The 144,179-nt window shown below is 33.8% G+C and overlaps 1 protein-coding gene across 1 annotated transcript; it reads left to right on the top strand.

Moving 5' to 3' along the window:
• Window positions 1-60,761: 60,761 nt before the first annotated feature.
• Window positions 60,762-133,697, top strand: LOC129244144 (uncharacterized). The gene is made up of 9 exons (XM_054881760.1): window positions 60,762-60,807; window positions 94,407-94,854; window positions 104,965-105,249; window positions 105,412-105,887; window positions 116,199-116,383; window positions 123,107-123,302; window positions 123,390-123,602; window positions 129,517-129,747; window positions 131,913-133,697. Exons 1-9 carry the CDS (start codon window positions 60,762-60,764, stop codon window positions 132,059-132,061), a joined length of 2,229 nt encoding a protein of 742 aa, XP_054737735.1. The 3' UTR covers window positions 132,062-133,697.
• The last annotated feature ends 10,482 nt before the right edge of the window (window positions 133,698-144,179 follow it).

The following is a 144,179-nucleotide window of genomic DNA, read 5'->3' as shown; positions in this document are numbered from 1 at the left end:
CTTTCATTTTGCAAAAATATATGGAATAGGACTGCGCGCTTTGTGTCAGTTGAGCTGAAAGGCACTAACAATTGGTTTACTGCTATTGTATTTCACTGAATAAGATTCCAGTTCATATGAAAATAAACAATACCAAATAGTTGCTAAAAATTGAGTCGGGTTCTTAAATAAGAAATTTCAAATATCTATAGTTGAACTTCAACTTCCAAATGGTTTCAAGTTTTGCTTCTCAATCAACACTGGCATTCGCAAAACTAATATATTACATACATTTTTCTTACATTAGATTTATTACACCCTTTTTGGGTATTTGGCTGAGCTGATCCTCCAATTTATAGTGTGCGTATTTATATTGTTCTACCACAAATTGAGAGGCCTACAGTTTTCAGCCGACTCCGAATGGTAGATAATTTTTTTTAAGAAGGGCCTTTTTATAGCAGAAATACACTCGGAGGTGTGACATGGCCTGCTGAGGGTCGATCATTACAAAAAAACCTGTTTTATTATTTGGTGGTTCATGTCCAACGATTCGAGCCTGCGTACTTCCGAATGATAGTGCACCAATTCAATCGGTTACTGCGTTTTTTTTTTTTTTTTAATATTTACAGATGTTAAATATTGACAGCAAATTGACTGGCTAATGCAAAAATTATTAAGTGGGTGTGTAGCTGTACGTAGTAGTTAGATATATCAAGCAAAAAGTATCTCCAAATAACATGCAATTAGGATTAAGGGAGAGTCCGGTGGAACTAATGGTTTAAACTGTAACAAAATTGAATCTATTGACAAAAATTAAAGTAGTATATGCAAATTACAGTTAATTACTCGTATTCGCTCATTGGTGTAGATCGGTTTGCACGACGTTATATGCACTTAAATGGCAGCAAAGTGAAGTGAAAAGGATATGCATAGCATAATTTATTATTACTAACCGCTTAAGGTGTAACTCCATAGATAATATATGTGCGGGTATTAGCTAGAGTGGCATTCAGCTTGTATAGATGTTTAATTCAATATTTCATCAAAAACAAGAAAAAGATAAGTGTTGACAGACAGCTGCCAAGCAGCTCAAAGCCGCTCTGTATAGCTGAAAAGTGTATCTTACTACTAGACTAGTTGCATGTGAAGTTGACATATCGCCTGTTAGTTGCAATTTTTGCGGCACAAACAATTGAGCAACTTTGCATGCTAATGAGCTGTTCCACCAACTAAAGACTTAAGATAAAAACGCGTCGGCGCTGACGTTGATGCTGACGCTGATATCAACGCTTTTGCTACAAATAAACTGCCTTTGAATAAATGAATGGAATAATGCACTCAGTGTAGCAGAAAAGTTATTATCTGTTGGTTAAATAGATAAGAATGTATTTGTGTGGCTGTGTGTGTGTGTATTTTTGCATTTGCACACAGGTGGGCCGGTATTTCGATAAAGTTGTGCGCAATGCCAACACAACGCTACTTAATTAAAATGCTCAAAATTTAAATGCTTAAATTAAATTAAAGAAAATTAACCAAAATTAAGTCGTAACTATGCAAATATTTTTGTTGTGTTGTGTGTCTCTAAACACAACTAGTATTTACATTGCCGCTCCTCTGTCCAATTATGTACTTGTATATAACACTGTTTGGCACGATTTTGCACATTTTAAAAAAATCACACATTTTTCTTTAGTAGAGGAAAAAAGCATATCATTTTAAATTTACATTTTTTGCTTAGACCAATTCATTTGCGGCGGCCGCTGTAGCCGGATGGAGAGGAAACATATAATGATAGAAACAGTTTTTTTCTAATAGGGGTCGCCACTCGGTAGGTGATGTATTCCTACCATGAAAAATCAAACTTCTCAAAAAAACAAAAAAAAAAAACACTTTTTTCTGTCCGAAGGAAGCATAAAACTGTAGGGCCGTCCATTTGTGGAACAAAATCACCACAAATCTCGCCGAAACACCGAAGCATTGCAGATATGAGTGTTGGGCATACTGCGCTAAATAATTAATGCATTAAGCGGATTGTCAAAGCACTGAAAACTGAAGATTTGACCACTAAATGAGGACCTTATTTTAACTACCACGAAAAAATGATGATAAGAAAAACACTCGGATGTTTTGCCATAGCCTGCCGAGAGGCGACCGCTATTATATGGATACATTAGGACGGATTAAATTTTATTTCAATTATTCGAGTTCTTAAAAACTTGTTTTTGGAGTTTTTCTAGGCTGTTGTTGACTTGTCTGAAAACAGTTTTTAAAATTAATCGAATTATATTGAAACTTATTACTTTGGTTCTTTCAGGGTTGCTGATTACTTGTCTAAAATCAGTTTATAAAAACTCTAAATGGTGGATCCAGTAGGGTCGACTCATTTTTTTCGAATTCTTTTGCTATTTGGGGGTTTTCGAGGTTGCTGGTTACAAATCTATAACCACTTTTTCCAAATTCAAAATGGTGAATACATTAGTGCAAGGCCAAATTTTATTTAAATTATTCGAATTATCTTAAAACTTGTAAATTGCGGTTTTTCTTTCTTGTTCATTACAAATCTGAACTCAGTTTTCAAAAATTTAAAATGGCGAATAGTTAGCGTGGATTCAATTTTTTTCGAATTCTCTTCAATTTTATTAATTGAAGTTTCTTGAGATTGTTGATTGCGAACCTGAAACAAGTTTGAGAAACGACTTCTTAAGAAAATCAGTTGAATTTTTAGAAACTTATTAACTGAGTTGCTGATTACGAACCTGATGTCAGTTTGAAGAAATTCAAAATGGTGGATCCAAAACAACTAATTTTTCTGTAAATTAATTTATAATTAAAATCAAACTTTCTTTACACTTATTTTTTGTTGTTTTCATATTCGAATATTTAAAAACTGAGTTCATTTAGCCTGTTCGTAATCAACTATCCATTTAGTTTTCTGACCTTTTGCCCTGAACCAAAAATAAGTCATGTTTTGACATAATAACCAAATGATTTCATTACTTTGTTTAAAAAGCAAAAGCTTTTCAAAAATATTCCAGGAAGAATTGCTTCTTCTTCTTTTTGATTGGCGCGACAATCGCTTACGCGATTTTGACCGAGTTTAACACAGCGTAACAGCCGTTTCTTTCTCGTGCTAACCGGCGCCAGTTGGGCACACCAAATGAATACAAGTCCTTCTCCACCTGAGGCCTTCCTCTTCTTGTGCTACCACCAGCTGGTACCGGATCACATACTTTCAGAGCCGGAGCGCTTGTTTCCATTCGGACGACATGACCCAGCCGCTGGAGCCATATTCGCTGCGCTTTGTCTATGTCGTCGTAAAGCTCATACAGCTCATCATTCCATCGCCTGCGATATTCACAGTTTCCAACGTGCAAAGGTCCAAAAATCTTACGCATAATCTTTCTCTCAAACACTCCAAGCGTCTCTTCATCGGATGTTGTCATCGTCCAAGCTTCTGCGCCATACGTTAGGACGGGCATGAGAGCCTTGTAGAGTGTTAGTTTTGTTCGTCGAGAGGGGACTTTACTGCTCAGTTGCCTACTTAATCCAAAATAGCACTTCTCGAGAAGAAAGATTCTTCGCTGTATTTCCGGGCTGACATTGTCACCGGTGTTAATGCTGGTGCCAAAATAAAGAAGTCTCTTAAACCTCGAAATAATAACTGTCAGCAGTGATACGCGAATGCGGCGACTATTTATTTGATAACAGTAGGTACTTCGTTTTGTCTTCGTTCATCTCCAAACCCATTCGCTTTGTTTCTACATCCTGCAAGAATTACTAAGGTACTCAATTTTTTAAACAGAAATTATGCCCCAAAAAATGCAAAGGGGTCCAGTCGCCTGGACGCGTGTAATTTTATTTTAGCCCCATATTCACTTGTTTTCTTCTTATGCTTTTGTTTTCATCTTACATGTAACTAAAGTTGAATTTTGTTGCTCTGTATAATGGTGTAAAGCAACAAAAGATAAACTCCAACTGTTCGCATGAATTGCCACTGCCTAGAAAATTTCACGCCTGCCACTTAAGCAGCGCGCTTGTGTACTTAATGTGCAACTTGGTTTTCAGCATAAATGATTGGAAAATGCTTTATGGTAAAGAACTAAAAAACAAAACTCACACATACATTGAGACTCAGTATAAACAAATTGCCATATACTTACCTTTACACAATAACACTTTGCCACTTAAGTGCGGCTAATTGCATCCAAAAAACTACGTCAAAGCTTAAGGTGAGCAAGCAAAGACCTTAAACCCAAAAATCATTGCGGCCAATCAAATACTACAGGCTACGGTGGCTGCTAAAGAGAACACTTATTTATAAAAATTTTGCACTTTTGCTATTAACTTTTTGTATTGCTGCACTTTTAAATCGATTTCCATTATGATTTTCTACTTAGCTGCCAATTTAGCAAATGGTGAATTGCTGTTTCAATAGCTCCGTCGCTACTAAAGTGTTATATTGTTCTTTTTATTGCAAACTTTTTACTGGGCTTAGCCTTATTGTCATCCTGAACTGAGTTCGCTGGCTTAAGTACGTATTGCAATAATGTATAAGCTCCAATTTTTATATTTGCCTAGCTTTTTAAGGTTTAGGCTATTACTGTTTTTTTCTATTATTTTTATTTTGATTTTTGTTGTACTTGCTCCTGTTACATTCAGGTTGTGATTTTATGGAGCTATAATTTTAATTAAAAGTCAGCAAGTAATTTTATAAATCAAATTTTTTGATAACTTCAACAACTAAGGCATCTAGCGAAGGCTTTACGGATGATTGAAAAACAACTATTGCAAGCTCTAAACTAGACCAGGTACAAAAACGTAAATATTGAGTATTTGCTAAAGCAACTAAGTTTTAAAGAGTTATATAACAATGATGGCGTTTACCGAATCTCTTGTTTATTATTCAGCATTTGTTTAAATTAGATGAAATGATGAAATCATTATGGCCGGTTGTACGATTGATCAGCAGCACCACTCACAAGGTCTGTTCGATTTGACCACGCTTGAAATTTTCTTGTGGGGTTTTCTGAAGGCTATGCCAATAAACGACTATTGAAACCGTATAAAAATAATCTGTAAAATTTTACTTTGACCACCTTAAGTCCATTCTTAAATCAAAAGTTTATATGCGAGAAATAATGACGCTGTCCATCTATTTGGACCGAACAAATGTAGAGTAGAATGCCTTAAGAGTATATGGGTCAGTGAAGTGCGATGAGTGACGTCTTACAAAAGCGAGCATAGCAAATTAATAGGAAACGCCATAATTTATGTGTCTGATAATATTGAGTTTTGTATCAAAGAAGACCCCTAAATCTTTTATCACATTTGACGAAGCAAGATATGTATAATTAATATAATAAGAAGTATTAAGGGTGTTTTGAAGCTTAGAAAATGTGATAAGGCACCAGGAAAATAGATCATTCAGTTCAGACTGTATGACGGCTGAATAACTAGAATTTCTTATTTCAGCATAAACTTTTAGATCATCAGCAAAGAGAAGAGAATTAGCAAAGGAAAAAACGAACAGATATCGTTAATAATAAAACAAATAGCAAAGGTCCCAAAATACTACCCTGAGGCACACCAGAGGTGGCAATAAATTGTTTCGAAGAAACTCCATCGATAACTACAGTACTTAATCTCTTTATTAAATACTAGCTTTAACCCGCGGTCCCGCTCGCGTAGGAGTAGTTTTGAGGGATTTAGGATATGTATATAAAAAAATTACAAACAGTGATTTCATAGAAACTAATTTTTTATTAATAACCATATTATTACAATACCCGGCATACATTGCTATGCCTCGTTGAATAAAATCAAAACAACCAATCAGAAAAATATCAAGCAAAATTATTTTTATTAATTTTCTATATTAAACCGTTTTTGAACTTTGCATTTGGGTCATAGTTGAACAGCTTATACGGAAGTCTAGAATGTGCTATAAATAGTGGGAAATAGGAAACACTAAGATTTTTTAGATTAAATTTAAGCAAATATTCGATTATTAGCGACGAATGAGAGTGGGGGAGCGGCCTGGGGGCTGTGGGAAGGGAGTTCCATCATAAAAACATGCCTATAACCTTCATTGGGTGAAAATATGAATGTATAAAAATTTTTACGTCATTTGGTGTTATCGTTTCGTAGTGATACGCGGACAACGTAATTCACCTTTATAGTATAGATGAACGAATCTTTATTAATAGGATCAAGGAAAGTTGAATGAAAACCGAGACATGCCAATTCAGTTACTAAATCATTTGGGAGATTTATTCAAAGGCCCTAGAGAAAACCGCGTATATCGCGTCAGTTTGGCAACCACTCCGGAAGCTTGTGTGACAATCTTCAAAAAAAAACGGATAAGTTAGATAACGTAGATCTTGCAACTACAAAACCATGCTGTCTAAAACTAATCAGACGTTTAACGCAAAAATATAACTTGTCTTTGACAACACATTCAAATAGTTTAGATACAGCAGATAATTTTGAAATGAGGTTGTAATTCGTAATATTGCTTTTATTACCGCTTTTGTAAATTGGAGTGACTGAAGTCAGCTTCCAATCATCGATAATTTGTTTAAGGGATTGCACCATAGAGGGGCAATTTTTAAGTGCTATTGTTATTTAAAGCTATTTATAAAATTTTTTAGAAAATTTTTGGACTTTAAGTGAAAAACGCATAACTGTTTTCCCCTACAGATCTTCAGAGTTTTTTATTGGTCTTGTTACTCAACCCCAAGCTTTCCCCCAAACGCGGGGAAAAAACAATTTAACACTTTTACAGATCCCATAAATTTCGTAGTAGCATAAACGAGTTAACATAATTCCTTCCATTGTTTCTCTATTGTCTCTACAATTAGTTATTTAACATTAAAATCAACACTAACGTTAACATTAGCACATAAATGTATGTGCCCATACACAACTCCAGCTTTGCGCTGTATTCCGTTTGCATTAACAGCAGTAGAGCGCTCTCATTTGTGGTTTGCAGCTGAGGAGCGCTGTTATGTGGCCATGTATGTTAGATTTTATAGGATTTTCAAAGGCCTGGAATTCTGTTTTTAAGAAACATTTAAAAAACATTGTGTCTGAAACAATGAAACTCCCACTCAGCAGATGGGTCGCAAAGTGTGAAAATATCGAGGCCCACATAACTTCGGCTGTTATCAATTGAGTAAAATATCAAGTCAAAAAAGCCGGTGGCTTTTAGTTGAAACAGATTCTAAATAAGTTAAGTGGTTTTTATGGGGTTATTTTAGTGTGAATGAATTTGAAGTGTTATTTCGGGTGCTATAAATAAAAAATAAAAAATATTTTACCATCCATTTTTTAATAATATATTTATTAATATCTCAAAAATACATAAAAAAATTAAAAATCTCAAAAACCGAAAAACTTAAAAAGTTATAAGTTGTTGAAGTGTGGGGTTCACAAAAATACCTACCACGATTGCAAGCGTTCTAATAATCTGAAACAAAAAACTAAAAAAGATTATTACTCTTAATGAATGAATGAAAAAAATATTTTTTGGCCAAATTACGGCTGCCCGAAAAAATGATAAATTTATTTACTACTTTTTGTTACTTTTCGGAATTTTTTAAAAATAGCAAAAATTTGTATTTTGTTTATAATAATAATAAGTACGATAGATATATATATTTAAAAGGCTCACACCAAATTTCAAGTAAATCGGTTAAGTAAAACCTGAGAAATTAAGGTAGACATTTTGAAATATATAGTCTCGAGAAACACGCGTTTAAAGTTTTGGGTGCAATTACGCCCTGTGACGTTCCAGTCGAGAGCCAGCTTAGAAGTCGTGACACTAAAATAGCTGTATCTTTGAGAATAATTAAAATTTTAACACATCCTTCTAAGGACATATTACGCAAAAAGTGTCACAATTAAGCAAAAGACACTAGAAAACACCTTCGCTGCATTTACTTGTCCAAATATAAGGCTTCAAAAAGTCCAAATTTTCTTTTCTTCGCGAAAAAAAAACTTATAAAATTGAAATTCACCCTAATTGAATTATATTCAGGTTTTTCGGTATCATTGCTATTGTAAATAAATAAAATATTTTTTATGCTATTCGTTATTATATTTATGATTATATTATATTATAAATACGATTAACTAATTTTTTCTTCTTAAATTGGTTTATTTCCAGGTATGTTTTGGAGCAAATGTTGGTCAAGCTTTATAAACTCTTAAGCACATTTCAAACAAGTTCATTTGTGTGTAAGTAATAAAATATGAAATTACTAAGAATTTCAATTCATTTCTGTTGAGATATTTTCACTCCACTGAATATTAATTATGTAAGTACATACAGTGGCCTACACATTCCATCGGTCCTGACCAATTTCTGGAGCGTTTGTGGTTTAATTTCTTTCAAACTTTTAAAATGTCTTTAAATTATTCCCCATTCCTTTGTCCTTCTGAGAAACATGGTAATAGGTAGGAGTTTTCAAATTTAGAAAATAGCTACTTACCCAACTTTTAATTTATCTGCTGATTTGTTAGTGGAATTTCAGTACGAAACTTTCAGGGATAACTAAGCATAGCCTCAGTTTAAACAAAAAATTATTTTTTTTTTTCAAAACAAATTTTTAAAAAGCTAATTTTTTTCAAAAAATTTTAAAAATTTTTAAGAATGTCAAAAAGACCCACATTACTGTACTTTACAAACCTCCAACCAAACTAAAATTTTCAAAATTAAATAAATTTCAAAATTACTTTTTTTTATTTTGTTCAACTTATTTCCCATGCCCAAAATAATGTTAAAACTAATTTAATAACTTAACATGTAGTCGCTTTGTTGTAGAGCATAGAAGTTTCATGATATACATTTTTAGAAAATTCAAACTTGATTCATACTCAAAGATTGGGTTAGATTGTTTTCAGTGGAAGCAGTTTTCAGTATAAAGTATTGTAGTATCCAGTATTTCCAAATATTGGATTTTTTGAGTACTCAAACCATGAAAAACTTCAAAATATTATCTGGCATAAATTGGCTCGAAAGGATTCACAAATGTTTCCTTCTGTTTGCTGTTCCCTGTTCGCTGTGGTGCATTCAAGGGCAGAGAGAAACCTCAGAGAAAAGCCTCACCTATTTTAGCAGGATAAATGATTCTGAATAGTTAGGAGAAAAAATCAGCAGTCTAAATTGTGCGTTCCCACAACGCACCTCCTGGCTTTAGCCAGTGACTCGTACCTATAAATCGCCAGCAAATGGCATCACCAAAAAAAGCTCAAAACTGTTATCAAAATGTCTGAGTCAAAACAAATAAATAATACAGCATTAATTGTATCATTACACATTTAATTCCACATCGGCAATTTAAGTATTTAGTCGTTAAGTGACATTAATGAGTTTGTTTGTCTGTGAAGTGCCGCAAAAAATTTGACACATTTACAACCACCACAGGTGGCACACTGGCATAGCGATGCCAATAAAAGCGAAAGAGGCTGACGGCAATGGAGCAAGTGAACAGAAGCCAAAGTATTGGACAAGGCAAGTCAAAATTATATGTGCAAAAAACTATAAAACTATGGCAATAGCCAAACAAGTGCCAGCAGTGACAAGAAATCGTAATGCAAATCAAAATACTAGGTCAGTGTAACAAGCACACGCATACACACACACATATATTAATGGCAGTACAGTAGCGTGCGAGTAGCTGCCACTTGTACATATGTAGTATGCATGTACATACATACATACATACTATACGTGCAATTGAAACGTGCCATCGTAAAATGCCAGATAATAAAAGCTCTGGGCAAGCCAATGTGAAGCACATCGCCGCCATGCGCGACAACATGCAGCAGACGCAGCGTTTTTATTACAATGGTGGCACAGTGGCATGCCACAAAGCTATGAATGACACACACACACACATGAAGCATGAACATGTGCCTGTGTATTAATGGCAGTGTGGCCGTTGCATGCGCGAAATGCGTTTCATGTGACAGCAGCAGCTGAGCAGCATACGAAATGAATACTCGCGCTTGGACAACAGCGCAAGACAAGCCAAGCACATTTTAATCACACACAAGCACACATGAAATCAAATTCATATATTCGCATGGCACTATTAATGTGCCGCACATAACTATTTGCCGCATTGGCTAATGCCACATCTGTTTTCTTGTTTTAATTTCTTTTTGTGGCATTTTTTGCAAACGCTTTTCTTGTTTTCTACATCACCGCTTTGTTGTTTACTTCTTCAATAGACGGGCAATGCTGTTTAATTGCCAAGCAGTTAATGGCGGCTATAGGAAAATTGTTATGGATTTAAAAGTAGCACAGTTTTCAATTTTATTGCCGCAAAATGTGTCACGGAAAGTGTAAGTAAATAAGTGGTACGTATACCCCACTTATTATATACAGTACAATGTTTGTATGAATGTGTATACACTTACACGTTGCTGTCATATTTTGCTTGTTTGCATAGATTTTCACACAATGATACGGGCTGAGTTGCGACACTCAGCTGAAGCCCAAATAATTTGAGCTTTCAATAAGAAGAAAAATTAAAAAAATAGTAAAATAAAAGTTTATAGGCATTCCGAGCAAATGTCCGCATATACCATCATACATTTCTAATGATAATAAGTATTAAAAAATTCTAACAGCAGGCAGAGAGAACGACGTCAGAGATGACTTAAAACTGTAGGAAGCCATATAAAAGTATGTTGGAAGAAAACCGCAAGTTTTAGGAGAAGTTTGGCCTAATCAATTTTCGAGAAAATATTCTCTAGTAGAGTTTAATTGTATTATTTTATTATATTTTTCATTACATTCAATAACGCTGATCACAGGGTTTAAATAAATATTCATAACGCTTACGTAAATAATTAACACAAAAAAAATATGCGGTTGTTATATAAGCAAATTTTTAAGTAATTTTTAATTGTTTAAATAATTGCGATTTAAATAATTAATAAATAATTAACACAAAAACAATGCGTGGTTGTCATATAAACAAATTTTTAAATAATTCTTAATTGTTTAAATAATTGCGATTTAAATAATTAATTCATTGCAATTATGTTGTAAATATTAAAAAAAAAGGCAATAACTAATTCTTATTAACTAATATGGCGAATTAAATGAAATCTCTTAATTAAAAGCAATATTACGCAGTGCAACGAATTTTAACTTTTTTATGCACACAAAATGTTTCAAATAAATGACCTACTTGGTTTTTTTACAAATTACAAATCCGATGAGAATTTTTCGGAACTCAGAATTATGGTAATCAGCGACTGTTCAGTTTGAAGGCTGTAGATCAACTTTGGCATTTTGCTACAAATTGCTGCAAATTTAATTCGCCATTTTTATTTTTATTGTGCATAGACTTTGGATTTGATATCAGGGACCTCAAAAACTACCGAGTAATAATTTTTATGAGCTTAGCTCATAACAACACTATTCGACAAAATTTCTTGGCTCGGTATTGAGTGAAGTGAACGTCAATGATACTGGCTGAAGCCTTTTTTTGAGTTAAACACAAAAAAGGAAAACATGCTTAAATAAATCATAGCACCCTCTTATACTTATTGCTTAATTAGGTTAAATTTAATATAAGGATTTTATCATGCTTGGAATTAATTTCTGAAGTTTAATTTTTTTAGATGGCGCCGTTTGGCACTTTAACCGAATTTTATTAATTTTTTTTTAATTAATACTGGGCCTTAAAGAGTTGAGGTTATCAAGGGCATCAAAGAGACTTAATTGCTAATTGCTAATTTCACCACACATTAGGCGTGTTTCATATGTATATGTAAACAGCAGCCAACTTAGAGTGTTAGGATAATAAACACGTCCTTCTTCTTTTGGATAGCTTGATGGGTAAACAAGTATTTTATTTCGCTCTCATTTTTCAACTAATAAATCTTAAAACATCAAAATACCATTCAACGATTTTTTTATTTTTTTCGAACTTGCATATATCGGAACTGTAGTTTAGGATTCTAGCTTTAAATATAACATAAGTGGAAGCCTCTTGCACGCCGGACTTTTGACAAAAGGTAAGGCAAAAACAACACTACGATTTAACGCCAATTTTTTCATCAAACCGTGACGTGTTTGGCACTTTTGTACCCCGGCATCTATTCAACACCCAAAAATAATTAAACAACTAGTCCTGAAAACTGTCAAACTTTCTACTAAAACTTGGAAGGAAAGACGTTCGGTTGATGGTCGGTATCATTTCAGTACAACCCATGGGATCAGCATATTACCACCATTGGAATCATTGATGACCCAGTGTGCCTGTCATGCTTAGAGGAGGCGGATAGCACTGAGCACTTTCTCTGTGAGTGTCCTGCCTTTGCTGGAGCACGGCTACGAGTTTTGGGTTCCGATGCCATGAGAATGAGTAATATTCGTTCTCTAAAACTGGAGGATATTTACAGATTTGCCAAAGAATCTAGAAAATTCTGACAGGACTAACTATCTCTATCTCTTTCCCTATTATTTCCTATCTGTTTCTCTGATACTTTTCCCCTTGCCTTCTTTTCCTTTAAATACAATGGGCTAACCTGAGTGTTTCAGGAGCCACCAAATCTCCTGGTCCTCCTTGGCTCGGCCTTTTCAAATTTCAATTTCATGAGGACACAAAAATTTATAATAAATACTTAAGTACAAAAATTTAAGAAGTTTAAAAAAATAAACTAAAAATAATGAATTATAATATTATATAATCAATTCTTTATAATAACTATATTAATTAAAAAACACGCTACAATAATAGGTAATTGTAATATAAAAAAGTCTAAAAAAACAAAGTCAAAATAAAAATATTCTAACAAATAATTTATAAATAAAAATTAATAAAATATTATAATAAAACATTCTAATAAATTTAAAAAAAAATATTCAAACAAATAATTAAAAAAAAAGATAAAAAAAATTAATTATGATAAAATCAATTTTTTTAATAACTAGCTAAATATACCTGAACATAGCTTTAAGATGTCAAAGTAACCAATTTTATTTTAAGTAAAATATCCCGTTAAATAATTTAAAATTATCAAAATATTTAATTATGAAAAAACAATATTTTCATGCTTTACCATAATAAGTAATTATAATACAAAAAAAGTCTAACATGTCTTTAAGATGTCAAGTAAATTAAAAAATTCAAAATTCGACATTTTAAAGAACTTTAGAATTTTTCCAACAAAATTTTTTTTTGTTTGATATTTAAAAAGTTTTGTTTAAATATTACTTATTTAGTGTCAATTTTATAATCTATATATTTGAATTATAATATTACCGTGTTAGGACATACTTAATACTCCATTGACTTTAATAAATAAATAAGAAAATATAAATTTTAATTAATATAAAATATAAAAAAAAACTGAAGTAATCTAGAATTTTCAACAATTTTTCAGCATACTGCTCAATACTTTCACTTATCATATTTCTAAAAATTTTCTTCTGCCTACATGTAACTCTATTCCGTCATGCTTTTACGAATTACATCTTGTGCACTAGTTTACTCAGGTAAACAAATTCCTACTATTTTCGCGCGCTTGCAACTGCAAGCTTTGAGAAGCCTTAGAGGGTTTCAAAAAAGCTCCAAATAAAGTTAAAAGAGGAACTTTCGGCAGCACTTTATTTCAAATTAGTTTGTTAATTATTTTCTTATTATCAAATCTCTTCACTTCGCTACAGCCTTCAGACGCAGAGTTGCCTTAAAACCAGTAGACTTTTCCTAATTTCGCAATCTGACTACAAAAAAACTAAACTTTTTTCGTCTAACACAAATCACTTGCAGCACATGCAATATTTAATGCACTTCCTATGTTTCCATGATAAATTAGTATTTGGTTTTTATCTACAATTGAAACTCGTCTCACCTACTTTTCCCACACACTCATGTACTTAGTACATGTCGAGTATTGCCAATGCAACGCCAAACATTTCAAGCGAATTTATCGAATCAAGTGTCAATTAAAATTTTCGGAAATTCTACTTTGTTCAACACAATTTACTTAGTTGGCTGCTTCAGTTAAATTGTGGCACCATTATACCGTTTTTCCTTTTTAGTGCTAAAATTTTAATTTCTTTTTTATTTCATTTAACTAAGATATTTCTAAGTTTTTCTTTTTTCTTCACTTTACGGCTATGCCCTGTCGTCAATGCATGGCACCGCCACCGAAGCTGCAGCCAATTTATGCCAAGCACATGTACCAAATACATACGTGCGTTGCCTACAATATCACCACAACAACTTACCACATGCCACATGCAACATTTTGCCGCCTTTGCCGACTTTACCGACTTTAACGTCTTGGCTGCCTTTGCTGTCTTGGCTGCCTTAGTTATTCATCTATTGGCTCTTAGCATGCGCACATTGTTTATAGTTTAAGAACAGCAAACAGTGCAATAAAAAAAATGCAAAAATGCAAAAAATATGTGCAACACATAAAAAAAGAGTTGAAATATTCGATTTCATTATTGGTTTTGGTCGATTGGAAGGTTGGCTGACTGGCATACTAGTGTGAGTGGCTGGTGGTGTTAGCTTTTTGCATAGTTGTGGATGGCTAACATTTTATTTCTTATTTATTTTGTGTTATTTTTTCACTTTTTCCCCATTTTATGTATTTATTTATTAACTTTTTACTTGCTGCATTACAAGCGTGTCTCTGCCAGCGCCAGTGCCTTTTGGGCTCACGCCGAATTAAATTTATTCAGTGCAAGCATGAAGCAGTGCTGTGCCGTGTGGTTTTAAAGAAATATGCATGTCCAGTCACAACAAACTTACGAAAAAAACAAACAAAGCTAAAATACTAGCGAACTATAGAGTACTAAATATATGTATGTACGTATGTATGAATATATGTATGTATGTATATGTATTTACATATTCGTGTACACTTAGTTGAAAGTATCAAGCAAAAGGTGGCTGTGCACTTTTTAGTTCATTACTTCACTATTTTCCTTTTTTCTACCTGCATGCAGTATTATGCAATAGCAATGCAGGTCGCAGTTTGTTATAGTTTCGTGCTTTTGGTGTTGTTTTCAATTTTTTGGTTTTAGACTTTTACATATCCCATTTTTAAGGTTTCGGGATCTTGTTCTTGTAATAGCGGGATCTCAAAAATAATAGCGGGATTTAAAAATTAATTATTGTGCCTTTTATATTTAAAAGAAAATGAAAAGAAAAACCTTCAAACATTCATTAATATCTAAATTTGCTAAAAAATGAAAACCAATATTGCTTTTTTTTGCTGTAAAAAGAGGTATTCCTGCCGCCATTTCACAAGAAATTACAAGCCTATAAGTTTAGCGATTACAAAAGATTTTGAAATCCAAAAATCCCTAAGTCCCAAAAACGCAAAATCTCGGGACTGGCATCCCTAATAAGTGCGCTTTCAATTTATTCGAATATTTAACGTTTCTACTCTTGTAATAAAATGTTTCCTTTTCTTTAGTTTTTTCTGCGCACGGCATTCACTGACTAATTTATAGCGTCAACTATCCTTTTGACATCCGCACATTGCCATGCTGCGCTGTTTTCCGCCATTTATTACGCTTATGCACACATTGCGCTTATATTCGATTTTTTCTTCAGCAAATCTGCTCTGTTACTAGGCCGCATTCTACTGACCATTTATGCCATTTGTGAGTTATTAATATATTTGTACTAGGGATGCCAGTTCGAAAATAATATAAATGGATTTGGATTCAAGCCGCACCTTAACATTTTATATAGACTCTCATTAATAAGTTCAAAATGTACATGAAAATTTGTTGAATATTTCTAATTTTCATATAAAGTTTGTAAACTGCATTTATATGATTTTGGTTAAAAATGAGCAATACTTAAAAGCAAAGAAATAGCAAAAGAATTCTAGCTTAAAAAAGAAATCATCATGCACCCAGTTATGCGCGTCACTTTAAGCACATTTATCGTACAAGATCAGCTTCTATTTTATGACAAATAACGTATCAAACTTTCAACAATAGTTCTAAAAGCTTTCTACTTTGCAGGAGGTGAACTTTTAGATAGTTTACTTTACACTACACTACTTTATACAGAATCTTCATAAAATTTGTTTTCCACCTTCTGAATTTCAGTGGTTTGTGCATGACTTCGAAACCCACTGTAGGCAAGTTTTTTCTAATAGCACTCTGCCAAGGGGCAAACCATGGATTTCTGCCGCAAAAAATCTGCTCATAAGAAACCATCTACCATTTGAAGGCGGCACAAAACTATAGGTGATCCATTCACACTAATTGATTGAACCGAACAACAACTGAATCGCCTATGAAGACCTCAATAAATCGCTCATAGATTTATTCGATTGAAAAACATAATCTCAATTAAAAAAAGCCCACTAGCAATTTAATATTTTTATGTGCTACCAACATTTGTATGTTGAAAAGGTGTCTAACTGCATGTACTGCATAGTTAAGTAGTACGAAATAAATCGCAGCATAACTGCAGCATATTTTTATTAAAATCAATCATCTTATTAATTTCAATTAAGCGTAATTAAGGAAACTTACGATACTAATTGAATAGCAATTCAATATAAAATACAAAAGTTGTCGAACCGTTATATTCGGGCCAATATTACCACATAAATTGAAAATTGCTAGCAATTAATAAAAAAGGAATGAAAAAAAAATCAAAGATAAGCAAAAATGCGCGTACGCTTCGCAGCAATTTTTACTACGTGCGCTTATATGAATTAGGGTGTGCCTTTTTCGAGCATTTTTGATACTTAATATTTTTTTGGGATGCAGTAACTTTATGAGACGTTATTTAGATTGGAATTATAAAACAAGGGATTGGATTGGAATTATATTTTTTGGGATACAGTAACTTTATGAGACGTTATTTAGATTGGAATTATAAAAAAAAGCAAATTTGAGCGAAAAAACAATTTTTCTTTTCAATTAATTTTGCTCGTTCTTAGTGAATTTGCACCGTTTCATTGGCATTAAAATTTGTTATAATAGATTTTTAGCACCTCAAAGTTTTTTTTATTTACTAGAAATTTACGGTGAACTACACCAGAGGAAAAACAATTAAAGGATCAAATCAAATTTCTAATATAATATTTAGCGACTTTCAAATAGCTGTATTTCAACTAAAATTTGTCGCAATGGAGTTGACAATAAATAAATGGGAAACTTTAAGTCTCTAGTTTTGAGATCCTTTAAAATTGTTCAAGAAACATTTAGCAGGAATTTCTAAAAAGTAACCAGATAAAAAGAACTTCGAAAACAATTTTTATTGGTTCCTTTAGTGTGTCCACGGGCTGAGAAAAAATTCTTCCGACTAAACCACTGCATGCATCAAATAACTTGGTTAGCACCATTAACAACATTAACTTGTGCATTTCATACACTTAGTTTTTTTTTTTGGAAGTCTTTGATGCGACAAGTTCTCACTAAGATTTCGGAATTCAAAACGAAAAGTATAATTTTTTTGTACTTAAAAAGTTTTAAAATTTTAGAATTTTTTGAAAATTTCATTTGTAATAAATATTTACTACTTAAAGCTAAGCTCTTTTCCAGAGATACCAAGTTTTCTTTCAGTAAAAACCTTTTACTCAGTGTATCAACTAAGTTTCAGGAATTTGCTTATGAACTAAAAATAAATTACAAAAATGCATTAATTTGAATTATTTCAAAGGAATAATTTTTAAATTTAGAGAGCTTATCTATAAATGCAAAAACCCAAAGATTTCTTGTCACCCCACTTGGATGCGCTTTACCGAAACTACTACCGGCAAGGTGTGGAATTTTTCAGTGTTTTATGCTGATATAGCAAAAAAAATCCAAAAATATAAATCCAAGCATTTGCCTTATCAGGAAATAAAAAAAAACGTTTCATGATATTACGAGGACATCTCGCTCGCACGTATTTAACCCACCGTTGGGCACCCGGCTCTGGGCAGACTGGGGCGTAAATTTTTATATATTTCTATTAAGCTTGACGACTTGAGCTTCCAGGTACCTTCCAAAAATTTGATTTTCTATCGATTTATGAATATAACCTTGTAAAAAGGATTCTGGAACAGAACGAAAAAAGGTCAGACCCGAGTACCCAACCGAAGGTTTTAAAAAAAGCTGTCCAACGGAGAGTTAAAAAAGCATTTTAGCAATTTTTTCTTTGAAATTTAAGCAAATAGTTGCAAGCAAAAAAATATCATATCAAATTTTTGAATTTTTTTGAATTACACTTTTCCCTAAAACTAATGCAAAAGCATTGAGAATAGTCCTAAAGTTACCCACTCTATTAGCTCAAAAATCAAAACTACTTATATATGCATTCTGTTAAAATGTGTTGTATTCTTTTGCATTTTACTAAATCGCATAGCCATACCAATCCACTCTATTAACCAGTAACCTCTTCAACTAAAATCTACCTCCCCGCTTTTCAGGAATCTAACGAATAATTGAGTCCAAAGGAATATTAGCATTTAAAATCTGCCTATTACGACTGTTCTTAGAACATTTTGCGAGGAAATTCGTTTATTTTAGTGAGTTTTCTGCTTCTATTTTCCCGATACTAAAATATTATGTCAATGGATTTATTTGAGTGCCCAATTGTAAGTGGAAATTGTAATTTTAATTGAGATTTATTAAGAGCGTTTTTTCATACTAAAGGAATATGTTTGAGAGAAATAAGAAAGACTTTTCTAAATGGAACTGGATTTTAGTTGATAGCTATTAGTCCATTTACCCCAGAATAGAAGAATCTGTTCAAGGATATTTTAGAGGCTTTTCACTCTTTAGCTTAATAAATGCGTACCAAGGCTTACTAATAGTTATTTATCCTAACAGCATTTGAGTTAATTTACAAAGAAATACATATACAGTTGAGTTCGTATAAGCAACATTCCATATTTATTTGCTCCTCATTTAATTTATTTTATTTTTTGATTATTTATATATTTTTTATTTTTTTATAAGACTTTAGTTCATACTAAAACAAAAACCATGCAACACAAAGTTTCAAACTTTTTACAATATTTCAAAAGTTCAAAATTTTCATTCAAAGTTTAAAATTTTTTAATCCGAATTTTTATGCATTTTCTTCCTATTAACAATTGCTCGAATTTTTTTATATGAAAAAAAGCATTACACCGGCTGCAAAATAAAATTTTCTAGAACCAACGAGATTTGTGAGTACTTTATTACAGCGAAATTCAATAGACTCTAAAACTGCTTACTCGAAATTTTTCCAAGGACTCTGTTAAAAAGTTTGAAATTTAGTTGAAAAATTTTTAAATTCTGTACAAACTTTGAAGGTGTACATATACAATTGGCTTTAACACGCTTTAATTGGTGTTTGGTCGAACTCCTCTTCTAATTTGTGGTGCGCGTCATGATGTTTGCTTTAGTCTAAACTATGTTCTTATTAAGAAATAAAAAGCATTAAATAAAAAAAATTAATAATCAACATCCTCCAATATGTCGCGCTATTATTTTTATAAAAAAGATCTGTATCTGAGCGGATAAAATTGAGGAGCCAAATATGTTTGGAAAATTAAAAAAATTTTTTTTTCTTAATTCAGCTAAAATTGTGTTCAGGGAGAAATTAATTTAGCGAATTTACGGTACCCTGTTAATTGGAGACAAATCTAAACTCAAGTCCCCACACTTCAGTATTTAGAAAAATTCCAAGGTACACCCTAATATGCATACGAATAATTATTTATTTATTAACAGCCTTAGTTATTTTTCATAATCCTCCGCATCATTTAGTCAACGCAACATTTTCTGCACAACGCATGTTTGAGAACCCAACATGCATACATATATACACATGAACACATATGCATATGCAATGTCGTACAATTTAATTAAACCACATTATTTGTGATAAATAAGCCTCGTTGACACGCTACCCAGTTGTTTGGTTCTGTGCTTAGCAAACAGAAAAACTAAAAAAAACTCTATAGAAACGGGAAAAACTTAACAACGCACCAAGCAAGCAGCCAGCCATTCACCCGCAGTGCGCCAAGGCGCAACAAGAAACTGTCGCCACAATTGCTTAATCACCATAGCCATAGCCTCAACAAAAATGTGTTCATAACAACTACTACAATCACACTCAAGAATCGCTAGTTTGCCTATAGATATGAATTTGTAGCAAGCAGCTTTGTGTGTGGCTTACATGCGATCAGCCGACACTTGCCACTAAAATTATGCGCACTTGCTAGCGTGTGCTCTAATGTGGCTTAGTTATTTAGTTTTTTTTCGTTAATTATTCGCAGCACACACACTAGCACATGCACCTCCCCAACCCCTCCTAATGCTTTTCTATGCATCCGCTTTACCACATATAACTATTTTTCTCAAAGCAACAGTAGTGGAAGTGTTTTATTGTCGCATGCTATTTGTCGCAAAAGTAACTGGCCATTTGGTTATCAGAAATTGAACAGGTTGCACAAGTACTCACTTAAGTGTATGACTTATTATGTAGGAATAGATAAAACGGTATAGCATTTCAATTAACTCAACCGTAAGAATTTAAATTATTTTATAAAGCTTTAGGCTGCCGTTTAATTGGTTGTACTTACTCTGGGAGCCTAATATTACAGCAATTTCGTAGTATTACAGTTTTCTGTTCCCCATAAGACTCAGTTAACGACTCTATTTATGAGGACTTAAACGCTCGAGGAAAACTTATTAAATACCAAATGTTTATTGCCTTAAGGGATTAAGGTTAATGGGATTATTCAAGCAAATTGATTTTTTATCTCATTGATGTACATATATGATGGTATAAGATTTCGCAAATATTTTTTGGTGATGAAATTTCAAGTCACGTGGACAAATAATAAAGTAGTTTCCAAGGTATGCGTCAGTTAGTGAAGAGGTCTTGTAGACTCGGTAGCCGAAATGAAAACTTAGAATGCTTTTTTCTCAAAACTATGTTTTCAATTCTGGTGATCACTGTACTTCATGAAATTCAAAACTTTTATTAAAAGGATGAAAAACTTCTATCAACCAATTTTTTATTTTGCTGAGATGAAATTGGTTTTTTAAATTTATTGAATTGACACTCTCCTTATTTTTGATAGTTTAAAGTAAATTTGTAAGCAATAAATAAAAAATAAAGCGTCGATGTTTTTCTTTTGAGATTTTTTCTATAAATAAGTAATAATAAAAATTATTCTTCGATATAATTTATGTATTTTTTTCAACTGGAAACAAATCTAACAGACATGCAGGGTAGGCTATCTTGAGACCGCCAGATCTATTGAGAACTCAAGACTTAGAGAAAATAGTATTTAAGAAAGAAGGTAGTTACTATGGTAATAAATATGTAGCATTCATTATATGAAGAAAATGCACAAGATCGCCAGAACAAAACACAGCAAAAATCAACACGATTTTCGAGCACCGGAAAACTGCATTTTATTACATTGAAATATAATTAACCCTAAAAGTGCAAACTCAAAATTGTTCTAACAATTCTGATCAAAAACATTTTGACCCTAATAACAAATATCTGCCGTTCGGTGTCGGCTTGAAACTGTAAGTTCCTCCTTTTGTGAAACAACATCAAGACGCACGCCAGAAATAGGCGCAGAAGCTCGGCCAAGCACCTAACAGAAATGTACGCGCCAAATATTTATTTATACATTTTTGTTTTATTTTGGTAAAAAGTTCGAAGCTTAGATTTATATGGTTTTTGTAGGATAATAAACTATATTTTAATATATTAAAAAAATATTAAAATTAATTAATTAACAAATAAGATGTAAGAACCTGTCAATAAATACTAGTAGTATAGTTTTTAAATCTTCTTCTACTTCTTAATTGGCGCGATAACCGCCCACGCGATTTTGACCGAATTTCACACAGCGCGCCAGTAGCTTCTTTCTCGTGCTAACCGGCGCCCGTTGGACACACCAAGTGAAGCCAAGTCCTTCTACACCTGATCTTTCCAACGCAGAGGAGGCCTTCTTCTTCCTCTGCAACCACTAGCTGGTATTGCATCAAAAACTTTAAAAGCTGGAGCGCTTGTATCCGTTCCGACGACATGACCTAGTCTGCGTTCGTGCTGGATCTTTATTCGCTGCGCTATGTCTATGTCGTCATAAAGCTCATACAGCTCATCGTTCCATCTGCGTCATACATTAGGACATGTTGTGAAGAGTGTTCGTAGAGTGTTAGTTTTATTCGTCGAGAGGGGACTTCACCACTCAGTCGCCTACTTAGTACAAAGTAGCACTTGTTGGCAAGAGAGATTCTACGTTGGATTTCTGGACTGACATTGTTATCGGTGTTAATGCTGGTTCCTAAATAAACGAAGTCTCTTAAGCGTCGAAATCATAACTGTCAACAGTGATACGCGAGTGCGCCGACTGTTTGTTTGAAGACAGGAGGTACTTCGTTTTGTCCTCGTTCACCACCAGACCCATTCGCTTTGCCTCCTTATCCAGTTTGGAGAAGCCAAAACTAACAGCGCGGTTGTTAAGGTCTATGATGTCAATATCATCGGCATACGCCAACAATTGTAGACTCTTATAAAAAATTGTGCCTGAACGATTAAGTTCTGCGGTTTTTAGTTTTTTATGTGCCACAATGTTTATGTTTTTAATTCCGACCATTGTGGAACGACAGATGATTTTTTATGAGAAATCTTCCAGCGAGAGAGACCAGTATTGTTCTATCATTTGATGCTTCATACTAACAGTGGATTTTGAACTCGGCTATTCTAGAATGGTAATTACGCACAAATGCATTCGGTCACGGCGATCGAAAAACAAAATTTTTTAAATAAAAAAATTATAAAAAAATGTAAAGTTTTCAAAAATTACGTCAAAGCGATTTTGCTAAATTTTTGAAAACTTTTACATGTTCACGAATATTTTTCAGTCTACTCCATATTACGGTTAGTACTGCAAAAAAATCTGGAAATATTTTTCATGTTAACTGGTTTTCCTGCATTTTTTATAAAGCCGTAGTTGGTTGGTTGGTTGGTTAGAGTGGTGATTCATCCAGAATCCAACTAGCGCTTCCGCACCATTTTGTTGCCACATCCTCGTTACCAAATTGTTTAACAGTTATTTACGGCATGACTATATCCAGTCTGTGCGGTTTAAGAACCTTATTAGGTTGTTGACATCTAAGCCAGACAGTTGTTCGAGACTCTCGAATAGCGGTTTGCCCAGGGTTAACATTCTGTCCTTCCATAGGGCAGGGCATTCACAGAGGAAATGGAAGATTGTTTCTTTTTTCTCCGGTTGTTTACAACTATGACAGTATGTGTTGTGAGGGATGCCCATTTTGGCGGCTTGTTCTCCGATGGACCAGAAGCCAGTTATGACTGCCGTAAGTCTGCAGGTGTCCCGTCGTTTCATGTTTATTAATGTCAACGTTTGCTTGAGGTTGTAGGTGGGCCATAACGTTCTGCTGATTTTGCATTTCGTCTGGTCTTTCCATCTACAATATGCAATTCGAAGGTATTTTAGGGAAATTGCGTTCTTGACCGCACCTAGTGGAGTGAATACTGGTACTGCAAGAGCGCTATTCATGGCAGATCCCCCTCTTGCCAGTTCATCAGCTTTTTCGTTACCTTCTATGTTCCGGTGTCCCGGGACCCAAATCAAGGTTACTCTATGGTTTTCACTCAGGTTGGTGAGGCTATTCCTACTTTGCTCCACCACTTTAGAGGTTGTTCTAGTCGCGTCCAGCGCCTGGATTGCGGCTTGGCTATCCGAAAGAATAGCGATATTGCCCTTAAAAGAAAAATCTGCGATTAGTAACCTACAGGCTTCCCCAATTGCTAGTACTTCCGCTTGGAAGACGCTGCTGGTATTAGGGAGACGCACAGATTTTTCAATTCCAAGTTTATGAGAATATATACCAGCTCCGACACCACAATCCATTTTACTGCCATCTGTATAGACTGTGGTATCGAAGTTGTTTAGAGAGAATCCCTTCTTCCATTCTTTTTTAGATGGAAAGAGTGTGGCAAAATTCCTGTTGAACGTTACCATCGGGACGATGTAGTCAGTCCTCTCCGAGGTTAACTGAGTTTGTCGCAGTAATAGACTAGCGTGACCATAAGTTTTTCCTTTCCAGCGACCCGCTTCATTTAACCTAAATGCACTTATGGTTGCCGTCTTCTTTATGTGTAGGTCTATTGGAATAACGTGTGTCAGTGCATTGAGAGCCTCTCTAGGACATGATCTGATTGCACCGACCGTTATTGCACAGGCTGATCTTTGTATTCTGCCGAGTAATTTGGTATTGTACTCTCTCCCTAGAGCTTTCCACCAAACTACCGAACCATACGATAAAATGGGTCGTATAACCGCCTTATACAGCCATAATGTATGCTTAGGTTGAAGACCCCAACTTCTTCCAAGCATACGTTTGCAGGCATATAAAGCAATTTCTGCTTTCCTTACCCGTTCTTCGACGTTTAACTTCCAGCTAAGTTTGGGGTCCAAAATTACCCCTAAGTACTTTGCACTGGTTGATAAAGCCAGAGTTTGTCCGTTGATATTTGGTAGGGTAAAAGTTGGTACCTTGTATCAGTTCTGTTTTACGCGGGTTTAAACTTAGCCCACATCCTGTGGCCCAAGAGTTAAGCTCGCCTAAAGCCCTTTGGATGATCCCACTGATCGTATTTGGACACAGTCCTGACACCATTAACACCACATCATCAGCGTACGCCACCACTTTTAAGCCGTAGTACACTGCAGTAGAAAAATCTTATAAATCCCAATTCCAAACCATGCGCAAAAGTTAAGAAATTATAAATTAATAGAATTATCAACAAAATTGTTAATCTTTTTATGGGAAGTCATGGGTTTTCATAAAATTTCACATAATTCACTGCATTACCAAAGTCTTATTAATCGAAATTCTAGACTTTGCACAAAATTAAAAAAAAAATACACTTAAAAAATGTATCATAAAATGTTAAGCCCTTAAATATGAATTTTTGGAAAACATCTGGGTATGCAATTAAATTTAGCTCACCTAATTTTTATAAAATAAGTGTTAGTTTAGATTCACTCAAAAATCGCGTTAATTTTTAACAAATTTTTTATTTCTGTATACGAACTTTAGCATTTTCTTCAATATAAAAGATTTCCTAACATATGCCATAATTGTATAAAAGAAAAAACGAAAACTTTTTGCATGAAGAAGAGGTAAACTAACTATGTGATCGCAAGTGTATACCAAACAAATTACCTCCATTTATTCGATAACTTGAATTTCTGTATAATACAAGGTACGAATTTTTTCAAGGCGTATCACCATAATCGACAGAAATACTCCATATTCCTTACTTTATCTATAAAAAGCCAGTTATTAATATTTCTGCACTACAAATGCGTGTGTGCTCATTCGATATGGTCTAAAGTTTAATATAATCAATTTTTTACACCATTTAGTTATGCGCTCAATTAGTTGCATTAATGATCTACCGCATAGACAACATACACGTACATATGTATAAGCTCATATTAAATTACTTAGTTAACAACTAAAAACGTATATATTTAAATTAGCCTGAGTGTGTGCATTGTAGAAACGTACCCATATGTGATACATTCCTATATGTGTATGTTTAAGTGAAACGTTCTGCTGACTGAAACTAGAGTAGAAATCTAATTATTAAAATCCGGTACAATTTTTCTCACGTTCACGCGCCAACACAATTTCCCACACTTGGTAATTACTAAATATATATTCACTATGGCTATGTGTGATTGTATGTAAAGGGTTTCCAAATAGGGGTGATGTTTTCAAAATCAACATACTGCAAGCCATTGCTAAACGTTCAGCTAGATCTATGCCAGCAAAGTCATTTAAAGCCTCTTTCATTCCATTTCAACATCGACTCGCCCTTATTGGAAACCCCTTCAGCGTGACACTTATGCATACGCTTGTCTATTTAATTTCCGCATATGGAAGTCAGCTAGTAGTCTGTGCCGGTTATTACTTAATATTTTTAACTTGTACAATTTTTAGAATAATTGCAATGGTGGATCACTTGAAATCCTTTCAAATTGGTTAAATAATTGTTATTATCAAACAACTTTTACCACTACAAGTTGGTCACTTAAATTTTTCGAAATTTTTTTTATAGTTAAAACTATAGCAATTGTATTTTCATTTAAGCACACACGCGCACGCATGCACACACGCCAATCGTATGTAGCAGCGTCAAAAAGCATGAGCACATTTTAATTGTTCGCATATATATTTCCCCTGCAGTCATACAAGTTCGTTTCCTAAGTCTTTAGTTATACAGGCGCGCATAAAAGATGCATTGTGTATGTGCACCCTACATACATTCCAAGATCCAGCGGCTCCGAATAAAGATCCAGAATGGATGCAAACGCTCCGGCTCTGAAAGTATTCGATGCGGTACCAGCTGGTGGTAGCAGAGGGAAAGGAAAAACTCCTCTGTGTTGGAAAGATCAGGTGGAGAAGGACTTTGCTTCGCTTGGAGTGTCCAACTGGCGCCGGTTAGCATGAGAAAAAAACGACTGGCGCGCTTTGTTAAACTCGGTCAAACTCGCGTAAGTGGTTATCGCGCCAATTAAGAAGAAGAAGAAAGTATTTATAAAGTTTTTCTGGAAGAGATTAAAAACTAAAAAACTTTAAACACTACTTTTGGGAAGCAAACTCCGAAATATTTACCAAATAGATTTTAAAATTCTTTTTGTTTTTTTTTTGTTGTTGTTTTACTAAAACACTCAACGAGTCAAGGGTTGCTGTATAATATGGTCACACTTAAGTTACAAACCGCGTACTTACAAAGCAAAAAGGTTTGCTTTCTAGAGTATTTTTTTAATATTTTGGTGATGTATTCTGCTTGGCGGCCGCCGTAGCCGAATGGGTTGGTGCGTGATCACCATTCGGAATTCACGGAGAGGTCGTTGGTTCGAATCTCGGTGAAAGCAAAATTAATAAAAACATTTTTCTAATAGCGGTCGCCCCTCGGCAGGCAATGGCAAACCTACGAGTGTATTTCTGCCATGAAAAAGCTCCCCATAAAAATATCTGCCGTTCGGAGTCGGCTTGAAACTGTAGGTCCCTCCATTTGTGGAACAACACCCAAGACGCACACCACAAATAGGAGGAGGAGCTCGGCCAAACACCTAACAAAAGTCTACGCGCCAATTATTTATTTATTTATTCTGCTTTTCCTATTCTCAGTAAGCGATTTGACGTTTTTGTATGTTCCTTTCCTTAGTAACTTACATATACAAGTGTACATATATGGATAGACGTTTGCATTTCCTGCTTACTTACTTACATATTAGTAAGTTTTTACCTCTTTGTAGCCTTCGAACATCATTGGCTACAATTTAGTGGCCAACGACTGTATTTGTATATAAGTTAAATCACTTGCCAATGGCCAGGTAGATAATAAAAATAAAATTGTCATTGTGCTTTGACGAACTTTGTGCTATTTTTAGACACTCTTAATGTATGACTTTTCCTTTCTTTCTACGTTGTTTAAAGATAATAATAAAAAATATAATATAAAGATACATACATACAGCAAACGCAAGCAGGGGCATTAGTTATGCAACTTCCCTATTTTTGGTTAAACAAAACGCTTAAACATTTCACTACTTAAATTAAGATAGTGTTTATTTAGTCAACTGCAAGCAAAAATAAATAAATTTACCCAAAAAACTTCCATTTAGTTAGTTTTTCATTCAAAAACCTACCTACACGTTTAAAGCGAAAAAAAAAGAATTCACTACGTAAAAAATGTTTATTTCGCACGAAATTGTAAAACATTTGCTTACTCTTCGCACAATTACTGCACACCACTTTGGTTATGGCATACAAGACGCTGCACTTTCGCTATATCGCTTTATTGCATTTTGTACATTTTTATAATTTTCATTTACTCTCCTTTACAACTATTAATTATTTTTTACGTTTCGGTTTTGTTTTCGCTCTCTTTCGGTTGATATTCACTTTCCATAATAATTGCCCGCATTTCGGCTCATCTGCCTCAGTCAACTGATGAATCCACTTTTTGGTTTTGTTTTGCTCGCTTTATAAATGTTGAAATCATAACAATTTCCAATTCACATAACTTAATTTAAGCGCTTAGCACACACACACACTTACAACACGCAAGCTATTGGCCTGTAGTATTTAGGATCAATGGCCGCTGTTGGACTGTCGGACTAGTTATTACTTAAAAGTAATTAAATTAATTCATGGTATCTATCTACCTATCTCTCTATGTATCGGGTATTTTTTAGCTGCATGACAGCTATCGATATCTACAGCTATGCTTTGAATGCTAAGAATGGCAAACTTCTGTTGAGTACGGTTTGGCAAGTCATCATGAATCGTTTAACGCCATAACAACGCTTCCGAATTGGGAAAATTTACTTTGAAAAAAAAAAACTGATTCTGAGTTTATAGAGCATTTCATCTATTTGTGAGGGGCTTACACGCTAGCACAATCATCGGTCCTTCTTTCTTTCGAAAAGAGTGAATAGGGAATGGCGAGCGCAATCGGGCCGAATTTTTTCTTTGCAAAAATCAATCAGCTAATCATCGACCACAATTTGTTCCAAAAAGATGACGCACCTCGCCATACAGCGCGCTTAGCAACCGATTCATTATAATATTCAAGCTACCATTGACGCCATATGGAGTAAATCTTACTGGTAACACTGCAAAACAATTTAACTGATCTAATGTTGACTCATAGCCGCGGTGGACATATGCCGGATATCAAAATCATAAAATAAATGCCACGAAATTATCTACCAGATTATAATAAAAAAAATTATTCCAACCGTTTCTCTGTTTTGTTTATCCTTTTGAACTCTCAAGTTTCCAAAGCAAAAAACCCCCGTTATAACGGCGGAAGTGAAAAAGAGAAAAAGAGCGAATGATTTTCAAACAGTTGAGAAGTTTTTTAAAGAAGTGGCTTCTTATTACTTTTATTTTTAGATCTAAATCGGCAAAAATGTCCAGTTTGCGAAATTTGCTTTAAAATTAGCATATATCCTTGGTAACGCATATTCTATGTATGTTACCATCTCTTATGTCCCAGAAATAACAGAAACTAATTCTAGCAATCACACTCTTAGCCAACCTTGCGCAAATGCTTAAAACGTTTGCACCAGATTGATAAGATCAGCAAAGCAGGTATTTGGGTCGCACAGTATTTGCCCGAAGAAGCCTAAGTTAGCAGATACAACAGGAGCAACCGTAGAAATAACTCTGGAAAAAAGAATTAATACTGGTGGCAAATATTACCTCATCTACGATTTTCAATTTTCTCTACGATTTTCATTTGTTCAGATTGTAGGCGGTCGGTTTTTACGTTGGTGATAGCTTTAATATAAAAATGACAGAAGATATGCAAAAATATTGCAGGAAGTAAAAAACTATTTCACCAAAAGTCTTGGAAGGTCATTAATAGAGCATACGTAATGGTTTTGTGGGGGAGTATCTCATACAGTGGTACTTTATTAGTATTATCCCGGACGACGGGATAAAAACGATAATAAAAATTAACGAAGAAGATGTCTTGGAAGGCAAGGTGAAGCATTTACCACGAACCCTCTTCAATGCATGAGAACAGTGGGACTTTCAACAAGACTCTTTACTAGCACTAAAAGCTAAAACAACCCAAGAGTGGTTACGGCAGAATATTCTAACTTTTATTCTACTGCAGACTGGCACTCGAGCAGACCAGATTTCAATCCTCTCGACACAGTTAGAGGGTGTGATCAGCAAAGTTCACCAGTGGAATCTTAAGCAATCACTTAGTGCTGCAATCCATATCAGTGGAAGCTATGCATGCCTTAGAATGGCTCAAAACAATTTTCTTGTTCTTTTTTATTTCAATGCTGCTCCCTAAATTTGCTCCAAGGTAAAAAAAATTAACCAATACCAGCGCCTTGAAAATTCAATTATCTACAAAAACTTGCAAAAAAGAATTCCATAAACAAAAAATTTATTTTTTATAATATTTTAAATAAAATAAAATTATTTAAATAAAAATTAATATTTTTGTTTTTGTTTTTTGCTTTTAATTTTTGTTTTGAAATTCTATAAATCATAGTTTACATTTTTCTTTAAACAAAGCATAGCACATATTTTTTTGGACTTTTGTAAAGCGAAGTTTTTGGCGAGATTTTAAAAAATTTGTAAAAAGCGAAATCAATAGTTTCGTTTTTATTTTATATTTACAATTTTTTTTGTAAAATATAAAAAATAATTAATATTTATTTTTAAATAAGCATAGGATATCATTTTTGGGACGCTTGTGAAGGGGAAAATTGGATACTTTAAGGGTCTGTGTTTAAGCAACACTTTTTCAATAACCTTTTAGTTTTCCGGAAACATTATTAATTAATATAAAAAATCAAAATTGCAAAAAAATATAAAAATTATGTTATGACTAAGGATAAACCAAGAAATTATGGTATGACCAAGCACAGTCGAGCCCTTAAAGCGCTTGAAACACTTAAGGGACTACAATTTCTTGTACTGGCGGACTACTAGTTAAACCTAGGAATTCATTTATGCTGACGTTTTTGGTAGGCTGCCAGTGACTTGGATAGCTAAGGCTAAAAATTTATTACTCGACTTCAAAATTTGCAGCTTCTGTTCATCCATAGCAGGTTGGATCGAAGTATTCTACCTACCTTTATCTATCAACTTTTCTTTTTTGTAACATAATAATATAAAAGTAAATATTTGCAAGCCCAAAAAATGACAAAAACTATCACTCATCAATACTGCTCACAATCGACCAGAGTCACTGCTTCGGAATTTGATGGGTGGAGCAAACTAAAGGTTGGTGCAATTTATTTGGCATTTTCAGTCACAGACAGTTAAAATTATTGCGATTGTTCCATTGTTTGCCTTTTTTTTAATTTTTAACTAATTTTATCTTTTCTTACTTACTTTATAGTTTTTGTATTTATTTATTAATTTTTTTAATTTTATTATTTTTGTAACGCAGGCCCTTTTTATTTTTTATTGTTTTTTTTTTTATGTTTACATTTGTAGCCCCTTTTTACTTCAACCTTCTTGATACAACGCTTTTGCTTCCTACATTTTTTTTTCGAATACTTGTAAGCCCATTCAGCCAAAGCAAAGAGATGAACCTTGCCATTTGCAAGCAAAGAAATATCTCAAATACTTGGGGGGTAATTCATAAATTTTCTTTGTAGTTCTTTTAATAGTCAACTTTTCTTAATTTGCTTCCTTTCTAATCCATTTCAATCCACGGTGAGTAATTTTTCATTGTTAGGATTTATTGCCAGACTGACCAATCAACAATCCTCTTGTGTCCATAACTTTTCCGCATTTACTGTCATGCGAATTGCAAATTAGGCGACTTACCCACCACGCATAAAAATTACTTTGTCATGCTGACATTTACGAGTAGTTATGATGTGCGTACAAAAATAAAGCCTAAAAAAAAGCACACAGTGGTCATTGCCTTCTTAGCCAGCAGCTGGTCACACACAGTCTGTATTCAATATTAATGATAATGGTGGTGGGAGTAAAATTAGTTTTATGCACACTTTCATCTAATTTCGGAATATTTTATTATGGGAAAATTAAAGCATCTCAAAACATTGAAAGTTGTTGTTAAAGGAGGACAATAAGCAACGCGAAGTGAGTGGATTTTTGACCAGCATTATGGGTACGATTTCAAAGCATTTTTGCATATTTTTCCGCGAAATATTGTAATTTGTTGACAAAATTTCGCGCATATTTCTTTTGCTTACCGGTGTTTTGTAGTGGTACACGCTATTTAATGCGTTTTTGAGTAGTAGAGTAATCAGTGTTTATGTTATCGGATGTATGCAAATGCATTCGTTACATTCAAAATGCATTAAAGAAGCATTCAACTTATACATTCATTTGCAAAATTTTTAATTTACGATATGAAGCGTTTGAACTTTGATACTGTCGTGCATGCATTGCATTAGGATTTTCATACGCTACTTAAGAGCTGCAAAAATTGCCTATTAAAAATTTAACGCAGAAATATTTAGTAAACTAAATTTTTTCGCTTTTCGCAAAACACATAATTTTCGAAAATACGGCCACAATTTGGGGTCTCCAAATTAACATTGTGGCTATGCACCAGTTGACTTTTTCCTTAATAGCTTAACCGAATCTACTAGAAGAGATGCTGAGAAAGATCGTCCCGTTAAAAATTGACCCATACTAATGTATAGATGTACTTATTAGAAATGCGTACCATTGAGACGAATGCGAATGTGCTCAGTAACGTTGATATTTGATGCCTAGATTAGCAAGTGAATTTACACCATCTCAAGTGGCATTTAATTTAGATCGATTCTTAGTTTTAAACAATGTACGGTTTCTAGGCAAATTATCTTTGAATAATCAAAGAAAAGTACTAAAAATTTACCTAATGCGTAAAAGGAATTTTGCATAAATATACGAGTATGTGTGATATATATAACATAGAGTGTGGTCCTATGGCAGGCTCACTTATTATTTTTGTACTGACAACTAATCATCCTCACAATACTCAAGTAGCGAAAACGCGGTATTATATATAAGAAGAAGTATCCCAGCAGATGGCGAACGAAATGTCTTGCACAACATTTAAAAATATTGATAAAGTTATTTTCATGATAGATTTTCCAGAAGAACTAAGCTTATTCACTTATTTGGCCTAATAGGAATATGTGCTCCGATTTGCCTTCTCTATATGCGCTCTGGAACAGCAAAACCATAACGGCGAATCACTCAAATAGCTCATATGTAGTCGTAAAAAGTCAATGCACTCTGAGCATTTTGTGTGATTTTTGGACCAACAGCATTATTGGCCTATATGCTAACCTTTTGTTTTAGGTTTGAAAACTCGATTTTTTTTTTGCTTTTGGATTTCTGCTTGATGTTAGATAAGAAATGGAATAAAATATGAGTTTTTTTAATTTAGATTCGGCTACTTTGCAGCTGCGATTTGACATCCTTAAACATTTTGGTCGTTTTTGATAATTTTTTATCGTTCTGGGTGATGAATAAATAAGTGGTAGAAAAAACATATATTTTGTAAAATTTTCATTCGGCCACTTTGGAGCTGAGTAAACAACTTTTTTTTTTGGTTTCTGAACAGTGAAATAAGCAATGGAATAAAACCTGGCAGTATTTTTTTGGTTTTTGAATTTTCATTCGACCTTTTAGACTTTTTGGTAGTTTTTGATCATTTTTATTTTTTTCTGAATGAAGAAATAAGAAATTGATTAAAAACGGAAGTTTTATTTTGTATAATTCTCATTCGGCTACTCAAGATCTGAGTTTTTTCGTTTTTTTATTTTGGTTTCTGAACAACGAATAAATAAGAATTAGAATAAAACCCGATAGTTAATTTTTTATTTTTCATTCGGCTTCTTTGAAGCTGAGTTGTTATTTTTTTTAATAAATAAGAAATATATTTAAATCAACCCTATCCTCCTTATATGAATTCGTTAAGAAGATATACAAATTTGCAAAGATATTTTCTTAAAAAATGAAGAAATAAAAAATAATTGAAGAGAAGTTTATGTTCAGCAGCTGTGGTTTCACGAATTATCGGTAAACACAAATACATATTTACTATAAAAATTGTTGCTGACTGCTGTACCTATTATATCAAAAATATTGTAAGTATATTAACAATTCCATTTCCTCTCTGCAAATATTTGTACAGAAACTATTAAGTCAATAATGATGTAATTGACCAAATTTAAACTAGTTTCTAACATGAAACTCGACCAAAAATAACAGTCATGGGCATTTCTAGCGCCAGCTTTTTTATGTTTTTGTTTTTGTTGTGTTCACCTTGAGAATTACAGACAATTTTCATACAAACCAATAAACATACACATCCATACACTATGTGCATATAGTATTCCTGCACATAAACATATGAATGCATTACCTTCATACTGTAAAAATCGATTCGATAATATAGAAAAATACCCAAAATGCGAGTATTAGCCAAAAAACAAAAGAGTGAAAAAGGCGTGTAGAAACGCCAAATTAAGCGAAGCATTTTCAATTACGCAGCGCAAACCAGTACGTGTATGAAACTGAAGCAAAAAACTAAAACACTACAAAAAACAGTAATAAATAATAATCAAGGAGGGGGAGACGAATAGGCGAGGCATGCAGACAGATTGATAGACTAGAAAAAATAGAGAACAAAAGAAGCAGTGGTGGCTCTGGCGGCAAATTATTAATAAAAATGTTTTGCAGGTCAAGTTGTTCGTAGCTGGGCGAGGGATTGGGCGGCGTATAAGTGTGTTGGCGTTGTTTATTTGTTTGAGACAAGGTGCAAGTGCGCGGTGTGCAATGTTTGTATGTAGGGGCACTTGTAATTTTGTGAACTATGCATTTTATGTTTTTCCTTAATTTTTTGTACCAAGCGAACGCACACGTGCAACAACTTTCTAAAGTTTTTTTTTATACAAACGAATACAATATTTTTTTTTGTGTTTTTGAATTTTTCGTGAAGGTAACATTAATTTAAGTAGGCGCATACATATGTATATGTGTTTTTAGTAGTAATAATAAACAATGTAACTTCAGAAGGTTTCGGCAGGGCTATGTTCGGTTCGTGGTCGTTTCCCAATTAACTAAAACAGCTACCAGTTTTATGTCGGGAATAACGAAGCTAATGCAAAAGTGACGCATGTAATATGCTATCCATAAAAGTGTGTGTTTGTGAGTGTGTGTGAAGCTTGACCTTCACACTCTGTGATGGAGATGCATGATTTGATGGAGATGCTGTAGAACTCGCATACTCGCATACAAATGGGGTCAGGAAATCTTGGGGTAAATCTTGGGATATAGGGGTTAAAAATGAATTTGAATTTATATTATTACATTTTTTTTTTATACATTATTTTCGCTCTAAAAGGAAACAAAATAAATTTTTTCTAAATTTTTTTTTTTTTATTTATTTTTTTATTTTTGCGGAATTATTTTTTCTTTGAATTTTAAGTCACATTATTTTCAGTCTAAGAGCAAGAAAACCAAATTTTTGGAATATACTTTTTTTGATTTTTTTGCTCAGTTATTTTTTCTTCGAATTTTGAGTCACATTATTTTCGGCTTAGGAGGAAACAAAATAAAATTTTTCTATAGCCATTTCTTTTCTTTTTCTCGTTTTTTTAAATTTTTTTCCACAAATATTTTTTCTTTGAATTTTAAATCACATAATTTTCAGTCTAAGACGGCACGAAATAAATGTTTTCTATACAATTTTTTCAAATACAAAAAAATTTTTTAATTTATTAATCTTTTTTTTGTAAGATAATTTTTCTAATTTTATTTCGAAAATTAAATAATTAAATAATAAATTAAATTTCGAAATATGTATTTGATTTTTTCTTAGTTAATCGGAAATGAAAGCTCGGCGATTTTTCTTAAAGATTTTACGTAACATTTTAGAGAGACGATTTTTCATTATTGAATTTAGATCTGAACGCACTCTTACGCCACGACGAGGTCCACCCATTAGCGTGCAGTTGTTTGAAAAAGCGAAATTTGGTGTTATAAGTTAATGTGGATATTTTCTATTATTGACTTTTTATTTAATAAAAAAAATTGCAATCTTCTTCCAAATAACCTTCGATTGAAGGGACCTTCAAAAACGTAGCTAATTAAAAAGTTATTACTTTCATAAAAATTAAGTGCCAACCAAATATTTCTGAATTTAAGTTGTAAACAATACTTTTAAAGCTTTCTTTCATCTTTTGATAACCCATAAATCTAAACTCCAATTGAATTTTAGATTTAATTTAACTCTTTTATTTAAAAATATACTTTCCTTTACATTAAAACGTGTTTATATATATATATATTCATGCAATTAATATATTTTTGTAATCGATTTATTAGTTTCCAAAAAAATAGGTGGCAGCACTAGCAAAAAATATTTTTTGATTGACTTTTCAACGATATCCACATTTTAGTATTCAAACTAATTATCATAGCAAGCTCGTATAGATACATATGTATGTACATATATGTATGTATGCATATTTTTACAGGTATGTTAGACGAAGTCTTTTGTATTGCAAGGTCGTCGCGCTTGCAGAACTAATGAAAAAAAATTATTACAAATTACAATTGCAATTAGTAAACATAAAATTATAACACAAAACTACGCACACACCCAGAATAATTTATAATAACCATTATGTTGAAAGGCGCCTTTGGTTAGAACAGCCATTCATTGGGCTAATGAAAATATATAAATTCATGTAATCAACTTTCAAAGCTAAAAAAATTGAATTTCGGTTGGCAATAAACAGTGTTATCAAGTTGTTAATCAGATAAATTGGCTTAAATGTAGATTTAGATAATTTAAATGTATTTTCCCACATTCCTCCATCCACTTGGTATATCTCGGCTTAGGCGGAGAATCATGATTTTGGGAAAAAGAACTTTGTATATCACAGAAGCTTATATACATATAATATATACTTTTATTTATAACATTTTCATGAATATTTTAGCTGAGACAGACATTTTAAGAAACATATATATTGAGTACCAATAGAAGATTTCGTTAGTATACGTAAATAAATTACTGCTTTTGCGCACTTAGACGGTTGTTGCAGGGACAGCAGGTATATAGATTAAATATTACATGTTTCGCATAACAGCACTGTTTTCTTCCACTGAAAAAAGTTTAGTCGAAAAATTAATCGATTTTGCTGTAAGACCGATATTTTTAAATTTATCTTCGCTGTTCTTGTCTCAATGCACCAGATTAACAGCAACCTCGATAAGTTACCAGTTGTTTGGTAAGACTTTTGATCCACTGTTTCTGCAAGTAATGTGGGAATATCAGGTCTCAATTCTAAATCCCAGCCAATAGCTATATCTTACTGTGAACGACCTATGTTGGAAATGTTATTTCAGTTACGGAGCCATATTATCAGATTTTTTTAAACTGAATTCAATTACTCAATTATTTAGTTATTTATTATATTTACTTATTTACTCATTAAATTAAATTTATGAAACAATAATTTCGAATAGAGAATATATCAAAAATACTTTACCTCGTGCATGGTAATTAAAAGATTAGTATAACTACAAATTAATTTTGGCAAGGTAAAATGACAGATCTGATTACTGAACAATCATGTAAAGTTTAAACATTTGGTGTAAGCAGAAAGGCACGCCTGGCTATGCAGCTTCTTAAAGAGATGACTTTTGAATGGATTAAGCCCCATTCGACTTTTTTTCATTTTTTTATTTGTGGATTTTCCTTAAAGTTTGATGTTTTGTATACAATTCAGAAACAATGAAACTTAAGATTAACGATGAATTTAAGCCGAGAAAATCTAAACATACTATAAGAAATCATCGACTTGGGCTTGAAAAATTAAGCTTGGCAGGATAAGCAATTGCATAGCTACCCGTTCATAGGAACGTAAAAGGTTTTTACTTGGCGCTTCTTTGGATTTCATTATCGAATTACAGGAGTCATAAAGTCAATGCCAGACATCCAGGTATATAATACAAAGTATGACTACACCCCATGAAATTTTTATAAAGGCCACACACATTCACAAATTTCGGCTCTTTACTTATTTATTTCTTACTTTCAGTTACTTTTTTACAAAAAATTTGTGCACTGTGTAACAAATAGCAAAACAATCCTAGTTTCCAATTATGCAATTTTTACCAAGAATTAAAAAAAAGCAAAAAATCATGTCATAATTGGCCTAACGCATGCCTTATAACGGGTGATTCTTTAGCTATTATCTTTTTAAACAGTTGGTTTAAACAGCTGACGCACATTTCGTGTTTTGTTTCACTGTCACACATCTTCAATTTGATGTATAATTTAACCATGAATCGTCTTACAAACGAACAACGCTTGCAAATCATTGAATTTTATTATAAAAATGCGTGTTCTGTTAAGAAAGTTTATCGCGCGCTTTTTCCATTCCAGTGATGAGGCACATTTTCACCTCAGTGAATTCGTCAATAAGCAGAATTGCCGCATTTGGGCGAATGATAATCCAAGAGTGATTGCCGAAAAACCAATGCATCCACAAAGAGTGACTGTTTGATACGTTTTATGGGCCCGCGGCATCATTGGGTCGTATTTTGTATGTGGACGATATGTGGTTTGAGCAAGACGGTGCCACATGTCACACAGCACGCGTAACAGTGGACTTGTTGAGAGGCGAGTTCGGTGAACATTTTATTTCACGTTCGGGACCTGTCAATTGGCCACCCAGATCGTGCGATATAACGCCCTTAGATTATTTTTTATGGGGCTATGTTAAAGCTCATGTCTATTCAGACAAGCCTGCTTCAATTAACGCATTGGAAGACAACATTAAAGCATTTATATGTGAGATACCGGCCGAAACATTGAAAAGAGTATGCCAAAATTGGACTAAGCCGATGCACCATTTGAAGCGCAGTCGCGGTCAACATTTGCATGAAATAATTTTCAAACATCGATTTAAATAAAAAGTGCATGATTTTTTTTAAATTTTACGTGTGTTTTTTTGAAAAACTTTCCTATAGCTCTTAAAAAATCACCCTTTATAAGCGAACTTTACTCTTGATGCTCATTGTTTTGTTTCTCCATAAAATATCGCGTAAACACTCGCACACCCGTGCGGCTTTTTCGGATTGATTTCGCAATTCATCAACCACATTTTTTGAAGATATTATTTTTGCGCCCAAGTAATTAAATCCCATGACCTGCTCGATGTTTTTGCAATATAAGGCTAAATTGCAGCTTAATGGGTCCTTTGAAATTGTAAGTGATTTCGTCTTTGATATGGATATTTGCATGCTGTATTTTTACGAAGATTTTTCAAAAGAATATAGTAACCGTTGAAGATTATCATCTGAATTCACCAAGAACACTGTATCGTCCGCATAACATAATATTTTTACCTCAGTGTTAGAGATATTAAAACGTGTGTTACGTCATTAACATCATTAATGATTTCCTCCATTATAGTATTGAATAGGATTGGACCCAAACTATCGCCTTGTTGTATACCTGTGGCAATTGGTAGCTTAGAACTGATGATGTTGTTCGTTTTGTTTGTTTGATATATGTGCTGTTGCCTGTATTCAAGTTCTCTTTGACAGATATTATGTTGATATCCACACATTTTTACGTAAGTACGTAAGCATCTCTCTGTAAATAAGCAAAAAACGAAAAACGTTTTTAAGGGCTAATTTCATTAGTATTTGGCGGAACTTTATCATTTTGGAAAAAGTTTCATATTGTCGCCCATTGTTACAACTGATGGTCCATTCTTCAGCCCCGATTTTTTCTTACGTGGGAAATATTAAAGTTGTCTTACATTCATGTATTATATAATCATGTATATTATCGAACACGTAAATCAAAGAACTTAATCTGCTCAGCTTGTAATGTAACTTTTTAATTACAAGCAGGTAATAATTTTATTTTAATTAACCAAAGGCGTGAGTAAAATAAATTCAACTTAATAAATTCACACGCTATTTAAGTTTCAAGCCAGAAAATACCAAACAGCCATTACAAATAGTTAAATGACAAACTTGATCGAGTACCTACATTCAAATGACGATATGACATATACACACGCATACATATGAAATTGAAGCACTGTGTAATGTAAAATAATGTAAACACGATTGAGCGCAGCAACCTCCTGCAGCTATGAACTTGAACTTGAAGCAGCTTTTACCGAAGACAACAACGCATAGCCAAACATGCGATCAAGCACATTTGTATATGTATATGTAAACTACCATGGCGAATATGCAAGCATACAGTAGCTGATGACAGTAACAGCAGTCAGAAATAAGTGGCCTATCAATACAATAAATAAAGAAGAAATAAATGTAAAACAAACAAACAACAAGCCATCGAAATGACTACAAAAAACTATAGCATACATTTAACTTGTTTGTGTACGAATATGAAGAGTATGTGCGTTAGGATGGCTCAAAAGAAAATTTGTTTTGATGCTACCTCCTAAATTTGTTCTATGGCCAAAAATATGAGTCACCTTCTTTTTATTTCTTTTTCTTCATGCAATATTTGCCGCCGATACTTTGAAAATTATCCCTGAATTTGTATAGAAAAATAACCACTATTCCGTGAATTTGGTATAAAATGTTTACCCATCGATATTATTCTAGGAGTTCTCTTTTAATTTCGCTTCCCAAGTGTCCACGAAATTATGCCCTATGGTTTATTTGATAAAAAATTTCCCTAATTTGGTTCAGAGACCACGAAAAGCAGCCGAAGTTAAAAAAAACACTAAAAATTAAAAAAGTACTCATGTTTATTTTTTTTTTTTCTTTTTGTATCATTTTTTGTACATACTATATTATATGTGAAGAGAAATTACAAAAGCGAATTAGATAATATCGATGCGCGAACATTTTATATCAAATTTACGGAAAAATATATTTTTTCTACTGGAAATTCAATGGTAATTTCCAAAGCGTTGGCTAAATAGAAATAAAAAACGAAACTAATTTTTTCGTGCGAAGAACATATGAAGGCTGTAATATCAAGACAAAAACCAATTTTTGAGTCATCCTAATGTATATATATTGCACAAATTTAGTCTGTATCAAAACACAAGCAGCAACTATCGCAAATTATGCGTGCGCCAAGACTTACGAAAAAACAGAGGAGCACAGGTGAAAAATTTACCAAAAAACGACAGCAGCGCATAAAATAAGCCGAAAAATAAATAACAAGCACGCACGCAGCAAAAATATACGCATAATTTACATATATGCCGGCAATCAGTGGCTGCTGAGGAGGTGTAAACGTTAGTCCCCCAAAAAATAACAACAAAGAAACAAAAGCAACACTTAACAATGATAAATAAGTAACAACAGCGAATAACAAGAAGTGGCAAGCAACAACAACAGCACATTGAAAGCCATGGAGATGAAAAAACTCAGAAACACAGATATGCACCGGCAGTTCAGCACTCAGCCTGACAGGTGTACTCGTATAATGGAGACAAATGTTGTGTGTATGTATGTATGTGTAGTACATACCCTGCTGTGAAATGAACTAGTTTGGAACTAGCGCAAAACGCGCTTTCAACTGTCTACTTCTACATGGCGTTATCCTAAAAATAGTAATAGGTACCTTTTGCATCGCTTTGTAATGTGTTCTGAACTGGTTGTTTTGCAATAAATAATTAGAACACAAATAAAAAATTTCCTGCAAAAAATGCGAACAACCTGGGATATATCCAGGATTAGTTGAAAAGGAGAACGCCAATACGGCTACTCTTGAATTCTCTATATCAAATGAACCGTTCCCCTTCTTTGAGCATTCGATATGAAGAGATTTATTGTACTCTTTTGTACTCGAACGGATATAAAGTGAGACCAATTGTTTTCGAAATTCGATATCTATGAGGATCAAAATTAAGATTTAACTCACTCAACTGTTGGCAATGCAACGGCTGTAGTATAAAACTACTAGACATGTGGCCCGGAATTCAAATCTTGGCACAGGCATACAATTATACTAATATTTTTTTCATTCAAATAATTTTTAAAATTATAATACTTAAATATTCATACATTTTAAATATATAATACTTAAATTTTTTTCAGTTTTTTTTTCTTTTTTTACTCAAATATTGCAAGGTGACTTAGTATTTCTTTTAAGTTGAAAAATTTACATGCGCGAGAGCCGAATAGAACCATTGCATTCAGAGTCGCAATTCTACCCCATGTAGACTAGTCCCGGGGTATTCTTTTTAGAGAATAGTCTCACAATCTTTCGCAGAGTTAGAACAGTGGCTCGGTCATCATAGCATTGTTGCCTCTGAAGTAATGTGATATTTATCATTGTACAGCTTGCGCTGATCTTAAACATATCAGGATGATCAAGAATCAACGTAAAAAAAATTTAATTATTAATTAATGACCTGCGCCATTTTGCTTTTGCTTAGTGAAAAACTTACTCACGGGAAACTAATATTTCATCATAGTTGATATTTTGCGCCGATTGAATCGTCGGCGATATTTTAAAGGTAAATAAAACGAGTTTACTGAAATTTACTGCTTACACTTGTAATAAGTCACCAAGTGCTCCTAAATAAAGAAAAATATCCCCCTCCACACTGCAATCTCAGCATTCCAGGAACTTTTTGTAGACTTTGTCTAGAAAAATTCTATTTTTAATTTACCTGTATTTCTCGTATTCCATTTTTCTACAAAGAATAAATTCCATCATTTTTATTTTCTTACTTATATATTTTTAAATTACTGTATCTAAAGTTTGAAATTCGAATTAACAAAGTTGTATTTGTTCAATTCCGCAAATCAAAATTTGCTCCATAGCGATTCGAACCGCCTATCGATTACATGAAAAGATGTAGTCAACTCATTAGGTTACATTATGTGAGCATTAGCGCGAAGGTCGAAAGCCGGTAAGAATTAAAAAAATAAATGGTTTTTTTTAGCATTTTCTCGACAATTATGGACTAATACCTAAGGTCTAATGTGAAACAATTACCTGAGCTTTTATGAAATTTCACATGATGATTTTCACGATTCCAATTCCGTCATACAGCTCATTTCGTTCAGAAACATGCGACTATAAAATCTGAAAGAAACAGCCAAGAAGAGCGGCAAAATTAATATTTACTACTTTCACGCAGCTGTCTAATAAAAAACCTGTTTGAGCTGCGGTAAAGCCTTTCATCAAATCCGATTGCCATTGAATGTGTCTTTTTTTGGAAAGTACCTTTTCGAGGGATTAAATTAAATTTCTTTGATTTATTTATTTGCATTGAGTGTCGTTTATTGTTGGAATCTATAAAATTAAAATTTCCTATAAAAAATCTGCGGTGACATAATACATTTTTTATTGGCGCCTATAAAATAAATTATGCCATGGATGCCTTTTAGAAGATTTTGCTTTGTGCTTCTAGTCATAGTACATTTACGACTACTGACTCAATAAATTGAAAGTTACACGGTTTATTGAAAGCAGAAAAAACTAGTACATGATCGAAGACTTTTTTGTTTCATACTTGATCGAATGATTTTTTGTTCTTTTGAAAACTTGAATTTTTTAAAGAATAAATTGTTTTTTTGTTTTGTGTTTTTTGGATTAAGCCGTTTTTTTTCTTTTTAATTTTCAAAACAAAACAAAACTTCGATTTGGTACTGGACTTACTATTCAACTATAGAATTTTTTCCTTCCAATGGAATTTTAAATCAACAGTTGAAAGTTATTGGGATCCAACAAAGTTGATCACAAATTCATAGAAAATAATGTTTTGTTTTTAATTTAATGAAGTCAAATTGAAATATTATTTAATACCCCTTCCTTATTAGTTTTATAAATTACTTTTACTTAAATACAATATCTTAAATACTTTGTTCCCTGATAATGAAATCAGATATCAACTGTGCTGCTTTGCACTCGTTTTGCACTAGTCCGTAGGTAAGCATGGAATTTAAATGTACAGAACTAGTTCCTAAACTACATAACTGTACTTATCGCTTACTGGATGGTATGTAAGAGCATGGTTTGTATGCATATACATGCATACATACATACATTATTGTTCTGGCTGACTGCCTGTCGGTTGACTTACAATGACGCATTCATATAGCGCCGTGGCTTATTAAGTTGTAAGTTTATGAGACATTTATGGTAAGCATGGTGAGCAAAGGCAATAGGCTTATATTTATAGACAAATATGTATTTTTTAACGCATAAACGATAAAAAGTGTGAACTCAACTTAATTATTTTTTGCATCTTCGGAAGATAAACTCAGTTATTTAAATACTGAAGGCACACATCTGCATATTTTATTTTTTACCGCAAGTACAGTTAAAGCGTTCGCTACTGTAAATGTAAATTTCGAATGCTTACCAGCGACTACAAATAGCTGTAAATATTATTCATGTGCAAAGATTGTGAATGTGTTTGCGCATGCGCAACTCCATTGGCATTCACTATATCACATATTCCTAATTCTATTGAATTTATGATTATGAAAATATTCGTTTATTCAACTGTGACTAGATATTTTGACTTTCTTGCCTTTCATAGTTATTTTATTATATGTATTTGATAAGTTTAGCATAAAGTGTTTAGCGGATTTTTTTTAGTGTGTATGCATTAATAGATTTGAAAGCAATAGTAGCATTAACAGTTTGAGTGATATTTTTGTATAAAAAAATATTTCTCACTAATGTAAAATAAATCGGTAACAATTGTGCATATTTAATGCGTCTTATAAGACACAAACTTACAAGACAAATTGTGTTTGAAAAAAAGAGTGTTTCGGCTTTTGTGTTACAAGCGAAGTGACCCTATCATAATGCTAATATTTGACTAATGCACTAATACTAAGCATGCCAATGGAGTGGTCGATTTTAAACAAAACCTTAACTTTTACAATCCTTCATATAAAGGTATACTATTATGATTTATGCTATCACTTTCACAATTCCTCAAATAAGAGTATACTACTGATAACATGTAAAAAATCTATTGTTAAATTATTTTGTTACAACTTTCTTAGCCGAACTTTCACTTAAGTACTTCCTGGAAACATTTTTTACAATAGATAGCCTTAATACTCAAATATGCATTCACTCACAAAATTAGACACATTGTTTTGAAAAGGGCAGAAATGAAAATTTGTACAGTCCCTCACACACTCATGCAAATTCGGTTTGCAGTACCATATTTACCGATGGATATATAGGTATATATATATATATATATAAAATATCTGCCGTTCGGAGAGAGCTTTTTTTAATTAAATTTAATATACATATATATATATATATATATGAGGAGTTTTTTCATGGCAGAAAAACATTCGGAGGTTTGCAATTTCCTGCCGAGGGGCGATCGCTATTAGAAAAATACTCTTTCTTAATTTTGGTGTTTCACGGCGGATCGAACCTACGTTCTCCGTTTTTCTGAATGGTAGTCATGCACCAACCCATTCGACTACGGCGGATATACACCGGTGGATATGCTGTCACTAATTTTCTAGCTTATCCCCATGAAATCTTACACAGCTGTGTTACCATATCTCTCGCGTTCTCTAGCACACATAAATGGCATTTGCTAATGAAAGTATTTTGTGAAAGTGGTAATATCTTACACAGCAAACTTAATTTGCCAAACTAATCTTCGCTTACTTAAGTTGATTAAGTTGAAACTATTTGAGGTAACAGTAGGTAGTAGATGGTGGTTAAGATGACACTAGTTAAAGGAATTATTTAATAAGATACTTGTCAAGTTGACACTAGTTAAGTTTGGACTAGTTAAAGTGGCACTAACTAAGTTGTGCTAAGTTAAAGAGGAATTTGTCAGGCTGACACTAGTTAATTTGAGACTAGTTAAATATAGACTAGTTCAAGTGACACTAAGTTGGGACTAGTTAAAGGGGAATTAGTTCAGTTGACCCTAGTTAAGTTGCGACTAGTTAAGTATGAACTAACCCAAGTGGCACTAGTTTTAGACTAGTTAAAAAGGAACTAGTTAAGTTGACACTAGTTAAGTTGAAACTAGTTAAAAGGGCACTAGTTAAATTGAGACTAGTTAAAGGGGAAAGGAGTTAAGTTGAAACTAGTTCAGAGACAATTTCAAGTCACTCTAGCCAGGTTGAGACTAGTTATGTTGAGATTAGTGAAGGTAGCCCTAGTAACGGCAGGCATGTGCGCATAACTATGTGGAGTCCACTCAAACATAGTTGCGATTTCCGAATAGAATCAAATTATTATACTTTGCTCCTTTCGAACGCACCAAAATAACATTATTCAAAAAACTTTTGTTTGTGACACCCTAACACAATCAAGATAAATTTGGGCATACAATATAGTCTATCAAAAAAGTTTTGACATAATAGGTAATTCACAAGATGTTGTAAGCGTCACATTTTTTCTTCGGTCGTAAAATTTTTAACGTTGAAATAAATGTTTAGGGGACTCGAAGCTACAACTTCTTATTTTTTAACTAAGTGAAATCTCATAATAAGGCTTATTTAGTAGCTTTCGAATACCCTAAATACAATTATATAAGTTGTTTACAGTTTATGCCATACAATATTTTTGTAAATACCTTAATAGATTTAACTATGATGCAAGCTGTATACATGGAAGTTTAAACCTATACCAAAAATTGAAAAACAAAGAACTTGAAACTTTCATCAGTGATCCTAACTTTTAAATAAAAATTTTTAAATTGTTTTCTTTATGCTCTTTTATAGCTCATTTATGATACTTCAAGCGTGACGATGAGCAGGTTTAAAATTGCTGATTTTTAGTAATTCTTCTGCTCATAGTTTCTGCATTCTCTTCCCTACAAACCTTCCTTCTTCCTTGTTTATGGAAGAAGTCTATCAGCAAAACAGAGATTTTGAAACTTTAAAATTTGTTGCTTTTTTTGTAGTATACTATATTTTAATACAAATTTAACGAAAAAATTGGCATTGCGTATTCGCAAAGTGCCAAAAAACTAACCATGCCAAAACTTTTTTGACTTACTGTGCATACGTATGTACCAAAATGTTCAGAATGACGAGAGCAATCGATTATGTCTTGCCTGTTGGCCCGTTCGTCTGTCTGTATGCCACTCCGTGTACATGATAACTTGAGCAAAAAATGAGACAATGAAAAAAAGTGTTTGTAAATTTTACTCTTACCCACCTACCTCATAACGGTAAACTTTAAAAACCAGAAAAAATATTCTGAAACATAACGTAAAGCAATTTTGTTTCAAAAAATTAAGAAGTGCAGTTGTTTAAAACTTCTGGGTAGGTGTGGCACTGCCCTATGAAACTTCTTAAGAAAGTTCTACCAGACTCGGTGTAATAGTCACTGGCTGTTTTTAGTGCTTAGCACAACTCCAAACACCACTTCATCTTGATTACAATTTCAAGGCGTATTAGCGATCTGAAATTTCTTATAAATATGATCAGTGTGCGTTTGCTACAACTACTGCAATAAATCACAAAAGAAAAACAAATACGAAATAACTACTTAAAGAATTTCATGCGCTTCAATCGCTATTGCGCACAATGGTGCCATTGGAATAATTTTTAAAAACTGCAAATACAAATGCAGTCAAAAAATTATCACCCATAATGGTTGTGTTGAATATGTATTTCACACCATAAGTGACACCTGTCTATTTGGGCAGTCTTTGGACGTGGTGGGCAACGATGGCACACAACGCTAATGCGGTTGACTAGAAGTAAAATGTATCGTAATGCAGTTTTTCTTTTGTAAATATCGTATTTTCATTCAATTATTACTCGTAACTATATGGCAAAAGTCATAGCAATAGCGACAGATATGAAAATGCAACACAATTTTAATTTTTTTGGTCAGACTGGCCAACCAGTTTGGCTTGGCTTGACTACTTGGTGCATTGCAGACGATGCCTTGCCTCTTTGCCACTTGCTTTGACAACATCATAAGTCGGCAAACGTCAATAGAAAAAGTTGTTCATGACATTTTTGGTCAACAAGTGCACAAATGTTGCAGCCAAAGCGCAACAGCTATTCTATTATTGCTACAGTAATGCTAAAAAACACAGATAGCAGGCAGCAGCCGAGCTTAATCTTTTTAGCGCAGCTTGTTGGTATGTTTTGTTGGTTTTACTTATTTTTTATTTATTTTTGGTTTGTTTTTTTGCATAATTATTCGCATTCATCACGTATTTCAGTAGTCACGTTTGGATTTAGAGTTCTTTGCGAAAACATTTCAGAATCTATCATCTTTGGGCACAATAAATCAAGACTATTTTATCGCAAAAATAATAAAATAATTATGATATTTTTTTTTGGCAACTTTTAATTATTTTCACACAAGGTCAATCGGCGACTGGGCCTCAAATATTGGTTAAGAAAGAGTTTTTTTTTTTTTTTTAAATATGGCTTAAAAATGCTAAATAATTACAATTCAGCAGCATTTTTGTATCGAAAAATTCTTATAATTTTAATTTATTTTTGTAATGGTGGATTAATGGTTTTCATTTGGTTTTGGTATTTTTTCTGCGTAATTCTTTCAAACATTGTTACTTGAAAAAAATTGGGGTAGTCTACTTTCAGCACATAAAATGTAATTGGTCCTCAATTTCGTCTCTAAATAAGGCAGTGGAATGCCTTTAATGGCTACACTAGAATTTGTTCCCCTACTTTATAACCAAAACACGAACACAGTTATTATTTTTTAATTGGAAAGAATAAACCTTGCCGTTAAATGTGGTACACAACTTCATTTAAATGACTTACACTAATAGTATTGCAGTAACAGTTTTTCAGTAAATTTTCGCGAACTTCAGCACATAACTTACTAATGGCAAATTTTCCTTGAGGGCCTCTGCAAGATTCGCGTAACATTTACCCTTAAGTGTTGGAGTATAACCGCAGGCGGCAAATTAATATCACCGCTTCGTTCGACTATTCCAGTTTCGAAACATTTCGAATTTTTTTAATATTTCCCAACTTTCTTCATGCGAAAAAATTGGCACTTTTGCAAATTTCCGGCTCACCACGAATATTATTTCAGGGGTCAAAGTCATAAAGAATTCATCGTTCAAATTCCAAACGCAAGATGGCCAGCCTTATACAAAAAAGTTGCCTATTTTGCTAAAGCCAATCATCTCTAATTATGCTAACAATGACGTTTTCAAACTCTTATTCTTATCTGGCTTTAAAAGCGTTAGTATGTTTGAATCGTCCCAGTTTTCCCTCCACTTCACGAAATTGCGGCAGCTATTCATATCAACTATAGTACAAACAAGTCCATCCGAACTTTGCCTGTGAGCTCAAAGCCTCTCGTGCTTTCAGTTGGCGACGCGAAGGATGTTCTTACCTCAAAAGCATACATACATACATACCATATACGAGTATAAGTAGCCAACTCAGTCACTGCAACGTTTCACGCTGTCCACGCCAAATGTTTCTTGTACATTCTCAGCTTCGTTCGCAACGTCCACTTTTCTTCGCCAAATATGTAGAAGTAGGGGAATAATGAGCGACTTGAAGAGTACCACTTTCGTTTGTTTGACGAGAGAGAGCGCTACTTTTGAATTGCCCACTGAATGCAGAATTGCGCCTAATCCTAAAAGTTTCTCTTCACTTCAACTCCAAGCTAGCAGTGTTGCATTGTTGCATTGCAGGGTTCGGGTTGGTTTTTGATATTCTTTATTAAATCTTTTTTTGTTGACGGTGTTATCCCCTTTTCCACCTCAATTAGTCAAAATTTAAAGGGCTATGAAACTAAAAAAACTAATTGGCACGTACACTTCTGTTAGGTATTTGGCCGAGCTCCTCCTCCTATTTTAGGGACCTACAGTTTTAAGACAAGCCGCAGGGCAAATATTTTTTTATGAAAAGCTTTTTCATGGCAGAAATACACTCGGAGGTTTTGCCATTGCCTGCAGAAGGCCGATCGCTGTTAGAAAAAACCTTTTTCCTTTTTCATTCACATCTACGCACTTCTGAATAGTAGTCACACACCAGCGGCCACGATGGCTGAACTACATACTCGAAATTTTTCTAAAAATGCTGATTATAAAAGTTTGAAATTTTGATGAAAATTTGCCGAATGTAGTATATGTAGTAATATAAAGTATATTTTCTCAAAATAAAATTTTAATTAACTAAGAAATAAATAACTAATCAAAACTTTGCAATATGTCGCGCTACTTTTATTGTCAACACAGGGTGTCAACATATCTATGTATTGTACGTGTACCAAACATTTAAAAATTCGAGAACGAAAATATATCGTACACACACATACATGTGTAAGTAAATACACGTGTATAATTTTTTGCATGCACATTCCCACTGCAGTTGCTTAAAATATACGAAATTTGCTAGTTTTCAGGCCAACACGCCTACATAAACACGCACACATACATACCACAAATACTTGAATGAAGTCGTTAATCGCGTCACATAAACAACAACATGAAAACTGCACATGCAAATGCCAAAGAATTGTTACAACCAAACTAACAACGTCAACTATAATCACTTACACAAATAAATCGCATGAAATATAATTTCCGCAAAGGTCACAAAGTGCAGTGGCATTGCTGCAACAAGTAAATAAACGAGCACATGCATATTTATTTAAGTACAAACAGTTGCTAACATAAATATATGAACACGTAAAACTCTTAGTTTTAAAGGGCAGATTTAAATTTCGCAGGGTAGATACCTTTTTTTGGGCTACAGAAAGAAAAGCATACTATTGTATTTTATCTTACAGCTAATAAGGGATTCAAAAGAACCCAAATTTGAGTCTTGGGTTTCGACAGTATGTCCTTGGTAAGGATAGGAGGTCGACGCTGTGTATGCAAACGATTCCTATTGTTGTGTTGGAGAGCGAGCACTACTAAATGGAACAGTAACAGCCTTAGGCTTACTTTTACTCAGTACTTACTCAGGCTTTACTTTTAAAAGTTTGATCACGTCGATGAAGTGCGATTTTTTGTTATGATACTTTAAGCGTGCGTGTGCTTATGATTTCGGCATAGTTAAGTCCTCATGAGCCATCGATAAACTTTTCCCTGTTTTCGCATGCTAACGAAATTTATGCGCAAACGGAGAAAAAATTCCATTTACTTGAGCAATTCTAGGTACTTTTTGAAGCCAGGAAGATACATACCATATTGCGTTTAGAATCTAATTTAATATAGCTATAAATAAAATTTGCAAAAATATGCTCCAACATAGAATCTCTCTTGCCATCAAGTGCTACTTTGGACTAACTAGGCAACTGAGTAAAGTCCTCTCTCGACGAACAAAACTAACACTCTACAAGACTCTCATCATGTCCGTCCTAACGTATGGCGCAGAAGCGTGGGCGATGACAACATCCGATGAAGCGACGCTTTGAGTGTTTGAGAGAAAAATTCTGCGTAAGATTTTTGGAATAGAACTGTTTATGCAGTACAAGCAATTGCAAAATATTAAGTGTCTCCTGAGAAAGCTTAACACGGTGGCTGTACAATTCCATCTCAAGAATACTAATTTTTAAGCATAATCCATGCGAAGGTCACCCTCAACTAACCACGGTGTTGTTCTTGTTTAGAGAATAAGGATAGTACAGAACATTTTTGTGCCGCTGTTCGACTGTCGCCAGACTTAGATGGTGAATTTTTTGATAGGATGTACTAAGATAATGTGAGCTACATTCATTTTTCCTTGACATATCCTGATAATAATCTTTAAAAATCTACGAAGTTTGCAGAAAAGCAATGAATTCCACACCAACTGCCTCTTCCTCTCCTTTAAATTCTCTCTCTTACCATTTAATGCAATGGGCGATAAATATTGCCTTAGTGCTAGGAAATATTCCAGCCATTCACTAATCCATTTCTTTTTATTCCAATAAAAAAAAAAAATAAAAAAAAATAAGTTATTAAAACTTTCACGAACAAAAATGTAGCTCAGTAAAATCAATATTTTTGGTGTTCAAAGACTTACTATACATCCGCAACTGTATATCTACTTGTAGGTATGTATAAGTATATTGTTGCTTGTAATCGCATTTTCAAGCTTTTCTCGGTTGTTCATATATTTGGCTTGTTAGCAATACTCATATGATTAAAAGTTATTTGAGTGTCGAAAAAATCAAGCCCATCCTAAATATACATTGAAATAAAAATTACATATTATATAATCATACCATAAATCAAAGCACAAGAAGCCAAATCTATTGCATAGTTGCATCCACATACGAATATAGCTTCTATGTTGGCGCATTTTATAAGCGTATGTATGTAATAGTTAATCTCATAGATTGACATTGTGAGCAATCTTATAAGTAGTTAGTTGTTTTTGTATAGACGCTGACTGCCTTAATTTCATTGAAATACTCTCAAGCACGCGACACTAATACGATTCGTAACGGACTTAATTATGAGTTTATGCATTTAAACTATACCAACACACCCGTATTCTTATAAAAATGTGACCAACACATACACATACAAGAATACACAGAAAAATATACCCATGCGGGAGTGGTTTACTTTAGTCGACAGTCAGAAAGTTCTAGTTCATAGTCATCTTAACGGCACTTTTTTAATATCCAGGCCTAAGCTTCTTCAAATAAAATGCGGGTTTGCTCATAGGTGCTCTAATATTGGCGGCCATTAGTCAAATTTTAAACTAGTGGCTTTGCTGTATTTTCAGTTTTGATAGAAGAAGAAGAATGTATTTGTGTACTAAAGAAGTGACCGCAATTCAGAAAAATCTTTAGTTTTAAGACTATTTATTGTACATAAAAAATCATTATCAATAATTTAAATTTGTTAATTCCAACCAAAAATTGTATGCATTATTCTTTTTCACACGAATCTGATTAATTAGTATTTTTATGAGGTAATCAATGAATAAAACTTTGCTAATCATGGTAATACTCTGACGCATACAACCTTTATGGATTTAGATTATTCCCAGTTACTCCGAATTGTGATTCGAGTTTTTGATGCAAATGAAGATGGCCATAGTTCAAAGCCGCCAACGAATAGGATTTATTATAACAAATGAAGTTTCAGAGTGAACGCTTTAGAAAATAATTAGTATTTCATTTTTATTTTCAAACAGGGTGATACATCTAGCAACTTAATTTAATTGGCATGTATAGTAAATGTGTCGGCCGCCGCAGCCAAATGAGTTGGTGTGTGACGACCATTCAGGCATGAAGCACCAAATGATAAAAAAAGTGTTTTCTAATAGCGGTCGCCCCTCGGCAGGCAATGGCAAGCCACCGAGTATAAAACAAGCTCATGAAAAAGATTCTCATAAAAAACATCCATTTAACCTTCGACCTAAAACTGTAGGTTACTCCATTTGTGGAATAACATCAAAACGCACGCCACAAATAGGAGGAGGAGCTTTTCTTAACAACCGATATAGGGCGTAACAGCCAATTATATACATATATATGTTTATATACAAATGTGTTTTTTTTTTTTTCAAACAGCCATCAAACATGAAATTTTCTTTCTACGAATAGAATTTTATTCTACCGACTTTGAATTCCAATTTTAATTTCACTTTATTCAGTCTAATGACTAGATCATATACCAGATAGGTATGTATGTAGTTATTTTCTTTTTTTCTTTATGTAAATAACTTCCAAGGCTGGCTTTACGGTAGCCTATTCTGTCAACCCAACTTTTCAGTGGCAACTGTGATTACATATTTCGCCTCATAGAAGGTCCGTCGCTAGAAAGTTCGCGTTACATTTCTCTCTAACGCAGAGTCAAATAACAGCTTTAGGCAGCCAATTTTGATTTTCTTTGGTCAAACGAAAAACGACACATTTCGTAAATCTCTAATCGCATCCGATTTTCTACTCAGTAGTATGAATATAAGTAGTAGAAACGAAATGAAATTCTGTGTATAAGATTAAATATGAATGTACCCAGAGACTCTTCAATCAAAGCTAACGCTTCGCTGGAGTGGTATTTTGCATTGATCTTTTACTGGTTTGCAGTACACATGTTAATATAATTCTAAAAGTTATGGGAATCGCTCAGAAATCACTGAGCAGAGTCACAGGGAAAAATTAAAAAAAAATCTGATGGTAGATATATTTCAAAAATGGTAAAAAAACAAAATTTTTTCTTAACAATCTGGAACAAAAAAATGTTTTTAGTAAGTAAACGTAAAATGCTCAAAAACTTATAAAAATGTTAAAAATCTAAACAAAAATTACCGACGTTGAATAAATATCAAAATTTATCAATTTGCTTCCTGTAATACACAATTAGCAAATTCGATATTCAAAGAGGGATTACCGCTCAAAAGCACATATAGATAGCTCAGCTGCCCACGTGAAACCCCCAAACTCATGCTCAACTACATTCAGAAGCAGGTTAACCGCTTACCTATCGCGAATCGACCTTATCATTACTGTTATTATTTCGTATTATCTGACCACAATCCGCTGCGCTTCTATTGTGTTTTATTATGATTGAACTCAATCGTGTCAATAGAGGCTTCTTATGAACCTCTTCCGGCTTTTTGGCTTGCGGCTACATTCATCAATGAATTTAGATGGTGCAACCACCTAAGTAAGAATCTTCGCCTTGCCAGAGCTGCAGATGCGCGGAAATTGTGCATTGGCGTTTCATTTTTGTAGCTTCTTTGGAGTTTCATTTATTCAGTTCGCAAAAATGACAGATGTCCAAAATATCCTGTGTGAAATGGTAAAGGACACTACCATAAAGTGTCTTGTATAGTATCCAGTAAGTGAACTCTTCGTAAGTCCTCTTCATTAAGATTTCGCAGCCTACTCAATGCTTTTCTAGAACGAAAGATAAATTATTTTCTTCCATCCAGTGTTGTCTGAATTCCATGTCTTTTCAATCGTTGATAACCTCCTTTATCTAAGCTTTGGCGAGCCCACCAAATTGCTCTGGTGCATATAATTTAAAAGTAACGCATTCCTTGCCATCATAACCTTCATTACATGGTGCCCAGTCCAACAAGACGGTGTTTCTTGCTCTCTCTTGACATTAATCACCTTAAATCCACGAGCATCCCTCTTCCTCTTGTGCCACTTTAAAAGAGCCTGCCGTGCGATGATGTCAACGACCGACGACTGATAATTTTTTCGCTCTAAACAGAGTTTAGTAAGCTGCTACAACAACAATAATATCGTTCAACCGTTCAGCCACACAGCAGTCACTACAAGACTGTAAGCTCACTTCGCAAAGGTCGTGTTATCAAGTATATCATTTTTTTCTTATTGCGCCTGATCTAACATTAAACACAAAATTTCCAACTGGGTAATAAATACAATAATTCTGATTCTGATTCTGATTACCCAACTTTATATGAATATTATTTCACTTGCTTGGTAGCACCTTGTTATGCGATTAGCATTTGCTTTTGTATTAGTACGCGTGATTGACTATTTGCAACGATTCTCCCATGGAAAATCGGTCCAAAACATTGTTGAGAATTAATTCCGTTGCAATTTGATCAAAAGACTCTTTCTATCTACAATTCATTCATTACATGCGTATGTATGTGTGCATATGCCTGCAAGTTCTTTTGTTTTGCTCATTTTGTTGATTGTGCTATTTTCCAGCAATTAGCTACCCATTGAAATGGTTTTATTACCACGGCAAGGTAGTGCACACAGTCAGCAAATAAGAGACAAGAAGCGAATAAAAAGAATGCAAAGTAAATGCAGAATTATATCACCCATACCGAAGATGGTGGTGATGGTGGGAGATTTCAACACTCACGATATTTGGTATAATTACGGCTAATAAAGCACACTTAATATGCTTATATGCTTTATTTAATAAATTCTTGCTAGTAAATCGCAATTGAATTCTATAATGCCATAAATTAATTTACTACTTTTGTTGTTGTGCTTTTAACAACATCACTAATCTCTATAGATGCCGGAATATCATTTCAAGTTTACGTGATGATGATCTTGATTATGGCATTATCTGATCACAGGGCCATACGATTTTGAAACAACACATCGTGAGTTGAAATTGGCTTGGTTGACATATTCATAGTCTCACACAATGGAAGCGTACGCATTTAGCTAAATATTAGTAAAGTTCTGGTCTGCGCAACAAAATGGTTTTATTTGCACGTATTTTGTTGCTTTAATATACAAATACTCGTAACTATTTTGTAGAATATACTCATTATGGTCAGTTATGGTTCTCAAACGCTAGGTTGCTAGATGACTTTCTGTCTTGCTAAATATTTTGTTCAGCCATTATTATACAATCTCCTTGAGCTGGTTTCCATTCTATTCAAATTTCTAAGCAACAAAATCACCAACGAATACGCTTGCATGGTGCCGCTATCTGTCAAAAGCTTTAAAGAAGTAGCGATGCAGAAATGGATGAAATTTTCCAGGCCTAGCGGAGCAAATGCAACAGCAGCAATCTAGAAACCTTAGAGCTCAGAAAAAATGATTAGAGCTTACATGGGGAACATGATGATTTGATAGTAAAAGCATGAAAGGTGAATAAAGTCCGACTAACATTTTGAAACAAGGACAAAACTGCACTTTTTCGAAGTTTTTTGATGCAGCCATGTTTTTCATAACGTACTGAGATTTCTTTTAACACCATGACAGTGTGTAAAAAAACTTTATCTCTGCGATATTCTGTTTTGAATCTACATTTCTAGATCTTGAAATAACAGTAAGTAAGTGAGCACTTTATGTAAATTTAACCGAGGATATCTTAGAGACAAATAACATTACATATAAGTAATGTTTGATGACAGAAGGCGTTCCTGAGGGAATTTGGTGTTAGAATTTTGTGCTGCCATCTATCAAACGACGGCAAAACTTTTCAAACAAATTTCAGACTTATTTATAGGATAGTTTGAATTTGGCAGCTATTCGAGTAAGACGTATTTCGTGCTTTTCACTAAGATGGAAAAAGTATCGTTCGTAATTCGCTTTTTGTTTTGGATGGGAAAAATTGCAAGGAGATAAAAGCAAAGTTGGATGTTGTCTATTGGGACGCTTCGCCATCTATGTCCACAGTTAAATATTGGTTCAACAAATTTAAACGTGGGCAAACATCCGTTTTTGATGAGGAGCGACCAGGACGCTCGGCAGACGTGTTTACCAAGGAAATCGCTCAAAAATTGCACGACATAATCTCGCTGATCGACGAACAAAACTGCTCGAAGTAACAGAGTCCATAGGTGTGTCGACCGGAATGGCAATTAATATTTTACATGAGAAGTTGGCAATGAAAGAATTGTCGGCCCGATGGGAGCCGCGAGTTCTCACGGTGGACAACAAGCGGATACGCTCGATACGTCGAGTTGTCACCGTTGATGAAACCAGGATTCATTATTATGCACCAGAAACTAAGTAACAATCAAAACAATGGATTTCTCTTGGTGAATCTGCTCCAAAGAAGGTGAAGACAGCCCCATCGCAGGGAAAAAATTTAGTTCAAGCGGAGAAGTCATCGGCGAGACAGAGGCGTATTTTGGAGAGTTCGACAAATCCTATTTTTGGAGTGGTTAAAAAAGAAGAATTGTATATTTCTAAACGGGGCTATGTTGCAAAATAAAAAAAAAATTCTTGAAAAAATCATTTCTACATTTTATATTCAATTTATGCCCAGGGTTTTGAACCCATGCTTTATCTTCAACCCATTCGACTATGACAGCCACAATGAACACCGAAATGTGCAAAAGTATTTTTTTCTTCTTACCTTAGGTATATTATACTTGCAAGCATCAGGCGAAAATGTATAAATATACCACTTCAACTTAATGAAAGGTATAAGAAGGTAATTTTTCTAAATTTTAGAATCACATGTACTCTATGAAAAGTATATTTTTGAATTTTTTTTTTTTGTAATTCATCTACTTATGATAACTCTATTCAATGATATGCTAACAACATTTTTAGTGCTCTGTCCAGTTAAAAAATATGTATGAAAGAAATTTTTCACATTTCATTCTACTACTCGCAAAGTAACTTTGTATTTGCACCAACCGCTGCAAAAATAATAGTTTTACAATTATCGACCAATAATTAACTGGGTCTCTTTCAGATCATATTTTGAGCTTTTCAATTAAGGTGACTATTTTCCACAGGGGGATAACTATTTTTTGTTGCAGATCTTGTTTTCAAAACGTAATCTATCCAAAAAAATACTACTGCACATTCCACGTGTGTATTCGATGAGCGCTTTAATCTATTGCGCATTTAATGACTATAACGCTAGGACTTATTGACAAGTTTGGTCAATATATTTTTTTTCTTGAAGTTTTTTATAAAAATACTCTTCATTTTTCAACAAACACCATATATGTAGATCTTAGTTTTAAACGTTGTGAGAATTAAAAAAAATCAAGAGATTTTTATCAAAACTTCACACATTTTAAGCAGAAAACAAAATATCGAGTGCGATAATTTTTTTTTTTCCTAGCGATCTTGTGCATTTTCTACACATAACAAATGCTATGGGAGAGATTCAACCCGTTTAACGAATTACTGATTTCAGCAAAACAAAGTGCAGTCTCGTTATCGTTGTAGGTGCAGCCTGAAACTGCTGTCGAATGTTCACTTCACAACCCTACTTAAGTGGGTTTTTCTCGAATGTTAGATTCCCATAGCCCAAAAATTGCTTTTGCTCCTGCGCCATAAATGAAGACTTCTGAAAACTGAAAGATTAAGCTCAATCGCATCTGAAATTCGCTCGATATATGAGTTTTAAGGCAATGAGTCTTTGCAGCTTACCAATTATTATATGATTACTCTTTCTCACCAGTGTTTTCCTTAGGACTACAGCTTCAAAGGTATAAATTAGTATGAAAGCCGTGGTCTGCATGCTGTAGGGGACACATTTCCTAAAAGGCTCTTTTGCTTGAGTAATAGGGTTCACTCTTTCCAAGACATCATGAAAGAATTGATTAAAAATGTATATATATTGAATTCATCAGTAAGAACATCGTAGCACTCTTCTGGTCAAAAAAATTCCAAAAGTAGTGAATTATTATTTTTATTATTATGATAATTATTATTGCTATGATTATTCAATTTTTTGGCTTTAATTTTTATTTTTATTACTATCCTATAAATCAGACAATAATTAACAACCTTCTCTCAACTTTCTTCCACTTCCAGGTATGCACACGCAAATCGTTTTATCTCATTTCGTAAATCTATCAATTCTAAGTAAATACCAGTTGTTCGTAAGTAGTTAATTGATTACACTTTTACCCTTTTCTTGGTTTAATAAAAAATTAGCAAACTCTTATTTTTTGTGCCACCAACAGTTTATATAATTCTGGATGCGCAGTAACCACGCATTATACGTCCACTTCTTTTTCTTGCAAATGCTTCTGATAAGCTTTGTATGAAACTGGATCTAAAAGTTCCAAGTTCGCATTTCTGCAGCGCGGATTGATGGTTGATGCTCAACTTTCAAAGGTAATGTTCCGGAAGTAGCTTCTTTGCGTCATCCCTCATCGGTGCAGCTTAATGTCAGCATGTTCCTATATTATCATGGTGAATACCGACGAATCTCTGGCAGAGTACAACTCTGATTTACAAACGTTTCTGATTTTCCCTTGGCAGTCTTCCACAACAGTGTGATGATGATCAGAATCATCTCATTGAACTCAACCTTACGAATCTTCTTCCTTTCACGAAGGCGAAGCTGCAGAAACGATTTGTCAGCGATGTGAATCGTACGCCTATCTGGATAGTTGATTGACAAGAGGGTGGTACTTTTCCGAAATATAATAGGCGTAAGTGCCTAAATGAAACATAAATCCATCAAGGCACACCAGAGACACAAGAGGAGTCGAGGTAGTGGGATTCCCGGAAGGAATCCAAACCTAAGCAAATTAAGTCGAATCTGAGAACCAAAGGCTTTCATTTCGATAACTTTGAAAAGTGTAAAGCGATCACCGGTGTATAAAAATATTACACCAAGCATTTGCTAGGTATGACTACGATTTGAAAGAAATCCTTCCACCAGGCTTTATTTTCTCGTGTCACAACACAAAATGATCCAGTTTGCACACGATTATCATATTTTGAAACTAGTCGCTCATCGAAGATTTTCTTGACATAAAATAAACTGTTTGTAAGCGAGAAGTGTGGAAAAATCATAGAATTATTTTTGAACTTGTAACAAATCATAAATGGCTCAACCGATTAACGCACTCTTTGTTTGCTATAAATCTTTGGAATATTTTCTGTCAATTCTGCGCTGTCTTTTTCTACCTGTTTACTTCATTTTTAAACACATTTTTTCTTTTGCCTCAGCAGTTTTTTATCTATAAATATTAATTATTTTGTCAACTTTATCCCCTTAAGTATTTTTCCAATTATACTCGTTAGCAGTGCAAAATAAGTTTCTGTCCATATGCCTTCACGCCCGCTGGGTCGGCATAGAAGTTTTTTGTTTTGCCCTGTTTATTTTCGCACGATTTTACCATAAACACTTTTTCAGTCTGACAGCTGCCACTCCACTCTAGTTGCCATTGATGGTGAGCAAGTAATCGTTGACTTCAACGCAATGTAACTAATCAATTAAATATCCAAAAGTGTAAAATGCGATTTGTTGTGGTTGTTTTGGCAGAGCAAATTAACTGCTTCGGTAGGTTGCGTGTAAAAGTTGTTTGCAGACAATGTGGAAAGTTAAGAGCTGTATGAGCAAATGTGAATTAAAAATAAAAATAGAAATTTTACAAATTTTATCTACATTAAATTTCTCATTATTACAAGAAATTAGACAAATTTTGTTAAATAAAAATGAATGCATGGAACGTTAACCTTAATGAGCAAACATAGAAATTTTAATAATGAAAAATGGATTTTAACTATGGAAAGAAATTTTAACCATGCGTGCACTTACTAGGAGTTTTCTGCAAGTTTCAGGGAGAACTAAATTTAACAGTCCCATTCTTAAATAGTAACACAGTTAAATATTAATAAAATTTTGATATTTTTTTATGATTTCACTCTTAAAGAAAATTTTCAAGAAAAAATTGCTTATCAACTTCCACATCACTGTGTGAAAATCTATTCCTATTATTCAAAAAGATAAATACACTTTATGGATCTAACTTTTTGCCTTTTTTCTACATATGACCAGCTTTTAAGACGCTCAAAGTTTTGCACTCAATTTATTATGTTTGAAAGCTCTGTTTTGTCTTGTTGTTATTATTGAGCTCTTGTGGGAATGCCCAGATATACTAGTTGTGAAAAGGAATTGTTACTGCGATGTCTTTTGTGACGAATATGAGAAAGTACCAGGAACACTCAAGAAAAACACTCTACACGCGATGTAAGTGTGGTAGTTAAATAGATTCTGCAAAGAAGCCAGCATTAATGGACAGCAAAAGTGAGTGCGCCAAGTGTTTGTGCTTGGTGTAACTTTAAAGGAAAAAATAAGGTTGTACCAAAACTACACTTATCTTTTCACCTTGAGAGTAAGTTCCACCGATGAAGAAGAAATTGGGGAGGGAGATGAATATGTGAAGGTCCTGCATTTCAAAGAATCCGTGCCAAATATCTCACTGGAGGGACTATTTACCTTTTTAAAAAGATCTAAGTGGTTCAAACAACTTAGTTAGGGGATGTAAATCAAATGCAGGCTCCAGAATGCGCCTTAGGACCGCCGAGTGTCTTAACTTAGACAAGCAATCTGGATAACCGAACCTATCCTACGCGCCACTGAGTTTAATGCAACTACTCCAGCCATCAAATTAATTCATACTTCCCATCGCTTCAATAGTAATTCCTATCCATGATGTTTGCTTCATTTCGGAGTGACTTACACTATAGTCATCAAAAGTATGGCACATAGCCTTGATTTGCAAAGTATTTTCTTGCGATTTTGTGCATTTTCGCCTTGTTCCGTGCTGGGAACGTAGACCAAACGGTAAAGCGTGCATGCGATAAAGATTCTCCACTAAGAGGATCTTTGCTTTTCTTCGAGTTAATATTCTGAACTTTGTCGTTGTAAAACACACCGAACTGTTTTTTTTTAGCCTTCCTTGATTGGTCACTTTTTACCTAATTGCAGAAGTCTATACCATATTAAAGATTTACAAAAACTATTATCTGCAAAATTTGAAGCCACAAAACTTTTCTTGGGTTAAAACTTGTATCTTTATGAGTATCTCTCTCAACCTATATCTGTCAAAGTTCAAAAACATATTGTATTTGAGTTAAGTGAATAGAAATAATCAAATACAGGTGATGTCTTTTCTTCTTTGTTCACTCCGCCTGGGCCATAGGACATCTACAAGACAACTTCGTTCACGGTTCTGGGTTATTGCTTTTGCGCCGTCTCATGTCGGCATCTGCTAGCTCGTAAATTATTTTTTGGCTAACCGCGACCTCTGTTGCCTTGCGGGTTCCAGACCAGTGCCATTCCCGTGATGCTATCTGGGGGTTTTCTAAGCGTGTGAAATATCCATCGCCACTTTCTACGTTTGATTTACCATAGCATGAGTTCCTCATTAGTTAATCTCCACAGCGCGTCGTTGCTGATGGTGTTGGACCAGAATATTCTACGGATGATGCGGAGGCATTTGTTGCCGAAAGATTGTACCCATGTGTGATGGTGTTAACGACCATCCATGATTCATATTCGTACAACAATATAGATAATTTTTTCACACACGAGCTAAATCTTTGCAGTTTAGATCCCCTCGAGTTAAATTAATATTTGGGTAAAATTAGGTAAAACCACACCGAATTAGCTTAGTTGTATAATAGTACAATCATAAAATTAATAACCTCCGAGTCGATCACTCCTTACCAATTTTCCGTGCAATCACTTTAGAGGCTAAAAGCAGTGCTATCTTACGCGCATTCCTTTAATTGACCACCATATTTCGTCAACAGAATCTGTCGCAATTGACCCCCTTTGAGGTGCCCTGTATTCAATACATATGCAAATGGGCATACACATTACATATACCGTGCATATATAAATATGTTTAGTAATAAACAAAACACTCTTAAACAACAACAACAATGTGATGTAAGCTATAAAATTCACAGAAGCTTAAAGTAATTTGTTTATCAGTGGTTAAAGATCTCTCGACTTCATTGCATGCCACACAAAACAAGCTGGCATGCAAACATACACAGGTATTTTTTGCAAATTATGCAATGAGTTCGAGTTCACATGCAAATCTAATGCTTTTGCTACTTTTTGGCGCTATGTCTGCATACACCGATAAATGCGCTTGTTTTGTTTTTTTGCTTCTTTATTTTATGTTTGTATATTTGTCAGCAATGCTGCTGCAGTTCACATTGCGACACAGATCACACACTATGCAGTGCAGGGCATGTGCCCCTCACCCATCCGTTTGTCTATACTTCCCATCCGTCCATCGGTGTTGGCAATAACAATCAAACTTATTATGTGCCCCAATGCAACGACGACAACGGAAATCACACGTGCAACATACTAATTTGAGAGTGGCGCCCTTTAGCAATAGACAAATGATTATATTCTTGTTTCCATTGCGCTGATTACCCATTGTTTTTTATTTATATGTATAAATGTGTGTGTAGGCATGCATGTGTGCAATAAGTGTGGGTACAAGCACACATTATTGGGCGCAACCTTAAACTGATTTTTGGGCAATTAAATTACAACAGTGCAACGTTAATAATTAATGCTAAAAGGTAAATTGCCTTCCCAACAGAAAAGAATTATCAAGTTGAAGAAAATAATAAAACTTTAAGTGACTTTTAAAGCTATGTAGAAATTCTAAAAAGCTAATTCTCAACTTGAGCACAGATTCTAATCTTAAGTTTACATTTTAGCGGTGGAGCGAAACTTGATAGAAGAATACCTAACAAAGTGGAGTATCAAAGTCAATAATTAGATGTGAAAACTTATTTTTAAAGAAACGTTCAATTCAAGCTTATCATTTTCACTAAGTGCTTGAATCCAATTCGACTTAAAACAATTGGGAATTGAATTTTTAAAGAAGCTTCAAGAACAGATGTTCTGTATCTGTTTGCAGTCAAAAAGCTTTAAGATAAATACAAATGCTGCAGATTTGCACCCCGGGTCAGATGATAGAACCCCAAATTATTGAACTATTTGCATACTTTTTCCAATGTTAATTATTTCTTATAGTATACACAGCTAATTGTCTAATAAAAACCTCATAAATTCAGTTTTAAAATTTTATGAACAAGGTCCAACAATTCTACAAACTTCCCATCCCAATTGTATGGTTTTTAATTATAATTTAAAAAAAAAATGTTGGTATGCAGTTATAAGTGCTCGAAATTCATATATTAATTATCACAACTCGGAGAAGAAATGGTCTTATGAGGATGCTTATTGTTTTCAGGCTCAACTATGCAGTAGCTGGAAACTTCTTGTGAATAACAACAAGAACGTCTGTAGGATTGCGGCATAGCCATCTGTTATTTCTGCGTTGAGTTTTTGGTATTGGTCAAAATACTTTCCGTCGCACAAAATCATAACATGTCGGGCGCTTCTGGGTATTTTATTTTGTTTAGAATATCTTTTAACTCACTTCTCTCCCTCATAAATAAGTAAAAAAAATAAATTCTGCATGTTGGACAATAATAGAATGTTCCGCATATTTTTTGTGTTTTGCAAAAGATTTTGGACATATTCGGGCACACTTAAGAAAATTAGAGATTTCTAAATCTGTGCAAATTGCATATATGCCGACTGCATGACTCTTCATTTCTTGAGTTAAGTTGAAGCTATACATGTCTTATCTGGAAAAGAGCAATAAGAAAAATACATAATGGTTTCGGCAAGTTAGAGCATGTCCTCAACTACCGGTTGCAGCCTGTAACCGTAGAATTGCCATGAAAAGTTTGTGAAATGTTTTCAATTTTTTTAAAAGGTGTGAAAGGAGATTTATATGGATTTATACAAAAATAATGAGCATTAAAGAAAATAGTCAAAACGTTTGCTTAATGGCTCAAATTTCCAAAAAAAATTAAAAATTATCACTTAGAATTATTGCTTACTTACATTTTGTGGCACTTAAAAGCATACCCTAACTTAGCCATTCAGAACTTGAGAAATATATTTTTGATTAGTTTTAGTAATGTTTTATGAAATAAAGGAGTTAATTTTGGGTGTTATCTAAAGTTGGTTATCTCCTAAGCAAAAATAATGTATATCGCCTTGTCCAAGTTTTTTTCCGAAACGCGCATTCTTCGTGCTTTCCGAAGGATTACTTACATTAGTAGGACTATGAAAATCGTCCAAAATTTCCAGTTGGGGGATTTTGCACTTAAATGTATGTATGTATAATATATATGTATGCATATATGTGCATATATATATGTGACAATAATTATATTTAATAATTTTTTCACACGATTGCTCTAGTCATGTCGAAATGGCAATATCTGCATGTAAAGAACAAACATTGTGCATAGCCCTGACAAACACACACACACACCCGTATGATATTCATTATTGAGCTCATATGGCCAACACAATGCCAGAAAAATTATGCTTAGTCACATAAAGAGTTGTATTGACGTATGTATACCGATGCATGCATGTAGTAAACCATTTTGAAGGTGCGGTACGGACATCGATTTCCGATGTTCTTTTTCAACGCGTTGTCTTCAGCTGTTCTAAGAATAGTGCCATGTTAAGCAATAGTTTTAAAATACGCAATTGGGCGTGGGCGCATTCTGTTGTTTTTGGTTTACCCAATTTGATTGAAATTTATTGTTCTAAATGATGACTACACCTGTGCCTGCATCTGCTATTGAGTTCTCATACTTTTATTGTTTGGATGAATGTACTTAAAAAGATCTTTAACACTTTCGTCCTCTTAAGGATAACTATTTTGAAGTGATATATAACATTTTCAATGAAAGAATTGTAGGGAATGGGCTTTGGAGGAAAAGGTGAAGGGAAGTTTGTATCAGTAGAATGGCCTTATGATTTGTGTCCAGTGATCAAGCAACTAGCAATTATAGTTAATTCCTTCCATCTCAGTTTGATTAGGAATTTCGCTATCACCCTGTTTGGTATTTTCAGAAAGCTCTTACTTACTCTGGAAGGTCAGTGTACAAAAGGAAAAGATTAGGTAAAATATTAGGTACGATCTCCATAAAAGGTGGCACAAAATTAATCATCCAATTTTGTTTTTTTACTAACTTTTTCATTGATAAAAACTTAATTTTGAGTGATGAACATTTTTATTTTGATCTTTACGTTCTTCAGTGCGTTGTATACTGCAGCAGTATAGTCCACAAATGTCAAATGTCATTGATGTACGAAATATCAAATATCATTGCCATTTAAAAAATTATAAACCTTCCGATACATATATATACATATATATATATATAATTATAAATATATATAATTTGCGCGTACACCCTTTTTAAGTGTTTGGCCGAGCTCCTCCTTCTATTTGTGGCGTGCGTCTTGATGTTGTTAAACCTTCCGATAGGGTGATTAATTTTGCGCCACCTTGTATATGCTAAGGTTGCACTAAAGATCTTCCTTTAATAGATGGGCATTCTACATTACCAGCAAAAATGCAGTAAAAATAACTTCCATCACACCTGAAGCCGAAGCCAATCAGTCGTCTGTGTAATTTTCAACCAAATTCTAATAATTTTTCGTTACCCATACAATTCGATGTTTGTGCTCAGATTATCTACGCCCTCAAAGCATTATTCGTGCAAATGCATCTTAAATGTCCTTTTATTCCGTTTATTTCGCAGTTTGACTATTTCTTAGTGTTAAGAAGTAAATGGTTTTTTGGCAATGTGCCCATAAATTACCGGAGGGATGGCTCAAAATTATTGTATTAAGTTCAAGGGAAAACACATTATTAATGGTTATTATATGTAATCATTCTTTTGAGATTTTAAAGTTTGTGATCAAAAGGAACATAAATTTCTGACTTTTATTATATTGCTCAGAAAACATAAATTACAATATATAAATTCTTTTGATCAAAAATAAAACTTTGTTTCGAGTTCTATTCTTTCGCTGTGAAATAAAAATAAGTTTTTGAGCCACACCTTATAAAAAAATTCGGAGCTTTCTTTTTATGGAAGAAAACAATCAATACTCTGTATCTGAAAGAACTCACTCACATTCTTAAGCCCCTTGAAATGTATACTTGATTCAAATTAAATCAGCTACAAAACTGCAAACTTGAAATTTTTCCAAAAACTCTCATTGAAACGTTCGAGATATCGAAGACAATTTTTTGAATTCTTTCATAAATCATACGCAAATTTTAAGATTTATGATTTATTTAATTTATACAGTTTTTGTAGTAAAATAAACGTGAATGAATGTTTTCATAAAAAAAGTATTGAAATTAACTAAGAACCCAAAAAATTGTTAGAACTTCTCAATTAGCTGTATAAAATGGCGAGGTGGCTGAGTGGAACATACGCAAAAACATAAAATAAAACAAAAAAATTATGTTCGTTTCTGTGAAAAAAAATTACGTTCAGGAATAATTTTTATTTTTTTCCATAAAACTCACCAAACAATCCTGATTTTTGCTGAAAACTTTAAAACTAAACTTTCAAAGCAAATAAATTAAATTAAAACAGGTTTTTTGGAAATTGAAAAGCTTCTACACCTTTAGTTTTACTTTACTTTCAAGTCGACATTTAAACTTTTTCGGGATACCAGAGCTAATATAGGTAATACCGGAATTTTCAGGATCAGTAAATACCAGAATTCAGGGAACTCGGTATTGATATCCTTCCTCCTAATTAACTAGCACCCCAAGTTTAAGTATTTCATCATTCCCATCCTATTGTCCAGCTGAGAAGTGCTCCAAAGAAAGGCTCAGTGAAGTGCGAGTATTTAAAAACCTACCTCAATATCGCAGACGATGAAGTAATTAGCTGTATGAGCTTTACGGCGACATAGACATAGATAGCGAATAAGAGCCAGTGGCCAAGCTGGCTATGGCATTGCTGAATAGTTCTAAAAGTATTCGATGTGATGGCTGCTGGTGGCAGCAGAGGAAGGTCAAAGATATTGAAAATATTGAGTTAAGCAGAACTTTCATTGACTAATGCGTCAAAATTGATGCTAGTTTGCATGAGAAAGAAATTAGTGACGCTTTTTTCTGAAGAATAATAAGATATAAAAAAAGAAGAGGAATGAATATTTAAGTTTTCTGATTTTTAGTAAATTTATATTATGATAATAGGTACGTTCACAAGCCATTGTTTATTTAAACATATTAACTACGAAGAAGTAGCCTATTAAATATATCAACTACTAAAAGACAATAATAGTCTCCCCAGAAGGACACGAGAGATTGTTTTTGGCGATACCACTCGACGCAGTTAACGCCGGTCGCTGTAAGTGCGAAGGCATTTTACACCCTACTACGCCCACCAAAAAAAAAAAAAACAAAAATTAGTTGAAAGGCTTCTATACCAGGCATACCTCCTTCTACTTCCTGCCAATGACAAAGAAACAAATTTGAAATTGAATGCTTTAACCAGCACTTCAAGATCCGTATCAATAAACCAAAGACTTGAGGCACAAACCTGGCAATAAAATAATACGTTGATAGTGCACAAAACACCAAATTTCAATAATTGCAAAGGCCATTCACGCTTTCAAATTCATAAATGAAACAAAGCACTTATATAACATGCACATAGACATAAAATAAGCAACAAAATTAGCAAAAGGGAAAAAAACGAAAGGAAAGCAGTAAAATGCCAGAATTAGAGCAAACATTTTGCAAACGTAACAAATGCGCAAAGTTGAAAGTTAAGCAAAACAAAAAAAAGGAACCACATGCAATAACCAAATACACACTTGCCACTCAGCTTTCATCGTTATTTTATGATATAAGGTGAGCAAAAGTTAGGCTACTGGACGCCAAAGCAAGAGCACAAATAAATTTCGTATAACAAAAGTGGCAGCAATAAAAATAACAGCAAGTGTAACTAAACAATGAAACTAAATCAACCTTTACCATAACTTTAAACTATTCAAAAAGTTCATTCAAATAAAAATAAGAAAAAAAAGAGAAAAAACTGAAAATCCAAAACGTGCCTATAAAAGCCACAGCTGAGGCAATGACATAATTCGCATTGCTACCGGAGAATGAAGGGTAAAGGGAACGTGGCAGAGTATGCACATGCATTTGACCACAGTGGGCACCAGCTGCGCTTGCGCTAACGCCAAATATAGGCGAAAACGCAATTACGCGCTCACACACACATGCATATGCGAAAGTATGTATACGGTTACAGGGCAACAAGCAGGAGTCGCAGAGTAAGCGACGACAGCGGCCAATCATCGAAACAATTGTGGCGCGCGCCAGGAAAGTGCCAGCCTAATAAAAAGACAAATACATACTTCGATAAATTTTATGAGCCCTGTTAGACTCTGAAAAGCATTATGGCTCCTAAGTAGATAAACAGCGGCCGCAATAGCTACAACAGCAGCAGCAGCAAATGCGGCCGAAAAAAGTAGCGAATGTCAATAAAAATAAGCAATTGAGTTTTTTTGTTTATTTCTTCTCTTCATAACCTGCGTATTGGCTCACCATACCTAATGGAACTAAGCGCTTATAATAAGCATGAAAATGAAATGAGTCAAAGCGGTAGGATAAATGAATAGGAATGAATAAAATTACAGCGAAAAGTTTAATGTACTTACAAAGTGCGCGTTGCGGCAGTGAAGTAACAGTGGGGTGGGTACTGACTATTGTAACTTCATTAGCTTATCTCTACCTCCCCACTGAGTGGTTCAATTGCAATTTAGCAAGTCGCTGAAGGCCTTTGTTACTCTTTCAACAGCCAGTTAACCAGCGCAGCGGCATGGCGAAAGTGATACCGTTGTAAAATGCAATTGTGTCCAGCTGAAATCGGAGCTGTTGTTCCTTTTTATAGGTCAATTGAAAGTGAAGGCTTCATTTAGGAAAATGCGAAAAAAAGCTATACATAAATTGAACCGGATTTATGGGGCGGCTGGTTAGTTTGGAATTTTTTCTAATTTTTGGAAATAACCAGAAATCACATCTGATAAATATGGCGACGGACCATTTCTTCGATGACAGAAAAGGCATTAGAGTTACTGTAATTTGAGTTGAGTTGAGCTGCAAAGCTTCTCTTTTTTATTGATTTTTCAATAAATATTTCCATACTTTTGTTAAATAATTTTCAGTGTATGTTACCATTTGGCATTTACTGTCTGAAAAGTATCTAGAAGAATATTAACAAAAAATGTTTCTCTAATGCAATAAATTGATTTCATCACTTCCTTTGCTTACTTTTGTTTCTTGGCTTTAAAAGTTGGATTTGCTCCTTAAGAGCTCTATATCGTTGACTGCAAGTTATTGTACTGGTCATATTTATAAAACTAAGTATGCGTGGTCATCTATTACGATCATGTTTAAGTTATTAGACTCCCTGTTTTCTAACCCATTGAGCCAGACGTACTCGAGCACCTTTTCGTTTCTCATTTAAAATTCGTGAATCTACTCAATGGAAATTTGTTCGTGTACAGTAAATCGTTCCACAATATTCGCGGTACAAGCTTAGTGATAGCCAGTAGCACTTCTTAAGCCATTCGAGGCCGTCAAAAACCGTGAACGATAACACGGCGAATCCTTGCTGCAAGTAGCGCAATTTCCACCGATGTTTCATCAGTAATTTTATATTTGCTCGTCTCCATTTTTACCGAAATTGCTCAGGTTTAGAATAAAATATCACATTTAAGATTATTGAAAAGCGAATTCCCTTTTTTTGGTTTTTTCAAGAACATATAAAATGTCATAAGTTTACCGCACTTTTGTTAGTTTCCTCGTAGAACACAAAAAAAAATTAGGTTCAGATAAAGGTTTATGGTAAAGGATCTTAGGAAATAATATTTAATAATTTTAAAATCTTCCAACTGGAGACTTTTAGGGGGGATCAACATCTACGCCCTTCTATAAAAAACCACAAAAAATACTTTTTAACTTACTACACAAGAAGATTATGACTTTTTGCAAAACAGAAATATTCACAATGATGGATCTCTTATTTTTAAAGTTTAAAGAACGATTTTCAGAGAAAAGGCAGCAACTGAGCTCGAACTAAGAAACAAAGGTTTGCCCACCTTATGAGAAAATGCAACATGGGCATGAAAACGTGTAGCAAACCATTTTCGGAGTTAGTACTTCAATGATACAAAAACGGGTAAAAGGTTCTGGGAGAAAAAGACTCTACAGTGAACAAAAATCTCGCAATATCAGTGAAAGTCATTTGAAGTGGAAATCGAAAGCCTTTAGGCGAGATATGGCTCAAAAGTTCTTCACTTCACTAGCTTATGTTCGAAAATACAAAAAGGATGCTCAGCTAAAGTCAATTAAGGTACCAAAAGTGCCAAACAGAAATGAAGTGAAAGAAAGAGAAGCAAAAAGTCGAGTGCACCGATTAAACGAATAGTTGCTTACAAAATATGAAGGGCGACTGTAAGCAATTAACGGTCAGCAGTTCTGTGCAGCGGGTAGTAAAGAGAAGATGCCGAGAAGTTAAGAATGTAAAAACTACCAAATGTGTTCATATGGAGAAAGAAGTGAAATTTTTGTTCCAACTTACCATTGGAAACGTTTTCTACTATTTTCGAAGCCGCATTGAGGTTCTGTATTATTTTGGCCGAATCTTTATGCCTCGCAAAACACCAAAAAAGCAATTACTTGGTACAAAATCGTTTCCAAACAGAGTAATCCATCAAATTGTCCAGAGCTACGCCCCATGAAGCGTTATGGGGTAATGATTAAAATACATCTTAAATCCATAACAGACTTTGCTAAAAATCAAAAACCAGTTGCACAAAAATGGAAACCATAAGCCGAGAAGGTGACTGCATTAACTATGCAAGTGATGACGACAAGCGTCGCAGGGAAGTACCGAACATATTTTTGAATCTAAATTTCTTTCTTGTGTTAAATAGTGAAGTAAAAAAAATATACACACAAATGTTTCGCGTATTTTTTCTGTACAAAATTTTACTTTATTCGCACCACTTTTTTCGTGCACGCTCCACATATTTAGTTCACATGGAATACTGCGAGATTAAATTCTCCCAAAAATATAGTAATAAAATATAACCTCCTTGACATTTGGGTCGTTTTTGCAGCTTGTAAGGAGAATATAAAAAATATTATGCTCAATACTTATAATATTTTCCACAAAATTTCAATTCATATCTCTAAGAAGTCATCTATTTTTGATGCTACTTTAAATTAAATGCAAATTTATTCCGAATAAAGTAAAATATTATCATTTTAAAACGATTTGCGTAAGAAAATTAACACTTTGAAGCAGAAATGAGCAATTAATGTCACCCTTAATGACAAACAAACGAGAGGTCAAGTATCGATCTTCTGCTCTCTAAGGGCTTCAAGTTGGTGAATAGCGAACGGGATGTGAAAGATGAGCTGGGATCAGAAAACTTTAATGATCTTAGTACAAATTAAAGAGGCATCTTTTGCATCGTTCAATGCCATCAATTAAAAAGTTGTTCTAGGGCCAAACAAATTAATTTGTAATATATTTTGTTTTCTTTAATATTAACACGTGTCACAAACGCTTCAAAAATTATTAGTGCATAGTAAATACCGCAGTTTTTCGTAAATTTGGTAAAAAAAGTGTTTAAGATTTTTTTCATATTTGACATCATTTTTGGAGGTTGTGAAATAAAATTAAAAAATTGTGATTTTTGAAGCGTTGGCGAAACGTGTAAATGTTAAATAAAAATTAAAATATAGGATACTCATTTTTGGTCATAAAACCAATTAAAGGGGTGCATTAAGAAAACCAAAAACCTTTTTTGGACCATCTAACTATTAACACTATTCCACCCAAAATTTAAAAAGCAAAAAAAAAATGTTACCTTATTTTACTGTTGTAATGAAAAGTCCACAATTACTCAGTAAAAAAAAAATAAATATTTTTATTGAAAGTGAAAAGCGAACGTTTAGTCCTAAAACTACATCATGATTATACCCTTTTGGTATAACAAAGTTGTAGCCCAGCACGTCCCACAGTTTTTTTTTTCATATTGCAATTAGTAAAAATTTCCTAATTTTGATCATAGAATTCACTTATTATTTTTAATGTTCCAAACTAGAATTTAATGAAGATAATTTTCTTGCAACATTTTAACCCACTTCCTTTACAAAACAAAGTTCCTTCTAAATAAGGCATTTGAGTACTAAAATGCTTTACCACAATATTTATCAGAAAATTTTGTTGTCAGCCACCCAACACGCAAAAGCTGTCAAAGCAAGCCTTTACTTGTAATTGGTACAAATACCTGCCTATCTATGAATAATGAAGACTATATTGAAATAAAAATGTGCATATTGAAAAAAAAATTGAGTAGCTTTTGAAGCAAGAATTGCATATTTATCAGTTTGATATGCAAAATATGGTATTAAAATAAATATCTGCTACACACCATAAAATATAATTAAAACAACCCAACCCAAAACCCCAAACACCCACCCTTCAAATTTTTAACTTTTAACTTGCAATTAATCCGAAAGTTTTCTTAGCCCTCAAATTTGTAGCTTACACCCTCGTGTATAGATATTATCACGGAAAGTCGATTTACACTAATTTCATAGCTGATTGATTGGCCATACTGAAAAAATGTCGATCCAAAATGATTTTCAAATGAAGCCCTAATTGACCACTTTAGCGTTTAGTGGCCGCAAGTGGACGAAAACGGTCAAGTTCAGGCTGTAATAAAAAGAAAGCAAGCGGTGGAATAAGTATTCGAAATAATTTTCGCTTTCATGCCTTCAGTGAAACATCAAAAAACGAGGTATATTGTGAATGCACATTTTTAACCTTGACAGGTCAGGAGGCGGACGGTGATTCAAGCTAATAATACACTTTAAAAATTAAAAAAAAACTTTTACTAGTTTCACAAAAGGGGCTTTTTGAAAGCAGAAATTTTCTTTTTTCGCCTTTTTTACAATTTTTCCTAAATTAATCATTAGTTGTGGCTCAATTATCTGATAGGGCAGACGTGATGCTGATGTGAAGTTTCGGTTTTCTGAAATGTGTATGGAGTTAAAAGTGATGGAAATGCAGTTGATAGCGGTATATTGGATATGAGTACACTCTCCCATATACATACATATTTATATACAAGTGTGTGTATAAATTCGTAAATATAATATTGTAAGCTCTTTTCGTCGACTTGATTGATAGAAATTGAGTTGATTACTCATTTTACATTTCCACACGCTTTTTTCGCCAATTTCGTTGTCCATTAACGCCGTAATTGTCTATTAGCTGCCCTGCTTGACATAGCTCGTTTGTGACCTGCTGACTGCCTGGTGGTCGCATGATCGCATACACATAGTTATACATGGACAAAAGCAACAAAAACTTAATTTGTGCACTCCACGTAGATGATATTGAAAGTGCTTTTGATTTAAGTTTCAAATAAAAATTTCTACTTTAGCAATTCTTTATTTTTATTTATACTTTTTTGCTAAATTACAAAGTGCAATTAGCTTTTGTCAGGCTTTCACTCTTTTGAAGTGCACAAAATTTTTTTTACGTATATTTTATTCGAAAGTAAGCAGTATGAAGGTATTTAGAGCTTTTTCATTTCAATTATTCTTCAATGTCGACTTATCGGAAGAAGTTATTTGTCATATCACATATCGGATGCCATTCTTCTCGGCATAAACCATAAACAACGATTTATGATAACAAATCGACGAGTAATTTGGACAGGTATATTAAACCAGTTGTATGTAAGTAATAGAGTTCAAAAATAGAGATAAAAAAGAGAAACTTTCATGCATACACATAAGATAAATTGGAGCAGACGACCAAAAATCATTTGTGCTGTTTAAAGACCCAATGTAATATCGGCCACGGTAGCAAAACTGTGGTTCCATGTATTCCGTTCTAGTAACTAAGTTGAATGTTGAAGATGAAACACACTCTGATAGGAGCGATTTGGTCTATACCATAAATAAAATCGTGAAAATCGTGGATTCGCCCCAAGTGAACATTAACTCCATCTCCTAGAAAGTGACGATTAGCCAGTTAATAACTTGGGTCTATCTACATAAGACTCGTGTCAAGAAGGAGCTCAATGTATAGGTGCCACACGAATTCACGCAAAAGAACATTTCGCACCGAATTGACGCTTGCGATTCACTTATTGAATTCGATCCATTTTTTCCATTGGAGAAAAACAGCCTTAAAATTTGAGGGTATCACCCATTAAGAGCTGTTCCCTTCTACCTAAAGTCAGTAAGAGAATTTCGTTTCATCAAGACAATGTCGCAGCAGCACACATCCTAAGCGACACACCGGAAGTCCAATGCACTTGGAAGTTCTAACACATTCACTGTAAAGTCCTGTGCTGACGTCAAACAATTATCAACTTTTCAGGCATTTACAAGTTTTCTTGATAGCACAAAACTCACTTTAAAAGAGGCCTTTGAAAATGGGCTGGTCAAGTTTTTTATCAACTCAGTTGAAGATTTCTTTAATTAAGGAATTATTAAAACATTTCAAAATGGAAGAAATATCGAACAAAATTACGCATATTTGATCTAAATTTTCTAATAGTTTTAAGTGCGTTAATTAAGCTATTAAGTGTTGAAATAAAGCAAAAAAATATCTGCACTTTTTACTTAACAATATAAGAATTTAATATTTCAATCTTATATTCACATATACAGTCCGCGAAAAAAATATAGCACCTCAACATTTTAACAAGATTTGACATTTTATTTATTCATGTTTTAAATAAAATTATTTTCTTTAATAAACGCCATAGTTTCAAACTTCGTACAAACTTTACAAAAATTCGAGAAAATTTTACACTTGTTTAAGCAAATTTAAAAAAAAAAAATTCGAAAATGCAGTTTTATATGCCATATAATAAAGTGCAAGTTTGAAACTGGCAGAAAATTTTGAAGACTACTAACATTTTTATACCGCCTCCGAGCGGCAGTTGGCTTTTTTTGTGGGGTTTATTCGTGGCAGAAAAACACCCAGTGGTTTTACATTATCTGTAGAGAGGCGAGCGCTATTAGAAATAAATCTTTCCTATCATTTCATGTTTCATGTCAACAGCGGATTTCAAGCACAAACCCTACTGAATGGCAATCACTCACAAACCCTTTCCACTATGACGGCCCCACCGTTAGATTGCCGGATATAAATGTATCATGTTTTCAGTTGCAGAATGATGACATGCTCACATAGCTGATCTTTCTTTTAATAATAACTACAACAACTACACAAATATTTTCACGTTGGTCTTCTTATACAGACAATTCATGTACTGCCATAGAAATTATATCTCTAAGCAACATTTTTCATTTTTATATTTAACCTTAGCTCTTGAACTGCCGCTCATTTGCGCTTTTAAACTTTTTTGCGTATTTTTTTTTAGAAATTCTTCAAAATTCACATAAAATAAGCAAAACAAACCAACAAAAAAATCTTCCTCTTTGATTTCCCATCTTAACCACGCAATCTCCATTAAAATTTTAATTGTGCACCAAACGCGCACACGTCGCTCTACATTTTACGCTAATTTGAACGCAATCAAATCGTGGACATTTACATTGCCAAACAACAGCAGCAAAATACCTATTATAATCTAACATCGCTTCCGAATGACAATAAAAAAACACTCGTAAATTTCAGTTGTACAAGCTCGTAAATTAAACTTGACACAAGTGTGTAAGCACATAAGCATACAGATGAACGTGAGTAAGTATTTGGAGGAGGTCTGTTTTTACAACGAAAGCGCATCAGCTGTGCGGGCAAACGTGACCGGCCTACAAATTGGTCACAAAAAGCAAAGCTTCAATGCAGCTGTGCTTGAAATATGCTCGCACACATTCAAGCATACATACATACATGCATACATAGTTACGTGTAAATTGGAGTAAAACAGCTGTCTTCTTGCTAATTGTATAAGTAAATGTAAGATCTCGTGTTTTTGCTGAAACCGTTATTTAACTATTTTCATTGCTATTATTAAAAGAATTTTTTATTGCTCTGTCACAAATCTGCTTCCGTTTCAAAGATAAAATTATGCGATTGTAAAAAATGTACTGTAGGTAAATCATTTCTCAACGCCGTGAGAGAACTCTGCATTTATCGCGTATAATTTAACAATCACGTGAGAACTTAGGTATGTACGTTTGAGTTCTTTTCTTTAGCTGTGTTTTGCTTTTTCAAGTTAAAAGTAAAAGAAAACCTTAACTTTCTCAGTGAAAGTGGTAGAGCAACGCAATCATTTTCAGACTGAAATTTGATTAATTTTTTTTTTTTTTTTGTATTAGGTCAAGAGAAAAAGTCTGATCATTTTCTCGTTTTATTTTGGCGATGAACTTATCATATTTTCTCTTAATATGCGCAACAAATTAGATCAAATATGCGCAATTTTGTTCAATAATTTTTATGATTTTGAAAATCTTTTCATTCCTTTTGGTAAAAACTGGACCAGCTCATTTTCATATGTTTGCTTGTCTTAAGGTCAGTTTTGCACTCTCAAGAAATACTTGGCGCATGCTTAAAAATATGGCAATCGCTTAGTGCTATATCTCTACTACATGCAGAATATGATATACAGAACCTCTCGTCCAAGCTCGCGGAACTTCTGGCGCGTTATTCGAAGCCTAACGTTGTCTTGTTGGAATTTAGCACGCGTACTAGTCGCCAATTCTTACTATGTTTAACTACTACTGGTCGTTTGCCTGTTTCAAAATGATGCGTATGTGCCAGACCGCAAAACCTTCTTAGCCGCTACTCAGAGCTTAGAGTTTAAGATTGAAGATGAATTCTTCATGTTCTATGTCACGACTTTTTTTTCATATAATGGTTGTTGTAAAAATAAGAGAAGGCGCCTTCGATTCGGAACTTCTCTGCTCACTATCTCAGGGCTCTGCTGATTTGATGAAACACTTGCAATTACTTGCAATTAAACAAAGTTATCGAGCAAAATTCGCCGCTAGCGAGTATGGTTATACTTGATAAAACTAGCATATCACAGTATTTTCGCAAACAAATGCAATTTTTGACAGCTTTCCAAAACATGTTTATTTATACCAGTTGCTTGATCTATTCGTCACTTGCAAAATCTTGGCGAAACGAAGAGGCCTAGAGAAAAGTTCTGAACTCTTTTAAGTTGTTAACTCAACTTCAACTTGAGTTCCGCGCGTTTTTAGCATTATTTAGAGACTTGGCCTTAATTGACATTATTTCGCTTCCCAAGGCATTTAAATAATGCGTTTGGCGCTAAAATTTTTCAGGATGATAATATTTTCGCACATACATTATGGAAAGCACTTTAAGTCTTTATGCATACAAATATTATACATAATAATAATACATAAATGCAACTGTCAGCTATGAAATTTACACATACTTAAATAGTGACAAACACATTTATTGCACAAATAATTTATGCAAAATAAATCCCGCCCCTCATTGCTTGCCGTATATGCAGTTATAACCGTGAGTTAACTTAATCGCTCATTCGCTCACTTCACTCTCTGACTCGAATGCTTACTCACTCTCGTTGCTGTAAATGTATTGGCATTTGTGGTGTTAAAATTGAAAGTGGTAAATACGGTAATCAACGGTTTTGTTCCAATATACATAGCAAAGGTATGACAAAGCTGTTAGGCACACAATGTAGACAACAAATAACAATAATAATAATAATAACAACATTAACCTTGTCAGCGTTGAGTGCAACTCGAATTGGTCACAGCATAGCGGTTTAGGTACTTGACAATACGGCAATATTTGCATGTTTCCTCAACATTTCGCAGCCATAAAGTGAGAGGGTGGAGAACAATAAAAACAAGCAACAAATTATGACTGAAACATTATGTGAAGTACAACTAAGGGAAAGAAAACACTTAAGTAATAGAACGATGTAAAATACAATGTAAAATGTACGTATCTCGAAGATAAATCGTAAGGTCGCAATGAGCAAAAGCAAGAATTGGAAAATTTGACTATAAATCGAAATAAACAAATACCACAATTGTTTGTCAAACCAATTACTTCTTGCCACTGCTTTTTCCACACTTCACTGCTTTCATAGCCCGCAACTGTATTGCACGACTAACTTCATCGCTTTTTTTTTTTGCCATGCCATTGTGTTGGCATTATAGCTTGGTCAGTATTCGGTGGTCACGGCTGAGCAAACAAACTCGGTGAATTTTTACAGGGCTAAAGCACTTACATGCGAGTACATACAAAAATCATCTACCAATGTATTTGTGCGAAATCAGTGCTGGAAAATACCGCATTTTACACTTTTCGATCTACTTGTAATAAATTCTCTAAATTTTCCTCTGAGTTTTTAATTTTCCACTTCTTGACATTTTTATCTGTGGGCTTTGTTGTTTGTATGTAAATAGTTGCTGCAAATAGTGTAATGTAAATATTTATTTTGGTTTGAGTAACTTTTGTCTATGATTTGAAAAACTGCTTAGCATTGGCATAGTCATTTTGAAAGGGAAAGTGTTCAAAGGCTTTGATTTGCAAGTTGAGTACATTTCAATTGAAATGAACTTGAATTTGTAATCAATTATTAATGAGTTTTGACAGTTGTGGTAAAAGTGGCATTGGGCGTCTTATTTGGGTTACGCTTATTTTGCTTTTTATGGGGCTTTCATGCAAGTGTGTATAATTAGCGGGTACATTCTTTTGTAAAGGGCTTGACCGAACTTCTCCACCAATTTGTCGCATGTGTGTTGATCTTGTACCACAAATTGAGCACTTGCAATTTTATTTCGCCCATGTACAGGATACGGTTTTTATAAGATGCCGTTTCCTTTCAGCAACGAGCTTAGCAATTGACTAATCATAAAAAACAATTTTTCTATAATTTGGTGTGTATTAACAATAACAGGAATTTGGGAATATAAAGAGTATTCCAATAAGAGGTGTTATTTCGCTATTCAAAGAAAAATGCTATTTTTTAATATAAATGATCGGATGTTTATTTCATTATAAACAGGAAAGTATGCCGTTAATAGTGGAATATAACATCAGGCAAATGACCTCATGAAATTTTCCATAACCGAATTGCAAAGGGGCTGCCCTATGTCCTCGATAGCCTCAATAGTTCCATCTTTGAGGTCTTAAATCGAGCCTGGGCTATTGGCGTAGACCTTCTCTTTCACGTGGCCCTAAAGAAAAAAAGTCACAAGGTGTTAAATCACAAGATCTCGGTGGCCAATTGTGATAACCTCTTCGAGAGATAACACGGTCCGGAAACTTTTCCCGTAAAAGATCAATGGTTTCGTTGCTTGTGTGGCACGTAACACCGTCTTGTTGAAAAGAAATATTGTCCAGATCAATACCATCCACCTACCGCTATAAAAAAACGTTAATCATCTCTAGATAGCGCAATCCTAGAAAACCCTATATCTCAACATGAGGCTTCTAAAGAAACAGTGCGCTATATTCTTTACTATAAGAAAACTGATTTTTAAAAGAGATAACACCGTTCGCCAACCAAATCGATGCTCATACGAAACTTGAGCTCGAACATAATAAATTTGCATTTTTAGTTTTTCCCTCAGAACGTCTGAATAAAAGTACAATAATAAATTAAAATTTCAACAAAATTTAAAAAATAGTCTTTAGGTGCAAACATAACAAAACATCTACTTTTTTCGCAGCCATTCTGTGGTAAAATATCTCGAAAATGTGCTTTAAAGTTCTTATCCTTGAATATCCTTGAGGATTATCAGAGAATAATTTGACAAGAATAATTTTAGTTGAACATTTTAACCCTCTATATTTGCTTCGTATAGCTCAATTTGAGCCAAGTTTTTGCTATGCTCAAAAGTTCTTTCAAATAAGTCATTTACGGACTAAGATGTAATTTTTTGCCAGAAAATTTCAAAATAGTTGCCAAGCCAAAAAGAGTATTCGAACAAAAATAATATTTATTCTACCTATAAAGAATATTATTTGAGTGTACTTATATGCGAGTATATAAAAAAATAGATTTTAAGTTAGAACGATATCTTTCTACCTAAAATGCAAGACAATTTTGCAATGAGTTGGAAGGTCTCAGTACTGTGTGAAATCAGGGAACTTCTAACATTTTTGAAAAGTTCACATGGGGTTTAGGTAGATTAAAGTAAATTCCTCTTATGGTATCACAATGAACTATGAGCCTGACCTTACTTGATATGCAAAATCCAGCATTGAAATAAATAAGAACATACGAGCGAATGTCTGCTTTTACATGCTTCATATTTTTATGACAGGCGAGTATTTCAGTTCATTCAGACATCTCAATTTTCACTCAAATTAATCTGGTTGTATTTTTGCCACGAGAGAAGGAGAAGGAGCACGGATGAGCAGATATTGCGTAGTCTATTTGAGAAATCCCATGTAAAATAATGTAAATATTTCGAACGTGGACTCAAATTTTTCTGAAAACTTATTTATTTTGGTTCTGTGTATAAAAAGAAGTAAACTGTAAAATCTTTGGAAAAAATTTGATATTTTTAAGATGTTGAAAATATTGGTATGGAGTTTCTTAAGGGGGAAGCTGGTTTGGAAGGCCGAAGTTTTGGTGTTTTTCGTGAATTTTTTGAGCAAGAAAGGTATAATCAGAAATAGTTTAAACTCGGCGGGTGTTTTATTCATATTTTTAAGTACACTTTTTAATTTTTTTGAAGCCATTTTCGCCGGAAATAGTAGCGTTAGAGTGTGCTGTCCATGGACGATCGCCATCCAAGTATCTTGCTGGTGGGCCTTCCTGAAATTGCAATTTTTCTCTGTAATCAACAACAATTTTTTTCTCGTTAACAACATTTTTCCTAAGAATATGAACCTAATAGTGATAAAATAATATTGAAAGTTGCATGTTTTTGAGGCGCTTGAACAGAACTTCATTTTTCATTAAACTTATTTTTTCATCAATTTAAAAAAAATATAATTAATGATAATCTAATCCCAGAATTATGAATTACAATTGAATAAGGAATACTCTGAAAAATTTCAAAATGATTGGTCGATACTTTTTGAGCTGTCCACCAGTTGAAAAAAAGTCGTTTCGAGAAAAAAGCTCCGTTCTAACTACCGCGCGCTAACACTTAACTGCTCATAGAATCGGGAATAATGCGCATTTTGCTTTAAAATTTTTACCACATGCTCTTGAGTAGTTATACTAACAATTTATGCAAAAAAAGTCGATTTTTTGTATCAGTCTAAACTGGTTTCCCCCCTTAAATTCAATATTAACTGTGCTCAAACGCTTTGAACGTTTTTATAATTTTTTTGGAAAAAAAAATAGAAAAAATTGTTATAAATTTTTTTACAAAATTTTTTTTATCATTTGTGAAAAACTCCCACCACTTGATTATTTCTCCACTTTTTTCATCAATAGTTGCATTTTTTCCAATTTTTAAATGTTAAAAATAACTAACGCTATTGGATCTAAAAACAACTCCATACCAACATTTTAATTGTACAATTCTTAAAGTTATTAAACTTTTTTCAAAACTGTTTGAAGTTACTATTTGTAACATAAGCCTAAAATAATTCAATCACTTCACATGGAATCGCTCATTTCTCTTCTTAGTATGAACATTTGAACGTATAACATAAATAGCTATAACGATTTCAATTTGCTGCGCTGTTACATATAACTGCTACTTGAGAAGTGGTGCGCATGGGCATGGAAATGTGAGAGCAATTGTAAGAAAGTTTACTCTTATTGAAAATCCCATTACTTAATGATGAAATAGAGAGCAGCAACTCTCGTGTGTGTTTGGATCAGTATTTTAATTACACAATTTTGTTCTAAGTAAGCTAGGAAATATATACCTATAGGCACGTTAATTTAATCAAAATTTTTTTAATACCTTTTCTGTTGATATTCGTGTTCCGAAATATTATTTTGCATAGTTTTTATAAGGGCCCTGAATCTGAAAGCTTCGAAAAAATCGCGTTCTATTACTTTTATTTTACTAAATAGTGTTAATCAATATAACACTTTTTCAAAGATTAGCCACAAAAGTTGTAATCCAAAGAAATACCGAAACATTTTAAAGCACAAAAGTTAATCGCATCATAAAACTAATAGTGCTTCTATAGAGCGCTTCATTTAAAAGCTTCCTCACCACTTGTATGTATGTATATTGATGTGCTGCGCATATGTGTGTATGAGTGTTTCATGTAGCTATGTTACATTACAAAGTACGAATTTTGTTTCTTTTCAAATGTTTTTGAACCAATCTTTTATGACTGCCACTTAATTAGTATTCTGAGTATCTACTTTATTAATTGCGTTGAAAGGTGCGATTTAACAATTTGCTATAATAGTTTTTTTACCTGTATTGGTTTGCGTTTGTTTACATAGTCTTCATTTCTCCTCTTCTTCTATCTGTGTGTGCATGTTTATATGTATGTTCATTATTTTGTTGCATGGATTATTTGCTTTTGCCTTCACTGATATTCTTTCGCTGCTGATTTTTATACCCGGGCGCATTAGTGCGCAAGGTGTTATAACTTTTTTCACATAACGGTTATTTCTTAGATAGCCCACCATGTATACCCTGTTTGCTATATACATCTAATAACTTGGTTTAATTTTTTTTGTCGAAACTTTAAACTTTTGAGCTGTTATTTATCTAGTAGCGCCAGCGAAGTTCAGGGTAAGCGCACATTTTTCGTCTCAATGTTCGTAAATATTTTGCTAATAAATAAACGAACTAATTTTAAACTGAAAATTTAAAAATTTATAGAAGTTTGAAACAAGAAGTTCTGCTGATGTGTTGTGTTTCTGCAAAAAATCCAGTACACAAATTAAAAAAAAAAACCTTTTTTAGTTTACATTGTAATTAATTTGTAAACCAAAATTTAGTTTACATTGTAATTAATTTGTTCAAGAAAAATTTATTTTTATTTAAAACAATATAAGATTTTTTTCAGTTTGTGTCCGAAAAATCCAAATATCTTACGGAACCCTATTTTTTTCCAAAATAAAATATAATCCATGTTACTTGTGGATAATGTAGCTTTCGAATGGTGAAAGAATTTTTAAAATCGGTCCAGTAGTTTTTTAGCCTATTCATTACAAACAAACAAAGTTTTCCTCTTTATAATATTAGTATAGAAAAAATTTACTATTTTTTTATTTCTTTTTAATTAAACTTATTTTTTGTTAATTTTCAAAACTCAATTTTCTTTGTAAGTAAATTAAGTACGAAGAATTTTTTTAATTAATTTTTTTTTAATTTCCAAAATTTAGTTTGCTTTGTAAGTAATTTAAGATCGAACAATTTCTTTTTAATAAAAAAAAATTTACTAATTTTTTAACTGATTAGTTTTTTAATATATTTTTATATCTCGCAAAATTTACTTACTTAGTAAGTAATTGAAAAACGATTTTTTTAATTTCATAAATTGAGTTTACTTTGTAAGTAATTTAATGACGAAAAATTTATTTGTATTTAAAAACAAAATTTACTAATTTTTTATTTCTTTTTAATTAAACATTCTTTTTTTTATTTACAAAACTCAGTTTTCTTTGTAAGTAAATTAAGAACGAACAACTTCTTTTTAATTAAAAAATTATCTAATTAGCCAAAATTAGCCATTTTTTCAATTGAATAAATTTTTCATTTATTTTTTTAACTCCCAAAATTCAGATACTTTGTAATCAATTTAACAACGATTTTTTTTAATTTCCAAAGTTTAGTTTACTTTGAAAGTATATTAATTTGCAAAATTTTTTTTTAATTTGCAAAATTTAATTTAATAATGAAAAAATTATTTTTACTTAAAAAAAATTTTGTATTTTTTTATTTCTTTTTACTGAAAAAATAAAACAATTTTTTTTCTATTTTTGTTTCTAATTTTGAAAACTGAGTTTTCTTGTCAAGTAAATTAAGATTGAACAATTTTTTTTAATAAATTTTATTTTTATTTCCAGAATTTATGTAATTTAAAAATATTTTTTTTGTCAAATCTGTGAGGTTTTTTTTCATGTGCTTCACCCACAGAAAGTGGCCCGTCATCAGTCCAACCAGCCGTCTGCACTCCCTTCTGCTTAATGACAGGACGGTTTGCGACAATCGATTGGACAAGACAGGTAACCTCAGTTTAGTCCATTTGCAGCCTCTCTCAGCCTGCCAAGCTCGCTTGTGGATTGTAGTAACCCATTTGCCATAGCCGCAGAAGGGAGTGGCAAAACGGGCTCTGGGTCAAAGAAGTTGGCCTCAAAGCCCATCTTAGCTAAGAAGTCAGAGCCCTCGTTACCCACGACAAGTTTACGGGTTACATTGTGCGATAAGTGAAAAAAAAACCATTTTAAGAAACTATCTGGTGACGCACTTTCCTAACTGCTACGTAAACTGTCAATAATCAGAAAGAGTTGACCTTAACGCCTGTAGCGAAGAAAATAGATACTTCGAATTTCGCTTTAAGAAGCTTTAAGCATACACTTGAATAGCCAACTATTAATTTTTATTATTAACTAATAAAACTAACTAGCTTTGCAGTGAAAAAATCGTTTTTCTACCAGCTCCTGTAGTTTCCCTCCTTAAAAAAGGTTTATTTGAAGTTAAAATGTGCACCGGGTATAAGTATAAAATTCGGTTTCGCCCGAACTTTGCTTTTGCCATTATTTATTTATTTTCTTTTCTTTTTTTTTTTTGTTACTCTTTCTTTTGTTATGCACTCATGCGAACATTTAACGAGCCTTTATTGTCCGCAGAGGCTGCCACGGTTCCGCCGAAGCAGCTAAACGGCAGCCATATGCGGTAAGGTGCTATGCCAGGTTATGCTTGAAAAGTTCTGCCATAAAAATTATAAACAACAATAATAACACTAGCTTTAGTTTCATTCGTGCATACATACATACTTCATACTATGTATGTGCATATGTATTGCCGTGACATTAAATTAGCTGTACTATTTGCTTTTAAAGTTCGCTAAGTGCAAAGGCAATCGATTGGCAATTGTTCAGCTACATTCGGCATTTATCTTAAGTTGGGTTAGAAAAGGCGCACCCATCTTAAGGTTTTCGGATAACAACAGTAGGAACAACAAAATAAAAACAACATTAGCATAAAAGATCTGCATTCTTCTGTTTGTTGCCACATCAACAAGCACAACTAAAAGTGATACCACCACGAACAACAACACTTAGTACTGGCATGCACCATAAAGGTCAGTCAATTGTAAATAATAGACAGTTAAGCAGCAGCAGCAGCAGCAGCAGCGAACGATTGTTTGGCTTGGTGTGGCGGAAGGGGTGCCGATTTTAATGGTACATGTAAATTGTTTGCTGACTGACATTAAACTCAAACAAACGTTAGCCACATAAAGGGTGTTTTTTTTAGAGGTTAGGTTTTCAAGATGAAATAAAACGTATATAATTTAATGTTATGGCCAAGAATTTAGCTTTATTATAAAGGTAAGGGTTTGCCATTATGTTTTAAAAATAATTTCGGGCAAGTGGCCGCCGCGGCTGGCTCGAATAAATTCCAGCCGAGAGGCCCAATTTTCGACCACTTTTTGCAGCAATTCTCTTCCAAGACGTCAATCGTCTCGGGCTTATCTGCGTAGACAAGCGACTTCACATAGCCCCACAAGAAATAGTCCAGCGGTGTTATATCGCACGATCTTGGAGGCCACGCCACAGGTCTACGGCGCGAGATAATGCGCTCACCAAAAGTTTCCTTCAATAAATCGATTGTTGCGTTGGCTGTATGGCATGTAGCGCCGTCTTGTTGGAACCAAAGGTCGTCCACATCAACATCGTCCAATTCAGGCACGAAAAAGTCATTAATCATGGCTCTATAGCGCTCTCCATTGACTGTAACATTATGGCCGGCTTCATTTTTAAAGAAATATGGACCAATGATTCCCTCTGCCCATAGAGCACACCAAACAGTGACTTTTTGAGGATGTAACGGCGTCTCAGCAATGGCTTGTGGATTATGTTCACTCCAAATGGGACAATTTTGCTTATTGACATACCCATTCAACCAAAAGTGAGCTTCATCGCTGAATAAAATTTTCTTCGATGCGTCGCGCGAACCGAACCATTATTTTCGTAATAAATTTGCACGATTTGCAAACGTTGTTCAGGTGTAAGTCTATTCATTATGAAATGGCAAACCAAACTGAGCATAAATCAAGTGACAGCTGTCAAAAAGACCATCGACGAAAAAAGTAGTGCCAACTTGAAAACCTAACCTCTAAAAAAAACACCCTTTACTTGCTGAGCTGCTAGGCTGCTCTGTAGACAAATTGGAAAGTGGTTTTTTTCTTTTACATTTTTTTGTTTTCTTGTGGCAAAATCTAGAAAACATAATGTGTATTAGTGTTGTTGTGCTACAGTGGTAGGCATGAGTCGCTGTGTAACATTTTCTCTAAACCGCATGCAGCAACAGCAGGCGCTGAAAAAACAACAACAAAAGCGGCACTAGCATAACACTTTAAGTCGTAAGCGTTTACTGATAGTTATTTTCATCAGTCAATGTCAAGGATTTAATGTTGGCTATCATGCAATTCGTCAAACGGTGTTTGCACAGTGTATGTGTGTACGCTGCGGGTAATAAGTTAAGGCTTTAGTGCCTTGTTTCTTTTTCTTATGATCGCCTTGCTGTTAAACCCATTTGTGTAAAATTTTCATCTCGTTTCTTTTTTCCTTTTGTTTGACACTTATGTCACTACTTTCTAAGCTGTGTAGGCTCGCTTTATTCTGCGTGAAAGCAAAACCATATTCATTTATAAATAATACTTATATTCATAACTACAACTTTTAAAAAAGTGATAGTTCCACATTTCTTTGGAACATATAAAAACAACGAGGGGAGTGCCGCCTTTCCCTGCGGTTTTTATGGGAAGAGATTGTCGATGAGCGACTATAAGGTATCAATACATGATGAAATGATTAAGGAAATAAAAGTCATTTACATAACATTTGCTTCACTCTTTACTTCCTTAGCCCCATGACATAGTGACACAACATAGAGCTCTTGCACTGCCCCATCGATAAAGCTCCGCCCATTGAATTGTTCAGGAGACTTCACTTCCTGCGATAATTTGATCGTATTAGAGTGTATAGCAAGATTTTTACCTAAATTCCCCATAATATGGACTGAAAGTTTCACAATTCCTATGAAAGGCGGGAAATAAAACTTATTAGGCTTATAAGTAACTTAAGTAACTTAGAATTCTCCAGATTTTTTATATTTTTTTTCATGAAATTCTTCAGGAATTGCAGCTTAAAATTTGTGCATACGCCTTAAAAAAGAAAAGTCTTAATAAACAAATGCTTGAGGAATCTTCAGACGATCAGATAGACAGCCATTTGTTCCTCATTCTGATCAAAATATCAGCAAATAAATAAAAGCAATAATTTAATACATTTTTGGGTCATCGTGAAGCACCTTACCGGATCGGAATACAGAAATTGGTGAAAAAATTCGAGCTGTTGGGACAATTTAGTGATGGGAAGAATAAAACCTGTGCACGTCGCTGAAGAACAGCCGAAAATATTGCAGTTGTAGCCGAAAGTGTTTTGAAAAAAAAGCCAGGTTTGTTCATTCCTCGTCGTTCTTTAGAATTAGGCATTCCACAAACGTCATTATAGTTGGTCATTACAAAAATGCATGAAACATAGGGCTAAAATAAATCTCTTCCAACGGCTTCTATCATTCGCATAGTTCTTAATTTGATTCCAGGTACCGAATCGCTCGCTTTTAGTCCGTCTCGTCCTCACCCACTTCATCTTTGGGCGACCAGAAACTCTCTTCCCTTGTGGACTCCATTCGAATTTGTGCTATGTTGCTATTGTATTAACGTAACTTTTCTTTACTGATTAGTGGAACCTTGTTTGTGAAACCGTGAAAATTCTCTTTTGTCATGGTAATGGGCTAAAAAATCCGACAGATTTTTCGGAGGCATTTGCTCATGCAAGCCTGTAGTTTCTTGCAGATCACATCAGTCACCTTCGAAGTTTCTGATCCGTACAGGAGAACAGGTTTCATGGTTGTATTGAAGACTCTGAGTTTAGTCTTCCGGGATAAAACATGGGAGTACCAAATCTTTTACAAAATCATAAAAGCTGTACACCTCCGTCCTTCACTATGACACTTCCCAGATATGTGAACTGCTCAACTTCAGCGATTGACTCAGTGTTGTCATACATTCAAATGGTTAAAAATTGTATCACCGGTGTCTCCATGTGCTTAAGTTGTATTTTTGCCATGTTCACTTTTACGCCCACCAACCCCTGATTATAAAGTAGGGCTTCTACTTTCTTCTTAGTCCCATGCAGTTAGTGAGACAGGAACTAAATGACATCTTTAAGTCCTTCCAAAGTCTTGAAAGGGATTCCATTAAATTCCATCCAGGGTTTCGCGATCAGTTTTCTTGAAGACTCCATCCAGCACTAATGCAGCAGAGGTGAAAAACGAGACTCTAGACGTAGTATTTCTGCTATTCCTAATTTCTCGCTATCCTTTCCTTTCCTAACGGACGCAGCTCTCTGCATCAGTATAGAGTTCTCGTTATTTTGTAGTAATTTCTATTTATGGTATCAAATGCGCGCTCAAAGTCCACAAAAAGAAGGAACAAAGCAGAGACATGGTCAATGCAGGATCTTTGTGGCCTGAAGCCATTTTGCTCTAGCTCTTAGTAAGGTGTTCAGAATAGGAAGAATACGTTCATGAATGAAGGAGGATAGAATTTTCCGAATGTTTCTTAAGGTTATTTTTAAACATTAAAGAAAAAGAAAATTAAAAATTGTATATTTAATTATTGCTCATTGGATGCTTTATTTATTGGATAACAAAAAAATTGATTTTTGTCGTACGAAGAAATCGAATGCGGTCGGTTATTTCCTTTTTTTAAAGTATACATAAATATGTACATAGCCCGTGTGCTGCGCTCAGCATTTCGACAGTAATATTTCATAATTTCCAAATAAAAAAAAAAACATTTTAAAAGTGCATAGAAAATCGTAAAATCTTTTTTAAAACCCCGTTACTTGCACTTCGCACAGGTCTGAAATTTAAGACACGTAAAGACTTCTGCAAAAAACACTTTTATTATAAGTTTTAATCACATTTTATTGAAAAATCTGACATAATGAATTAATTCTAGACTACGCATTCGCCTTCAAAACAAAAATGTTGGCATTCACTCGTTAAAATCTATGCATTCATGTGTTATTATTATTAGTATTAGACAATTTTTTTCAACAAGTTTTTTGTTTCAACTGCAGAAAGAATATCAAAAGAATCGCCGCCTCAATAGTTTCAATTATAATTAGAGTTTAGCTCATTAAGCTTAATCAGTGACTGAATTGTACAACAAAGCAAATGCAGCCCAACCCAAAATAGCTCAACCTCAGCACTGCTCGGCCTGGCCCTGTTCTGCCCAGCTGGTACCACCACTTTAAAAATATGTACTTTCTTGCTTAGTTATGTCTAAATTTTCAAGGCGATTTTTTTTCTTATTTAACATACATATTTTTTTCTAAATTTAGAATATCTAATTATTAGTTATTTTTATTGTTGCATTATTTGTTATATTCAGTTCGATTGTTGCGTTTTCTTTTTCCACATTGCCAAAGTTTTGTACATTTAATTTTATGCTCCAAAAACAAACGCAATTATGTAAACTGCCTCGTGCTGATTTTCACGCCGGCAATGACACGCAAATTAAAAATAACAATTTTAATATTAACTAGCATGGTCTGAAGCCAAAATGCTAGGAAGTAACGAACAATGAGCAATTGTTTGCTATTTGCATAGTTTCGGTTTTCAAAAAATTTAATTGCCTTGTTGCATGAAGGCATACCAGATTAAAATGGTAAGAATAATTCAACTATTGAAAACTATTGTATTGAATAATTTTCGTAAAATAAAATTATAAAAAAACATTATCGAAGATTACGAAAATAATAGAACATATTTTTACAATTTAGCCCTTCAGTATATGCCCTGGGGCCTATTTGACCCAACTGCAAAAGTAGTCCCAACTTGATCAAATCAGGCTGTATTATATTCTATTCTGATGTATATTTTTTGTAAAAAGCTTTAGGAACTTGGGAACCTAATATAAAACAGCATTTTTTAATAATTTTCAATAATTGCAACTATGAAGAAATTGCAAAGCCTCGAGAGAATGAAGTAGTTTCACATATAAATTAATATCAATGATTTTGTTTCTAACGACCCTTAATCCATGACGTGGTGAACATGGAAAAATTCAAAATGGCGGCAACCTTTTTTAATTTAATATTTCCAGCTTAAAACGTACACTTAGGAGTTTTCGAAGCATTTCTGATGTCGAACGAATACTGTGTCAATTTTTCAAATTCAAGATTTAGATTATTTATCAACAATCTTGAAAGCTGAAAAAAGTTACATTAAAGTTTGCTGTGAAATGAGATTTCTGCTGCACAAATATTGAAGCTATTGCAAAAGCCATTTTGTGACCAGGCTTTGATAAAAAAGGCTTTGATATAAAAGAACTTGCTTGTGCTACAAGCCAATTCCAAAAAAATAACTGATTTCCAAAGCATTAAATGATGATCAACACATCAAGAAAATTGCGCCTCATGCGCCCAAAATCATCCGTTGATAATTAGTAGTCTGGCTCCAATTTTTTCATGCCACATCAACCGTTCAGATGAGATGATAGCCCATGAAAAACTCACTTGGACAAGCATTATTATGATGCCATTAAACACAAGAAAGATTAGGAAATGAAGAAGCAGACAGAGTAGATATTCGATTGATGTCGATTAGAAAGATAGAGCAAATAAAAAATGGTGCATGCTAACAAAAATAAAATTTTACAGCCAGCTAATATTGAAGGTTGATAGTAACAAAGCCTCAGCTAAAAAGTGAGAGCCCAATTATCCATATAATTTCCTACGGTTTCGCTAAGAAGCAAAGGCCGACAACAATCTTCCTCCATTCGACTCTATCAGAGGTAATCTTCTTCAACTCGTTCCATTGCGTGTTATGTCACTTCGTTCTTTTCTAAGAGCCCCATTTTCTTTTCAGAACCTCCGTTTGCATTGGAGTTTGGTTGGTGCTACTCCAAAGGCTTGGTATGGTATTCGGTCATATCTAATTTAGAACTCGGAAAGAAAAAGCAGAGCAGCAAGCTATATTTAGCTCTATAGACAAAGAAGTAAAAAGCAGCGTTAGCCGAAAGCCTAGATGCGGAGAAGTAACAGCTGCTAAGATGATTCGCCCTGAACATTCTCCACCACAACCATCCCTGTCTCACCTCGTAATTGCTGATCAGGCAGTTTCGTTTAAGACTCTTACCATTGAAGGAGTTACGACTTAAATAGCTCTAGACAGTCCTTCGACTAACTCCGATCCAAACGTAACCGAAAGTGTTTTGAAACTTTTGCGTATCAGCGGTCGCTGAGCTGCCTCGAGATTCACCTATTTAAGAGTATAATATAGCCAAGGGAACTCCCAGATTATTTTCCCAAAATACCACCTCATGGGTGTTCTATTAAGCCAGTTCATCATTCCTGTGATATCGCTGGGCGTCGATCAATTCCAACAATTTTAAAATACCATTTGAACCTCGGTCACGTCTTACCTCATTTGATTTCAAAGCTATTGAGAAGCAAAAACAGATCGTACATAATGACTGAAGTTGAGATATACTGATGACCTCAAAGGTGAATTGGCTATGGAAACCAAAATAAGTAAAGTTGCTTCGTGAATCATAATTCATTTATATAAATTATATATTTTCATACATTTTATATAAAATCGTCAACACTTAAAAAATACTAGGTTTTTTCCGAGTTTCAAAAGGGGCATTCTCAATGGGACCAAATTTAAAATGTAATCTTGAGTACCCTTGCAATATGTTAGGCATAGACATAGGTTTCAACGAATGGATAGAGAACATGCTTAAAACTAGAATAATCATCGGGGAGGTAGGCACCAGTCCTACTGAAGTGCTCAACGTACTAACTCATCTGCTACAATTAGATTTACACATCAAAACAATCGCTACTTGCATCACGGTGAGACTAAGAGATATAAGGAGCTGGACAACAAGGTCGTATGGTCACAGTAAGATCCTCCTACAGGGACCCTCGTTCCCTTCCATTTGGAGCAGCTCAACCTATCTCAGTTAATTCTTCTTCCTGACTATGCCAGCGTGTTTCAGGTAGAACTGTTAGCGATCAGAGAAGCATACAAATCACTAAAACTCTAGCTTCAAACCTATCTGCAGAAGCTGTCAAGCGGAAGGAGCGAAGGAAAGTCTTTTCCACTACTTATGTGAATTTCCAGGGCTAGCTAGGCCACGGCTCCGCTCCTTTGGTAAGCCTTTCTTGCAGCAAATTAATGAAATCTGCTATATTTGGACCTCACTAAATGGATTTGACTTAGAACAAAAAAAAAAAAAAATAAACAAAACAAACATCATTCTACGAAGACGGTGGTAGTAAAACGGTGCTGGTCATAATTAGGATTATTTCAGTGGAAATACTCAACCACTTCAACAGCAACAACAACAACAACAACAACAACCCTTGCAGACATTTTAACGGTACACACTCCAGCACCTTTCAAACATTGATTCGATGTTAAAAATTAAATATGACTTTTTATAAAATATACATCATATATTTTCTTAAAATATAAACAACTAAACACTTTTCACAAATATGAGTACTGTAATACTTTTTTTCAAATTCCCAAAGATATGATCTTAATAGTACAGTCCTAAAAATGTTATTGTTGTTACCCAAAGCCCCAATTTCAAAATTTATCCTGGAGTATTTCTTTTTTTGTTTTTTTGTTAATACATTTTAACAGAAAACACTCAAACTCCCTACAAATCTTGAGTCGATGTTAAAAATTAAAAAAAAAATACTTTTTATATGATATAAATCATAGTTTTTTAGTATTATTGTTATAAGGTGACTGAACACTGAAACCTGAAAGATCTATTGTGTGCTCTTCATAGATTCAGACTATTCTCTGAGTCCAGTTTCCTCAAGAAATTTTAATATGTATCCTATTTTATGGGGTTTTATTTCTTCCTCTGGCACAAACAGTTGTTTTTCTGCTTATGCATCAGTACAGCACCCGTTTGGAGGTTTCATTTTCCTCCCAACAGAGCCTACACATTGGAGTATATTCCCATGTTAAAAAGATGATAATTTTATCTACGATTCCTATAACGATTTCCAAATAATTGTAATTTAATACCGTACAATCTTTAAATCGTTTTAGGTTAACATGGCTAGCAGGTATTTTGATTGCAATGAACTCCGCAGATTGTAGCAGTATGATCTTCTTTGTCTTTCCACTACTTTCTGAATAAGAGAGCAGAACTTATCCTTTCCTAAGCCAAAAAATGAATATAGGCTACAAAATAAGGAGGCCGTTTCCTTCCATGCATTTTATAAGAAACAAACGAACGCTTAAAAAAATGTTATAATATTGTTTTTTTTTTTTTTGAAATTGTATACTATCTTATGTAGGCATCCTATATTTTCTTTAAATATTTATCTATCCAATAGGTAACCACTTACTCCCGTCCTTTCATTTATTATAGCGCTCATTTACTTCAAACGTGTCAAAATGTAAAAAAAAAATATTATCTGGAAAGTATGCAGAAATAACCACAAGCTCTTCTTTTATGTTGTGTACAAAATTCATGGCGATATCTATTAATATAACAATATTTCATTAGATGAAAAAATCACTTTACTTTTACTTAGAGAGATTACTATGATTGAATATTTTGAAGCCATTGGTTTAATTTTGGTTTTTCCGATTTTGATATGGTTAATAACAATAAGCTTAAATAGCCACATTTTGAAAACTTTTAAGTAATTATTATTTTTTACTCTTCTTCCAGATCAAACACCTGCCGCTTCGCTATTTACACCACGCATTGTCACCTCATCGCCATTGGATTCACCCTTCTACTCGGCCTCACATGGCGTCGTACAAACACATCCCTCACTGGGCGCCAGCATACCCAGCCCGCTTCCGTTGAATGGCAACAGTTTAGGTAGCGGTGGTGTGGTGAATACGCTCAGCGTTGGCAGTGGTTATCTTAATTCGCGTGGCAATTTGCCCAAATTCAATACGGCACGCTATCCGACCATTTCGAACACCGTAGTCGATCCAAATCCACAGTCCCCATTCCGTCATTTAGATTTCTCCACCAGTGCCACCGCCGAACTGAGACGCAATCCAACATTATCGGCACCAGATGAGTGTGCGCGCGCCTGTCGTGAAGGTGAACCGCCACGTATTTGCTACTATCACTTTACAATGGAATTCTACACCGTACTTGGCGCGTAAGTATACTACAGCTGCATGCATTATATACATACATACATACACATATATGAAGATAAATAGCACTGTGCTCCCAACTGGAATGAAAAAAAGACAGGAGTGTGGTAGAGCCATTGTGAAGAAATATTGGTGGCTACAAAATATTGGGCCACCTGCTGTTTTATTTCTAAATGTCATAATTTATTTTTTATGACATATTGCGCTTTCTTAATTTAAGCTTAAGTTGATCTAAATTATTTGAAAAAAAAAATTTTATGAAATTTTATCATGAATATTGCCTTTAAGAATGGCACATTAGGAAACGAGAAGGCAGACATATATGCCAAAAAAGGGGCAAAAGGGCTATTTATTGGGCCAACCCCATTTTCGGCTTTAACAAAAATAAAATCAAAATCAAAAGTAAACCAAACTAAAATCAGGGAACACTGGAACGGCACAATCGGCCTTAATCACTCCAAAAAGTTTTTGAACTTCAATGCCAATAGAGCAAAATCTGCCCTAACCCTAGATAAAAAGGGCCTCAGATTACTCTGTGGAGCACTTATAGGTCACTTTGCCTGTAATAAGCACTTTAACACAATAGGGTTATCTAGTACAAGATTATGCAAGTTCTGCTCTGATGAAGAGGAGTCTATGGAACACTTAATCACCAACTGTGAGACATTAGGCCACAGGAGACACAGAATCCTGAGCTCGTACCTACTAGAGGAGGAACACCTACAATTGCTCCCTCCTAGGGAGCTAGTTCGATTCCTCGGTATACTAAATATCATAATTATAATTAAGTAATTAGGGGCGCGCAATAAATCAATCTGGTAGCAGTGCATAAAGACCCTGGTCTAACCCGTACAACCATTACCATTACCATAATGACGCATTAAATAAAACTTTTTAGCTTATGGATTTAGTAAAACAGTTTCAAAGAAAACTTGTAATAGATTTTACAGTACTTGAAATTGATGAAACCAAGAGGATATCTTATACATATAAATATAAGTATACATAATTGGCGCTTACGACCTTTTTGTGTGTTTGGCCGAGCTCCTCCTTTTATTTACGGCATGCGTCTTGATGTTTTTCCACTAATGGAGTGGCCTACAGTTTTAACCCGACTCCGAGCAGCAGATATTTTTAATGTATGAAGAGCTTTTTTATGGCGGAAATACACTGGGGGTTAGGAATTGTCTGCCTAGGAGCGACCGCTGTTAGTAAAAACTTTTGCTATCATTTTGGTGTTTCATGCAGGAGATTCGAAGCTACGTACTTTCGAATGGTAGTCACGCATCAACCCATTCGGAGCTCAAAATTACGTAAAAACGAAATATAGAGCTCCTTAAGACTAAAATAATGAAAATCGAATACCAAATAACCAAGTTTTAATGAAACCCCCATTTCGACGGTTTTTAGAAGGATAAAAAAACATTTTTATATAGTACTGAAATCCTCTCAACATAAGCTTTCAAAATCGGAGGACTTTCGGCCAATCTAATGTACAAGATTTGTCATTTTTGCAAATGGCATCGCACATCAATCATTTTTGGCTCCTGAGACTTGAACTAGACAACATCAGTAGATAAACAGGTAAGCAATGGAGTGAGTAACGGTCAAAATAAAACTTGCATCACTCAAAAAATAAAAAAAACAAAGCAGAAGAAGTTATTCCAAAACAGAATTAATTACTAATTTTGCTCAATCTGTACGTACATACATATGTAAATGTGCAAAAAATGACTTCCCAACTTCATATTACCTTAATATTGTATAAAGTCCAACGAATTCTGAAAAAATTTAAGAATAAGTTGCATTGGTTTTTCCTTTAATGAAGTCTCTGCCTTCTTCTATCGGTATATCTATCTGTCAATCGTCTGTTTCGATTTTGTCAGTTCTTAAGATCGAAAAGTATACATGCGCTATATGCTTTTTTTCATTTGGGACAATAAATGGAATTTATTTCATCATTGACATTTGGGATTCGATGTCAAGTCATCCAAGTATGTCGGGCAGTTTTGTCAATTCTTCTAAAAATTGGTTTGTTTATAAGCTTGAGTATAATAGAAATTAAACTGCAAACAATTAAAAAATGTTGAGTTTTATTATTTTTGAAAACTATGATGCAGAGTATTTTAAAGTGAAATACCTTCGGTTCTTTTAATTTTTTTTTTTTTAATTTTTGTAATTTTTGAAAAACACACAGATTTTTCGTCTTATTTTTTCATTCATAGCTGACTATTCTCAGTAATCGCTGAAACCTTCACAACGGGATACCTCTAAATTTTTGAATTATTTATATTCAAATGCCTACCTCGTACCATCTATCTGTGATGATCAGATTGGAAGTATTTTTTCAAATAGCGTTGTTTTTTGCCAGATCACGCGTGACTACTGTCAAACTAAATACATGATTTTTTATGAAATTTGAAGTTTCGTTGTTTTATTTCAATTTAAAATCCAATGACTCTAAGTTGATCACCCTTAATTTTTTAAAATATTAAACAACAAAAATATTTTTTCCCATAATTTTTTTTTTTGGTTTTGTGTGCGAAGGCTATTTTATTCTAAAATATTGAAAAAATATATATAAAAACTTTAAAAAGGAGCGAAGATATTTCACTTTAAAAACACAAAACCACAATTTTCAACATTAATTAAGTCCCGAAATTATAAAGTGAAATTTTAATTATTAATATTTTAAAATTTTTTTTTTTATTTGCATCTTATTTTAAGGGGATGTTTTTCAAAATTTTATAAACAAAATTTTTTCCCCCATAATTTTGTTTAAAGTACCTTTAATACAAAAAAATTAAAGAGAATATTAAAACATAAAAAAAGAAGATACTTTAAGAACTCTAAATTTTCACCATTTCATACATATCGAAATTATCAAATTTTTAAAAAAATTTATTCAGTTTTGTTCTTACTATACTCTAGCTTACAAATAAAACAATTTTTAGAAGAATTGACGACAATACCTTAAATTCTTTAATCACTGAATATGGAATCGCTCATATACTTGTATGTGAAAATCTAGCCATGGTAGACATCCAAGTTCATACCTACTGTGATTTCTGCTGTTCTCTACTTTCGTTTAGTGGAAATAGTGTTCGCACCACTTCATTTTAATTTAATAGTTTTGTTTTGCTTCAATTCTATAATTTAATTCAATTCTATAGTTTAACTTTCTTCTTTTGTAAGCAAAAAGTGCAGACTTTAACGTGAATAGTGAAAAAGTTGCCCATAAAAATTACAACCCTAATAATCCTTTGATGATTATCACACAATTTGCAGACGCAAGGAAAATTTTTGCCGGCATTTGATACAATGTTGTCACAACAATGATGAATACTTGACATACCGCGAGAAAATAAAATTACAAAGTTAGCTGCATAACAATTCGCGAGCGTAGCACAGAAAGTGCATGCGAACAATCAGCATAGCCGACAAAGTAAGCAAAGACAATAAACAATAGTTAGACAGCAACGAAAACTATTCAAATGTTGAAGTTGCAGCCAGATTTATATTTAATGTTAGTTTATTGTTTTGTTTTGTTTTTTTTTTTTGTGGCTTTTTATTATTATTTTTTTTTCTTATACCATTTCTAACCAAAGCCACTAACACAATGCATGACTACAGAATAATGAATGGCATATTGAAGCGCCAAGCAAAATGAGCCATGCAATCAAATAAGCAACAGACATAATAAGCCGTTAACGCACAGTACCAACAACGTGGCAGCAGCTTTAGCAATAGCAATATCAACATTTTTTAGTTGTCGCCACTTGTGGCAGAATCGAAACTAGTCACCTCAGACACTATCTCAACGCGACAACTTAGGCTATGGCACATTGATTTCAGCACTGCAGAAGAGCATAAAGAGAAAAGTAGAAAAGAAAAAATGAAAAAGCAAAGGTATGTAAATAAGCAAGAAAAATCGTTGAGAAGCAAAATACATACATACATATAAACATGGGTACATGCTTGGTTGCATGTCGCGATAATCGCATTTACATGGCGCCGCATAGAAATTCACATCAGCCGCAACTAAGTGAGCGTATGAAATCGTAAAAAGTGAGAGTGTTTAGTTATTTGCCACGAGGTGTGGGCACCGCAGGAAAAATTAGTGGTTCTGAAGTATGAGATGCAGCCGTGGGGAGAAGTGACTTATATTAAATTACTGCTTTTCCAATAGTACTTCGGAAGCGCTGTTAATTGTAATTGAAAGCTTAAAGTATAGCCAATATTGAGTGGTATTTCAGAAAGCGTCGAATGTAGTTGCGAATTGTGAATTTCATAGTTTCAGAAAGCATGGAATTTACTTCAAATTTGTTACGAGGTTTTCCAAAAACTTTAAATAAGCTTTGGAAAAGTCAATCATTCCTCAAAATTTTTTAGAGACTTTCAAAATTCTTTCAGTTACTGCGCGCATAATAACAGATTACTCTCTAAAAATGCAAGTTTTTTTTTGTTTTTTTTTTTGTTGTTTTTTTTTTTGGCGATACGGCGAGTGCTATTCATTCAGTCAGTTTTCAGTATTGCAATATTTGAGCAATACTTTACTGAATTTTTATTGCAAAATACTGGAAATTGGCCGAGTGACGATGGATCGCCGGGCGCGTCTCGAAAAAAAGTTGTTCTGCGTTATAGGTACATCATAACTCGCAACAGAATCATTTGAAACAAAACCATCAACATCATTTGTTAAAGTACATATTTTTTGAGGTATTTCTGGAGAGATTTTTTTCGATTATCCAATTTTTCGAAGCACTTGGATGTCATGCAAACGATTTTCGCTAAAAAACTCAAACGAGTGCTGGCCATTTTTGTGGATGTGGAAGAAAACTCTCCAGAGCATCAGTAGTGAAAATTGTCAAAAACTAGCGTAAGTTTTTTCTTCTAAATATTCTGATTAAAAATTTCAAAATTTGTTAATTTTTTGTTTTAATTGTTATAAGTTTTAAACTTAGATTGGTATGGTTTTTGAAGGAGAATTAACATAAAAAATATTAAAATTAGATAAGTAATAAATAGATTGTTTGCTCCGTTCTGGAGCTACAGACACCCATAATTTTGTCAATTTTACAGTGATTGGCTTGAAATTATGGCAAAATATTACTGAAGCAGTAAGCACTTATTTAAAAAATAAAAAAATAAAAATAAAAAAAAAATAAAAAAAAAACATTTTTTTAATAAATCCGAAAAGGTGTAAAAAGTTGTAGTAATTCAAATCAGAATGAAATGCTATAAGTGAGCAAATAGTTGGCAAGAGTTGACATAAAAGCTAGAGAATTTTCTTTTTAATTTACATTTTCCCTACAGGGTATGTATCTGTAGTACGTTAATGTATATAAAAATGTGCTGTACTATGAAGACTTCTGTGATAAAAGGCCATAGAAATTCCCACGATTGTTTATACAATACCAATACGACAATTGATGGTGGTTACATGCATGATGCCTGAGGCCGCAGATGGTGGCAAAACTGCTGAAGCAGCCACTGTTGAGAGAATTTATGATTTGTTTTTATTATTTCAGTCATACGATAATTCATTTTTTTGCATTAACTTTTAATTTCATTCAATGTATTTCCATCAATTTTGCGATGACATCTAAACAATGTATAAAATTTCTAACTAATTTGCGGTATTTACATGTGTGACATCGTAGGCAAATTTCCTTATGCGGCCAAACAAATAAGAAGCATTTTCTGCAAATTTGATATATTTAACATATTAGAATGTATCTCCAAAACAGTTGCCCCTTTTTCGAATAGAGTTATAAAATTTATTATAAAATATTTCAAGACTCCAGGAAAAATATTTTGGAAAGATTTACGTGAGCTTTGCTGATTTCCCTTCATAATTTCCTCCCTATCCATTCTATTTCTGCATTCAAGTGAACATTGAATGTAAGGCAAAACAGATTCTTACAGCTATTTTCATATGTACACCTACCAAGGTACACCCATAAGAAATGTGAACAAAATTTTATAGGCACATGTCTTATTGAGTCTGTATATAAAGTCAGTCCTTAGCCACTTGCATTTGCTCATTTTAATATTCATAAAATCTTACAGAGTAGCAATTTCAAATATATACATATTATACATATTTCTATATGGATACAACAATAAAAATGAAGTTGCCTATATGCATTAAATTTCTCACCTCTTTCACTTAACTCTGTTTAAGCAATATATATTTTTAAACACTAGGGGCTTCTCTAAGGCACAGTTCAAATTTGTTCACTAGTAAATTAAAAGAGAGAGCGAGACAGATGCAGTAAATTGCATGTATTGGCAACACAGAGGCATGAAAAAAATGTCCCACTGCCGCCTTTAATGTCATTCTGCACTTACTTCCCTTTAACCTCCCAGTTCAATCCATTTGCCGATCTGACCGGTATTAGATTGAAGGAGGTTGACCTCTGGAGGATCGTACAGATATTTCCATCCGCAAACTGGATTTTGAGGGTTGTGTTAGGGCTAGATTTCTAGGCAGATTGGATTGGAAGGATGGGAGAGTCCTCACAGATATAGGTACTTCTGTTTTCACCGACGGATACAAGATGGAAACTGGAGTTCGAGCGGGGCTTTCTCTGTTGAGAGCAAGACATAAGTCAAGCTACAATCAAGGCCCTGTCGTCGCCATATTGAAGCTCTATTCTGGTCAACTCCTATAACAACTCAATAATCAGTAAATTTTAAATAGGCAGCTGATTTGGCCACGCAACCGAGTCCTCTGCTTGGGCTGCCAGCTTAGGCCTGTGTATCGGTCGTACAGTTTTAAAGACCGCTCCTAACCTAAAGACACAAGCCTACCTGGAGGCAAAAAGGTTCCAGGATTTAGAGTTGTGGCAGTTTATGAAGGTCGGCCTGTCGGTTCATTTGCTGCAATCCGTGTTACACAATTGTACTCCATCAAACGTGCAGTTTCTCTGTCTGACCCAAGACCACAAGTAGGTTGTGCTGGCTAATAACAGATACCCTCCATCAGGTTTAGCCCATGACTGGACACGGTTATCCAGGATGTGGCGCTTGGAGTCGGAGGCCGAGGCGAAAAGTTAGGCTTTGGGTGAGAACCAGGTCGTTTCAGCTAACGCGTGCAATACGAAGTCCGACTGCTTACGGGTTAAGATGCTATCTCTACCTTCTACCCTATTAGACTAAAGTATAAATAAAATATTTCAAAGTATTAACTAAATGTATTTTTTGTATTTTTATTAAAAACTCTAAACTTCGAAAAGTTATTTCTTAGGAGAAAATTTGTGTTCTAAGGATTTTACTTTACGTGGAAATTTTTGAGCAAAATAAACACCATCGAACTCAAAAATCTCCCGAATACACCTCATGATTCAAGCCTCTGCTTCACGTATGGGAATTAAAAATGAAATAAAAAATAGGGAAACTCAAAAACCACTTTAAAACTATGCGTCCAATTTGTGGACAGCATTCCATTTAAATCTTTCAAACAAAAACTAAATATTTTTTGTTTTTTTGGTTTTTAAAATTATTTATAGAGAAACACAACTTTATTTTGGAACTGTAAGCCATTAGCCGTGTAAAGAAGTACAAAACAAATAATGTCTTTTCCTTATATTAACATTTTATGTGGCTCATTTTTTTGCTTCAAATTTGCTGAATGAGCTAGTCGATTTTCCCTCCTTTGTGCACCAACAAGTTTCGCCACTTTCAATTAAATTTTTGATATAAATCGCTCAGCAACTTTGTTGTGCGGTAGTGCATGAAACGCCATAATTATGTGTCTGGTAGTTTTTCAACAATTTAATTACCATTATTTGTGCACAAAAAATACGGAAAAGTGCCAGTAAAAATAATAATTTATTAAAGAAATTCGAGGTGTTATTTACTTGAGTTATTTCATTAAATGTAATACTATTTTTGATTATGCAAACCAAATTTTAACCGAGTTATTGGCGAAGCAAATTAGGAGCAAAAGAAGCGATAATAAAATGTATAACTCAGTTGCAAGCTTGTTGTTGTACTCACATACTTATTTTATATAGACATATAAGTATTATTGCATCTATGTAGGTCAGGAATTCCATAAGAAACAAAGCTTTTAAGGCCAAACAAAACTAAAATTTTAATTGAAAATTACGCAAAGCCAAATGAGAGACCGATAGGTTAAGGATAAAATTCTAAATGGAAAGAAACAACTTCGGAGAATGAAGCATTGAGGTAAATGGAGCGGGAAATTTTATATTTAATACTTTGCACTACTTAGTGACTCACTACAACTACAACTACCACGCTGGATAATGCACCTCCTATGAAGTTCGAAGTATTGAAAACGAATTGAAAAATGTTTTTTTTTTTGGAATTCAGAAGGCATCGCCGTCTATTATCTATCATTTACGTGTAGATTGGCAGAGTACTGCACTTCACTTTGTGCAGGGGAAAATGTACTCGAAGTATGCTCCTTTTACACAAATGAAGCTATGAAACCCTTAACCACTTGCTCTCCTGTTATAGTTCAAATTGAGCACTTATAAAGGGACTTCCAATAACAGGTGTTATGGATGAATGGATGGCGCTATCGAGAGATGATTAACGATTTTTTATGGCCGGAATTGGAAGATATTGATCTCGAGAACTTTCATTTTCAACAAGACGGCGCTACGTGCCACACAAGCAACGAAACCATTGATCTTTTACGGGAAAAGTTTTCGGACCGTGTTATCGCTCGAAGAGGTGATCATAATTGGCCACCGAGATCTTGTGATTTAACACTTGTGACTTTTTTCTTTGGGGCCACGTGAAAGAGAAGGTCTATGCTAACAGCCCGGGGTCGATTCAAGACCTCAAAGATGGAATTCGTGAGGCTATCGAGGACATAGGGTAGCCACTTTGCAATTCGGTTATGGAAAATTTCATGAAAAGGACATTGTCCTGTAAGCGTGGTCGTGGTGGTCATTTGCCTGATGTTATTTTCCGCTATTAACGACATGAGGAAGTATGTATTAATGAAATAAATATCCGGTCATTTATATTAAAATATAGCATTATTTTTCTTTGAATATCAAAATAACACCTCTTATTGGAAAACCCTTTATGTTTTTTTTTGTTTTTTTCTTTTTTCTTGATGATAAAATAAAATTGGTTCTTTCGGTTTTTGTCTAAACGCATTTCATTTTTCTGGTTTTTTTTCTTCTTTTCTTTTATTTTAAAATTTTTATTGTTTAAAAAATTTTTTTTTAATCCTTATTAAAATATGAGAGTAGGTATGTTTTGAAGTAGAATAATGATGATTCAATCGAATAGGCATAAGTCTATTTTCACATACATTTCTTAATTAAAAAAATTATTTTTTTTTACTAATTTTATATAAATAATCCTTATTAAAACATGATATTCTTTTTTTATTATTAGATTTTTTTTATAAATAATATATATATATATAATTGGTGCATACACCGTTTTGGGTGTTTGGCCGAGCTCCTCCTCCTATTTGTGGTGTGCGTCTTGGTGTTGTTCCACAAATGGAGGGACCTACAGTTTCAAGCCGACTCCGAACGGCAGATATTTTTATGAGGAGCTTTTTCATGGCAGAAATACACTCGAAGGTTTGCCATTGCCTGCCGAGGGGCGACCGCTATTAGAAAAATGTTTTTATTAATTTTGGTTTCACCGAGATTCGAACCAACGTTCTCTCTGTGAATTCCGAATGGTAATCACGCACCAACCCATTCGGCTACGGCGGCCGCGGTTTATAAATAAACCTTATTAAAATATGAGACGCGCATTATGTTCAAAGTAGAGTGATGAAGATGAAATTAAATTGATTATGTGTGCCTATTTCATGTGTCTACGCACACATTTCCTTTGTAAACTTTTTATTTTCTATTTAGTTTTTTATTATTCCTTTGGTTTTTAATAATAATCCTTATGAATAATATGACACAAGACTCATGCTTCAAGTAGAATACATCGAGTATAAAAAAAAATATAATTTTTTTTATATCTCATGCCTTTCTCGCTTTTATTCCACGCACTTTTTTTGACCTTATTCACCATCACAGGTTCGTGCCTTAAGTCGTTTGTGCGCACAACAAATAAATTCAAACTTACGTGTTTTTTTTATTTATATTTTACAGCGCCTGCCAGGTGTGCACACCCAATGCCACCAACACCGTCTGGAGTCACTGTCAATGCGTTCTCGCCGATGGTGTCGAACGTGGTATACTCACTGTGAATCGTATGATACCCGGCCCCAGTATACAAGTGTGTGAAAATGACAAAGTTGTTATCGATGTGGAAAATCATATGGAGGGTATGGAGACCACAATACATTGGCACGGCATCTGGCAGCGAGGTTCACAATATTACGATGGTGTACCATTCGTAACACAATGTCCCATACAGCAGGGCAACACTTTCAGGTGAGTGCGAAAATCTAAAGCCAAAAACAAATTAACAATAACAAAACAAAAAAAAAACACAAAAAAGTTAACAAAACAAACCAAAGAACAAAATCAATAAAAAATCTTCCTCACTTAAAGGTAAAAATATGAAACACAAATTTTAACAAATTTCACTTACAGATACCAATGGACCGGCAATGCAGGCACTCACTTCTGGCATTCTCATCACGGTCTGCAGAAATTAGATGGTATCTATGGCAGCATTGTGGTACGTCAGCCGCCGTCACGGGATCCCAATTCACATTTGTACGACTTCGATTTGACCACCCACATAATGCTAATTAGCGATTGGTTGCATGAGGATGCCGCCGAACGTTATCCCGGGCGCTTGGCTGTCAACACTGGTCAAGATCCCGAATCGGTGCTCATCAACGGCAAGGGCCAATTCCGTGATCCCAATACTGGTTTCATGACAAATACACCATTGGAAATATTCACCATCACACCAGGACGTCGCTATCGTTTCCGTATGATTAACGCATTCGCATCCGTGTGTCCGGCGCAAGTGACGATTGAGGGTCATACAATGACAGTGATTGCCACCGATGGTGAACCAGTGCAACCGGTTGATGTGAATACGATTATTTCATTCTCAGGTAAGCGGCAACAGTTGAGGATAGGCTGAAAGAAAAGCAATACGCGTAAAAGATGTATTAAGAAAAACAAAAATAATTTTGCAAAATTTATGATTACTTAAGTCATTACTGCGTATTTTTAGTGTCGCTAGTTGACTGCTGTTTATTTGTTGTTACGATTTTCTGCATAAAATTAGTTACTTTTGTCTTACCAACAAATGTATGCTCATAATAATTGGCTGTCAGAATGATTGGTCAGTCATGCCGCACGGCGGCGCCTATTTTGGGCTGAATCTCAATAGTTCTATGGGCATTACAATGCACGAAACACATTTTTAATGAATATAAATCATTAATCATAAATAGTGCAATGCGTAATTTCGCCTTAGCTGGCCATTTAAGGTGCTGAACACTTAAAAATTCAGAATTAAATATGGGTGCATATATGCAGCACCCTGTACTTGAACTCCGCATCACCAGTGTGTGTATCTATTAGTGTTTGGCAGCGTGTGAGTTCCATGAGTAATAACTTCGACTTCGATTAATGGTGAAACTTGTTAAATAGCAAATATAAACAAGAATATAAAAATTAAACTAAACAGGAAATCGCTTAAAGCAAAATGAATAAAACAACTAGCAGCATAATACAGCATAACATTTGCCACATAAAGAAATAAAAAATAAATTAAAGCATAAAGTATAAATTCACAGACGCAATAAACTATTTACAACAACAGCAGAAAAGCGCTCTGCGCTAGTTTTTACATAGGTATACGAGCGTATTGGCTGTAAAAAAATAAAGCATAAACTAACACACACACCTACTTATAAATAAATAAATTAAAATAACAGCATGAAACTGCATTATTCGCAGACAAGTTCGGGCCATACACTCACACACTGACATATGGGCAAACATACATGCCATTTATTTGCACTATAACCCAGCAAAAGCCGCTTAGAATCACGAGAAGTAAACAAATGCTTAGTTTTGAGTTGTATTATTGACTTAGTATTAGTTCGAAATATTATCGGCTAAAAAGTCACTCAGGGCGTGAATAGCTTGGGTACACCTTTTTCATATTTATATGTATATTTGTGACGCTTATCTACAGACATGGAAATACAGTGCGATGTGGTGCACGTTGAAATGTCGGGAGAGTGAGTTCAGCATAAAGGTGAATGGAACTTATACATATACGAGTATGCACACATTAGGGGTGTTCTTATTTTTATATTTCCGAAAAAAATGTCGTTCCACATTGATTGTTTTTCCCCTATTTTCAGCAAAAACCTAAGTTAGGTTATGGTGATAGTCGGTCTGTACGACCAACTCACTTAGACCTTACAGGTCCATTGTGATATCACTGTGCGACACGAGAACCACTCATATTTCCCTTTCTTAAACCATTTTGTAGTTGTTAGGGAGTGTAGCTTTGTTCCAATCTCCACGCCGAACAGTTCCGTAAGAGAATTGAAAAAGTATCTACCTAGAAAACCTGCTCTAATTTTAGCGAAGGCTGGACAATGGCAAAGGAAATGCTCAAGTCGTTTTTTCTCTTCCTCATCTCGCCAACTTCTACAATATTCATGGAAGAAAATTTCTAATCACTTGAAGGCTGAGTAGGTGCTTTGTCATTTTTTTATTTTTTTGCGGCCACAATAGCCTAACTGTTACGCATGTGCCTTCATCTCTCCATATTGTTTTTAATTATTAGTTTGCTCGTGGCCATAGGAATCCCAATGGTACTTCTATCGCTTAGCAGTTGAAGATTAGTACCTTTCCAAAAACCAAACTGTAGTTAAGCATTAAATTAAATGCCAATAATAGCAAACTTTTTATCGCGACATCAGAGCACTTCTAAATAATAGTAGAGCGAAAATGTTAAATGCGCCTTTTTCCAATTTGAAATAGAAAATGTCGTTATCAGAAGATCCCAGTAATCAAGAATTTTTTAGGGTATTTAAGTTGGTATAGCAAGGAACTTATCAAAAATCTTAAGTCATATATATAAATAAAATCTAGCTATAAGAACATCCTTAATGTGTATTAATAAGCCAATTACATATACGTACTAAACTTATTACGCGCCTTGTTCTCATCACGATTTATACAGGAAGCCTTACAGAAATGCCCTAGTACTTTCTTCTTCTAATACTTTCATACATATTAGTTTGGGGAATAAGAAATCCATTATTTCGGTGAAATATTCACCGTTTTGTTATATAATTTGTTGCCATTTAAAGATAGATTCATAACGCCTCTCTGATAGAAGTCTTGCATCTCCTTATTGCCGAAAAACTCTAGTAATCGAAGTCCACAATCTTTTTTTGTAGTAGTCATGGTGCTCTGGTCAATAGCTAGCTTCAAACGAACCAGTTGTTGGCAGTAGAGATCTGAATTTAATGTTTGGCCATACGAAATCAACTCATAATAAATTATTCCTTTCCAGTCTCACGAGATACACAGTAGTACCTGCCTGGCCGTTAGTCCTAGTTTGGCCAGAGTTTGAACTCCCTTATCACAATATTTTCGGAGGTAACCCTCTCAGAAAAAGAGTATATCGGAGATTTCAAAGATCACAAAATTATGAAATGAACTCTTTTTTTTAAAATCTGATAAAGCTTCTTATACAACTATGTTTTATTATTATAACAATTGTTTAAAATTTACTTTCTCTAAGTCCCCTTCATACACTTTAAGTAGGCCATTGCTAACTCTAATTTTCCTTAATATCTCATTTTTCTAAATTTTTACTTTTTAAGCCCATAATCACTTTAACAATTATCCCCTGTATGAGTTGTTGAAATCCCAAACGCAAATCGAATTTTTGAATAATGCAGCAGGCGTTTATCACGCCAGGCTTGTCTTCTTATGGTTTTTATCTTATCTGCTATATAATTTTTTTCCACAAATGTTTTTTTTTTTGTAGTGGGCTTTTTGAAAAGAAATGGTTGATTACTTTCTAATCAATCATCTGATCAGCCACGACCGCTACTTGTATTGTGCTCCACATAACCGCAATGAGAATCGCATACTCGTAATGATTTTTTATGAACCTGAAAGTATTATACTCTTCCATATACTGCATATTATTAATCGTAATTAAGTGGCTCGTAATTAAGCTGCATGCGCATTTAGTCTATGCGATATCAAAGGTTAATAGTAAATTGATTTTACTACTTTTTGGTTGCTTAGGTTGCTCTAGTTTGGGCAAAATATATGATTATTTTTCACACTAGGCGAGTATTAAGATGCTCTAAATGACGAATAATTAAAGCAGGTGTTATTGGACTATATAAAAAAAGTAATATATATATGTAGATTTTCGTTTGAAAACTTTGAAAATAGTTTTAGTAAAATAATATTTAACAAAATTGTTGTTATTTAAAAATTGTGAGAATATAAAGAAGCCACATCATTTTTGGAATTTGAGTATAAGAAGAGGTGGTTATCAAATTTGAATAAACGTGCAAGCAATATTATTTCTACAACTTGTCAAAGAAGGCAGAAATTGATACTATTTGTGACAAGAAAAATTTAGAACACACAAATAAATGCAATATTCCGATTTCGTGGTCTTCTTCATCTTTATTGGTACAGAACTTAGCGATTTTGTACAAGTTCAATAGAGCGCGCCAGTTGTTTCTTTCACGTGCTAGACAAGGACAAGTAGAAATGTCAAGTAAAGCCAAGCCCTTCTCCACTGAGTACTGGATGCCTTCCTCTTCCTCTGCTACCATGCTCGGTTATCGTATGAAATAATTTCAGAGGCGCTTCGTTTATATCCGTATCGTACAACATTACCTACCCAGCAAAGCCGCTGAATCTTAATTCGCTGCACAATGCACATGGCTGCGTACAACTCACACAACTCATCGACCACACCCACTGCCATCGCGTGAAGACAGTTTCTGCGCTATACAAAAGCATTTGGAAAATGTGATTTTTTGTTCGTCAAGAGTCGACTTTATTATTCAATTGCGAACTTAGCCTAGTTAGGATAGTTAGGAAGAGATATTATCCATCTCTCTACGTTTTTAGATTTAATAGCAAATAAAGCATGTGTTTACATTTAGCACGAATTGCTAATACTAAACAAACTTTTGAACGTAGATTAGCAGAGGTCATCTAATGTAGCGATAGATACTATTTTTTGATATTTTATTTGAGGAGGAAGAATTGTTGTTGAGCATGAATTTAATTCTTCTAAATATATACCTGCGTTTTTTTAAATAATTAAAGAGAAATATGCATACTCATATATTCCCTAATAACTATGCACACAATGCCCAGACTTTTAAAGCTCATTTCCTTGGAAGTTTGTTTTTATAATAAATTGCAAACAAGAAGTGTTAGAAAATCATGAAATTAATTTTCAAATTTCAACAAATCAGAAACGGTGCAACCGATTGGTGTACTGTTTTTTTTCTATAAAACCTTTAAATATTTACTCACTTTGCTTAAATTTATTCATTACTTTCGATTACTATTAAGTTTTTGAAGTTTTAGTTTTTTCATATAAAATAAAATTATTTTGAGGAGCTGCCAGTTTTATTTGAGTTCAAACTCAGCGCAAAATATCAGGGTCTGCTACGCACAAAAGATTTTTTTGATTGATTTGCCCATTATATAGCTATAGCCTCAGAGCTTTTAGCTATTAGTGCCTAGAAGCCTTAAAAAGCCAGTGGCTCCCTGCTTGCGCATGGCAACTCCACCAGAGAAGTCTTGGTAGTAATCATTAGCAGAACAATTGCACAATACTTGCTCTAAGCAATCCAATAAATTGGTTAAAATATTTCTTGTATAGCTATTAAATTGGAAAAAACAAAATGTGATATTAAAAATGTTAAATAGTTATCAAAAGTTTTCATTAAGAAACCAACTTACTAATGGTGTCCGATATGGCAAACTAAATCACACATAAATTACATTACTATTTCCCGCCTCCTCTGAATGCGTACTTTTCCATGCTTAAAATAGGATTTTATGTTATTTGTGCCTCTCAATTCATAAATTGGTTTTGAAAGCCTTACATGTCTGTGTGTTAAATTATGCTGTCGGAGTTAATATACTGCAGGTTCGCTTCTTAAGTCTTTTGAGTTTTACAACTTATCAATTATTAAATTATAATTTATAATTAAGTGCATACTTTTATAAATATCATTAATTGAGGCCACTAACTCACTTAACTGCGGGAAAATTAATTAAGCTGGTTAATAAATTATTAGCCATACATATTTTAATTGAGTTATTAAGGAATAAGCGCTCATTTAAGTCAAACAGCTTTTTCTTGCAGCAGCATAATTCAGATAAAATATTTACTGCTGTTGGTTGGGTAGTTGGTAGCAACTTCAACTAAATATATCGTATAAATATCAGTAAAATGCATAAAGTGCCTTTTTAGCTGCTTTCGTTCATTATTCGAATTCACTATTATCTTCAAACCTCCGCGACTTATTGACGAATATACTTATCTAAGTCAAGGAGAACTTGGAAATCTCCTTAAGAATAAACCAAGCAAAGTAAAGCGTTAATGGTGATGACTTCTAGTTGAGGTTGAAATATCGAGAGACAAATAAATAAAAGCAATAATTTGATTTTCTGTTTTATTGTTAAACCGCTGTTGAGCTCACAAAATAAAAAAGACATAAACTAAATAATTAGAGGACACTATGCTGCTAAAATCTTTAGAATCAACTTGGAGAACCAGCCTTATGCCTGGTGTTTATTGTGTGCCTGCACACGCACAGAATAATTAAGGCCGGGTATTGTAGGAAGTGACAATTTTAGACAGAGATGTCCTTTGGTGTAAATCCGGATCGTTTTCGGTAATGTAAAGCGGACGGTTGTGAGAACGAAAATGTCCCGCCAATTGTGGTTGTCAGTCTGAAAATATTTTTATCGCAGGTCTTTTGAGTTTGACCTGCCATAGTAGAGCCAAACTTGTATCCAAATTTCGTAGGTGCTTGCTGATTTCATCTTCATTCAGCACTCTCTGGAGTTCACTTTTAATTACTACTCCAAACGTACGGGAAAGTACCACTGCAACGGATCTGTTAAGGAAAACTCCACTTTTTCCCAATTTTCTCACACTTTTGCTACCGTTTGTTGTGCTTATGTGATTATGGCATGAAAATCATGTGAGTAAAATTCCTATTGGCTCCATACTACAGCCATCGTGGAGCTTACTACTATACTGTCCCAAAAACATTTCATCAAACTACGAATATGTAGATGGTGATTACATAAAAATTTGATACGCGTTCGTCATAAAATATTTGCACTCTTGTTCGCCAATTATTAAGAGTCAAGAATTGTTGCACCTGAAATATTGCTGTACTAAAGAGTTAGTTAAAAATATCAATTATCCTTCGAAGGTAGCTCAGGGCAACAACGATTAATTTTTTTTTAGTAAAAAACTTACTATTAAAATTTAATGCTGTTTTCGTTTAAGCAAATGTGTTTAAGGTTAACAAAGCATTAATGAGTAGTGTCACTTGTAATTTAATAATTTAACAACAACAAAACTTGTTCACAGCTACAGAACTACTTCGGTAAAGAAAACTTGTTAAAGTAGTTTGTTTTACAACTGTGTTAAGTTGCACAGGGTTAACTAATTCTTGAACTTTATTATTTTTGTAAACTTAACAACTTAGTGGATAATTGCGTGCTAATTGCGCAAAGTCAATCAATACCTTGGTAGTTTAGTTGATTAAAAAACAAAAAATTTAAAAAATTGCAAAAGCAGACGGAAATCATATACACTGAGAGATACCAAAGAGTTGTTGGGCTGTCAGTACAACTGTAAGACAGATTATGAGGATAGGAAGAATATGAAAATGTTTCCAAAATAAAGCGGTATATGAAAAAGTAACTTAAAGTACAAAGTATTATATGATTCAAGGCAATACAACCATTAGGATGTTTGGTGGGTTACACTGCTTTCCAGTTAAAACTAATGAGAGTAAAATATCCTTATATATTAGTGGTCTTAAAGGAAAGAAAAATTCCTGGATCCGATGGAATAATATCTAAAGATTTAAAAAATAACATAACTGAGCTAATACTTGTAATCCCGACACCTATAAATCTTATTCTACAACTATCTTACGTACCGGAAAGCTTTAAAATATTTATAATATGCAAAATAAATCTAACCCTGAAAGTTACCGTGCAATAGCAAAAAATAACTATATTAAAAATAATAATGAAATGATAGTTAGAAAAGGTGATAGTACAAAAATATTACGTAATTCAACCACCAAAAAAGTTAAGCTATTAATAAACTCCTGCAAAATTCATAAGCCCGTTACATAACTGTCTCAAAAAAACTCAGCACAGCTTAGCCCTGCTGAAATAAATGAGCCATGCTGGAATAAAGGAGACTGCCTCAGATTGTTTCAAAACTATCTCGAACTAAGAAAGTTTCAGATGAAAATTTATGAAAAAGGAACCCCAAAGAAAGTCTTTCCCGCATGGTGTTCCCCAAGCTTCACTCTTTGGGCACACTATTATATTTAATATAAAGGGCTTTCAAAAGTGTCGCATAGATGTCATCTGTAAAATTTGTCCAGTAGACAGATGGTCAAAAATTATTTAAACTTATTATGAAACTGATAGATCTTTAAAAAAAAAATATCGCAAAATTTGTGATTTTCTGGTGGAAATAATCATCCAAATGAGTTGACAATTCAAAGATTGGTAAGAAATTTCTTGAAACTGGTTCTGTGGAAGATAGAAAAAGGACTGCGTGGTTTTGAATGCATCGGCATAAGTGTTGTGGCCCATATATATAATATATACGAGTATATACCTACATATAAATATATATATACTTGGCGTTTACACCCTTTTTGGCTGTTTGGCCGAACTCCTCCTCCTATTTGTGACGTGCGCCTTTATGTCGTTTCAAAAATGGAGTGACTTACAGTTTTAAGTCAACTCCGAACTGCAGATATATTTTTTATGAGGAGTTTTTTCATGGCAGAAATTCATTGCCTGCCGTGAGGCGACAGCTATTATAAAAAGTTGTTTTCACTATTATTTATCATTTTGGTGTTTTATGCACGGATATTCGAATCTGCGCACTTCCGACCACCATATACGAGTATACATAATTGCAACGAATGAAAAATTGTACCTATTTTATATAGTAACTTCACCTAAATTTTTCTGAAAGAAAATGTTACCTTTGGATAAAAAAATTTTTAATTTTACTTAATTATACTTTTTATTCACATCATTATTGGCCACCAAAATCAATCATATTTTTGTCGCTCTATAAAAAGTTCGATATCATTTTAAAAGAGCAATTCCACGCTTTCTTTTTCGCATGATTAAAAGTAATCAGAAATAATAAACTTTGGAAATGAAGGAAAACAGGAAATGAAATAACTTTTACAACAAAAAAAAAAAAATTCTTTTTAACTTTTCAATTGAAAAGTACGAAAAAATACTTTTAGAAAACAGATACTTTATTTTCTGCTAAACCAATGTCTCTTAAAAATTTAAAACAATTTGAAAATAAATTTTTAAATACATTTTTAATAGAAACATTTCTAAATTTTTTTTTTTAAATTTCAAACATCTTTTGTTTTCTATTAGATCGACCACTATTTGATTTACAATTCAAATAAGAAAGGCTTTTGCCAAAAAATTAAAATTTTGAACCTTTATTTCAGCAACCAGTAAATATTCCGTCCCCCTTTTTCACAATTCATTCTACTGTATAATAGACCATTTTCACAAAATTTCTTCAAAGGCATTGAAGCAATGAAGTTTTTAGCCAGGTACTCTGGACGTTCTTTGTCTCATATACATATATATACTCGTACATAAGCGAAAGGACGAATATAAATCAAAATTATTTATGCAAATTTGGGAAAATTTATTTTATTTGTCGCATTTTTAAAAATTACCATTGCTGAAAAGAAGAAAATACGGAAGACACCATTTTGTATAAGAAATGAGCTCAACTAAATTTTAAAACTAAACCTCGATCAGTAAAAAGTTACGGAAAAGAATTAGCTAAAAATCAAACAATTTAAGTATTTAGTTTCGGTTTATTATAAATCTGGTCCAAAAACTTCTAACAAATTATATGGGTAATGGGATCTCTAATGAAATGTTCCTTCTTTCTAATGCAAAAGGTACTTGCAAAAATTTACCAAGTCTAGCTGTTCTAGCTTATATTGGCAAAGTACCTATTAAAAAACTGAAAATTTCAGATATTTCAAAAGTAAAAAAACTAAACGAGTATCAGCAGAATGTGTAGACTTTTTTTGGCGAAACACGACAATGGTTAACTACAAACGAAAGAAATCCTCCAGGAAAAGATTAAAAACAATTAAAAAATTCTGGTTAAAAAGTTGAAAGTTTTGATGAAATTTTGAAAAACATTTAAAATATTGCAAAAAACTTTATAATTTGCTTTGGATTACTTTTGTTATTGCAAAAACTATATTTTTATAAAATATAAAAAACTTGTGTTGTGTTTATAATTTTGCAGTGTTTTTTTCAATTATTTAACTTTTTTAGAAACTAAATAATTTTAACTTAACTTACTACCTGAAGCGTTTAAACACCCAGAGTCCTCATTTTGAAAATTCATAAACAATTCATATCTTTCTACTCAGATCTACACAGCAATGCGCGCCAAAACAAATGCGCTTAGGTTAGACATCATCCATTGTATTCTATGAAATCTTGTAAGTCAATAGGAGCAATGCAACTTATCGTCAAATCGATTATTTTATCATTCACTTGCCAAGCAACTCCGCTCAATTTGTCATTATTATTGTCTTTCTTAATTATTGTATTACTACGTCAACTAAAACCGCAATATTTTTACATGAGCAGGTGCCAGCAATTGAACCACTATTGAGCGGGTGTAATTATTTATGTATCAGAAATCTTTGGATGTGATCAACTGCTAATTTGTAAGAATTTAAAATTCGGAGTCATTTTAAATGAAGTATATCAGGGTCAAACTATTCCAGTAAGCACAAGCAATAAATAACAAGAGCAGTAACAACAACAGCAATAGTCAACTAGCACCAAAAGAATGCAAAGGCAATTTAATAGTATTCGAGAAAAAACCAGCGTTTAATTTAATCTAATTTAAGAACTTTAATTAAATAATTCCTCAGTTGAAAATATTTTATATTTCCTAGTTTGTCAAGTATGATCTTCTACTTAATTCATATTAGTTAATTCTTTAAAAAGTTTGGCTTCTATTGTATTTTGCAGTTTCGAATTTTTTTCCTATGCATGCAATTGCTTTCAAATCTTACTCATTTTATTCATTTTTGCTAACCCCCGCATTGCAGGCGAACGCTATGACTTCATTATCAATGCCAATCAACCTGTCGGCGCTTACTGGATACAGGTGCGCGGTCTGGGTGAATGTGGCATTCGTCGCGCTCAACAGTTGGGTATTTTGCGTTATGCTCGTGGCCCCTATCAACCAGCATCGGCTCCACCAACCTATGATGTCGGCATACCACAGGGTGTGGTAAGTAAACGGCTTTTGTATTATTACATATTCTGCGATACGAAACCAAAACAAAAACAAAAAGCAAAAAACAAAAGATACGAAAATCATAAAAACTATAACAACAAATATTTCACGAATGTAGTGTCCATTCAGGGCATAGCCTTTAACAATTTATTTGCATATTTTTGTTCCCATTGCGACGGCATACATAAATATGTGCTTATATAGCAGATAACTGACTGTGTGCGCTTATGAAAGACAGCGTGACTCAAAGCGTGCCTTATGTGCGTATGTGTGTGAGTGTGTATTTTGTACTAAGTGATTGTTTTTCAACTCAGATAACTATGACTTCACACAATTCCGATCGTCATCTACGCTGGCTGTATACGTATACCTGTGTCTAGGTCTGAATGCCAGCCGGCTCGGCGCTCAAAGTAACTAAAAAAGCATTTTGAAAAAATAAGTAAATGAGTGTGAATGTAAAATAATGGTGGGCTTGAGTATCCGTATCGTAACAATGGTTAGCACATATTTTATTGTTATAATTTTTATAACAAAATTGGACTAATAGGAGTAAGACTGGACTAATCATAGGTTAGCAACAACTAATTTTCAATGATCATTTGAGCTAATAACAAATATTCATAAAGATAAATATTCAGAAAGATTAACAAAAGGGCAATTAAAGCTTGAGTCAGCTAACTAATTTTTTTTCTATATACACTTTTTAATATACTTATATATAGGGGTATCCAATAAGAGTGGGTCGATGTTGACAAGCTGTTGCGTACAACCGCTGACGTCATGTTAAACAATTGAGCAGTACCACCGGGGCACAGAATTAGTCACTGAGATTGCACTACTTGACACTGCAATGATTTCCTTGTGAAGCTTTCTAGAGCCCAATGTCAATATAACCAAGACTTATGTCAATATAACATGGCTTAACTCCAGCCGGTATCTGTGCAACAGAGTCTTTGAAAAGTGGACCTCTCGAATTTGTGCTAACGTGTGAAACCTTGGAAGGCACTTAGACGATGCCACATGCCGTGCCTAATGGCTTACAAAGTTTTTCAAGTGGAAAACTATAAATTTTTTTTATATATTCCGTTTCGATCCCTCCTTATTGGAACACCCGTACTGTAATGATAGCCCAAAAATTATAATAACGCATTGACCCAACGTATACTTAAAAATAAGTCAATAATTGCGTACGTGCCTTGAAGTAGCAAGCCAAATGTCAGCCAATCTACTATTTTCTAGTTTTTTTTTTTCATAAAAACATCCTCTCAACATGGCTGGGTGATGTTCTCAATTTACAGTGAATTTGTTACTAAAATCCGAGTTGCGGTTCATACCAGCCCCAAAAGGTGATATAAATAAGTCCGCAGAACATTCGAAAACTGTGTTGCCCTCAGTTTGCGGTAGGCAAGCCCGTTCTTACAGTCCGTTCTTACAAGCGCAGTTATCTTTTCACTATCTGGTATTTTACAATCTTAGGTACTTTCAAATCAGATAAAAAGCGAATAACTCTGTCACCGAGTTAAGAGATAAGAATTGTTTTGCAATTGTTTTGTGCTTGTATTCAAATTCCTTTTCGTTGACAGTTTTGAGTCAAAGCTATTTCTAACAATTCACCATCTCGGACAAAACCAGAAAGGTGTGAACACACATTGACAACTGTTATATGGGGGGTTTTCTTAATAAACTTTTGCTTATCACTATTAATTCGTACCCTTCGAATTCTTCTCATATACACCCCGTTTCAAAATAATAAGTACACCTCTATTTTTTTTATTTTTTATTCTGTGTATAAAAATATAATTTATACTACAACCAAAACCATATAACGCAAATTTTCAAATTTTGTAAAATATTTTTCAAAATTTTTTAAATTTTCATCAAAGCTTTCAACTTTTTAACCAGAATTTTTAAAAACTATCAGGGTATGCATTTTTATAGTTGATTGAATTTTAGAGTTAGTTTCGAGTGCCTACAAAATAGTGAAAGTTTTGGCAATTTATTTTTGACGGAGCTAAGCCCTTTCTTTCATATGAAAAAACTCGAGCATTTACTTTGTATAAAAGAAAATTCGTGGCACGTTAGCGAAAAAAATTTTCAAAAATCAACGCTATTTTGTATTCAGTTGAGACTTACACTTTATGATACTAAAATTTAATAGACTATAAACTACATACCCAAAAAAAATTCTGAAAATTCGAGTTAAAGTGTTGATGGAAGTTTGAAAAAAAAATTTAATAGTTTTACAAAGTTTGCATTATATGTTTTTTGTTGTAGTATGAACTATATTTTTGTAACAAAATAGTGGTATATTTATAATTTTGCAGCAGAGTGTACATGTATGAGTAGAAGTAGTAGGAATGCGAATCAGTAGAGGTTAGGGCTAGTAGAAACATTTTGTACTCAAAACCGACATTCATGGCTTATTCTTCGCTAGACTTAAGCAAAAGTGAATTTTATATGATAGAATTTGTAATAACACTGACCTATCGACTTTGCACAGGGTATATCTAGCGCTTCAAATATACAGTCTACTCTCTCCTAACGGACACCACTCTTAAGCGGACACCTTCCACAAATGAACACTTTTTTCAGTACATACCACAAATCCTTATAAAATGTTTAAAATTTTTTATCTTGAGCGGACAACTCCCCCAAAACATTTTAACCCTCCCATAATATTTCATTCACTTTTTTTACAATTTTCTCATAAGCGTACACCTCCTATAAATGGACACATTTTTCGGTCTCTTAGGTGTCCTCTTAATTTCTTGTAATTTAAACCAACTATAAATAAAAAAGGCTCGTGAATATTTTTCAATATCTTGTTTATTCGAGAGAAAAGGCCTTATTATAAACCAAGGAACACACTTTCATTCAAATATTATATCTCCAACGGCCGACCTTACAGTAACACAATCGATCAACCCTATGTTTCAGTACATTCTCATTTCTGCACTTATCCCAACGACGGCTCTTTTGTTTTCATGTTTCAACACTTGAATCGTGTATGGATTATTGGCAAAATATTTATTCTTAATGGTCATACACAAGACATAATCCAATGGAGTAAAATTGCAGCCTCTAGTCGACCAATTGACTTCGATTTTCGAAGGCAGTGCCCAAATAATCGAATTTAAGCACTTAGCGTCATTTTGTTCCAGGCAGATACCATCTACGTAGCATTCTCTTCAATTTGAAGAGACAAAAAATTGGTAACGATAACGCAGTAACGCTCGATAATGACTGTAACGGCGGCTTTTTGCACAATTCCGAAAAAAAATGCTCCAAAGATGACGCCCGCCCAAAATCTGCACCTGAAAGTAACTCTTAGTGGATGAATCAGCTTATTTCAGCACTGAAATATTACAAGTCTGTTTATTAACATAGCCGCCGGGATGAAAACGTCCTTCTGCTAAAAGCATAGTTTTGGATAAAAATACTCATATTCAACCAATTCATTGGGCGTGTTTTTTTTAGGTTAGAAGCGACCCATTTTGTAAATATCTAGCCACAAACTAGATTTGTGGCACATCTCGAATTTTAATTGGCTTTGAAAGTAAAACAACAAATCGATAATTCAAATTCCAAACGCTAAATAGGCCACCCTGTACATCAAAATTCGATTGAAACTCAAGCAAAGCAACCCCATACCAGACATATGTTTTTAAATGACATAGCGTTGACAGTACCCGGAACTCAGCTGCGGGTCCACGTATTAGAAAATATATATCTATAAAATGTGTTTGACGAAATAGCCCATAAATCAGCACATGTTACTCCCACCAACTATTTTTACATGAAGAGAAAATTACCTAGCAAATATCTTTGCTTAAGCAATCCAAGTTAATTTAGTTCAATGTTAAAGGTAAAACCATAAATCACCAAAGAACCAAAATACAAACTGTGGCCCTCGAAGTACAAACGACATTCAGCAAAATGGAATTCCATGATTACTTGAAAATATACATGAGAAAACGCAAAATATGTATAGTACAACTCCAGTATGTGCATATATCTGTAAACGTGCATATAATTGATTTATGCCAATCAATTTGTAAATACGATACATAAAATAATGCAAAGGTATTAGTAAATAGTTCTCAAGAACAATTGCTGCCACTGTTTTGTATTTGTATGGTAAATATACACATAATGGACCAAAATTGGTAAGCGCATAAAAGCAAGTGCTAGAATAAAAAAAAAATAAATAAAACAAAAAATAAAAAAAATAAAAAAAGTGCCTTAATACAAAAGCGTAAAAATATAAAGAAAAAAACCGAAAATATTTGAAAATACTCTAAAGCCAAGAAAAGGCGCGTGCTATTGTTTATACGCCTATCGTCTATTCGCCTGTTTGCCTGGTAAGTCTAAGACATTGCGATTTCCCACCACCACCACCACCAACGCTTGGTGCCTGTGTGACTGTGTTTCACAACCACCCGCCCTTCACTGCCCCTTCCTGCCAACCAGTCAGCCACATTGGCTTACTCGAAATGCATAAGATCACGCACCAATTTGTGCCTGCAATCACACACAGAAAACGTGAGTTGCAAAAAATAAATTCAATAACATTTATTTAAACAAATATTGTAAAAAGATAGATGGAAAAATTGCAACAAAAAAATATGTGTACAGCATTAGCAATTGTGAAAATTGTGGCATTTGCAACGGCTTGGTATATAGACAAATGCCAAATGCATATAAATAGTACGTAGCTGTTCGCATATAGCACTTTATATATAAAAAATTTATAATCGATTTATAATTTTGGTTTATGGCTAAGCGCAGGTGTGTTTTTACGTTTATTTGTAAATATTGTATATATGTATGTGTAAGAAAAATAGCATTAATATATGATTTGCAGCGCTGCATCAAATACTTGAAGATCCTGATTTTATTTTTGGTTCGCAAGTTGGAGGTTATTTATTATATTTTTCGAGTAGTACTGCTATTTTCAAAGTGCTGCTATTTGACAAGGGATTCTTAGAGCACCTGACGAGTGTAATGTTTGTATGTAGTTGTAAACAAAATACTTATTTTGGATGCATTTATTAGCAAATTTGTTGAAATAAAAACATTTATTGACAAATTTTGAGAATGTATTCGTTTCTTGTTTAATTTTAAAAGTTTTTTATGAAAATACATTTCATTCTACTACAAAACCCACATACAACCAATTTTCAAAATTTATAAAAATTAAAAAAAAATCAACAAATTTGCATTAAAATTTCGTATTCTCAAATAAGAATTTTTAGAAACATTTGTAGCATGCAGTTTTATATCCCATTGAATTTTAATCGAATAAAGTGCAAGTTAAAGTAACTAAAGTAGAATTTTTTCTGCTGACGATGTTGGACGTCCTCTTCCATATAAAACAAAATGTCGAGCATTCGTTATATGGAGAAGATGCACAAGACAGGCAACAAAGAAAATTGTCAAAAATCAAGGTCACTTTTGAGCCAACTGGAATTTGCACCTGGAAGTTGCGCCAAAACTCAATTCAATATAAATCAGCATGCCTGCAAATTTTTCTAAAGCTTCTGATTAAAAAGTTCAAAATTTTAAGTAAAATTTTTTTATTTCATTTTTTTATACCCATAAAATATAAAACTTAAATTTATACTAGATGATTTTTAAAGTGGAATGAAGTATATTTTTAATACAAAATTTTTTAAATTTTATAAGAAATTAAGAATTCGGCACGACTTGTTAATAACTCTCAGCACTATAGTTATTAAACGCACTGTTTATTACATTTATAAAAAATTGAAGAAACTAAAAGAAAGGAAGAAAACTGTTACCGCACAAAAAATATTTTTCTTTCGTAGTTAAAAACAAAATAGTAGCTGCGCGGGTTTTTTTTTATTTAGCTGGATAGTGTAATATAATTTTATTTCTTCTAAAAATACTTACTTTTTAGCAGGCACTAGTGCTAAAGCAAAAACAACAATTGCATAGGTATTTTTTGTAATTTGGTTCATTAAAATGTCGAAATGAATAAAAAAAAATTGAAAATTTTGATGCAGTTTGAAAAAAATCAATCAGCTTTCTACCTTGTTCCAGCAAAATAATAAAAAAATGTCAAAATCATTAGCAAAAAAAAATGTCAGAAAAGAATTATTGATTTTAAACTTGTATTTTGTACCTTATATTTTTTACCAACTCTGATTTGAAGCCTAACCTAAAGTGCACAATTTTGAGTTCTTGTTGTGATGCTGCAAAATTTATATTATTATTACTTTTTTGTATTTTTATATATAATTAAAATTTACTGATTTTTCTTGCTTAAGCTGTATAGTAAACTTGCTAATAAATTTTTCTTACCAATATTTTTCTTTACAATGAACCATTCAACCAACCAATCAACCAACAATCCCAACCAAAAATGCATAAACTCCAATATGACTTCACATCTTAAATCGTCAACCAAAATTTAAAACAATATAAACAAAACGTTTGGAACCAACTTTAAAAATTTTTGTAAAACCATACTCGATTTGATGTGAAATTTTGTATATATATATGAAAAACCAACCTCCTGGCAACAAAACCCCCCAAAAAATTTAACTACAAAAATGGCACAAATGTAAATAAATGCACCCCTCAATGCTTACCCTAAATGGAATTATGCAAAAAAACAATGCCTGAAATAAAAACAAAAACAAATTAAACGCGTGCAAATTGGATACAACGCACACATATGCAACGAAACCAAAGGTCATGAACCCATTGGACGCCCAATGTAATGCGCCAAGAAACGATGCTGTTTGCGTTAGTCAACTGAAAAGCGCTGTGGAAATCGATCGTGGCATTTTGGCAGAGAAGCCCGACGTCAAGATCTTCTTGCCATTCCGTTTCTACGTTTACCGTCCCGAAGAGTTGTTCCAGCCAAACACCTACAATCGTTATTTGGGTATGTTTCAAAGATTCTCACACATATTTTGGCACATTTGCTTGCAAGAACAGAAAAATAAATGCCGCTTTTATTTTACCACTGCAGTTGCTCCAACTGGTGATCATGTCATCTCGCTGATCGATGAGATTTCGTATTTGTCACCACCCGCACCACTTACCTCACAATTCCATGAAATCAATCCGGAACAATTCTGTAACGGCGATAATCGTCCCGCGAATTGTGGACCAAATTGTATGTGTACCCATAAAATCGATATACCATTGAATGCGATTGTGGAAATTGTGCTGGTTGATGAAGGTGAGTAATAATGCGAATTTCTTTCAAAATTTATATGATATTAAGTTAAGAAAAGAAGTGGGTAAAAAAATCTCTCCAACTGTTCCTGTGTTCACAGAAATAGCAGCGCGACATAATGCAAGGTTTGGACTATTTATTTATTTTTTATTTAGCTTATTTTACTTTTTTATAAAAATTATAGTTCAAAATACAGCAAAAACCATATAACTCAAAGTTACAAGCCGTTTACAAACTTTTTTTTCCGAAAAATCTGTCCGTTAGGTAGCGCTCTAATAGCGGTCGCCCCTCGACAAGCAATGGCAAGGCTCCGAGAGCGTTTCCTTCATGAAAAAGCTCCTCATAAAAAATCATTTGCCGTTCGGAGTCGTCATAAAACTGTAGGTCCCTACATCTTTTTTAGGTACCGTTCAATTGGAGATATTTCGAAAAATTGTGTTTCAAAATGTATGCTGCCGAGTGGCACTTACATCAAATCTCCGCAGGCAAGAGTTTATTACTTGATACTTATAACAGAAAATATATTGTCAATGGAGTCCGTGTATTCCACATTAAGTGTAATAATATATATTGATAAATATTGTTTGCCATGAACTGTCAGTCCGATAGTTTGACAGCCAATTTTTGATATTATTCGCGGCACCACAATTCTGCGTCTTAATTTAACTGTTGTTGTTGTTTGTAACTGTTTTTTCCGGATTTTATTTGTGTGAGTTTTATTTGCTTCCAATCACGGAAACCGTTTTTGTACTAAAATCCATTTAATCCAAAATGTTGTATTTTTTACTTTTTTGCTTTCTTTCGGCATCTTTTTAGAATTTTTTTATTTTAGCTCTTCAATGCAACGGCATCCCACATATATTTACATATATATATCAAGTAATCAAATTCCTCCACTTAAAAATTAAAATTTGCTTTGATATATTTCATATATGTCAGTCTAAATGACAACTGATTGGCAAAAACTGATTACATGTGGAGATGCAGCAAAGCAAATTCTATAATAATTTGTTAGTTTTTGATAAGCCATAGAATTTAAAATAAAAAAATAAAAAGTGTGTGTAGCGTTGTACACATAACAGAAGTGAAACTTTCAAGGCAGACATATCTAAATAAATTCACAATATTTGTAGAGAATACAAATAGACAAAATTTACAAAGCACGGAGAAGGGTCGACCGGTGGAGGTACACGCCGGACACAAACCGTGGCAACAACGCGCACTAATCCGAGCGTTTATCACCCGCACAAACGCAGCGGTTCCAGGACTCCAGCAACGGCACAAATTACCGCAAGGCAATACCAATAAATCCGCCGGAATGGATAGCACTTTATAGTACGCACAAGCACTAGCCAGGAAACGGAAAAAAGCCCCAAAAAGTAGGCACCAAGGAAATATAACGCCAACAAGTAGGCACCAAAAATATATTGCCTACAAGTTTGCACCAACAAACAAGCGCCAAGAAGGAGGCACTATTTTATTTCTCACTAGAAATTAGCAACCACAAGGAAAAACTCAGGAAAAATAGCCTAAAGTGTATCTAAGATATATATAAGGTATAGCTCCCTCTCTCCTTTTCCTCTACGTTATATCTTTTTCCCCTCTCGCGGAACTAAAATGCCCAAAACGTTGCATGTCCTTGAAATTTTACTCTTCATTCTCACTCGTCCATCGACGCCTAAGAAGTTTCACTTCAAAAAGATTGAAAAATAATGGTTTTTAGAGAAATCCCTAGTTGAATTATGCTACAGTGTCAAGGCACATTAAACAATTAACAGCAGTAGGGTGGCAATCTTTGTTTATCGATTTTGTCATTCTAGGGAAAATAAAATACCTTGTTTAATATACTTTGGCTGTCGATTTTAACTTCAGTTCTCTACCACCAAGAATGATAGAGAAGAAGATTGCGCCTTCCGAGTTCGCCGTGTCGTAAGAGCCCATGAATAAACAAGCAAAAGGAAGGGGACGACTTGTTTGTGAAGAAGAAGAGTAGGCAAAAGCAAGGGAAACAATCAAACACAAGCAACTATACGCACACACATATACTTTCTTGCCATGGCGTCTTCCACATAAAAATGGAAACAAACTGCATTGGAGACTTTACAATAGTTTGTGCATTCTCAATTTAAAACACGGGAGTTCGTTTTCATTAGTTTGATTAGTTCAAATCTCTCAAATTACAATATTACCAAGTCATTCACTAAATTTTCACAAACATGTTAATTTCTCTTATTTTTGTTTGTTTGTTTTGTATTGCGAAGAGAGCTGACAACAGACTTGTCAAAATCGCGAAAAATAAAGTAACGATTTTTTAATGGCGTCACCTTAAATACTCAATTCGCCTTGCTGTACCACTGAATCGGCCTCAATAGTATTACTGTATGAGCTACGCGCGTTTATAAAGAATATATATATATATAATTGGCGCGTACACCCTTTTTGGGTGTTTGGCCGAGCTCCTCCTCCTATTTGTGGTGTTCGTCTTGACGTTGTTTCATAAATGGAGGGACCTACAGTTTCAAGCCGAAATACACTCGGAGGTTTGCCATTGCCTGCCGAGGGGCGACCGGTATTAGAAAAAACTTTTTCTTAATTTTTGATCTTACACCGAGATTCGAACCAACGTTCTCTCTCTGCATTTCGAATGGTAGTCACGCACCAACCCATTCGGCCACGGCGGTCGAAAGTTTTATAATTTGGCAGCTTTAATTAATTTCTTCACAAAAAAGTAAGAATTTTTACATTTTAAATATATGTAAAAGTTTCTCTGCAAAGCAATTATAAGATGCTCATAGCAATGCACGCTGAATATGCCCATAGATTAGGAATAAGTTAACTCAAGCAGGAAGAAGCTTTGCGCAATAAAGAGCTGATTTTGAGCTTGATATTTCGAAAATTTTTCAATTGAGCTCCACAAAAGTTATATTATGAACTTATTGAAAACACTTTTATTTACTGGAAAATTAAGTTACTTAAGTGATGCTAATTTGGCTCAAAAACTTAACCATAGATAAATGAAAAGTATGTAATACAAAACAAAAATTAAAATATTGTGTGTATACATTTATTTTGCTAATTTGTTTTCTTTCATCAAAGTCTGACCCATAATTTCGCGCACAATTGTATATTCACGTCAAACTTAGCGCGAGCCTGTGCAAGAAATCGAATTCAAATTATCCATCCGCCTCAAATAGCCAGCCAATCGTTGCACCTATTCTCTATCTCTCCTTGATCGCTTGATATTTTTCAAAATCTTACATTATTACGATTAAAATACGTGTAGCTACAAATTTAATGCTAAAAATCGATCGTAATGATAAGCAAAAACCAAGTGCCTTGCAGCCATGCCAGGTGCCTCCCAACCGGATGCAAACAATCGTAAGGCTGCGGTGCCGCATAGTTTGTGGAAATATTATAAAATATACATATATATGTATATGAGTATTGTATCTCTTTATATATGTATGTATATACATATGCACATATAATTTGTAATTCAGCAGCAACGGCACCCACGAGCCAACATTTTATATTCAGCGTAAATTAACGTTTATGGTAAAATTATAATATCAGCAAATCAAATTGTAAATTGTGAGAAAATTTTCAAATAAATGATTTTATAAACAAAAACACGAAAAAATGGTAAAAGTAAGTGAAGCTTGCGGCACATAAAAAAAGCAAAATAACATTAATGCGCGCGTTCGTAAACTCCAACGCCTTCGGGCATTTCCGATACTAAAGCACTGCTGCGCACAGCGCTCTCACTAATTTTATTTTAGTAGCAGAGAAAACTGTTTTGTTTGGTTTTTTTTTTGTTTTTAATTACAAAAGCAACGGCGAAAAACTTGAAACTAGATCAGCGCTGCACTAAACCTAGCCCGTGTTTTTGCAGAAAAATATGAGGTAATAACAATTCGTATTCAAATAACTAATCGCCGTTTTTATGATACTTTGTAGCAGAATAACCGCAAAATTCGATTGAAATGCGTCGTTACTTCACCTTATATGAGTATGTAATATTATACGAGAAAGTAGTTAGTTTAATGCAGTTAAATCCACTTGCGGGACTCAGCTGAATATTCCGTTTAACCGAATTGGCTACTAAGGTCATGTTTTTCACCCTTTCCATATATAGGGTGGTTAAGTTTCAAGGGCCGATGTTGAATAAAATACAATTATTTTAGAAAATTATTATCATTTCTCTTTATTACGATAATATGGGTATAGCTCAATTACGTACAGAACAAAATATTGGCCAACCTCCATCCGAGGATCCAAATTTTCGAGGACGCTGAGGCATAATTGAGGTTCTATGCCGTTAATGTGCCGAATTATCTCATCCTTTAGCTCTTGAATTGTTGTTCTTTCAAATAACCCCAAAGAAAGAAGTCCAACGGTATCGTTGACGTTTAGGTGTGGTTCACATTCAACATCGGCCCTTGAAATTTAACCACCCTTTATTTGCGTACCTTAATATCGAATATTTTTAACAGATTGCGCTGCATAATATGAAAATAGACCTTAACTAAAAAAATTTGTTTATTATTTTGGAAACTAAAGAATTTAACCATTGAAAAAAAAATTCAAAAAAGTAACCAATCACTTTCCTGGTGATAAGTGCAGTCCGTTTTCACCATCTCATATAAAGTAACGAGAGTATGAGTAAGAACCTTTCTATTTCATAAATAAAATAGTCACAGTGAAGCGAATATTTTATATGGAGTAAATGCGCAAAACTGTTAGGGGAAAAAAATATATTATCAAAAAATCAAAGAGAAATTTGAGCGACTATAAACTTGCACTTTCTTCACTAAAATTTAATGAACTATAAAAGTGTGTATCCAATTTTTTTTAGTATTCTGATTAAAATTGTTAGAATTTTTATAAATCCCACAAAGTTTGAAACTTTGGTTTATATGATATTTGCTGTAGAATGAACTAAAATATTATAAAAAATTAATGTAAATTAAAAAACAAAACAGAAAAGTAGGAAAAACTGGTTCAAATAACGGATTACTAATTAGAAGCACACTGTGCACCGTACATACATTAGCGGACACTAAAATACACACAATTTTTATTTTATTTTTGCACATTTTAAATTTATGTCGAAAATATTTTTAAGCATATTTTAATATAAAATTCCAAAAACAATATAGGGCGTTTAGTGAAAACTGAAATTTATTTTTGAAATGAATTTCAAAAGTTTCCAATAACCTTCAATTAGAATATTTTTTAAGTAATATTTTTGATGCCTGACAGTTGAAATTAATTTCAAGAGAAATTATAACATTATTTTTATGTTTTTTAGTTTTATGATATGCGCCCATTTTTTTATAGTTCGGCATTTTTTTCACTTTTTTCACGACTTATCAATCACACACTCAAATACGATAATAATAAACCAAAAGTTAAATGGCAAAAAAAAAACATTTTAAGCTCAAAATTCAACTGTAATTGACCGCTACAGATGTCCGTGTCCGCTAGTGTATAATAACCCCGCTCAACAATAAAAATCATGCAGGGAAAATTGCACATGCATGTGGAACCATAGATTTTATTTTTTTTACGAAATTTTAAGTTTCAAATAAGGTTTCAATAAATTGCTTTAAATATTTACGCACAATCGATGATATTAATATTGGATATCAAACCTAATAGGATATATTCAGCTATTAAACAATTGTGTTTACTTTCCTACTTTGCTCTTCTTCCCATAAAAACTTAAGAAAATAATATAATATAACTTTCTTCCTATGAAATAAACTATACGCAATGCATCGAGAATCTATATTCGCCCTGACGAAGAGTGAACAAAAATATCAATACATGCCTACATTAAATTTATTTATATTATTTCTCTTAACTACATTTTCCCAATCTTCTCTTCCACTCACACCCACAAACATATATACAGTTCAACAACCCAACTTGTCGCATCCATTCCATTTGCACGGCTACAGTTACAGCGTCATCGGTATTGGTCGTTCGCCCGACACCAGTGTGAAGAAGATTAACTTAAAACACGCTTTGGACTTGGATCGACGCGGTCTGCTGCACCGTCAATATAATTTGCCTCCACAAAAGGATACGATACCAGTGCCAAATAATGGTTATGTTGTTTTACGTTTCAGAGCGGACAATCCCGGTAAGTTGCGTAAAAAGCTTTTCAAGAGATCATTTGGCAGTTGACACGTAAGACCTTTAGATTTTCTTCTTTAATAAATTTAAGCGTGTTCGAAATCATTTAACCCTTGCTCTGAGATATTATTTGATAATGGGTTCATGTAAATAATCGAACTTGAAGAGAATAATGAAACCATAATTTTAACTAGGCTTTCTGTTATAACAGTAGATATGAAGCAGGAACTAAGAGCCCTATTCTCGTGTGGCCAAAGAACCACTGTACCAGTTGTTATTCTTACAAAGGCTCAAACGTTCAATATAATTCAGTTGAGAAAAACACTGAGCACTATACAAGCAGGCCACAAATAAAAATAATTATAAAAAAGGCTGTTTTAATTAAACGTAAAGAGGAGGTAGAACAAAAAAGGATTTTGAGTGATTCTATGCCAAGTGTTCCCAGAATTTTGAACAAGTTATCAACATTTTTCTGAGAATTCGTCTATTTGTGTATTTGAGTATTATAAGAAATGAAGTGGAAACAATTTTCAGATTTATTTGATGTTGAAATTTTTGGTACAGTTTTGTAAAGTCAAACACTTTCGGTTTTTTCTAACATTTTGATTAATTTGGATTTTTAATTCTTTTAAATAAAATATACTTACTTGCTATATATTTTACATATAGAAAGAAGAAGAATTTTGTTTGTAATTAAAAAAAAAATATAATCTTAGCGAATGATAAAAAAGTAAGAAAAAATTCTGAGGTGGGTTGTCTTTTAAAAATTGCACACAATTATTTTTCCCAAAAAATTTTAATAAAAAAAATAGTAAAAAAGGTATACTTTTTCCTTAAAAGCCAAGCCAAAATTTTTTTTTAAATAATGAAAAAGAACCGAAAATATTTCACTTCAGAAGCCCCTATACCAAAACTTTCAACACTGAATAAAACTCAGAAACTCCCTCTTACTTTCTAATATATTCAAGCTTACAAATGATCCAATTTTCAGAAAAAATTATGATCATTTCCAAACCACTTAGATCATTTAATTGGAAATCGCTCTTTGGGAGAAGAGGGTTGAAGGAATATGTGATATGTGATATGTCTGATGAAACTCTTTTTGAGCCCTGCTTGAGCATCTTATCAATGTTGCCAATTTGGACAATACAGCAGGCAAAGATTTTAGGGTGCTCTAATTACATCAGTAACTCACAACGTTCCGGATTTCACTATTTGGAATTCGATTGCCTTTATTACCCAAGCTGGGATCGCTCTCAGCGGGTTTGACTACATAATCTATAGGTCTCCAGCTTATTTTACCCAGAAGATTCTCTCATTCAAAGTCGATTTATTTGCATAAATCCTAGTACAATGGACTCAGCTAATAATGCAATCCGAACTAGCATCAAATGCAGCTTCCATTTCCTTATGCTGTCTACCTTTATTTATCCGAAATCGGTTATGGTCAATCTGAAGACTGTAGTGGACATATTTATGAGTGTGCAGTTACTTCGACAGGCTTTCTTACTAGTGTAGTAAGCTGATAAACTTTCTTCCTGCTTCCCTCTACAAAACTCCTTACTTTATGAGCCTACACTGTGACAGTTTCTGTCATAAACATGGTGTAATACTTTGGCCTTTAAAAGGATTTTTGGCAAAGAAATTTGGGAAGTTGGGTCGCAAAGAAGAAGTTGAGGGCCCTCCCGAAAATTTACGATACTTATCCACTGTGTACATCATATTTAGAGTGTGAAGATACTACAGAGTATTTTTTTTCTGCTGATGCTCGGCTTTCGCTAGACTTAGATGGTACATTTTTGGATCAGATGTGCTGAGAATGGACGAACCACATTCTCTCGATATTAATTAACATTTTAAAAGTATTATTTAAAATTTTCAAACTAGCACGGCGAATTCATATAGCTTGGTAATACTAGAACAGCTGATTTGTTTTTCGCCCTTCGATTTGGTAGCTTGAATGTTAAAATGAACTATTTGGTTTACATACTGATTGAAATTCGTGGAATCGTACAAAGAAATCAGCGGATATTGAAATTTAAATAACGAATGTAACTTTTGTGTACTACTGCTCCCAGCTTGCACGAATTCGCCCCGCTTTTGTGCATGTTTGAAATATTTGTCCGTTTAAAATTGTTGGTAATTTTAATTCATCTTCTTTCTTTCCAACAGGTTTCTGGTTCTTCCACTGTCACTTCCTCTTCCACATAACGATCGGCATGAATCTCATATTGCAAGTTGGTACAAATGCCGATTTGCCACCAGTGCCACCAGGTTTTCCAACGTGTGGCGATCACAAGGCGCCCATACCGATTAACTAACAACATAAACTAACCTAAAAAGGTGCCAAATTCTTTCTAGACTTCTTCTAGCATATAGAAAATGAAAGGAAAATATAGTAAAAATATTAATATGTATAAACAAGCCACAAAAGAGATGATAAATAATGTACTTTGTACAAAGTATAAGAACCTCGAAAAGTAAAGCGGAAAAAGGCACAGTTTTCGTTAAAAAATGTAAAGCAAAAACAGCAAAAGAAAAAGAATAATAATAATTAAAAACAGAAGCTTTAGAAGAAAATAGCTAAATATGACAGATTGGTAAAAAATAATGCGTAATAACCGAAATACGGACTTCAATGAGAAAGCTTCCGAAAGCTCAAAAAATCAACAAATAATTGAAGCGAATAAAATTAAAAGCACAATTTAATTGCCTCGTACCTATGTACTTGAGCGAGCAACAAATTTCTAATCTACAAACAACCATTTACGAGCAACAACAACAAAAGTAACCATATTGTGCTTTTATGAGCTTTACTAATGCACAAGAATTCCCAACATAAGACTTGCGTAACACGCACACAAATACACTTTAGAGCTGAATGACAGGCATACGTACACACACACACACATACCCAGGGGAAAAGCGATCGCGAGTGGGAGAAGTGAAACGAACGAGGCCCCTTGCATTAAAACGGAGAAGGGATGTGAAAGCGGGATAAGAGAGCGATTTGAGCGAGCGCGACGATGATTTGTGCGCAGCAGTCATAAATACAAACTGTATGATAAATATTATTATTTTGTTTTTGTTTTTTTTTCTTCCTATACCTATACACCAAACCTACACCCAGCTTATGCTGCTACTTTTTGTAATTATTTCCACTTCCGTTTTTATTTAGTTTTTACATATGTTTTTAAGCTTAAAGATGACTGTAAAATAATTAAGTTGCTTCATTTTTTATTTGTATTTTCTAGTACCTTCTTCTCTAAACAAATTCTTTCCATATCCTTTACCTGCTCTCTTGCCTTTGATTTGTTGTCAATTATTTAATGTTTCCTTTTGTTTTAATAAATGTAGTGCTTAAATGTAAAAAAGAAAAAAGAATTCAATATGGATGTAAAAACTTTGTTTTTTTATATATAAATAAGTCTACAATTTTTTTTTTATTCATGTGTATGTAGAACACCGAAAGCTACCATTGAAACTGATAGCGATACTAGAGCCGAAATTGTTCAGAAAACTTTCACAATGTGCTTTCTTTGAATTTCAGTTTCGCACTAGACTTCTAAATATCTAAGTTACGCCCGCAACATTGCTACGGCGCCAATAAATATGCAATAATAACATGCACACATATGGAAATAGTATTAAAAGTATGCACCTAAACCTATGGGCGTATGCAAATACTTATAGAAATAAGTATGTGCATACTCAGGTTAACAAGCATACATACATGCATACTCACATATACAATATAACCAAATAATTATAGACGTGTTTGTAAAATATTTACACCGACTGTATGTACCTGGAGAGATGCTTAGATGGGAGTATCGCTAAATCCGGTACCATCGCCAAAAAAAAATAGCAATGACACAACAGCAAAGCACCAAGTTATTCTTACATAAATATTTGCTTAATATTATAAATTTAAAAGAATTCAACAAAATCTTTGTATAAACGAATCAAATTGTAATAAAAATATATTTGTAAAATAATTAAATTAATAAATAAATATAATTTTTTTAGTTAAAATATTAACGTCTTGGCTATGCACAGCTTATCTATGCACTTTTTTGATTATTTAACAGTAACAAAATTAAATAAAATACCAAATAATTTTAAAAAAGATATTTATATGTAAATACTTACATTGTAAATACTATGTAAATTTTAACTTCAAATTGTAGGTGGAAAAAAATAGTTCAAACTCTAGCAGAGGTAAGTATGTACCTACTTCCCAAGCTGCCCACATTAATAGGTTGACTGCCCCCATACAACCTATGCACCTGTGTTCACAATAATAACAGCGCGACAAATTGTAAAGTTTTGACTATTTATTTACTTATTTCTATTTTTTTTTATTGAAATATAGCTCATACTACATTAAAAACTACATAGCTTAAAGTTAAAATTTTGTATGGAATGCTTGTGTATTTGATAAACAAAAATAATTAAAATTTTTAATCAACATTTCAAACTTTTTAGTAGGAATTTTTAGAAAAATTCTGGGTATACAGGTTTGTAGCCCATACAATTTTGACACACTGTGCCAACTCAAAGTGGCTCAAAATACGATTTCTCATAATTTTGTTTTTTTGTTGACGGTGTTATGCATTTTTCCCCTATAACGAATGCTCGAAGTTTTGTTTATCTACATGGAGAAAATGCACACCACGCCAGCGAAAGAAATTTCTAAAATTAATGCGATTTTTGAGCCACTTCAAGTTTGCATTGTCTAAAATAAAATTTAGTGGCCTCTAAAATTGCATACTCGAAATTTTTCTAAAAATTCTAACTAAAAATTTGGAGGGTTTGATGAAACTTTAATAATTTTCTTAAACTTTTGTACAAAGTTTAAGATTTTATGTTAAATGATTTTTGTTCAAGTATAAACGATCCTTTTATAAAAAATAAGAAAATTAAATAAATGGTTGTAACTTTCCAATGTCCACACTTTGCATGTCCCACACATAAATTTGGTGAGCCCATAAGCAAGTTTCATGGTGTCGCGACGCTCAGTTATTCGGGTAACATAAATTTTACCACCAGTATAATTATGACCAGAGATATGAATGGCAATAATAAAAAATATAAAAAAATAAAAAATTTACAGAAAACTGGATTTCATGTATGCCCGAACCGATTATATTGGCAACAAATATTTTCAAGTGTACAAAATTATTTATATTTAATTTTTATCAAGGCGCATTCATTAAAGATGGTTCAATGTTCTGTCCGTTTGATTGTCAGAGCAAAGTATTGAGAAACTAGAAAACAAATAGGTAATGAATTTGCCTGGTATCATTCTGAGCTGACAGCCAGATGAACACGGCGAAAGAGAAAAAAAAACTCAGCCGATTTAGAAACACCACCTTTAATAGATTCGCCTGGGTTTTTATTGAAAAAGGTTGATTTTTAACGCTCCGGTGATGCTCAGAGCAAAGATATCTTCTATTCACAAAGTGCCCGAATTCGACCGAATTGTTCAAATTAAGTACCGCGAATAGCTCTATAAAATACAAAATATTTATTATTCATTCAAATTTTTTTTATCACTAATATAAACTAAACCAAATATAATCAAATAAAAACAAAATACAATATTTTTCAAATTCACTTTCCGAAATCGACCTGAGTGCTCGTTGTGAATTCTCCTATTTGTCTTCCAATGCTTGAAACCTCGCAGATGGAATTTATAATTTGAAAAAAGAAAAATATCAGCGGACACCTTATGAAATGAATATAGTAGTTGTTTTGCTGATATTTAATGAGTTCTTGGCGAAAAGTTCTTTCACAATGAGGGACTTGTGATGTGGTCCATTATTGTAGTGCAAAAGTCATGATTTTTACCCAAAAATCTGGTCTTTTTGACGAATTTTTTCTCTCAAAAGTTGCTTTAATCCCAGATATTATATTGTTTACTAACCTTTTGAATTCCTATAACCTGCGAACTGCACGTGTGAGAGTACCCAAACTTAAATAGGGGAGAATATTTTATTCTCTGCGGAAAGCAGTCTTTGACAAGATTGTCGATTCAATCAAGGCGCAATACAAGACGTTTGAATGCCGAATATTGCAAGAGGGAATCTTATAAAAGCCTATGGGAACTAAAGCCGACGTGGGGCAAGGCCTGGTCACTGCTTATTTCCCTAGTCGTCGTTGATAAAATTTTACAGGTAACCACTTGAATTGATAATGTGAAAATAAGGGGATTGTTATATCACCTATTTCAATGGACAACCTTGAAGATATAGATTTTGCCGACGATATAGTATTGCTTTCTCAGCACAGATCAGACATAACATACAAAACAAACTGAACGACCTTGTAAGGCTTCAATATCTTAAAAGGGAATCAACGGCAGATAGGGGATGCAAAAGTAATGTTTTCACAAGGCTGCAGAAAGCAAGAAACGTATTTGCTAATCACCGACCAGTGAGGCTGACCAAACAAATTAGCGTACATACAAATTTTTTGAATCTTTAACTCAAATCGTAAGTCTGTCAAATGTTTGTATACTGCAGCATGAGAAACATCCAGCACATTTGGTGGTCAGACAAATGGGTATCGAACGCCGACTTACACTGACGATGCCAACAAAAACCATCAGAAAGCGCAACTGGAGGTAGCACGGTAAGGGAGGCACGGAGATCAGCAGGCAAGCACTAGACTGAAATCCCCAGGGTCAGTGGAACCGAGGCAGATCTATGGCTCATGGTGCCATTGCATCGAAAGTGAAGTAAAAGCTGTGAACAAAAAAAGCTGACGTGACAGCAAGTACCATAAAAGCAAAATTTTACTTTGAGCCTATGCTCTGCAACGGAGCTCGAGGAACTATGGTGATGATATGATTTTATTCTTGGTAAAGTAGTCTCCATCGTAACCAAATCTTCTTCCAATCGATTTATATATCTCTCTTTGTACCACTCGCGTGCTTGCGTTTTCGTTTAAGCAGAAGCTATTTGATACCACCGTTGATACGCATGAGTAGTCAACGTGTTAACGCGATCATTAGCCTTGTAAAGCTTAAAGCCAATTGGACTCTTCGAAAAATTCACATCCAAAACAAAGTATAAATTTCATATTACATAAAATAAATAAATGAGAAATCCAAAGTATTGTTTTTCACTTAGTAAATTTTAATATATTTCATCAGAATTATTTGTATTGGGAAAATTTAAAATAAAATATTTATCAAAAATTCGACTCAATTTTTAATTTTCTTTCTTTCTCTCTCCTCCCAATCCTTCTCTCTCCTTTTCTTTCTTTTCTTCCCTTCTACAGGTCATGAACCCTCTAGATGCTATCTGCAATCGGAAGCGGAACGACGCGGTGTGCGTATCGAATTTGAAAAATGCCAGACCTGTGGACAAAGGCGTTCTGGTCGAACGACCTGATGTCAAAATCTTTCTACCATTCCGGTTCTATGTTTACGATGTGAAGAATCTCTTTATTGCCAATACATACAACCGGTATTTAGGTAAGTTGTGGATGTCCTCTTCCTCATCCCAAAGTTATGTAAAAAGGTAGTTACTTTCTTAGTAAAAACTGCATGTTTGCATTTAAATAGCTTTACGCATGAATGAAAACTATCTACATATATTTTTTGTGATTTGCAGCAATAAAATTAAATGCATACGATTTTATGTACATATGTGCATATACTGTACTATGTATATGTATGTACTTAGTCACCTAAAAATTAAATTTAGTACCAGTCAAATTTGTATACGAATATTCCAGTCGCCTTCTTATGTATATATCGATTAGTTAAAAAAGTTTCTATCAAGAGAAATCCGAAACTCCAGGCGAATTCATATAAGGTAGCTGATTTGTTTTTTTTTTTGTTTTCTCCTTTTGACAGTTAGAGTGTCAAAGTGTTCTGCTTTGTTTACAACTCGATGGAAATTTTTGGAATTCATCAAAAATTCGAGGAATTCGTGAAAAGTATCAGCTGATTTTGGCATTCAAACCACTAAATTTTAAAAACAAAATACTTTTTTATACTTTTTTTTAGTACTACTGCTACCAACTAATATAAATTCGCCATGCAGAATCTTTATTGGATTATTTATAAATGAACAGAATAACAGATTGGCACTTAACACCAACAAAATGCATTGGGGAAGCTCTTTGCTACTCTTTTGCTCATTTGCCCTTACAAACACTAGAATAGATTTTCGCGGTATATTTACAAATAATTATTTGTAGAGAAAACCTAAGTAGTGCTTAATTGAAATAGATTTTAAAATGGAAATTCATAGTTATTATTATAGAATTTATCAAAAGGGATTTGACAATTTGATATCTAAATTCGGCATTAAATTTTTTGTGATCGTCATTCAAAATTTACATTTTTTTATTATAAGATATTCCCATATCGCTACGTGTGACCAGAGGTGTAGTTTAAAAATAAATTAAAATCGGCTAAAAGCATTTGAAGTTTATGTCATATCTCCAAACTCAACCTGCATTATATTTAATTATAAATGTGATTCTGAATATTAATTCAAACAATAATTTACTCAACAACAATAATAATTTATTCAAGTTACTATGTTGTGAACTTTTTTGCTGTACAAACAATAATAGCCCCTCTCGAAGCGCCTCTTTCCTATATGCTTATAGGAAGCAACAACAAATAACGCGAGCGGCAGTGACCCTAGACGAGCTTGTTTATAATAGTTTAGCTTGTGACCAACTTCCTTTCGGTACTTCCAGGCATACATATATGGCAATATGGGTTAATACTTAAGTCCTCAAATTCCTGCTTCAGAACATCGAGAGTTGCATCATTTGTATGGCTGCGGGGCCATCTCGGATGTATCGTAAACGGTTCCTCACTTTTAAAGAAATCAGAACCGATAATGTCGCCATGCAATACACAACTTGCAATTTTTGTTTGTTGTCTTAGCCGTTGAGCCAAAAATTAGTATTGTCCGTGAACACTGACCTTGAATTTTAATAATATTTTTTTTTTATAATTTCCACGCATTCGACAAGCGTGAAACGATGCTTAATGAAATGGCAAAACTTCACACCCACATTGTGACAGCTGGGATGTCAACTTTGACAATTAACGAAGCATACAAATTTGAAAAGCTATCATTGCTAACTGGTTACCCTGTATATACATATATTTACCGGATCTCGTTCACAACACTTTTTCTTGTCAACTGTCACTGAATTAAATCAGTGCTGCCAAATACATATGTAATAAGAGGCTTTGCAAATGTCCAGGTCGGGCGTCTAGGCGCTTGAGGTTCCTTAGTACGCCTTTTGGGTATAGCCGGAGACAGTTTTCCACCTAAGAGGCTTCTGTAGTATTTGCAAGTCTCCAAGCTGTTAGCAAATCGCCAATGAGTGTCACACCTTTAAAAATAATTTTAAAAATGTTACCGAAAAGTTCGAAACATTATTGTATTACGATATATGTATGTATGCCTACATATTAATAATGGATTGAGAAGCAGAAAAAACTTTTTTTCTTGAAATTACCTCCTAAATTTGCTCTATGGCCAAAAACAGTGAGACGCCTATTTTTTTATATTTATTTTTATTTTTTAATATTTACCCGTGCCGTCATTGAATCATTGCTTTCCGTATATTTAGTTTACAGATCGATATTGCTTAATCCCCTCCTTTAATTTGCCTTAATTAAATTAATTTCAATTTTTTTTTTAATTAAATTAAAATATAATTTTGGGGTGTTTACAGTTTCCCTATAAAAATTGATTTTTTTTTTTAATAAAGCATGGGGTATTAATTCGACAAATGCAAATACTTATGTTATTCTTCATTCACCTTGGCATATTCACAATGAAAGCTAATTTTTTCGTCTGCATACCAAAATATTTTGTAATCTCACTGACTGCAAATAATTACCTGTGCAACAAAATTACTCTAAATTTCTTATCTGCAAATGGTACCAAAGGGGCAAAAGTCACCAGTTTTGGTAACTAATTACCAAAGCGGCAACCTTAGCACCCACTGCTAGTTTTATAGCCTAGACAGACGGTGGCGTTAATCGCGATTACCGGCGCAGTTAGTTCTGATTAAAATTGTAGTGTAACAGGCGGTTGTTAAGCGGATTAGTGAACAGCTGTTTTGCTTATTGAATAGTTTTGTTAGTAGAAGATGGACCACAAGCAACAAATACGGGTATTAACTGCCCTGATACTAAGAAATAATGATTTATTTACAAAAATTTAAATTGTAATTTCATCTGCTCTGATACAACAAAACAATTAATGTAATTTCACATATTAGTGCAAACTAGCATTGCACCCAGTCTTTCTTATACTTTTCTTTAAAAGTTTATAATTTTTCATTCACAATGACTATCGTTTTTCGGCAATGTTGACATCGAAAATTCCCCTAATCCGTTTAAATTATGATTATTAAACCTTTTTTTTGTTTTTTTTTTTTTGGTGGGTGAGGTAGGGTTCAAAATGCCTTCGCACTTACAGCGACCTCCTCATTAGTTGAACTTAGTTCCTGAGGTAATTCCGTGAATTAAGTTGTTAATCTCGATTAACGCCACCGTCTGTTTAGGCTAAAAATCGTTGATACTTCACCTCAATAATATTTTTTTTGTTGCTTAAATATATTTTTATTCTCCAAATTTTCATTCATCCTTTGCATGCAAAAGTGAAATCAGTAATTATTTGACAAAATCAAAATCAACACTGTTAATTAAAAGTTTTCAGCTGTCTGTGGATCGATGCGCTCCAAACAAGCGCAAAGAATGCATTTATGTACCTCTTCACATCGAAATAATTTCCAAACTTATTAACTCAATATTTAATACCTAAAACCAAAAACACAAACAAAAATCCCTCCTATGTAAATTACAGTTGCTCCCAGCGGTGATCATCTAATATCGCTAATCGATGAAATCTCCTACACCTCACCACCGTCGCCTATGCTTTCGCAAATCAAAGACATACCACCGGAACTCTTCTGCAACGGCGATAATCGTCCGGCGAATTGCGGCAACAATTGTCAGTGTGTACACAAAGTGGACATACCATTAGGCGCTGTGGTGGAAGTGGTGCTCGTGGATGAAGTGCAACAAACTAATCTAAGTCATCCATTCCATTTGCATGGCTCTGCGTATTATGTCGTCGGCCAAGGACGTTCACCGGATCAGTCAATCAAAAAGATTAATTTAAAGCATGCCTTAGATTTAGATCGTTTGGGTATGCTGCAACGTGATTTTACCAAACCAACACTCAAGGACACCATCGCTGTGCCTAATAATGGCTATGTGGTGCTACGGTTTCGTGCCAGCAATCCAGGCTTTTGGCTCTTCCATTGCCATTTTCTCTTTCATGTAGCGATTGGCATGAATTTAGTATTTCATATAGGCACGCAAGAGGATCTACCGCCGGTGCCGCCAAATTTTCCACGTTGCGGTGATCATTTGCCACCAATCAAGTACTTTTGAATGGCCACGGATGGATGGGACTGATGATGTGGTAGCAAAGGTGCCTACGTAGAAACTGCATCCGAAATGATAAAACGAGCGTCGTGAAGCGTGCGTGGGGGCGTGCCAGTATACTTCTATTGTTGTTTGTTGTAAATAGCACATTTCCGCCGGATCAGCTGCAAGAGTCCATACATACTTACATGCATACTTACATACATAAATACTTATATTTGTTTCAAATGCTTACTTGTTAATTTATTTGTGTACTTAGTCAAATCGCTGCAATGTACTGCTAATTCATACCATTTTTATTTTATTTTATTGTATTCAAAATTCAAAGTGTTTATACTTTTTTGGAGTTTTAGCGTAATAACTCGTTCACTCTCTCACCCACTCAGTCACACTTTGTATTATTGTATTTGTAGATATAAATATGTATTTTTGTAATGAAATACTTCTGCTAATCACTCTGTATTTGTGTATATTTCATGTAAGATATTTGTACTTGTATTTGTATTTGTATTACCTAGAGTCACTGTAATTGACTTTTCTATAGTGATACTTGTAATTAATTACTAAATTATTTTAATTCTTTATTTAAAATATATAAAAATTGAAAATTTTCGCATACTAACTTACAAAAAAAAACCAAAAAAAAAGAGCAAAACGCAGGGCCAACATATCCGGTAAGTTGAAGCTTATTCTCCACATGCCTACATAAAACAATAACATACATGATAAATATAATCCCATATTAGCATGCGTCCATGTATGATTTAGAAAAATTAATTACAAAAGCAAAAACACAACTTCATAAAAAAAAATATCACGAAAATTACCATCCATTCCTGTACAAGATTTCAAATACTCGTGCCAAAGAAAATAAATAAATGAATACCCACAACTCCATCCCCTCTCTACCCCGGCACACCTTTAGCTATAATTTTACTAATCGCCTACTATATACTATCCGCTTTACAGTTGCTTCGGATGCCGATCACTTGGTCTCGCTGATCGATGAGGTCTCTTATGTGCCAGCGCCATCCGCGATACTCTCCCAATATGATGAAATACCACCAGAGTTGTTTTGCAACAGCGACAATCGTCCTGCCAAATGCGGTGAGAATTGTCAGTGTGTACACAAAGTAGACATACCACTGGGAGCTGTCGTCGAAGTAGTGCTGGTCGATGAGGTGCAACAGATAAATATCAGTCATCCATTTCATTTGCATGGCATGCCGTTTGTGGTGCTGGGTATGGGTCGTTCGCCAGACATGCAGCTACAACGTATGAATCTGCAGCATGCACTAGACTTGGACAGACGTGGCCTGCTGGAACGCCGTTTTCTCAAGCCAGCGCTGAAGGATACTGTGGCTGTACCAAATAATGGCTATACAGTGTTGCGATTTCGTGCCGATAATCCCGGTGTTTGGTTGTTCCATTGTCATTTTCAATTTCACATCGTCATAGGCATGAATATGGTTTTCCAAGTGGGCACACCACAGGATTGGCCACCCGTTCCGCACGGTTTCCCACGCTGTGGTCATCATATGCCACCAATTACGTCATGAATATGAATTTGCGGCATTGTCTAGTTAATTTTCAAGTGCTCTATCAGAAATTGTATGGTCCTTGTTTGAATTCATTTTCATTTAGTTCTATTTCTGTTGGATTTCCAAGTATTTTTTATTTAGTTACTATGGAAATAAAAATGTATTTGGGTTGGAAATTGTTTTGTTTTGTATTACTACTGAATGTAATGTGTAGTACAAAGATTGTGGCAACTGGAAATGTATAATTTTGTAAGAATAACACCTATATACACTTAGTCATAATGATATTATTGTTGTATGAGATTTGAATAAATTAAAGTAAAATATTTTATATTATAGATTTTGTATTAATTTTTAAATAAATTTGAGTAAGTCATCATATTGTCGTCAACAACATTACTGCAAATGCTATAGTAAATTCTTTAGATGGTTTTGGAGTTGAACCACACGTTGTTGCCCTGATAGAAGCTACAGGGTTTGATTGAAAAGTAATGAGCCTTATTTTTTTAAGCAGTTTTATTCAACCTTTTGGCTTATACCACTAATATTCTTCAAAATAGGACCCTTGAGCGTCTATACACCGCTGGTAGCGGTCCTTCCACTGCAGGAAACATTTTTTAAACTCATCCGCCGGAATCGCGTTCAATTCGGCTGTCACAGTTTTTTGGATCGTCTCGATGGAGTCGAAAGGCCTCCCCTTCAGCTTTCTTTTCAGGCGCGGAAACAAGAAGAAGTATAATAACTCTTCACTGATTTCACCTAGACTAGCACGACGGTCAATGTCCAAAAATTCACGAACCCGGTTCACATCTTCGTCTGTTTGCGTCGTCGAAGGCCTTCCAGATCGCTGTTCGTCTTCGACGTCCTTCCTTCGACGGCCTTCCTTGAACGACTTGTGCCACCGTTTTACCTGGGCACTCGACAGAGATTGGTCCCCGTAAGCCTCCTTGAGTAGCCCAATGGTTTCGGTACTCGGTTTGTTTAGCTTTACGCAAAATTTGATCGAGTAACGTTGCTCCAACGATCGCTGCATTATCGTCACTGCAAAATCCTAACACACTTTTAAAACAGCTTTCACGCGCGGAGCGATGTTGACTGCACCGCTGTTGCCAGCGAACTGGGACCGGTTTCTGGAAGAAGGGGAAGGTCCAACGATCATTTTTCCCCACCAGCCGATTCGGTTGATCGCTTGGCAGACGCTCCGCGCGGGAAGGCTCATTACTTTTCAATCAAACCCTGTATACTCGTCAAAAGTACAGTAAAGTAAGGGCTACTCTAAGCAAACAGATCTGCAGAGGCACTTCGCAAGGTGGAGTCCTCTCCCCTCTTCTTGGGATTTTGGCGGTAAACTCCCTATTGCTGACCCTGGTTTGCAGATGACCTAACAATGGCCGTTAAAGGCAAATATCCTAACACCCTTATGGATATTCTGCGCTCTAAAATGGCTACATT

This window comes from Anastrepha obliqua, chromosome 4 (genome assembly GCF_027943255.1).
Source record: "Anastrepha obliqua isolate idAnaObli1 chromosome 4, idAnaObli1_1.0, whole genome shotgun sequence".
NCBI lineage: Eukaryota > Metazoa > Arthropoda > Insecta > Diptera > Tephritidae > Anastrepha > Anastrepha obliqua.
This window is presented reverse-complemented; position numbering and strand designations above follow the sequence as displayed.

What these genes read in the sequence shown, in the direction of transcription:
- LOC129244144 (XM_054881760.1), top strand. Translation starts at nt 60,762, where the DNA reads ATGAGAAAGTACCAGGAACACTCAAGAAAAACACTCTACACGCGAT. An exon ending in AAAAACACTCTACACGCGAT is followed by an intron (nt 60,808 to 94,406) that starts GTAAGTGTGGTA and finishes CTCTTCTTCCAG; the next exon opens with ATCAAACACCTGCCGCTTCG. An exon ending in TTTCAGAGCGGACAATCCCG is followed by an intron (nt 129,748 to 131,912) that starts GTAAGTTGCGTA and finishes TCTTTCCAACAG; the next exon opens with GTTTCTGGTTCTTCCACTGT.